Source organism: Ursus americanus, chromosome 16 (genome assembly GCF_024610735.1).
Source record: "Ursus americanus isolate L20-20 chromosome 16, mUrsAme1.1.p, whole genome shotgun sequence".
Classification (NCBI taxonomy): domain Eukaryota; kingdom Metazoa; phylum Chordata; class Mammalia; order Carnivora; family Ursidae; genus Ursus; species Ursus americanus.
The window spans coordinates 9954568-10096659 of NC_142142.1; the positions used below are offsets into that span (position 1 = coordinate 9954568).

General features: G+C 51.9%; 2 protein-coding genes across 5 annotated transcripts; one reads left to right on the plus strand and one right to left on the minus strand.

Annotated features, from left to right (window-relative positions):
* The first annotated feature begins 28068 nt into the window (after positions 1-28068).
* TPBGL (trophoblast glycoprotein like) lies at positions 28069-30847 on the plus strand. The gene has a single exon (XM_045816326.2). It carries the CDS (start codon positions 28142-28144, stop codon positions 29309-29311), a length of 1170 nt encoding a protein of 389 aa, XP_045672282.1. The 5' UTR covers positions 28069-28141; the 3' UTR covers positions 29312-30847.
* Positions 30848-39300: 8453 nt separating this feature from the next.
* ARRB1 (arrestin beta 1) lies at positions 39301-114091 on the minus strand. Of its 4 annotated transcripts, none has more exons than XM_045816194.2 (16): positions 113948-114091; positions 65797-65827; positions 63903-63963; positions 60578-60622; positions 59539-59735; positions 58233-58292; positions 57335-57402; positions 55050-55185; positions 54096-54180; positions 53573-53645; positions 52600-52737; positions 51379-51462; positions 50098-50121; positions 47720-47790; positions 46832-46883; positions 39301-45486 (listed from the first exon to the last, which is right to left on the minus strand). In XM_045816194.2, the coding sequence occupies exons 1-16, from the start codon at positions 113965-113967 to the stop codon at positions 45375-45377; spliced, it is 1257 nt and encodes a 418-aa protein (XP_045672150.1). In that variant the 5' UTR covers positions 113968-114091; the 3' UTR covers positions 39301-45374. The 4 variants fall into 4 exon arrangements, with proteins under 4 accessions (XP_045672150.1, XP_045672151.1, XP_045672147.1 ...); XM_045816195.2 differs by lacking the exon at positions 113948-114091 and adding an exon at positions 79412-79650; XM_045816191.2 differs by lacking the exon at positions 113948-114091 and adding an exon at positions 68676-68975.
* Positions 114092-142092: the final 28001 nt, after the last annotated feature.

Here is a 142092-nt window from a genome sequence, read left to right on the forward strand (position 1 = left end):
CAATCAGGAGAGACAAGAGCGCTGAGGCTGGAGACACCAGCGGGGACCAAGCCTTGAGTTCCAGCTGAAGGCTTTGGATATCTTCCTGAGGGCAAGGAGAAGCCCTTGAAGCATTGATTGATGGATTGTTCCATTGACTGGTTATTTTAAGCAGGGAGTGACAGGACAAGATTTGTGTTTTAGAAAGGCTGCTGGCTGCACCATGGGGGCTTTGAGTGGAAAAAGGAAGCTGGAGGCCAAGAGCTCAGGCAGGAGGCTGGTGCACTAATCAAGGGGAGAAGTAGGAGGCCTTGAGCCAGGTCAAGAGAGGCATCCTAGAAGTGGGGGCATCTAAGCTGAGTCTTGAAAGATGAGTAGGAACACACCAGGTGAAGAAGTTGGGAAGGGTGTCCAGGGAGAAGAAATGGCACAGATAAAGTCTCAGCATCCAGAAAGCTCCCGGCAGGCTTGGGGAATTTCCACTAGCTCAGCCAGGCTGCGGTGTGGCCTAAGAGAGAGGTCATGGTGAGGGATGAGGTTGAAGAAGTGGGTCGGGGCCTTCAATTTCTCTCAGTATTCTCTGTCTCTTGAAGCTAGACTCGGGTGGGAGAGAAGAGGGAGCACTTGCCCCTTGTGCAGAGGCCACTGGGTGGAGCTGCCCATCCCCACCCCCTGCAGCCTGTGAGAGTCCAGGTCAGGGGTGCTCCCAACTCAAAGCAGACCAATAATCAGGATGCTTTGCATTTTACAAAATCCCTTCACACCTGATCTTCAAGGTTTCCTGGTGAGGCACATGGAAGGAGGACTATATTCCCCATATCGCAGACAAAGAAACCACAGCCCAGAAAAGTGCAGAAACTTGTCCAAGGTCACTCAGAAGCCTCTCAAAACTTTACTGTTTTTTCTGATACAACTTTTTATCCCGGAGTCACGTGTACACACTAGATGACGTAGTGGCTGCTAACTAACGTGGTGGAATGAAGAAAGGGAGAGAAAACACATCAGAGGAAGAGACCTCCTCCTCCCATTCCCAGTTCCTCAACGTTCACCCTGCAGAAATCCCAGCTGAGGAAACAGAACCAGGTTCCCTCTGCTCTGGAATCCAACAGACACGAGGGCAAATCCCAGCGCTGCCACTTTCCAGGTGTGAAAAGTCACTGCCCTCATCTCAGCATTGGTTTTCTCAATCCTAAAAATGGGAGAAACAAACCCACCTCTCAGGGTTGTTGAGAGGACTTAATGCGACAATATAGCACTATAGTAGTCAACTACTGCTGAGCTACGAACTACCCCAAAACTTAGCGGCTTAAAACAACACGTGTTTATCATCTGACACAATTTCTGAGGATCGAGAACCCAGAAGTGGATTAACTGGGAGATTGTGGCTCAAGATCTCACAGGAGGTTGCAGTCAAGTGTCAGCCAGGGCTGCAGGTATCAGACGGCTCAACTGGGATCCACTTCCAGGCTCACTCTGTGGATTTGGTCAGGCCTCCATTCTTTGCTGGCAGGTGGTCAGAGGGTTTTGTTTTTATGCTAGCCTCTCCATAAGGGTACTTTTGCCGTGGTGGCTAACTTCCCCTGGAATGAATGTTCCAAGAAAGAATGGGTGCTGCCAAGATGGAAGCCATGGTGTCTTTTATAATGTAATCTTGGAAGTGATATACCATGACTTTTGCCACATTCTACTGATCACACAGGATCACCCTGGTATCATGTGGGAGGGGGACACAAAAGGGTGTGAATACCAGGAGATATGGATCATTGGAAGCCATTTGGAAGCTGGTTACAAGTGGCCAGAGCAGTGTCTGGCACACAATAGGTACTCATTCGTTAGTAGTGGCTATTATTCTCCCAATGTTCATAGACTGGGACAAGATCTGAATATGAAAAGATGAGAGAGCTTGGCAAAGTAGGCCTGAGTTGGGCAATGCTCAATTACATGGTAGAAGAGGGTGTGCTGGACAAGGGTGGAAACCAGGGCAGGCTCCCTGGCAGACATGAAGAGGACAGGGGAGGCCAATCCAGAGAGGAGACAAGGTAAGTAAGTATGGCAAGCTCTACTGGTTGCCTTCCCACAGCCAATTCCCTCTTCCTTGTTCTAGTAGCAAGGTGCCTAGCCACAAGGATAATCCAAACCATTCATGGAAAGGCCTTCCTCTTCACCAGTGAGGGGTCTAAGAGTGGACATGGGACCTCATTTCGGTCAATGAGATATAAGGAGATGGTCTGTTTGGAAAGATCCCCTCCTGAATAAGACAGGGGCATGAGAAGAGAAGCCCCTTTATGCTCCCATGGCCTTTCTTCCTGCTTGGGAAGACATGGTGCTTGGTGCCATGTCAGTCATTTTGTGAGGCAGAGGAGTCTCTCAAAGCTTAGAATGGGAAGAGCCTAGGTCATTAGACGTGCTTGAGTCACCAGTCAAACCTGGATCCACCTTCCTCTGGTCACCTTGTTAAAGAAACCAAAGGTTTAATTAAGCCTCTTAATCAGACATTCTCTCACTTGCATTCTAACTGATTCAATGAACAAAGCATTCGAGTTCCCTCTGGAGTTATTTCCTTTTCCCAAGGAAGACAGGGTGGAAATGTAAACAGGAAAGTGACTTGGCCTGGGAGGCAGGAGTCCTTGGTCTAACCCTAGCTCTGCCTGTGAATTGCTCTGTGATCTTGAGCAAGTCCCTGCCCCTCTGGACCTCCAATAATTATAGCTAATATTTATTGACTGCTTACTGTGTGCCAAGCACTCCTCTAAGAGCTTCCCCTGCATTATCTCATTCAATCCTCACATCAACTATTATTCTCTTTATTTTATGGATACAGAGATTGAGGCCCAATATATTAGGTAATTTGCCCAAGGTTACACATGAAGTTAGTGCTTAGTGCTGGATCTCTGGATTCTAAATTCAGGCTCTTCTCTCTCTAAAGCCCAGGCTCCTGACTGTAGTGCTATATTGCCTGGCAGTAAAACGAAGTCTCTGGACAAAATGACCTCTAAGGGCCTTTCCAGCTCAAATAATTCTTTGATTTGCTGTCCCATTTCTAGCTACATGATGAACAAACCAGCTTATCCTAGAGAAGAAAGAAATAAAGACTGTCTTGAGCCATCTGAAAAGCTGTCACATGAGTGGGAGATTAGACTTACTCAGTGTAGCTCAGACGACATGCACGGGACCAGTGAGGGGACACTACAGGAAGAGAGTGCAGCTTACATAAGCGAGAACTTTCTATTTGCCATTCTGCTGGGGATGGAGGTATGCACAGAGGTAATGACTCCCCTGTCATGAAGCTCATGCAAGCCTATGTTTGATAAACCTTTGACAGAAGTACTCCATTGAGTAAAGATGGGACTAAATGGCTTAAACCTTGTGGAAGGAATTAAATGGAATAATATACTTGAATACTCCCAGCACCATAACTGATACAAATAGTGGGAGTCAATAAGCTGGGGCTTCTTTTCCCTTTTGATATTCAGATTCTTGGATTTTAAGATTCTCTAATATAGATGTTTGGCCCTTTGGCTCTAGTATTCTACCATTCTATAATTTTAACACACTGTGTTCTGCCCTGCTAAGATGCTATGGTTTTAAAAGTCTAACTATCCATGGTTGTGTGGCTCTAGAAGCTGAGCAGTCTATGATTTTGTAACTTAATAGTCTCTAGCTTTAACAACCCCAGATTCAATAAAGTATCTCTCCACAGCTCCATAAACATGAGGGAGTTCTTCCAAATGCTGTGCTTCGGTGGCCTGGACAAACATTGGGCTACTCCCTCTGCCCATCTTATCACTCCACCAGTATCCCCCCAACCCAGCCTCAGGCTCTCCATTCCAACCAACCCTCCTCCTTGATCTGTACACCATCCCCACCCTGCTACCTCCCCAAACACCAAGTAGGTACATTCACTCTTTATCTGCTGGTGATTATTCATTGAACAAGAACCTTCTCTTTGCCCAGGCTTGTGCTTACTCCAAAGGGGATATAGGGAATGAGAAGGCACGGTCATGATTCTCAGGAGGCCTAAGATCTAGGGACCCAAGTTTCTTGTTTTCCTTTAAGCTCAGCTCAAGCTCACCCTTACCAGAAAAGTTTCTTTGATTAACAATATCTAGTTCCAATAACCTCAACCACAAGCATGAAGATCTTAGCTCTTTGGTTGGTTACTGTGCACATTTTAACTTATCTGTCCATCCTGTCTCCCTGATTATAATTGGGGATACCCCCTAAATCAAGAACATGTCTCCTTAGCCAGACAGATTTTTCCAGAGGAAGACCATGTCTTCCCCATCAGACTGGAGGCTCCATTTAGACATAGGCCATGCCTCCCTTATATTACACTTGAGTTAGAGTTAAAGACAGAGTGACATTCCTCAGCCAGATTAATAAATCCTCAAAGGCAGTTCATGACTCTATCGTTGGACTGAGGATTTTATAAAAGCAGAAGTCACATTTCCCTTTAAGATGGGGAAGTCCCCAAGACCAAGAACTGGGCTTCCACCCATATGCTGGGGTCCATCTCCCTGAAAGCAAAGGGTCTAGGGCTTTTCCTTCTCTTCCTATTTCTTCAATCCCAGCTGAGGACTCTGGCCATAAGAAGGGATATTTTCCCTAAAGAAGATAAACAAATGAATGGAAAAGGGAAGATTCAGAAGGCAGAGTAGGAACTCAAGCCTCTCCTCAACATGTCCAGACCTTTTCTTGCTGTACCCAGGGCCATCTCCTAAAAGCTGCCGTCCCTCTGCCCAGAGTGGGCCCCTCCCAGCTCCTCCCAGCAACTCAGAGCAGTAAGTGAAGATGTCAGCACCTTGGACAGCGCCCAACCCATTACAGTTCTCAGAGCCCGCGGAAGCCAAGCTCTCGAACTCCCTTGGCCTCTGGGTGATGGATTTCCTCGTTTCTCAATTTGATTAAAGCCCAGTAGATAACCAGAGCGCCTTGTTCCTTTCTCTTCTCTCTTCCTGATGAACATAATTAACTCCATCAGGCTGGGAATACTTGCTCTTAAATACTGCCTGCCCAGCCCCCACCCAATAACACATAGTCAAAACATTTGGAAGATACATGTTCCTTCCTGGGGAAGGGAGATGGGAGAGGAAGCTCTTCCTGAGATATATAGGGGCTATGACTGGAGACTGGAAAATGGTGGTTGGGTTAAAAAAAAAAAAAAAAACCTTGAGCTGAAAGTCAGGAAATCTGTTCTGGCTTTGCCAGTACTCTAGATATGATCTAGAACAAGTCACATGCCCCTTATGAGCCTATTTTTCCATTTATAAGATGAGCATATTGGGCTGGAGGATCTCAAATGCTGTGTTCAGTGCTAAGATTCTATGCGGGGGTGGGGGGAGTTTTAAAACAGAGGGAAAGAGACTTGCCTGAGGGCACATAGCAAGTTCATGGCAAAGCTGGTTTTGTTTTTGTTTTGTTTTGTTTTTTTTTAAAGATTTTATTTATTTATTCGACAGAGATAGAGACAGCCAGCGAGAGAGGGAACACAAGCAGGGGGAGTGGGAGAGAAGAAGCAGGCTCATAGCTGAAGAGCCTGATGTGGGGCTCGATCCCATAACGCCGAGATCACGCCCTGAGCCGAAGGCAGGCGCTTAACCGCTGTGCCACCCAGGCGCCCCCAAAGCTGGTTTTGAATTCATGGCTGCTGACTTCTACTCCAGTGCTATTCCCCTTGCACAGAACTTTCCTCTTCACCCATATTACTGAGTTTCTTGCCTGGGGATGAGGCTGGGGAAGTTGAAAACAGCCGGGATTGAGCCAACAAAAGAAAATAAAATTTAAGATATGTGGAAATGCTGATGTCTCTGAAGAGAGCAGAGAACATAGTAGAAATAATTAAAATTAGGGGAAAAGGACCACCTGATAGAGACAGAAATTCAACCCCAAACTCAGAGAACCCCAGAAAGGTTTTGTTACTTCTCCGAGGCCATCAGCAATGCAGCTGTTGAATCCTCTTAAAGAGAAAGAATAAACTCTAATCCTGATTAAGTGTTAGGGGTATCCCTGTCAGCGAAGAGAAGGGAAAATATTAATTACCAAGTATGTATTAGGTTACTAAAGTGTGCCCAGTTCTGTACTAGGTACTTTAGTGGGGGTATAAAGAATAAGATATGACATTTCTCCTCTAGTAGTTAGCTACTTCTTTACTTGGAATTACGTCCAACGTATTTCTGTATGTCCAAATACTGTTGTTCTATTAAGGCCCAAACCAAAAGTTTACCGTGGTGGAGAGGCATCTCTAACCTTATCCAGATACCACTTCTCCCTCCTCTGAATCCCCAAAGCATTTTCTTTGTTCCTGTTTTACAGTACTCACCATCATCTGGTTTGTGGGCTCCCAGAGAGTGGGCACCTATATTTTACTCAGTTTGGGATCACTCAAAATACTCAATACAGGTTTGAAATGTAATAGAATCCTAATAAGTACTGGATGGATGGATGGATGGATGGATGGATGGATGGATGGATGGATGATGAATATAAATGGATGGATGACTGGGAGAGGGAACAGATGAAGAGATGGATGTATGGATGTGTGTGTGGTTATATCGGTTGATGGTGGATGAATGGGTGGATGGACAGTTAAGTACATGCTCAGATAGATGGATAGAAATGTATAAATGGGTAAATGGGCTGGTAAGGTAGGTAGGTGGATGGACAGGTGATTGAGTGCATGAATGAATCTATGGGCAGCTGAGAGGAATGGTATGTAGGCAGATAGTGGGATTGGTAAATGGATGGATTAACATATAGTTGGACAGTTGTGTGGGTGAATGAGTGGTTGGATAATTACATGATTGTATGAGAAGATAAATGTCAGGGTAGATGGAAAGAAGAATTACAGGGAGGAAACATGGAGCTATTCCTAATATCACAAAGATCAGTTGCATGGAGACTTTCCATTGCTAATGTCAGAAAAATGACAATGGGGATTTGCTGACTCTGTGCATAAGCTGAGTCAAAAGGGTGCTAAAGCCTCAGAAGATCTCAGGTAATTTCAGGCTGTATCACTGGAACTCTAATATCAAGATCAGAAAAGGGAGCAGTCCTGCCCTGCCCTGAGCTGTTCACACTACCCTGAAGTCTGTGTTCTGCTCTGTGCATCTGGAGAGGTAATGATCTCCTGACTTGTCCACATAGGAGAGACAGTGAGGAGTAATATGTAAAGTCTACCAAATGAGGAACCGGTGAAAGAGCCAGGTTTCAGCCTGAAGAAGAGCAATCACCATGTCTCAGGATCTGGCTGGTTGTCTTGGGGCATGCCCTGTGGCCTGAGAGGCAAAGCTGGGTCCCAGCAGAAGTCACAAGGCTGATGTCTCAGCCCCATGTGAGAAGGGCTATCTTGGGGGGGGAGTGAGCTCCCCGTCTTTGGGGGTATACAAGATCTAGACATCCTTTAACAGAGAAGCTGCAAAGTGAAGATTTGCTTGGTGTGGAAAGTAAATAAAGACAACTCCAAGGTCTCTCCCTACCCCAAAATTAAATCATATGTTCATCTCTTCATTTCTCAATAAATTATGTTTAGCTATGCCTGTGCTCAGATTGGAACACAGGGAATTTCTGTCATCCAGAGCTGAGGGTCTGGGGAAATTTGAAATAGGTAGGGTTTTATGGGACCCTCAACTTTCTCTCCATGTAAGACTGGGGTTCAAGAAATGAGGAGGAGGTGAAAATGTCCTTTCAGAGACCCAAGTGACTGGGGAGGGGGAGAATCAGAGCCACTCAGAGCCAATCCATGACCTAGATTCCCTGTAATTAATGAGCCTACGTCACTGACGTGTTGGCTTCTGATCAATGCTGTCTCCCCAACCCCGCCCAGCTCTCTGGTATGAGAAGATTAAATCAATTAGGAGGAGGAGATCTGGCTGGCGCTGGTTGGGAACAGAGGATAATTCACTTACATAACAGGGGATTGAAGTTTAGACTTGGCCCTTGAGTAGTGGGAATGGATCCTAGACCCCAGGCCTCTGGGGAGAGACTTCAGGATTTAGGCGTGAATGCAGAAAGGGCAAGAGAGTCTAGGGGAAGGGGGAGTGATAACCCCAGGCAGAGGCCCATCTCCCATCTTCTTGCTGAGAACTAACCCCCTGTTCTCTGGGCTGAGAGAGAGCCAAAGTGAAAAGCCACTCTTCTTAACCCAAATGAGAGGGGTCCCAGCCACTAGGATCATTCAACAATGAAAACTGACCAAGCCTCTCTCCTCAGCCTGGCATTTAAGGCCCTGTAACCTGTCCTCAACATCTCCTGCCTCCAGGAGGTGGGATGGGTAGAGAGGAAACGAAAATGTCCTGGTTTTCCCTCTGTGCCAGATCCTGGCTAGGCACTGGAGGTACAGAGAGAAACAGGTCCAGTTCCCTCAGAAGTGTCGCCTTGTGTAGGAGGACACATACCTGCAACACTCTATGCTAAGCGGTATAACAGAGGGCTGCAAGGACAGGGTGCAGAGGGGGCACAGTGAGGGAGACCTCCCAGGGCCAGTTCCAGAAGGCTCCCCAGAGGAGGCAGTACTTGCACTCCGTGAGCCTTAAAAGAAGGACGGATTAGTGGGAGTTCTTCAGGCTGACCTGGTTGAGGGAGGGCCTTGAGTAGAGGGAACAGCATGTACAAAGGCATGGCAGTGAGACAGCTTGGCACGCATTCAGGGAACTAGTTGGTGTGGATGGAGTCTACAGCATAAGGTAGGAATGGGGGAGATGAGGCAGGAGATGTAGCCCGGTCCAGGTCTCACTTCTGATAGCATGCCAAGAAAGGACTGAAGCAATAATCCCAGAGTCTCTGACCAATCCACGCTTCCTGAGAACACTGACATTATGCCAGGCCCTGTTCTAGAACTGGGAGCGGGTGAGCGTGGGGGCAACAGAGATGAATGAGACTCAGGCACTGCCCTCCAGAAGTTCTAGAAGGACACACAAATATTCCCCCTTATATCATCCCAGCTTGGCTCCAGGTGGGATTAAGCCTGGTCTCCCTGGAGCTCCACTTGTTGGCTGGGCCTGGCTGCATGCCCCTGCCTAAGATACCCAGGCAAGCAGTCTTACTGGACAAAATTGGGATGGCCTCTGGGGGTCTGCTCCTGATGCCTAACTGGCCTCCTGAAGACCAGTCCTATGATGAGCAAGGTCCCCATAAGCAAATTCAGAAAATGAGAAGCAGTGATGAGCTGAGATGATATCCTGGGAATGGAGGCAACGTATGGATGAAGAAATGTGTAGGAGGTGAACTGGAGAGACATGCCAGGGTTTTTATCTTGGGCCATGCCATCCTGTGGGAAAACCAGGGCGGGAGAGAAGAGAATGAGCCGCCAAGGTTTCAGGCTGCTCGTCGCAGGACTCCCCTGGTGGAAGTCCAAGGAGCCTGAGGAATTCAAGGGAACCACACACAAGCTGCCTGTAAGAGGTGAATATACAGAAATCTCTCCTTTACCCACTCTCTCCCCTCATTCTTTCCCTCAGCAGCTCTGAGTAACTCCTCTCTCCAGGCTGGCTCTGGGCGGAGCAGTGAGGCCCGGACCTAGGATCACCCTGTTCTTGGTCCACAAGGCCAGCAGTCAGCACAACACTTCTAGCACATCCAGGACCTGTCTGCATTAAAACTTTGGCTGGTAATTAAAGCGAGTGCCTGAAATTTATTTTACTGCTGAAAGATTTAGGAGCTAACCTTTGTGGTTGCAAGCAACAGAAATTGACTCCGACAAAGCAAAAAAAAAAAAATTATTAGCAATTCCACTGGGAAGCTCAAAATGGATGAGAAAGCTAGAGAATCAAATGAGTGGGCACCTGAATTCACAGCCAAGGTCACACCATAGGAACAGCTGGTCCCGACGCCTCTACTGGTATGGCCTTCGAACACCTCCACAGCACTACGCACCTAGATACGGCACTGCTGCATGACATAAGCAAAAATACATTCTGATCAATCTTCCACCCAGCATCACTGTCACATCAAAGTCCTGAGCCAGAAATGGCTGGCCAAATTGCCAGGGGGTGACAGTGGGAGAGTATCTGGCCCCCTCTGGCTTTGAAGTGGAAGGTGGGGTCCTACCTTCCATAAGGATTCACCTCCCGGGAGAGTCATTCAAAATATAAAAATGGATTCGTTTTAGGCAGCAAAAAATGTGACGGATGTCCACTACGGGTTTATTGAGGACTCACTAAGTGCTGGATGCATTGCGGGTTTTATATACACAGATCTGCAAAGTAATTCTCTAACCGGATGACGGTTGATCTCATTATATAGTTGAGGAAATTGAGGTTTTAGGGGTAAGAGTAACTTCCCCAAAGTCATTCAGGTAGTAAGTGACAGAGGCACGGTTTGAGTACAGGTAGGATTTTTTTGTTTGTTTATTTGTTTAAGTGGAGCCCAACATGGGGCTTGAACTCACGACCTTTATTTATTTATTTATTTATTTATTTATTTATTTATTTATTTATTTATTTATTTGATTTTATTTATTTATCTGACAGAGAGAGAGACAGCCAGCGAGAGAGGGAACACAAGCAGGGGGAGTGGGAGAGGAAGAAGCAGGCTCATAGCAGAGGAGCCTGATGTGGGGCTCGATCCCACAACGCCGGGATCACACCCTGAGCTGAAGGCAGACGCCTAACGACTGCGCCACCCAGGCGCCCCGAACTCACGACCTTTAGATCAAGCCCTGAGCTGAGACCAAGAGTCAGACGCTTAACCGACTGAGCCATCCACGTGCCCTTGGGTAGGTTTCTGTTGTTGTTGTTATAAATACATCATGCCATCTGCCACATTGTAAACAGGGCACTTGTACCATGGTTCCTAACATGTTAAAAAAAAATACATGGGGTCAGAGAAAAATGACTAGATGTAACTATTCCAAAGTCTTCACACAACAATGTGATAATGGGATTAAGAGTATTTTCCTGCTTTTTTATGTTCTCCTACCCTTTCCTTTTTTTTTAAACTAAGAGCATGCTTTACCTAAAAAATCTTAAGAAAAAAATAAAAGTAAAACAGTTTTAAAGATGAGAGCAGTGGTAACACAATTATGGAGAAAATATGCATAGAAAAAAGACTGGGAGGAAATTTGCCAAAAATGTCTCTGCGTGGTGCGATTATGGGTGTGTTTATTTTTCTTTCAACTTCCATTTTTCAAATTTTCTCTAGTGAGCGCACTCTGAAAAAAAAAAAAGCAAAATGACTTTTTTAAAAACAAGCATAAAAGGATATTGAAGAGATGCTGCTGCCGAGTTTTGGTCCTTTCAAGTTCCCATAGTCATGTGTAGGGCGGTTTGGAAGTCAAGGTAGTTCTGGGTTTCCTGGGGCAGCCCGGCAGTCCCCTGCAGCGTCTGCTGCCAGAGCTGGCCCAGCTGGCATGCACCGCGGCCACCACAGTTATCTCAGGCTGCGCTCTCTGAGCCAGGGTGGGAATAACCCAACATTCCCACCTCTTGTAACAATGTGTATGTTATCAGGCCCTGCTATGCTCTGAGGAGTCGGCCCCTGAAGCTGGAATCCTCCTCTCTGTTGGTTTGCTCTCTCATTTCACAGTCTTCAAGGTTCACCTTCCCCTCTGTGAGTGGGTCAGGGTTGGTCGGTCATGGCAGAGTTTAGGCCCCTCTGAAGTGCAAGCCCCCAGTCCCCTCCCCCACCTGCATGGTCCTGGCCCCCAGGGCTGTGGATGGACAGAGGATGGAGATTCAGACCTGTCCTGGCCCCAGTCCGGTAGCGGAGCCAGTCCTCCGACTTTAGGGAGACTCCAGACTATTCCCTGCCTTAGGAGTGTCTCCATCAGATGGAAGTGGTAGTCCCTATTTTCCAGGAGTTCCAGGGTGATAGGGAGAAAAGATAAGAGAGTGGGGCCAATTCAGTCTCAGCCAACCTTGACTCCAGAACTTTCTGTCCCAGGACTAGCATACCTCCCCAACCCCTACTCCAGGTGGGACAGTCAACTGCCACGGCCTTCCCTGGCCTCCATGGCCCTCTGCTCCCTCCCCTTCCCCACCTCCCCAACCATATGAAAGTTCCTTATGCCCTGTGTATCCTCTGGCAAGTCACACTCCAATCCCTACCCCCGAAGAGCCCCCACACACACCTGTGCCCCCCCCTCAGTTTCTCCCTGGCCAAAGGGAGGGAGCCAGATACTCTCAAAGGTCTTCCAACCCAGTGGAGATATTTTGTGTCTCCTTAGCCCCGTCCCAGACCCTCCCTCTCCCTTCCCAGCTTCTTATCTGATCAGCTCGCTTTCCTTCCTCCTCCTTTCAGGTACGCCCCCTTCCTGCAAAGCCCCCAGAATCTCCAGGCTAAGACCACTTTGGCTCTTGCAGTGGCCAAGCTGCTGCAGTGAAGGATGCAGTGGGGTAGAGCAGACGTGGCTAGGGAGGGAGGAGGGCTCAGGCCAAGGCCGAGGTCGAGGAGGCTGGGCAGGGCAGGCGGCCAGCCCCAGCAGCCCCGGCCAAAGCTACCTCAGCAGCTTCTGCAAACCCTAGCAAGGCATCTACGCTTGGGTGGAGCTCCAGAGTGGAGAGGCTTGAGGGGGAGGGGAGTGCCTGCTGAGGTCAGCACAGGCTCCAGAAACCTCTCCAGAGGAGGAGGAAACCACAGAGAGTCCCGGCCCAAACTGGACTCCCTAGGGGAAATGACTCAGGTCCTGGAAAGCTAGAATCCAGGGCTGAAAGGGTCCCCAGAGGACACCTGCTGGGAACAGGAATCTCCCCTGCTCCCCCATGGGCCCACAGAACCTCTGTTCATGTGCCTTCGGGGACGGGAAGCTCATTCCCTTCTATGGCAGCCCATTCCTCTGAGAGTCGGTTCATGCATCAATTATCAAAGTGCCCCCATGCCTCCTCTGTGCCAGGATCCGTGCTGGGCTCTGGGGATGCAGAGATGCATGTGGTCCCTGCCCTCATGGAGCTGGCCATGGAAGGGGGGAGGCGGACGCCGACCACACTCTGCAGTGAGAAAGCTGTGCAAGCCCAGAGCGGGCCCTGAGCCAGCTTTGGGCAAGGTCGGGGTCAGGAACTGCCTCTTGGAGCAGGCAGCTTCAACTGGCACCTAAATACTGACAACTCCAGCTCTGCATCTCCAGCCCTGACTCGGCTGTGGATTCCAGCCTTAAATATCCAACTGCCCGTTCATCTTGGATGCCTCAGTGTCTCTAATGCAGCAGCCCCGAGGCCGAGTTCACCCTCTCTGCCCAACCTGTTCCCAGTCTTCACTCTCACAACGAATGGTGCCAACATCCACAAGCCAGACGTCCCGGAGCCATCCCTCCCTTGCCCTAGTACCCAGGCACCAGGCCCCGAGTGACAAACCGGTGGGTTTGCACCACCCCTCCCGCCTCCACACCACCACCGGCCCCAGTGCTATTGTCTCCCACCTATACCGCAAGTGCCTCATTTGTCTTTTCACACTCGGCCCCCTTCAATCACAGAGTGACAGCGATCTTTCCGAAAAGCAAAGAAAATTGTCACCTCTCTGCTTAAAAGCCTTCAGTGGCTTCTCCTTGCCTTTGCGATAAAGGTTAAAATCTTGAACAAGACCTGCAAGGCCTGGCCTCTGCAGACCTCGCCAACTGTATCTCAACAGCCCCCCTCCTCCATCTCCAGACCTCTTGTGTCTGGCCCACCAAGCCCATCCCCCGATCTCAGACCTCTACATATGCTATTCACACTGACGCCCCACGGGTTCAAAGATTTGGGTTACCCTCCTTCCCTCTTCCCAATGACTCCCAGGACATCTGTTCTTTGCACGTCCCCTGGGCCTGAGCACCAATTCAGAATCCTTGAAAGGATAGCTGGGGACACAGCCAGTGGTTACAAAGTAACCAGCAAGTTTGGAGCCCAAGGTTCCAGAACCTCCAGCATTCCAGAGGAAAATCCCTGACTCTGGTTCCCAGATGCCTTCCAGATCTCCCACTCCCCTCCTGCTCTCTCCTTCCAGTCCTCAGCTGGGAGCTGGGGGTGGAGAACGGGCAAGCTTCCCCACCTCCTCAGCCCAGACTCTTCCTGGGCCTTACAGTGGTGCCCACAGCCGAAGGGTGAAGGAAGTACCCAGGCTGCTGCGCTCCGCCTGGCCCCGCAAGCCGCGTGCTCCCTGGGCTCCCCAGCCAGCCAGCCTCAGGCCTCAGGCCAGGTACTGGCTCCTCTGTGCAGTTTGCCAGGACTCCCTGAAGCAGGAGGCCCAGTTTTCCCTGGGCTCCCGAGGCACTTGTACGCCCAGCAGTACCATATTTGCCTGTTGTTGTGTGGGTTTCTTTCCCCAAACAGCTCAGCTTGCTTCGGGGTCACATGACTTCATCTCTGCACCCCAAGCCTCGCTCCAGAGTGGTCCCGAAAGAGAGGCTCAGAAAAGACTCAGCATTACAATTTGGGACTAACATCCCATAAATACGTGTTTTTCTTTTCTTTTCACATAACTACCGTTAAGCTCTGTCTCCTTTGTCCTGGACATTTTGTAAGAAGTTGGACCTAGGAGCCTGACCAGCCTCAGTTTTGAGCTCAGCTCCACCCTTTACTAGCTGTGACCTCAAGCAAATGCTCAGCTCCTCAAGGCCTCAGTTTCTTTCCCTATAAAATGGGAACAATGTCCTCCGCTGAGGGTTTTCATAACTAAGTGAGCCCTCTTATGCAAAAGTTATGGCATACAGTACGTGCTCAATAATTCCTTTCCTTCTTTCCATCCCGACCTTTGAGCCCCAGTGGGAACTTGGCATTTACTTTCATGAACTTGAACCTGTGGTCTTCACCAATGTATCAAGTCAATTCAAACCCTTTGGAAACCCAGCCCTGCCACCTGTCACAGTCTGCAGATTTGATATACATCTTTTACTTGGTTTCAACAAGTCCTTCAAAAAGACATCAGACCAAGCATGGCAACATGGAAGACTGAGTCCTGAGCAGGGCCGGAGTCTGCCCTCCAGACGGCCAGTGATCCACGAATCACTTTTCCTCCACCAGCTGTCCAGGTAGCGAGGGATTCCCCTAGAGTATCACTATTTGATCCCGCCCCTGGTCTTGCCGTAAAAATGCCTTGGGAGATGTTCCAAATGCCTTTTTGAAATCAAGATTCTCAGGACTCTGGGGCGCCTGGGTGGCACAGCGGTTAAGCGTCTGCCTTCGGCTCAGGGCGTGATCCCGGCGTTCTGGGATCAAGCCCCACATCAGGCTCCTCCGCTATGAGCCTGCTTCTTCCTCTCCCACTCCCCCTGCTTGTGTTCCCTCTCTCGCTGGCTGTCTCTATCTCTGTTGAATAAATAAATAAAATCTTTAAAAAAAAAAAAAAGATTCTCAGGACTCTGACAGACCCCTGATCTATCACTCAGGTTCTCCCAAAAAGAGGAGAGAGGGGAGATTAGCCTGGCTTTCTTTACGTAAACTTCTGCTGGGTCCTGGGAAGCACGACCTCTTTTTCTTTTTTTAATGACGCAAATCATTCTCTTTCTACCATCATTGCTAGTACTGTTAAATCTGAAGGATTTTTCGTCTTCAGTGGAAAGTCTCACTTAGAAATGATCAAATTAACACAGGCGACTTGCCTACAACAGTTGGCTGTTGGCTGAAAACAGTTCAAAACACTTAAATGAGAACGTCCCGCTACCACAGGAAATCTGCTTTTCCAAACGAATGAAGGTTTTCTATAGAAAGGTAGATTTCCATCCTGTTCTTCTGACTCGTGATAAAGGCGGAATGGTTAAATTCAAGTAATTGCTGTCTTCTTGCAATACTGAGTTAAACATCCACTCGTTAAAAATATAACAACATTGCATCTTAATAAAAGCTCAGCTGTATATTTTAAGGCCAAGAAAAGAAGCTCAGCCAACTATGATTTTCAAAGTTTTGTAAGATTGAGAACACAAAAAGCCAGACAAGAGGGAGCATAATGAAATCCAGCAGGAATAATTTGTAATTAGAAAACCCCACGCAATTCTTCAGCCAAGGATAATGGTGATCCATCTTCAAAACACACGTGTCCCATGCTGGGCACTGAGGAGTCTAATCAGACACACTCCACTGACAGTCTTCACAATACCGAGGGGCCCCTAATTGCTGGTGGGTGCAGACAGGCAAGCTTCTGCTACTCCTCTCAGGAGATGATGATGATTAAGAGCAGGCCTGGAGCCAAAGAGCCAGGGGTGGAATCCCAGCCCTCCTCCTACTCACTCTGTGGCCTTAGACAAGTTCCTTAGCCAGTCTGTGCTTCAGTTTCCTCATCTTTAAAATCAGGACTGACGGGCGCCTGGGTGGCTCAGTTAGTTAAGCGCCTGCCTTCGGCTCAGGTCATGATCCCAGGGTCCTGGGATCGAGCCCTGTATTGGGCTCCCTGGCCAGTGGCGGAGCCTGCCTTTCCCTCTCCTTTCTGCTGCTCCCCCTGCTTGTGCTTTCTCTCGCTCTCCGTCAAGTGAATACATAAAATCTAAAAAATAATTAAAAAAATAAAATAAAATCAGGACTGGGAATCACTACCTTTGAGGGTGGTGATTATAAAGACAGCTGCCACCTGACCTGACATGTGTTCTCTCCTATTCCCCAGTTGCTACTGGGGTGATGATAGGCAGGGCCAAAATTGGGGGGGTCTCCTTCCCTCTCCCCATCCTGCTGCCTCTCTCCTCTGTTAGGGATGATCCAGCCCGTGTGGAGGAACGCTGTGCCCACAGCGGCCCTGCCCGGAGGCCCCGTGTATCCTCTCCTCCTCAGTGCCCCCCACCCTGCTCTGGACCCCAGCCTGGCTCTGGCCCAGCTGGCCTGCTGGTGATCTGGCCAGGCTAAGCAGAGGTGGCTTGGCTCCAGCAAAGGCTAAAGGTTCTTCATTTTGTTTTCTGTTTTGGCTTAACCATCTGGGGTGGGTGGGAGGCTAGGAGGAGTGGAGAAAAGGGGAGAAGAAATACGCTGTTCCTGCACTTCTCCCTCCCCTGCCTCCCCCACAGCCGGTCACAAGCTATGTTCAGTCCCGCACTGTCCTCAGCCCCAGGAAAGCTGCCCCAGGGGTCCCCTGCATGATGTCCCAGAGGATAGAAGTGATCTATCTCTGTAGTGCCTCCACCGTCCCTCCGTCCCCCTCTTTTTATGCCCTTCCCTGGATCAGCCTGTCCTGCCTCTTGAGTACAACAGCTCTTCCCTGCACTAGCCACACGCCTGCCCCTCCCCAGGCTGTGCACTGGGACACAAGTGATGATGCAGGCAAGGGTTCTGCCCTCCAAGCACTCATTTTAGAGCACCAAGAGCACAGGTTGCCAAGCACACAGCCTAAGCTGGACTTTCCGCTCGGCCCCTTTTAAGCTGTGTGATCTTGGGTCAACTACTTAACCTGAGTGTCCACTTCTTTATTTAAAAACTGGAGCCAAAGTACCTCCATTTCAGGACCACTGTCAAAATTAAATAGAATCATGTATGTAGACCTCTCGACTCAGCACACTGCATACAGTAGATGCTCACTTAAGTCTGTCTGCCTTCCCTCCCTCCCTCCTCCCCTCTCCCCTTTCCCCATAGCCAGCTGCATCTTCCAGAGGAGAGAGCCATGACAGGTCTATAGGTAGCTGCAGAGCCCTCCTCCAGCGGGGGGTCCTACTAGCCAGGATCAGAGGGGCTTGTGTGGGGCCAAGCTCCGTGCTATGTAGTGTGGGGGTGCAGATCAGCCATGGCTCTGCCTGCCAGGTGCTTTCTTTCAGAAGTAGACTCAGGCCTCTGACCTCCTTTTCTCTCTCCCAGTGGCTAATTAGGGCCAATTGTGGGCTCCTTTTTAGCCTTTCCTTTTCTGAACTTCCAACTGGCTTCTTTTTTCCTTCCCCAGGGCAGGGCTGGGGACACACTGGCAGGGCCAAGCTGAAGCCCCTGCCATAGCAGGCAATGCACTAAGGAGGGGTGAGAGCAGTTTATGCCGGCTGTGCCATGGGAGCTACTGAGGCACAGACTTTGGGGCTGGCCCAACAGGGACCTGCTCAGGCGGCTGTCCATGCATCTGCCTTGAGGTTCCTGTCCTAAGTCCAGGAATACGTGGGGCATCCAATAATCCATGTTCTGGCCAGCCTTCAAGATCTTCCTGCCCACCCACAGCTTTCCAGAGACTGATGAGCCCCTAGAGATCCCCAGGGATATCATGCCCTTCCAGAGCTGGGGAAAGCTACCCCAACACACCTGAAGCTGAAGGCTTTCTCTATCATTCTGGGACACCGTGGGGGAAAACTAGGGATTTAGAACCTGATCTGCTGGGGGAAACCAGCACTAGATCATCCTGGCCAATGTAAAGCTAGACAGGCAGAGGAAGCTCTGGGGTGGCAAGAACCTCCAGTTCTTGAGGCTTAGTCTGGTGGCAACAGATGATCTAAGCACAAAGAGCAGGGCTTGCTGCAGGTTCCTTCCTAGACTGGGAGCTCGAGCACGCCAGAGATGGGAAAGAAGTCAGTCATGAATCCCAGGCCAAGGATTAGCAGCAAAGGGGGCCGAGACCCAAGGTGGGACCCTTCTTCAATAGCTGAGAAAGGACTGAAACCACAGTGAAATAAAGCTGCATGAGGTACAGAGAGAGGAGGACCACGGTGGCTGGAGCCAGGCAGGCCTGCCACTTAAAAGAAGTACAGATCAATGGAAAGGGCAGGCAGGTCAGGGCGATGTCATATGGGAGCTCTGAGAAGAAGCAGAGAAAGAAAAAGACAAAAGAGAACAGAAGAGTCATCAGGAAGGTTTCTTGGAAGAAAAGTATCACGGTGAAGGTCAAGAAATCTGGCATCAGAGGTTTAGGAGGTAAACTGAAGGCGGGCTCACCAACTATCTTGAGCACCAAGGTCTGGGTTACCTTTGCGCACTAGATGGGGGCCAGGGGAGTGATGCTAGAAATTACTCAGGCCAAGGTGTCCTCCACCCTCCAGCTCCAGCGGGCAGGAAGCTGCCACATGTTCTCATCACGCCTTCTCACCTGGAGCCAGAGCCTGCTGCCTGATGGCTCCTCTGCTAATGGCTTCCAGGTGTGTCCTTGGGCCCCTGGGGAGAGACATCCTGGAGGACACACCCCATCCAACCCAAGTCCCACCCCTCTGGTCACCTTCAGCGGCAGAACCTGGGCTGGCCTGGGGCAGGCCATGGAGTACTGGTGCAACCTCACTCCAGGTAGGAGGGGTATCAAAGGTCACACTGAGCTCTGAGCCCCCTCAGCAGTGGCATTTCTGGTCCTTGGTACCTTCAGTCCATGAGACCGAGGGGTAATATGAAAGTTGTCCTGTGGAATAAGATGGCTGGATGGCCTGTGTCTCTGGGGAGAGGGGTTGGCCTGATGCCTCCTTACGAGACGAAGTGTGTGTGTGTGTCTCCATGACTATGGGGCTGTTTCTTTCTGCGTATCTGTAACTCTCTCTGTATGTCTGTCTTTGAATCCACTTATCTCTATATCTGAGACTACGTGTCCATGTGTTTCTCTGTGTATTTCACAGCAAAGCCTTCCTTGACTGCAACAACAAATTCCATCACTGTTTATTGTCTAATAAATGGAAGTCCAATACAGCCCTTGCTTCTTCACCTCCCTCAGGCCTTAAGTTTTCATTCCAGAATGATTTCCAGCCTAAATGGGAGGAATCTGATTCATGCTCTGCTGGGGGTGACGAAGGCTCAAGGCTCAAGGCTGATGAACTGCAAAGCAGCAGTGCCCCTGTGGCTTGGAGCAGGCCCCAACTCCAAACGCCTTGTAGTCACTGGGTCCATCTTCTGCTATTCTCCTAGTCCACACTGATGCTTGAGTGAGTCTGTGTTCCTGGACCAGAGCTTTCATTGACCACCAGTTTTATCATCACCATTCTCGCCACTATCTTCTTCATCACTCTCACTGCTATCACCACCACCACTACCATTATCAGCCCCTCCACTACCACCACCACCACCATTACCATTGTTGTCCCATCAACACCACAGCTAGTACACCACAGTCACTATCATCATCAATGCCACTGTCCCATTACTAATGCCAGAGATTTCTAGTTACTTTTCAATAGCTATTTCTCCTTCATTCTCAGTAATAAGGAATACAACTTTTTGCTGGGCACATTGCCTCCCAGTTCAAAAGCTATTATTTACCATGCTCTTTGAAGCTAGTTAGATGTGGCCATATACAACTGAAAGTGCTGAATAAAATTATGGGACACGGCACCCTTATTTATCTTTTGTTTCCATCTGCTCTCTGATGTGATAGCTGGCACTCTAGCAGCCACTGTGTACCAAAGAATGAGGACTACACTCTAGGGATGGCAGAGTGGGAGGTAGGAAGGAGTATTGGTTTCTCATGACTGTGGAAAAACCATTCAGATTCTAAACTGCTACATCTGCGCTTTGTTACGAAAAAAAGAACTTGTATTTTTTATCATTGAAGAGACTGTTGTTCAGGGCATTCTGATGCACACCACTGAACCTAATTCTAATTAGTGTATATCACCACATATTAGTTTTCTTGAAATGTTCCAGGCTAATGATCTGTATGAGTGATGGAGGGAGGTGGAGAGGGAGAAATTGGAGATGGGGAGGGGGAAAGGAAGGAGAGGAAGACAGAGAAGGAGGGAGAGGGAGGGAAGGAAGGTGGGGGCATTGACTGAGAGATTTAATTCCAGGACATAGAAACGATTCTTACCTTTTGGAAGTAGCCATTCTGAGGCAGACAGTGGCAAAGGGGAAAAAGACAGTCAGCACCACGGACAGATCCAGGAACACTGTAGTAAGGGGACGACAGCAGGAACAAGTGAGTTGGTAGGAGGGTGGTGGTGGTGGTTTTCTTCGGGATATGTCCATTAACCCACACTCTGTGCCAGGCACTGTGCCAGGAACTGGGATAAATAACAAGACAAGTTATCATCACATTGACATTTAGCTCCCAAGACCCAAACAAGCAGATCAACATGGGAAGGCTTCCTAAAGTAGAAGGAAGGGATTGAAAAGCCAGCTGAGGAGTAGGGCAAGAAGACCTTGTGACAGAATGGACGAAATGCCAAAGAATAAAGGAGGCTATGGGTGGAGGAGGGCTCCAGGTTGGAAGAGGGTGAGTGACTCAATCGGTCTATCAATTGGTCTGTAAAAGAGTGTGTAGTACTGGGTGGGAGTTAAAGAAGTGAGTTCTCAGGGCCCTTCTATTCCTTAGATACTACATCAAAGATTCTAGTCCCTGGTCCCAAGAATCAAGATTCATGCTCATAGGGGTATATGGAATCTATGACTAAGATTCTATAATTGTAATTCTAAGCCTCTGAGTCAGTTATCTACTGCTGTGTAACAAATCACCCCTCCCCCAAACTTAATGACTTCAAACAGCAACCATTTTATTTGTTCATAATTCTGTGAGTCAGCAATTTTGGGCTTGGGTCAGCTGGATAGTTCTCCTAGTCTTTTCTGGGGTCACTCAGGCAGCTGACATCAGCTAGAAGATCACCTGGGAGCTGGTTGGTCTAGAAGGCTTCAGCTGGGATGGCTCATTACTGGTTTCTTCCTCTAAGAAGCCTGGCTGGGTTTCTACACATGGAGATCTCGGGGGAACAGAAAGAGGGAAGCCCCAATACACAAGCACTTTTAAATCCTCTGCTTGCATCACATTTGCTGATGTCTCAATAGCCAAAGGAATTTATTTGGCCAAACCAGTCAATATGGGAAGGGCAGCCTAAAAGTATAGATACAAATATGCAGGATTCACTGGGTGAACACTAATATAACAATGTTCCGCAAGTTCTAAGTGTTTCATTTACCACCATAAGAGTCTTATGTTCTGATTCAAACAGACCATGCTTCTATGGCCTTCCAACTCTGCAGTTCTTATAATTCAATGTTTTGACTCCGAGATTCTGTAATTCTAGGAGAAGGCTTGGTGTAGCTGAGGATGATTATGAGGACCCAACTAGAGTATACTAAGGAAGTCAAGCCAACTAAGGTCACTTGCAGCTCTAAGCAAGAACCCACCCGTCTCCCCCATTCCCATCCGTTAGCCTCCAATTTCCTGCATGCAGGACGGTGGCGTGAGCACCAAATTGGGAATCAGAAAACCTATAATATAGGCCCTGTTCCATCATGAATTTGGGCTGGCCCCAAGCACCACTCTTAACCTCCCAATGTTCTCTTACAACCAACAGAGATATCAATTCCTATTGTCTAAATGACAACAGTTGTGAAGCCAGGAGAATGGGGCCCACTAACTTCCATTATCAGGAGGCTGAACCTGGTGCAACTTAGAGTTTTGCTGCCACCTCCTCAAACTGCATCTACAGCTGCAGAGACCCTGAGTTTTAAGGAAACCAAGATTTAAATAGGTTACTGCCCTTGATCTGTCCTGACCTCCACTTGCAGAAGAAAGGAAGAAGGGGGAAGGGAAGGACATGGGAAGTGAGGGCAGGGGAGAAGAGGAAAATCCTCCAACACTGCTCCTTCCCCTTTCCCCCATCAACTCCTGCCCCAGACTCAGTTGGAACCCTGGGGCCAAACCCCAGACACTGGAACCCTGGGTCCAAAGCCTGCCTGGCCTTGAGCTTCAGTCTGCTCTGCCTTTAGCTTCCCCAAGAAGAGGAGTGTGGAGGCAAAAAGTAGCTCCATGAGAGGAGACTTAGATCAGGGCAGCAACTCATAAAAACTTTACGGCTAGAGGAACCAGCCACAACCCACCAGTGAACCACCTTGTAGCACAGATAAGGAATTAGAAGCCCAGACTGAGACATGAACCTGCTTACAGTCACAGAGCAAGCCACTAGTCGACCAAGCCCAAAAAACGAGATGGGGTCACTCCCCTTTTCTAAACTTCAGTTTCCAGTTCTAACCTGGGGATAATAGACCCAGCCTGGGGCACCACTTAGAAACTGTAAGCCACAGTGCAAAGCTAGTAAGGAATCAGGTTTTCCCAATGGCCTGGAAGTCTGGGTGGGGGAGGGTGGGTGGAGGTGGAGGCAAGAGCACTTACGACTTTCAGAGGACTCATCCAGCTCATTTATTCTAGACTTTCCCCAGAGGCCGAGGCTGCAGAGTGGAGGAGGAGGGTATTAAATATCAGAGAGTTATTTAAAAGCCAGTTGCTGGCCCCTCAGAAGCAGAGTGTGGCCTCTGCTGACTCAATGGAGAAAATGAATCTTAGGTCTATGGATTTTCCTGTGTCTCATGGTCGGTGCAGCAGGGGGGAGGGGGAAATGAGAAATGGGAACAGCAAAGCCTGTGGTGGAGTTTTCCCCTCCCTGCCAGTGCAGAAGTTACACTAGAGGAGAGAACCTGGGGCCTCCCTCACTACCTAATGACAGCTTCATCATGTCAGCCCTGTCCAGCTGCTCCTCCAGGTTGCCTCAGAGGAAGGGGAGCAGAGGGAAAGGGAGTCTGCCAAGATAAAGGGACCCTGGCTATTACAGGCTGCTACAGACTTAGGAGGACCCTCCACCCCTGCCAGACTATGCTACCACCACTTTGTAGTTGGGGTAGGGTCAAGTTCAAGGTCATACATTGAGATGGGGGCACGAAATTGAGCAAATCACAGTTATTACCTTCCCCTCCACGATCCCCATCCCTAAAAGGCCAAGGGGCACAGGACTAAAAGCCAAGATCATCCTGTCTACACACACACCTTCTTTGCAGGGAAAGAGATCTGGGAAAGGAAACAGATCTGGGACAGCAGACCTGCCTAAGTACTTTAGGAATACTGAGGCACCTCTGATGGGCGAGATAGAGCTGGAGGCAGCTACAGAAGGGGCTCCCTGGTAGGTGACCTCCGGGAAGTTGCCCAACCTCTGTAGGCTTTCTACCAAGGCTCAGTGGACCTTACAGAGAGCAGGGCCTTTGTGGAAAGAAAGGGAGCCCAGTGAGGGAGCTGGAGTTAGGGGAGGGACAGTACCTTGGAAGACTCAGAGAGGGGCTCTGGAGCCTGGGGGGGGGTAATAAATTCAAGAATTGGGGTTCAGTGGTACCTAGGTGGTTCAGTCAGTTAAGTGTCTGACTCTTGATTTCGGCTCAGGTCATGGTCTCTGGGTCATGAGATAGAGCCCTGCATCCACACTGAGCATGGAGCCTGCTTAGGATACTCTCCCTCTCTCTCTCTCTGCCCCCCTGCCCCTGTGAGCATGTTCTCTTAAAAAAAAAAAAAGGGGGGTCTAGTGTATTTGACATGGTGGGGAGGGCGAGGATACTCAACCCAGCAAAGGACAATCACTCTGCTTGGGTGGACTCAGGTGACTTGCTTGCTGAGTCCTAAGGCAACCCTGAGGGCCTGAGCTTTTTGCCCACAGGGTCCCCTGGGATCTGGTCCAGTCACGCTCTCCAGAGAGAGAGCCTAGAATGGGGAGGGCTGCAGCATAGAAGACGAGCATGGGAAACCCGAGCTACTGTCAGGGTTGGGTCCAGTCAGCTGTGCAACCTTGAGGAAAGCACTTCACCTTTCTGGGAGGCTCTCCTGGTATAAAGTGTAGAGGGGGGCTCCTCACCTAGCCAGAGATTTTAAATCATTATTTCATCCAATGAATATTCCCTGGTGCCTTCTCCATGCTGCGCTCTGAGCTGACAACACAGGAGACCGGACCAGTCCTGAGCCCCAGCTGTTGACAGTTAGGGGGCTTAGAGGAGCGCCAGCCCTCTGGTTGCTAAGTGAAATTCAAAGGAGAGAGAAGGAAGCCGTGAAGGTTTCCTGGAAGGGACAGAACTCAAGCTGAGCCCTGAGGATCAGTGGGCTGGGCTGAAGAAACAGTCAAGGGGAGACAGCACCCCAAGTGGGGCAAACAATCTGAGCAAAGATACTTCCACTGGATGCATCAGAGAATGAACACGGCCCCAGACACAATTGGACATACATTTATTGAACACCTACTGCATGTGGAATACTGACAAGATGGAGAGAGAAGTTCCTCCAGAGAACAGAAGCCCTCAGATGGCTCACAGACTTCGTTCCAGGGAACCTGGACAGAGAAGGGGAACAGCTGCTTAAAGAGGGGGGGGCAGGGAGGAGGCTGGGTAGAGGCATTCACAAGGACAGCAAGTGGGGACTCACTCCTTATACCATCTACCATGAACTTGCTATGTACGCTGGGGGAGGGAGGAAGATGGAAAGGGCAAAATGACATGGGGGCTACTTAGTCTCAGAAAAGGGCAACGCCTCATCCGGTCACATGGTAAAGTCCCCCAAACCCTAGGTGATACGGCTTTTCTTGTTTCAAAGCACTTTCCACTCACTTTGGCACAACGGCCCTGAGAAGACTAGGAAGGATAGGACTTCAGAAGGCCATCTACTTTCCAGAAGTAGAAGTCCACAACCCAGAGGTGGAGAGAGATCCAAGGTCACACCACATCCACCCTGACCTCTGTTGTTGCTGGCTTCGGCTTCCTGGGGTCAGGATGAAATTCCCTGTTGCACTGGCCCTTCTCGGATGCAGCCACTACCTTGGACAAAACCTTGGGCAAGGAGACTGGGGCCAGGTTCTAGGCTAAGCCCTGACAGCCACTGGCTTTGAGGCAAGTCCCTGGCCCTCTGGCCTCAGACTCCCCACTTATAAAACACAGTCACTGCCTTATTCTCTGGTACCTGATGGTTCTAGGTTCTTTCTGGGCCTCTTTTCTCCAGTTGAGATGTCTAGTACCCTTCAATCAGTCTATGGCCATATCACCCTGAACGTGCCCAATCTTGTCTGGTACCTCCCCCACAATCAAGGCTGCCTGCTGCCCTTTCCCAAGGAGGCCATTAGCCCACGAAGAATCAGCCACCAAGGGGCCCTGGAGAGGGGACTCTGGCCTTGGCAGTTGGTCTGTGATTCCCCAGAGGCTGGAGGCTCTATGCAGTGGGGACAGGAAAGCAGAGACCTTTCCATTCATCCAGCCAGCCAGCCAGCCAGCCACAAACAAACACTTACTGCACACTCGTGCTAGTCCCTGTACTGGAAACACAATAGGGAAGAGCTAGTGACCCTCACCAGCGAGAGGAGCTGACGTGGGCCAGAGCTCGGAGGAGCACAAGAGCTGAGGGCACAGCCCCAATGACTGTCTGAGCACCTATGCCCATATAAAAAAAGGTATCTCAGCCTATTACTTATACAGACCAAGGGCATGGTGAAGGTCAGGAGTGGGCCGAGTAGGCTGTCCAGTCTCTGGATACATGTGCTTGCATGTATGCGTCTGTAAGCCTGCCCCTCCGAGAATGTGCCCAGGAACCTACATGGTCCCAGAAATATGAATGTTCAAGTATTTCTGTGCTTATGAATGTATGGACACATACCAGGATGGATGCGAAGCTGTGTTAACATGTGCACACGTATGAATGAGCCTTTGTGTACTTGCACGAGGTGTATCTGAGCCTTCCTGCAACCCTGGGCAGGCCTGTACACACGGTCCTACGCACATGTATGCGCATCCAAGGAAGCACGAGTCTGTGTTTCCTCACATGTGGCTGCACCTTGTGATGTTCACGTATCACACGTGCCTCTACATGTACAAGCACGTGTGTGTGTACAGCCTACATGTACGTGTAGACACGTCCAATCCTGCAGGTGCAAGTTACAGTTCTCACCTGCCAACACCCAGGAGTGATGACGGGGATGGGGAGAGAGAAGGAAGGGAGAGAGAAGCCCCCACCCCCCCACCCCAGCATCAACAGACCTGCACTGTGAGGTTGTTGGTCTTTGCCCGGCACCCAGGCCACTGCAGGGTCTGCCTCTTTTCCTTAAGTGATATTGATCTGTTGGTCAATCTGTTAAATATAACCTCAGGGAAGAAGTCAACTCAACAACTGTCCCTAATTCAGGAGAAAGACTAACTGATTCTTGGGGGGGTGGGGGGGGGGTGCAGCCTCTATCCCAACCAGCTCTGCTGATACCAGAATGGCCTGTGGATCAAGTGTCAGCCTCTCCAGCCTGAATAATTCATGCCAAGGCCAGGAGTGCTCCCTTCTCAGGAGCATATCTCTTTAAATCAGGTCTGGAGCTTCCCAGTTCTGAAAAAAAAAAAAAAAAAAAAATCCAGAACAAAACAAACCTATAAACAGCTCAGTCCTGGCCCCCTCTGAGACCACCCCCCCCCAAGGCTGCAAAATCTGCTCCCCTTCTCCAAATCTCTAGGCCTCCAAACCCTCCCACCCTTTCGACATTTACAGGTGGGATACCCTAGAAGGGAGGAGGGGCAGTCGATGATGTCCAACAACCCCAGGGGCCTGAGACCCAGTAGAACAATCTAATGGGGTGCCCAGGTGCTGGAGCAGGGAGGGGAGAGCAAAGAGCTGAATCACCACACCCACCAGGTCCTAGGGCCTAGGAGAGTGCTTGAGGGAGGAGTCCACCCTGCTGGAGGAAACCAGATGGAAGAACTCCCGGCAGAGCAGCCAGTGAGTTGGAGGGGAGGAGGGGGGAGGAAAGGAGGTGGGGGTTGTCGCTGCCTTCCCCGGGTGAGGGTAGGATGGGGTCGAGAAAACGCTAGTCCCACAGGACCTGCAAGAGTGGTGACCCAGCCAGGCCTAATGTAACTGGGGTTGCTGAGGGGGGAACCAGGGCTGGGGATTTTCCAGTCTCTCCTAGCACAGCCCTCGCCTTGGTCACATAGATCAGGAAGAGGCTGAAAGATGAATAACTTTCCCAGCCCACCCCTCATCCTTGCCTGGGCTTGTAGGGGGAACCCTAAGGTCCTCCCCCCCAATTCTTGCTCTGTGGTGCTGACCCACCTGCCAGCTCTCTCCCGCCCGGCCCCGCCCCACACGTGCCGTAGAGGGAGGAGGAAGGGACCAGCTTAAACGTGGGGGGATGGGGGGAGATGAGGGGGAAGCAAGTCAGAGCCTGGGAGAGCCAAACTTCTCAGCAGCCCCGGAGCCGGAGAGGGGGGAAAGAGAAAGCGCAGCAGCCTAAAGCCCTGATTCTCGGGAGCCTCCCACCCCGCCTCTCGGCGAGGAGGGCGCGGAGACTCCGTTAGGGGAGGAGGAGGAGGCCGGGAGGCTGGGAGGGGGGAGACAAACCCTGCCCACTCGGCTCGGAGCCCGGAACGGCCGCGGAAGTCGGAGGCCAGCGCGCAGGGCGAGGAGGGCACCGGGGGCGGGGGGCTCTGCTCCCCGCCTGACCCCTCTCGCCCCAGCCAGGAAAGTAAAGACTCCTCGGACTTTAGAGCCAGCGGACGGACCGACTGCGACCGCCAGCCGCTCCGGGTCAAGGACTTGCCCCGCCCGCCCCCCTCCCCGCCCCCCAGGCGCTCCGAACTCACTGGTGAGCGCGGCGGCCCGGGCGCTGGATGCGGGGGCAGCTGCGATGGCCCCGCGCGCGGGACGGCCGGGGCAAAGGGGGCCGCTCCTGCCGGGGCTGCTGCTGGTGGCGGCGGCGCTGAGCCGGCCCGCCGCACCCTGTCCCTTCCAGTGCTACTGCTTCGGCGGCCCCAAGCTGCTGTTGCGCTGCGCTTCGGGCGCGGAGCTCCGGCAGCCGCCGCGGGACGTGCCGCCCGACGCGCGCAACCTCACCATCGTGGGCGCCAACCTGACGGTGCTGCGCGCGGCCGCCTTCGCCGGCGGGGACGCTGACGGGGAGGAGGTGGCGGCGGGCGGCGTGCGCCTGCCGCTCCTGAGCGCGCTGCGCCTCACGCACAACAACATCGAGGTGGTGGAGGACGGCGCCTTCGACGGGCTGCCCAGCCTGACGGCGCTCGACCTGAGCCACAACCCGCTGCGCGCCCTGGGCGGCGGCGCCTTCCGCGGGCTGCCCGCGCTGCACTCGCTGCAGCTCAACCACGCGCTGGCGCGAGGCGGCCCCACGCTGCTGGGCGCGCTGGACGCCGCGCTCGCCCCGCTGGACGAGCTGCGCCTCCTGGGCCTGGCGGGCAACGCGCTGAGCCGCCTGCCGCCCGCCGCGCTGCGCCTGCCGCGCCTGGAGCAGCTGGACGCGCGCCTCAACGCGCTAGCGGGCCTGGGCCCCGACGAGCTGCGCGCGCTCGAGCGCGATGGCGGCCTCCCCGCGCCGCGCTTGCTGCTCGCCGACAACCCCCTGCGTTGCGGCTGTGCCGCGCGCCCCCTGCTGGCCTGGCTGCGCAACGCCACGGAGCGCGTACCCGACGCGCGGCGCCTGCGCTGCGCCGCCCCGCGGGCGCTGCAGGACCAGCCTTTCCTGGACCTGGACGAGGCGCGGCTGCGCTGCACCGACGGCGACGCCGACGGTCGCGGGGAAGAAGTGGAAGTCGCCGGCCCGGAGCTGGAAGCCTCCTACGTCTTCTTTGGGCTGGTGCTGGCGCTCATCGGCCTCATCTTCCTCATGGTGCTCTACCTAAACCGCCGCGGCATCCAGCGCTGGATGCGCAACTTGCGCGAGGCCTGCCGGGACCAGATGGAGGGCTACCACTACCGTTATGAGCAGGACGCCGACCCGCGCCGCGCGCCGGCTCCGGCCGCCCCCGCCGGCTCCCGCGCCACTTCCCCGGGCTCGGGCCTCTGAGTGTTCCCCCTTGGGGGTTGCCAGCTGAGGACTTCACTGGGATGGCCTGGCCTGAAGCCATGGGTATGAGACCCCCGCGAGCTGGGGGCTTCGAGACTTGCTCCTGACCGGCCTGAGACCTTTGGATTATGGCATCCCCCACCCCCACCCGGAGGCCCCAAGCTGTAACCCCTCTCCCCAACCACCGAGAGCTTTCACCATCAAAGATCAAGAGACATCCCCTTCTCATTCCAGAAACCCTACCTGCCCATCTCAGGCTCTGACACATCCCTCCTGAACCCTCAAAAGCACCCTCCCCCTTTCGAGACTTGGCTAGGAAACTTTGTCCTTCAGTCCGAAAGCTCTAAGACTGCCTCCACCACCCTATGCTTTGAGGCCTGACCTCTCAGTGGGAAACATCACCCTAGACATCCCTGACTCCCATCTCCAGCTTGGAGACCTCAACTCCCTTCCCAGGGCTCAGGGACCCTCTCATCCCATTCTGGTCTCAGAAGCAGAGCACCCCTCTGAAGGCTTTTGTGGACTTTGAGCCTTTTTCTCACCCCAGAGCTCTGAGCCCTCCTATCCTGCAGACACCCACATCCCAGGGCTCTGAGGGTCGGGCACTCTCCCCGAATCTGGGGATGTATTTCATACTGCCCCCCAGCCCAGCTCTGGCTCAGGCTCTTCCCTTCCTTGGCCCAGGCTTGGGACTCACCTCCATCCGTCTCCCATCCCAGGGACGGTCACACCCTGTTATAGCCTTAGTATGGAACCGATCCTCAGCCTTTCTCACTGGGGCTCTGATCCCCCAATACTCAGTGCTTGTCCCTAATCTCAAGACTCTCAGCTGTTCGCCCTGATCAGAGTTTAATCCCCCTGCCCAAGTCTTAGGCTCTCTACCCCCTACACCCGTCGCTTGCACTCACTGGGTCAGGGTCCAGTGAGGAATCCATTCCTGGGGTGTGCCCACCCCTCCTTTCCTCCTAGGATGAGTTCTCCAGCCCTGCAAGACAGGTGCAGGTGCCAAGCATCCCCCAACCATACTGGTAGATCCCCATGGAGACGGAGAGGGTCCTAGGGGTTCAAAGTAGTTGGTTGGGCCTCAGAACCGGGGTCACCCGTACATTGTGGCCTCAGAGAGGGGTAGGGGAGGAGGGTTTGGAGGGCGGGGAGCTGCTGCCCACAAGCTCTTTCCCACCCATGTGACTCTTCTTCCCTGGGGATCCCTTGCTGCCATGCTCCCCTCCCCCATGCCTTCTAGAAGAGGTGAGGGGCCTCATCTCTTGTCTCAGGCACAAGTCATCCTGTTTAAGATCAGAGCCTCAGGGCCCTGCCTTCTGCATGATCCCAAAGCACAATTGGTGAGAGGGGAGGGGGCTGCCTCTCCCTGACTCCCATCCCCTAGGTCAGGCAGAATGGCTGGCCTGTGCTGCCTCTGCACACAGGAAGTCCCCCCCCTTCAACATACTGGCTTGAGGCCTGCCTTCCCACCCCCACCCAAGACATCTGGATCTCCCTTGGGCAGTTTTCTATAAAGTCTGCAATAATCTCGGATACTCTATTCTTGTAAGTGGTGCTTTATCATTCCTGCTGACCTTGGGGCTTTAAAGGAGGTGGGAGGGGACACTTGGGAGGGCGTTTTGGACGTCCCTGAGGTGAGGCAGTGACTTTTGGTATCTTCTCCCGGCGTATGGGAGAAGAAATAGACTCTGATTGAGGTGAGACACATGGAGGGACTTCCCACTGGGATTACATCGCTCTCCAAACCAGCCTGCCTTTTATCCCCTGAGAGGGGGCCATCCATAGCCAGGGTGGAATCCTACACTTCTCTACGTCCTTTTACCCTGTCATTCCTCATCACTGCGGTGCAGGGCGGGGGGCGGGGGGAGATGTGCTGTTGGACTGGAAACATTAGCATCAGATGAGGCCATCAGGGAGGAAATCCAGCTACAGAGAATCAGAGGCAGTTAATTCAGGCAGGAAAGGAGGGATCGTTATTTGCCGCTTTGGTGTCATCCCCTCTGATGAATTACCTGACACTCCCTTATAACCTGTGTCATGCTATGCTGTCCTGGGGAGAGGACTACCGGAACTGCACCTTGGGTACATGAGAGGCTGAGAGAAGCAGCAGCCAAGAAGTAGAGCAGGGTGAGTATGGATAAAATGACCCCTTCAGATACGTGGAGCAAGGAGACAGGTGGGTTCTGGGCCAGCAGGACCACTAAAGAGGCTTATCTCCTGCCTCAAGGTCCCCAGACTGGATTATTTCACATTCGGATTCTCAGAGCCCTAGAACTACATGGCAGAAGGCTAGAATTCTGGCATTTGGGAATCTTAGGGCCACATAATTGTAGAATTTGTGCCTTTTAGACACTGAAAAGGACGTCAGAGATAATGTGGGAAGCCTCCTAGGCCCTCTCAACAAGGGGCACCCTCTCTAGGTGAGGGGCTCACTCCCTCCCCTCCTGGGAGCATCTCTTTCATTGCCCGGAGAGTCGGCCTGGAACTCCCTGACAGCCCCAGCTTTGCCTTGGGACCAGGAGTCTACCTCACCCAGCACAGCTCTTCCCAGAGTTGGAGACGGCGCGGGAGTATCTATCTGTTCCCAGCAAACTCCCAGTCTTTCCTCGTGAGAAGAGGTCACATTCCCTTGAAGTGTTCCCACCTGTGGATGACCTTCAGCAGGCGCTCTCCCGGTTCTCCAGGACAAAATCCGTAATGATGTCTCTAACACAGGTTAGAGACCTGTGTCTCTAAGAGGTCACCTCCCCGGTTCCAAAGACATGCCCTCATACCGTAGCCTAAGACTGCAGTGGATCCTGGCAAATAAAACATGCTGTTAGCTGTGGGTTCGTTGTCAGCAAAAATCTTTGAGAGTTTTATGTGAGAGCTGCTGCTGAGCTAAGTACCGAATCAATAGTTGTCAAAAATCAACTAATTGAGCGCCTAGTGTATGCCAGTTGGTATTTAACCTGAGCGCCATTCACCAATTCCCATTAAATGTCATTTCTGGGCTGCCACCCTTCCTGCAGCCTGGTGGCCTTTGGCCTGATGGGACTATCAACAGGTCCCTCGGGCCCCCGGCCTTGCCTCCTCTGCAAACCCAGCCAGCCGTTCCGCCTTTACCGAATACAACTCCACCAGTTCTAGAGAAGCTAATGACCCAGGGAGAATCGTATTGAATCATGATCTAAAGAAGAGAAGTCCCGGGAAACAGAGCTTAGAGGAAGGGCCCCTGACCCAGCCTAGAGAGACTTCTACTTAGAGGAAGTCCCATGTGAGCGGACTTTTGAAAGGTGGGTAGGATTTTGAAGAAGAGAAGGGTCAGCAGTGTCCGCTCTGTGCGAAGCACTGGAGGCAGGAAGATCTTGGGAGCCTGAGAACGGAAGACCGCCTGGGGTGGTGGATGTGTGTGCGTGACATGGATCTGTGCTCCCCACGTTCTTCACTGGGAGGCTCTGGGGGGACCTCTTAGAGGAGGGCCCTTAGAGGAGAACCCAAGGAAGTGGAGAAGCGGGATATGGGAAGCGGGAGAGCTGCCCAGTGCCTCTTACTTCTTCTTCCTTTTGTGCCAGGTCTCATGCTGGGCACTGAAGACAGGGGAATCAGACAAAGCCATGCCCATGGGAGCCCAGACGGAAGGGGGACAAGGGTGGTGGCCACTGTAGAAGCCTAGAAGAGAAAGGAAAGGGTGACAGGGAGGAGTCTGACTGGCCCTGATACCCTGATACCCTGATGCCACCCACCACTCCAGACACTCTCAGCAGTGCCCAAGCCTCACTGAACGACCAGCCTCCCCCTCTAACCCTAATGCTGCTGGAGGTCTGAGGCGGGCAGGGGGGTGCAAGGGCCAAGTGCCAGGGGGAAGAACTCCGTCTAGGACGTCCCCTTAAAGAGCCGCAGAGGGAGAGAAAAGGTGTGTAACTGTCAGAAATGTGATAGACACAAAACGACACACTTTGAGAAACACGTCAGACTTCACAGGGTTTGTGGCCCTGTAAAAGCTGAACTTCCCTCTCAGAAACAAAGGGAAGCCACGATCTCCATCTCCTTGAGAAGCTTTTTACTTCCGCTGCCCCTTTCCTCCCCACGCCCCTCAGGTCCGGTGTGGGAACTGGTAAGGGCCCGAACAGAGTCCAGAGGGACTGGGTTTCAGTCTGAGCTTCACACGACTGGCCACGCCATGTGGTCCTCAGTCAGAAATACTGGCTGAGACCCTACTGTGCGCTGTGTGCTGGGGGTTGGGCAGTGAACATGGCAGAGCCGGCTCCGTGGACACCCCAGGCCCCTCTCTGATTCCAGGCTCCTTTTGTCCAGGCTGGGGCTGGCCTTGTGACCTCCAGAGGGACTGCCTGCTCTCACTGAAGTTCATCTCCTTCTTCATTAAATCTCTGCCTGGCCGACTCACGGCCCTGATTTATGGTCATGGCCTTTGCCAGACTGGGAGAAGTGACGGGGCAGTTAATATTTCTGTGGTAATGTGCCTGGCAGCCTTTGGAGTCCCCTCCTCCACCCCTCCCACCCCTCCCTTGCCACCCCCTCCTCCCTCAGCCCTGCCTCAAGCCAATTCAACTGGGGCTGGCTGGTCCCTTGCAGACCACCCCAACTCACCCTTCATAGTACCGATGGGGAAATTGAGGCCCAGGGAGCTCAGGAGCCCAACCAGAATCAGAGCAAATCCAGAACCCAGGATGTCCCCGGGGCCATCCCTGTCCAGCTCTGGGTCTGAGTATCTGGCAAGGCTGTCCTATCTCCTCACCCCGTGTCTCCACCCCTCTGATCATTGCCTCCTGCAGCCAGACCCACACCTGCGGTGGCCTGGAGATGAGAGGCGGTGGGAGGGGGAAGCCAACAACAAAGAGGTGTGGAGGACTTTTCAGCCTCCAACAGCAGCTTCTGGCAGGCCTCGGAAACCTGCTTCAACCTCTCGCGGGCAGAAACCCTGCTGGGCATCCTTCAAGGGGAAGGGGCATCTCTATCCCTCCCTGAGAGGAGAGAGGGGTTTGCTCTGGAACCCCAAGCTCTGTAGTCCCCAGATATAAAACTCATCCTTCCCGAGCCTCTATTTTCTGCTGAGCACCTGATGAGATGGACCAGGTCCTGCAGCTGTCCTCAGTAAAGACCAGGTCACGGTAACAATGGAAGCACCTGGGGCCCCTAAATAAGGGGACCATCCAGGAACCTTTGGGGAGTGAAAGAAGCCACTCTTGAGAATTAAATCAGGACAAGAAGAATTTAGGACTGTACCAGGCTGGTGGGCCTTGGACTCCAGTGACTTTTGACAAGACTGGAGGGGAAAAGAAAAAGTGCTAGACTGCTAGACTAGCTAGTCTACCAACACTAATAATAATACACTCCCAATCCTTGACCTTATCCTCCAGCCATGCTAAATACATACTTGAACACCATTCTCCAGCTACACTGAACTACTTAGATTTTAATAACCAAGCCCAGCGATTCCAGGCCATGTACCTTTGCTCACATAGCACTCTCTGCCTGAGATGCCTTCCCTGTGCGGAGAGCATCAGGACAGTTTGAGTCCCCTCCGCTGTCCTAACCTCACCTCTTCTTCCCATCACTGTACCCCCCAGACCTTTATTTGTGTAGATTGGTTATCTGGCCCATTGTCCACACCAGATCAGTTCCCTTTTGGGCGATGCCCAGTCCTGGCGCTGTCCCTGCCCCGCAGAGATCCACAGCACCAGGGAAGAAACATCACTCAGGGCTCGCGGCCTCCCTCTGCTGCACTCAGATGCCCACTCCCTTAGATTCCCGCAACCCCGCACCTCACTGAACTGACGTTGTGGTTATATAAGATACTTGCATGGCCAGCTCCTTGTTATTATTTGATAAAAGTGAGAAAACAGAAAGAAAATGCAGCTATAGAGTATGTAATCACGTAAAACACAATTTAGCCTTAGCTTCTCAACTTTGGCTTTTTAGTACAATTACAACTTTCTGGCCCTCCCTTTGAAATATTTGTCCAGCGTTCTATCTGCGTAATGTGGGGCCACTGGCTCAGCCCTCCACAGGTCTTGGTTCCTTTACCCAGAGAGCTGCAGCGACATCTGCTGGCCAATTTGTGTCGGAGTGGAACCAGTTTTAATTTGTCTTGCATGCATGCGCCGTCTGCTGGTGAGCATGAGAAAGTTCTTTATTTCATTTAGTCAGAATCTGTTCAAGTATTTTATAAAGTGCCTACTGTGTGCTAAGCACAGTGCTAGGAAGAAGCTGGGGGTTGTTCTAGGCACATTACCTATATTAACCCATTTTATCCTGATGACAATTCTACAAAGCAGTTACTATTCCTACTTAGAAATGAAGATTGTAAGGCACATAATGTGAATGATTTGCTCAAAGTCACACTAAGAGGCCAAATTGGGCTTAGAACCCAGAGCCCATGTGCTTATACCATAAACAAGCAAGACACTTCTTATGAGGGAAATAGCGTGATCTAAGAGCGATAGGGAAAGATGTCTTCGACCAGGGTAGTCAAGCAGACCCCTCTGAGAAGGTCGCTTACCCTGAAGGATGGGAAGCTCTGCAGGATCTATCTGTCCAAGCAGAAGAAACACCAGGTGCAAAGGTGCTGAGACTGAATATTCAAATATCAGATGGGAGGCCAGTTCTGGCCGATGTCTATAGCCTCCCCTCTCCTGCCTAACTCCTTCTCGGCCTTCAAAACTCAGTTGAAGCAATTCCTCCTCTTCTCTAAGAAGCCCGCCTTATTCCTCATCTCACCCACCCCAGCTAAAGATGATGACCCCTCCTTAGTGCTCTCATGGCATGCCACGAGTACATGTCAGCCCCATCTCCAATATCCCTCAACAGAAATTCCAGACCTTTGTCATCGTACCTTATCCTTCCATGAATCTGTGAGCTCCTTAAAGGGATTATCTTATTTATCTTTGTGTCTTCAGAGTCCAGCATAAACTCCAGCAAAGGGCATATGCCCAACAAATATTGTTTGCAGTCTGTGATATAAATTGTTTACTTTCTTCTTTGCCCTTTTTTTTTTTTTTTGCTTTTTTATGGAGATACATATTTGCATAGAGTAAAATCCACTCTTTGGGCTTACAGTTGATTTTGACAATCAAGATACAGAACAGTTCCATCACCCCCCAAAATCCCTCTTATAATCCCTTAATAGCCAACCTTCCCTCAACCCCAACTACTGGTAACTAGTGGTCTGTTTTCTGTCCTCATAGTTTCGCCTTTTCCAAATGTCATATAAATAGAATCATATATATTTGTCCTTTTCAAGTCTGTCTTCCTTCACTTAGCATAAGTATTTAAGGTCCATGTTGTTGTAGGTTTCGTTAGTTCATTTTTATTCCAGAGTAGGATTCTATGGTATGGCTGTACAATAGTTCATCCATTCACTTTAGTTGAAGAACATTTGGGTTGTCTCCAGTGTTTGACAATAAAGCCATTATTAATGTTCACATACAGGTTTTTGTGAGAACATAACTTTTCTTTGGGGAGTAGAAGTCTTATGTAAGTCTTATGTAAATATGTTTAAATCTTTAAGAAACTGCCAGAGTGTCCACACACTTTGTATTCCCACCAGTAGTGTTGGGTATTCCAGTCTCCACATCATCACCAGCACTATTTATTGGAAAGACAATTGGATTACCTTTGCACCTTTTTGGAAAATCAATTGGCATTATATGGAGGTCTATTTCTTGATTCTGGATTCTGTGCCATCGATGTAGATGTCTGTTCTTTCACCACTACCACACTGTCTTGATTACTGTAGCTTCATGATAATTCTGGAGATTAGGTAGTAGAGAATTCCAATTTTGTTTTTCCTTTTAAAAATTGCTTGGCAATTCTAGTTCCTTTACCTCCCCATATAAATTTTAGAATCAGCTTGTCTGTCTCTGCAAAAAAAAAAACCAACAACGACAACAAAAAAACCAGTCCTGAAGGTATCTTGATTCAGATTGTGTTGAATCTATAGTCAGTTTGGAGAGAATTGATATCTTAAATCTTAACAGTATTGAATCTGCCAATCCATGAACATGGTAAATGTCTCAATTTGTTTAGGTCTTCTTCGATTTCTTTCACCAATATGATTATGCACATATTTTGTTATATTTTTACCTAAGTATTTCCATTTTGGTGCTGTTGTAAGTGGTGTTATCTTTTTATTTGGCATTGTCTTTTTAATTTCAATTTCAATTTCCAATTGTTTGATGTTATTATCCAGAAGTACAACGGACTTTTGTGTATTGATCATGTATCCTGCGACCTATATAGACTCACTCTTTAGTTCTAATACCTTTTTGGGGTAGATTTTTTGGGATTTTCTACATAAGTAACCATGTGTCTGTGAATAGAGACCATTTTATTTCTTTCTTTACAATCAGTAGACCTTTTACATCTTTCTCTTGCCTCATTGTACTGGCTTGGACCTTTAGTAGGATATTAAATAGGAGTGGTGGGAACAGTCATCCTTGCCTTGTTCCCAGTCTTAGAAGAAAATCATTCACCACTACCACCCAGTTTCACCATTAAGTACGGTGTCAGCTGTAGGTTTTTTGTAGATGCCCTTTATTCGATTAAGGAAGTTCACTAAGGCTTTAGGTTGTTGTTATTTTTAAATCAAGGATGGATATTGAATTTTGACAAGTGCCGTTTCTGCGTCTATCGAAATAATTGAGCAGCATCCCACAAATTTACTTATTTTTGTTTTCATTTTATTTAATTCAGAATATTTTCTAATTTTCCATGTGGTTTTCTCTTTATTTACAAGATTGCTTAATGTCCAAGTACTTGTAAATGTTCCAGATACTTCTCTATTATTAATTTCTAGTTTAATTCTGTTATGGTCTGAAAACATGCTTTTATTATTTAAATGTTTTTAAATTTGTTAAGGTATTTTTTAGGCCCAGAAAATGGGCCTCTTTCTTGGTGACTGTTCCATGTGCACTTGAAAATGATGCACATTTTATCATTTTGAGCGAAATATTTTATTAATATCAATTAAGTCAAGTTAACTGATAGTGTTGTTCGGGTCTCCTGTATCGTTACTAATTCCCTGTCTTCCTGCTCTACTGATCACTGAGGGAGGAGGGTTGCGGATTCGTGTATTTCTCCATTCAGTTCTATCAGGTTTTGGTTCAAAAATAAATATTTCTCCCACATTTACGGTCCTGTTTAGATGTCAGGGCACTCCTTCTCAATTGTGGTATCCAGGCCAACATGATTATTTTTATTTTTTGGATGAGAAGATTGAGGAAGAGCTGGCAGTTCGCCTTTTGGTCTCAGATCTAATCCCCTGACCTTCTGCTCTGTATTGCGGGGCACCCACCATCGCAAACCACGTTTCCCAAGATTCCTTGAAAATCAGCTTTTAATTAGATTGTGCCAAGAGTCAGCATGGGCATGACGTTAGGGGCCAGGAAGAAAGAAGCGTTTCTCTCACTCGCTGCTTTGGGTCGCCAGCAGAGACATGTTTCTCCTGTGGTCTGAATTCCTCAGTACCTTCCTCAGTGTCCCTGTATCATTTAGAACTTTGACTCTTCCTCACCTATATCCCCACTCCTCCCATGTGTTCTTTGGGAACAGGCATGGAGTAAATCATGGAAAAGTGAAGTGACTTCAGGGAGACCCAGCCGAGCAGGAGACAAGAACTAAGACCCAGGGCTGGGACAGGGGCAGGTTTCCAACTGGAGTGGTTGGTAGTGCCAAAGAGAAGATAGGGTGGTGGCTTACTTGAGGAGCAAACCAGGGGTCATGGGATCCAGTGATGTCTGAGAGGTCTGGCAACTTCCCCAAGGCCAGAAGACTGATAAATGGTGGGGGGAGTGGGGAGGAGAAAGCTCTTTGGCAGTTTCCAGAAGGGGGTGCAGGAACCGGGTTGGAGTTGGGGTCACAGAGAAGGGAAGAAAACACCTGACCCAGACACAGGCCCTGTCCAACATTCCAAGGCAGTAGGGACAGGATTTGCTGATCTACGTCTTGCCACGAGCTAATGAGACAGAAATGAACGCACACCCAGCATCTGTCACAAAAGACCTTTAATGGTCTCCTATTTATGGTTCTCTTGTTCATTTGTCCTGTTAGAGTTGAATAAACTGTAATAACTTATCTGACATAATAAGGAATGCCACAGGTACAACAGGTAAACCTGGCAGGTGGCCCAGGATAGAGGGTGTTATAAAATAATCACTTAACAGAAGGGTATCAGACCTGGAGACCTGTCCCAGCCACCTGTCACTCCCTGCGTCCAGGATCCACAGTCACTGTGCCAGGCTGAATGCTGGCTCCCACTGGGTAGGAAGAGGCAGGTGTCCCATAGCATCTGTGGCTAGACCTGAACACTGAGCAGAGATGCCCTGGGAAGTTGGCACATCCCATACTCATTCCCCCATGTGCTCTGCTGGTCTACAGTGCAGGCCACGACCACACCCCAATTTTGTGCGACTCCCACCTCTCATAGGACACCCCCTATCATACCCCCCATGACTTCCCCTTGCAGTAATCTGTGAGGTGGGCAGAGCCTGGCACAAGCCACATCTTGGGCACGGGGAAACTGAGGTCAGTGGGGTTCCCAAGGGCATACTCAGACTGAACACAGAACTTTCTCCCATGCCACATGGCCTGCTGTGCCCTGAGCCTCACATTTTCACCTAGAATGCCCTCACTGGGGGGCCAAGACAGGATTCTGTGTCTAGGGCTGGTCCAGGTCTCACCAATGTGCCACCCCATAGTCAGCCCTGGGTGGGGGGCCCGGGCAGAGGGGCAGGTTGGCGGAGACTGTGGATGGAGGCCCAGCATCTCTTCAGGCACCTTCCTGTTGCCCACACACTTGCTTGTCCACAGATGTGGGAGTGGAAGCCTATTAGAATTGCTCAAGGGAAACTGGCTGCTTTAAAGGTCTCTGGAGGGACTGTGTCCTCACGGAGGGACTTCTGTCATAATGTCCTCCCTCAACATTTCTTTTGTAAGAACCCAGATGTCCATCCATCTGGCTGTATGTAAAGAGGAACCAGAGTCTAGTTCCTCCTTCTCCCATCACATGTCCCATAGGCCTGGGCCAGGGAAGTGGGGTGCTGACACAAGTCGTGGGGTGGGGGCTGGGCCTAGTTCCTTGCTCCACCGTCCCCCACCCTGCATGGGCTGATATCAAGGTAAGACGCACCCTCACTGAGCACCTAGGCCCCTGCCCAAATCAAACCCAGGCCAGAGCAGCTTCAGGGTGGGTGAGCTACAAAACCATCAAGTGTGTGTGTGTGCGTGTGTGTGTGCATGTGTGTGTGTGTGCGTGTGCGCATGTGAGCAGATGCTTGGGCCTGCGTCTGCAACCCAAGTTCCAATACAAAGACACTTTGTATTGGAAAGCTGAAGCCATTCCAACATGAGAAGCAAGAAGAGAACCCGCACTTGCTGGTTGAAGGTCAAACCTCAGAATGGTGGTTTGAAGAAGCTTTTTTTCAAAAGTTTGAAGGTGGAGCCTCAAGAGGCCAGACAGATAAAAGCAGAGTTGTCCTGGTGGAAGTGGGGACGGGGGAGCGCTGGAGACCTAGCCTTTGCCTCCACCCCCATCTTCCCACCTTAGCAGCCCCTGGCGAAGATCTGTGAAACCCAGGGGTTCCACAGCACCTGGTTTGAAAACCACTGCGTCAGAGTGTCTGTAGGTCATGGGTCCTGGGGACCTGTGCTTTGATTTCCCTTTCAGAGTGAAGAGTTGGGAGGAAGTGCTTGGGGTGGGGGGTGCTCCCCCTTCGATGGGCCTCTCGTTGAAGCCACTGTGCAGGGACTCTCAGGGGAGTGGAAGAGGTGGGGACCCTGCCCCACAGGTGGGCCACTTCAGTCCTAGAAGGAGGACAGAAGCGATGGACCTGCCTGGACAAGGATGGCAAAATACCATCAGGCTGCTCGACGCAGGCCTATGCATGAGGGTCGGGAGAGTCTGTTTTGATCCTTGTTGACTTTAAAAAGAAAAAAACTTCAGAACAGACATAGGTCTGTGCCCACGAGACCCTATAACTGTTCAAGATTGGGGCCAATGCCTTCCTCTGGGATGGGTGGAGAATGTCCGGTCCCCAGTCACTGGCAGGAGAAGCTGCCTTTGCGGGACGCTGGAACCACTGGGGAATGAACAGGTCAGCAGGGGCTCAGCTCTCAGGGGAAGGGGCCTGGGTTCTCCTGGGCCCCCATCCCTTCCAAGTACCACCAAGGAGCATTGGCGGCTGTGCTTGCTCCTGCAGGGAACCTTCTACTTCGAAGGGCAATTTCTATTCCATCTCACCCTTGGGGTTCTTTGACGGAATAATGGTTCAGCCCTCCCTGGGCCTGGAGGTGGGTAGCTCTCCCTAATCTGGGATCAGAGCCAAGGTTTCCTGGCCTCTGTGGGATCTGAAAGATGGGAGATGCGGGTGGCACCAGACCCAGGAGGGTCCAGGTTGCTCCTCTAGCCCAATCACTGGCAATAGCCGTGGCTTGTGTCTCTGTCGTAATTGCTGGGGCCACGGTCTGGTCTGTGGGAGAGGCATTCCTGAACAGTAGTCTGTATTTTTCTCTCAGCTGCGTCACCAAAGTTAAACTGACTGCATCTCCTTCTGGGTGACATCTGCCTAAGTGAGAAGGGGCAAGAAATGAAGACTGGTGGGAGGCAGGCACAGCCCGCAGCCATCTTCCTGGGTGACCCTGGGCTCCTGCCCTGCCGTCCCAGGGCCACAGCCTGTGCAGCCATCTGCGACTTAGAGCTGACCTTCGTCTCATCTGGGCTTCAGATTCCTTGAATCAGTTGGGGAAGGGATTACAGTCTCATTTGCTAGTTAGGGAAACGGAGCCCAAGGGGTTGAGTGACTTGCTCAAGGCTACTCAGCTGGTTGGTGACAACTGGGCTGGAGACACCGTGGGCTGCCAGGCCAGCACGCTTTTCACGGTACCATGTGGGAGCCTACTTGTCAGCGACCAGCCGAGCCGCTGAAGGAACCCCCCACCCCCGGTGTGCCCACCCTCGCTGTCTGCGCTTTGAGGCTGAGGCAGCCCATGGAGTCTGACTGAATAATTCAGCCCTTCTCTTCACGGGACTTCACTCTGCTCATGGTTGGAAAGCTGAGGAAGCCCAGCTGGCCTCTGCCTGTAGATTATCACCCAGCGCCATGCTTCTCCTTCCTGCCCAGACTGATCCCTCTACGCCACCCGTATAGGCCACTGGAAGGTACCAGCGTGGAGCTGTGGGGTCAGCACAGAGCCAACACTGTGGGCTGGTGCCTGCGGCCCCGTGGGGCTCCTTCACCCCCAGTTTCACTCCAAGGTCTCACCGGGCTCCAGACAGGCTAACTCCAGAGGGACAGGGGCCCTGCACAGGAAGACTCGGTCATGGTTGGGGAGCTGCCGCTGGAGAGGGGTCTGGAGCCAACCGGAAGCTTCAAAAGATGATCTGGGTCTTTCCCTCAGGAAGAGGCCCAAGGAAACACTCTGGCCTGTGCTGCACCTGGCCAGGGAGAGGGGGGCTGAACTCCAGCCTGTGCGCCATTCTCAAAGCTGTGCATTCTAGCGTGGACTGAGTCCACCTGGAAGGGGCACTGTTGCTACGTGACATGAAGGCACTATATGGGCTAGCAGCAGCCAAGGAGCCCTGAATGCAATGGCCCCCGATCCTTCCCCCTAGAACTTTCACCTGACCATGAGCTTCCTGAGGATAGGGGCTGTCCTTCTGCAGCTCTGGGCCCAAGAGTAAAAGTCTAGATGGGGCTATGATACTTCCTGCAGCTGAAGAAATTTCAAACACTTGGATAAACCTGAAGGGGTGAGTGTGACGTTGAGGTGAAGAAGCTCCAGAAACCGGACTGATAAGTCTTTCATGTGCACAGGTGAGGGATGGAGGAAGGGGCTGGTCTGTAGGGGAGTGATGACCTCAAATCCTAAAGGGTCTCGTACCAGCCTCAAAGGTTCTAGAAGAAGACACCGGAGAGCATATGCTTGGCATGTGTTCCAGCCCTTCACCACCTCTCCAGCAGTCCAATGAGGTGTGAATTGCCAGCGAGCTCTGGTAGGGGTTGGATGCCTGGGGCACCCACAGCTAGGACCCCAGAGCTGGCCAGGAGATTATGGCTGCCACAAGCTAACTTGGGCCTGACACGGGGTAGGGCTCCCTAGAATTACACCTTCATGAGATTCAGAAGGGCTGGGGTGCAGTGCCAGGCTTGTGAAATGGATACTCTCGCCATGGATACTGGTTACCCAGCCTACCCCAGGAGGGGCAGGACTGAAAAGGGTGGAGTCCCAACTTGCATAATAACATTTTGTTGTCTCCTTTTTCAGGCAAGTATGGGACAGAGATGAGGAGAGATCCCCCTGCCCTGCTAAGCAACACATTTTCTTGGGTATAAGGTAAACCACAGGGGGTCTGCTTCCACAGGGAGTTGTGAGGCACCCAAGGCCTTGTCATAAGCAAATCCAAGCTTGGGCTTCTATAATACTCAGGCCCTAGGGCTGAGCAGCTCATGCTAGCTATGGTTGCAGCTTGACATCAGATGGCCCCCCAGGGGCCCAAGAAGGGCCTGGGAAGGGGTGGGCTAGGAGTTGTCCATGGCCCTGCTACCTCTGGGGCCCAATAAATCCTCTCTGGAGGCAGACAGACCAGAGTCAATGGTCTGGATCTGGCTCACCCATCATACCAGAAACTCAGATTTATAAATTCTTGGAGGTCTGAGCTGGGAGGTCCCTTTGTGATCATCTGGTCAAACCCTTTGGTCTTCTAGGTGAAGAACTGAGGCCCAGAGAGAGAATGGAACTTGCCCAAGGTCACACAGTAAGTGGGTGTCAAAGGCCAGACAAGAATGAACACCTTTTATCACTTTCTACCTCATCATCCGCCTGCCCCATTGCCTAAAAATGCCCCAGGTCCCGATCACACCAACACCAACCAATGGGTACTGGGCATCCATGACACTGGGAGCTACTGGGGGGTCATTAACTCCCCAAGGAAATGAAGGGTTCCTTGCTACCCACAGACCCCTTCCTTTTAGGGGAGGGCATCTCGATGGGCCATGCCATCTCCCGGGGCAGGGGGCCCTTTGCCTGTGGGCACGGTGGCCTCAAGCATGCTCTCCCAGCCTGCACGGCCAGCCCAGCTCAGCCCTGGAGAACTGCGAGGGGAAGTAGTAGGGTACCAGTGTCCCCAGGCCCACCTGGACCTCCAGCCTTACTTCCCGGGGGACCACTGATTGCTTTTAAGTCTGCAAAGGAGGGAGCAGAGCAGATGCTCATCTTCTTGCCCCTAACCCCATCTCTCGGAGCCACTTCAGGAAACCTCCCCAGGAGCTTGGGCTCACTATGTGGCCGGTTGGTGCTCGGTGAAGACCTGTCCCTTCTCTCTCCGTGCATGTGTATAGATAGGACACATACAGAAGGTACAAGGTAGTTAGGATGTTACATCCTGATAGGACTGAATTAGACTCGGGCTAGTTCACACAGCTTGCCTTAGACTGGGTAACTGCTGGTAAGAAAGTCAGTCCAGTGGCTTTTCTCTACTCCTGGGGTCTGTGAACCTTCACCAATGTCACCGTCAGACACAGAGGGACATAGGATGGGGACAGAGGGGTGGAAGGGGAGAGGTGTTTGGTGGGTCCGAACTGCAAAAAGTTATTAAGAATCTGTCCACAGGAGTGCCCCTCCTGGCCAGAAAAGGGCGGCCCTCAGTGTGGTCATCTTTTAGCTGCCAGAGCTGTGCCAGTCGCCTGGGGCCAGGGGCATCCTCTCACGTGTCTCGAGCCCTCTGCCCCACCCTCCCCATTCTGCTCCCCATCCCAAGTCAAATCCCAAGGCCAGAGCTCAGATGGCCTTTCTCGGGGTCAGCAGGAAAAGAGGGGGGGTTGGAGGGGTGACCTATGAGAGGGGTGAGAGGGGGAAGGTGGTCCACGTGGCCCTGTTGGCATGGCGATGCGGGGCCAATCCTGAGGCCAGAGGTTCACCACTGTGACCTGGAAGACCGCCGGGCCCCCCTGGTAGGAACGAGAAGAACAAGGGAGAGGGGGAACGAGGACAGGAAGAAGACGAATAAGCATCCTAGTGCATGAGTGCGGACCTGGAGCTGCCCGGAGGGAGGGCTGGCCCCAGTCTATCTGTCATTGAGCTGCGGTGAGCCAGTACCATCCTCCTCCTCCTCCTTGTCGTCCTTCATGCCTTTCAGTCTCTGGCGGGCAAAGTCCTCAAACACGATGTCATCATCGCTGGTGGGAAAGACAAGGAAAATAGGATGTGTTTGCCAGGCAGGGAGAGCAGACAGATCCAGAGGCTCAGATGGGACTCAGAGGTCGGCCCCCAGGGTTGACCGTGGGCAGAAAGGCCTGCCAGGCCAGCACATCTAGATGGCCTTCGGTGACGGTGGGACTGGTCGCATCCAGACTCCAGCTAATTGTGGAAATACCAGAGGGACGCACAAGTTTGACTTTCATGGCTAAGGGCTGGAAAGGGACTCGGTTCTTAAGGATTTGAGGGTGGGGGAGATATCAAGTAGAGATAGGGGTGCAGTATAGCTGGGCTGGGGCCAGAGGAAGAACTTAGTCCTACTATGAGAGGCCATCAATAGTTTCACAGCATATTCTGAATCCCCCAGAACTAGCCCAAGAAACCCTAAACCCACCCAAAGAACTACCCTCAGGAAGCGTTCCTGTTTCTGCACAGGACAGCGTGGGCTTGGCTTAGTGGGAGAGAAAACCATGAATGCCCTTTCTCCAGGGAGCTGTCAGCTTACTCTACCCTGAGGAATCTTGGATGGGAGGGGATCCGGGGGTAGCAAATCTGAATAGTGGGGCAGAGGAAGGGTGGGTGGGGTAAGGGGGTGCCTAAGTGGTGTTTCAGGATGAAGGACTGCTTCTAGGAACAGTGAGTTCTGTTCTATCACATACCATGTACACTTAGGCCCAGCCAAGTCCCCCACCCCACAGAATTCAGCCAGCCCCATGAGACATTCTCATGGGATGACTTGAGACCCCACATCCCAAATATCTCCTGAGGGACAAGGAGAGGGTGGATTTGGAGCTGGAGAGATAAAGCTGCTTGGCTCTGGAGGTGGTTCATGATGTCAGCCTAGGTCCTCCCCCTCTGGCCACTGTCCGGTGAGGTGATGGCCTTTGACCGCAGGGAAATCCGCATCAGTCCTCAGGAGTCAGAAGCAACAAGAGCTCCCAGAACATTCCCCACCCCACAGCCTGATTCCACTGGCTGGCGCGGGCAGGGCAGGAGAGCCCAGCCCAGGGCCCCGCACCGAACCAGCCCTGTGAGAGCCGAGCAGGCGCTGTGGATGGACGAACGGATTGACGGACGGACGTGCAAGGACGAGGGAAGAAGACAGACCCCACCAAGGCAGGAGGAAGAGGAACAGGCACGGAGGGTCCTTCAAGTCACATGCAGGCAAGCGGGTTGCTGAAGAGGCGAGCAGAGGCAGCTCTCAGCAGATGGGGTTAGATCAGCTGTTCCTCAGGGGTTAATAAGCATATATGCAAATGATCCCATCGCCCCACCCCCGCCCCAGGCCCGCCCCCGCCTCAGGTCTGCAGGCAGGGTTTGGCTTACTTTGTGTCAAGTTCTATGAGATTGGTATCTACTGGCGCCTCGTTCTCTGGAACTGAACACAGGGTGGGCGGACGCCCGTGGGTTAGTGGGGAGTGGGCATGGGGGCAGGTGGGCACAGGTCCCCACCCAAGGGCAACCAAGCTAAGATGGGGAGGGCTAAAGAAGAAGGGAAGTGAGGAAGAAGGGTTGGTCCCTGGTCTTGAAAACACCCCCAAATCATCCTACAGGCAGGAAGGAGAGTCCAAGGAGGGTCCAAGGAGGCTCCAGACGAACAGAAAAACCTCTGGACCCTGCTCCTTTGGCATGTTTCCTGCATGACTTAGATTCTTTCCCCAAATATAGGGCTTTCGTTTAGCGTTAAGACAACCATTACTTTTTTTTTCACACTTTCACATCTCTGAACTTGGGGTGTGTTTTACAATCAATGGCATTTCATAGTTTAATTGTGGGGACATTTTTCTTTCTTTGTGGTACATACTATAGTGTTGTCTCTGTCACCTCAAACAGTCTTAGATTTAAGGAAATATGACCAATCTGGTATCACTTGGAAAAGTCATTCGGATGTGTTCAGGGGCCACCTGATCTGTGCAGCCCCTTTCCCTATACCTGGATGCAAGACAAGAGCTCCAAGAATAGCCAGCCGGTCCCCTCCACTCCCAGCTGCCCTCCCCATGGAGAAGGAGTCAGACCTCTCTGTCTCTCGGGGGAGTCAGATGCAAACAGAGGAGAGTGAGCCTCACAAGAGATCCGGGGGGGCTGAGGAAAAAGGGTGACTCTGGGCTGAAGGCTAACCCAGATTGAGATGGGGTGATGGGGAGAGACAGCAGCTGGAGAATGGGGTCGGCAACCCGGAAACTCCCACTCCGGTGACCTGCAGATCCTGCTTACCTTCACGATGTGGGGGTTCCTCTTTGGGCTTGGGGTGCATTAGGGTGAAGGGCAGTTCCACGGCCACGTCACTGAAACAAGACCCAGACCCAGTGAGCGTCAAGCTCAGTCTCAGGCTGGAAGACTCAGGCCCTATCAGTTGAGGACTGGGGAGGGTTTTATGGCGAGAGGAGGCAGCTCTCAGTGGAGGCAGGGACTGTGGACTCAGGCCCCAGGTCTGCCACGCTCTGAACCTTCCTCTCTCTAGGAGTTGAATTAGAAGACCTTTTCTGCTTTTTAAAATTTTAACGATTTTAAATTTTAATTTAAATTTTAACAATTTTAAAATTTAAAATTTTAAATTTTAATTTTTAATTAGAGAGAAATGGAAACCTCTCTTTTCCTGATAAGGGTCCCTGGATTCTCATGAGCTGAGAGGAGGGATAGGGGTGGGAAAAGGATTGCCCAGGGCAGAGTGCACATGGGTCCCTGAGTGGCTCCAGAGGTGCCCTGGGACCCTGCAGCCTCAAATTGCCACAGCCAGCCCAGCCTTCCCTAACACTGCCCTTCCCAACTTCCATCCTGCCCTCCACCCCTCGCCCCTACTCAGTCCCACCTCCCAACATCCCCGTGAGGCTCTTGTAAAAGTGCTCCAGGGGCCCTAGCCCCCTGCCATCTGGATCAGTTTAATCGAATTCAAGTCGTATGGGCCCAGGCCCCAGGGCTATGGACATTGTGCATAGAGCTCTTCCTTGAAGCCCTGTAGGGCTGGAGGGTCTGGGTGGTAGGGAAGAACAATGGAGGTGTTGACACTAGGCAGTGCTTCTGACCAGGACTTCCCTCCCCTTGGCCCTGACGAGCAAAACAATAACAAGAGCATTCACGTGATGCTGACTCCATGCTAAGGACTATTCTAGAGTAACTCGTTTCATCTCCACAACAATCCCATTATTATACCGTATGTATAGACTAGGAAACTGAGGCACAAGGAGGAGAAATATACTACACAGGGCCACACAACTATAAATAGGAAGTGAGAAACAGGATTCTTTTTTTGGGGAAGTGAGAGATAGGATTCTGACTCCATAATTCACATCCCCAACCACTGAGTGACAACAGCTCTGAATTGAGGAGGTGACTCCTATGAAATCAGCCAGGAAAGTTCTTCCTCTCAGCTTGGGGTGGTGTCACTTAGGAGGCCCTGCCAACTGTGAGCACCGTCAGGCACAACCTCATCTTACTGATCTTGCTGCCCGGGGCCCAGTTGGCAGGGAGGAAGGGAGAGGAGAACAGAGCAGGCAGAGACAGAAGCTGTGCAACCAGAAAGGTCCGTCCCCCGGCCCAGCACTGTCTGGGGGGACACTTTTACATCGTCAGGTCTCACTGAGCTCATCTGGAAAATGGGGATAACAACGCTTATCTTCCAGAACCACTAGAACTTCTAGGAGATGATGTACGTAAAAGGTTTGATTGAACTATGAAACTTGTACCTTCCAGAATCAATCTTTACTTCTCCTCCATAGGGACATGGAGGATTCATAGGTTATTGAAACAGTTTGGCTCTTTTGGGGGAGGGGGGTTGCTTTTTGCTTACAAAGGGGATTGCTTTTGCAGGTTCACTTGCAAGAGTGAACTAACAGAAGGGAAGAATGAGTTTGCCAAGCTTCATGAAAGCCATACAGCATATGGATGGAAGAACGTGGACGTTAAGCTCCCAGCAGGCCATGAGTGATCAAGGGCGGGGGATATGTCTGATTCTTCCCTGGGACCTCAGCATTGTAGCACAAGGCTGGGCATAAATCTGGATTCCGGAAATCTTTACTGAATTATACCGAACTGAACTCAATTGAATTCATTTCACCCCTCCAAACAGACTGATTTCTTGGGATGAACACTACTGCCATCTTGTGACAGGAGGAGGCAAAAACACGGCATGTGGGGCATGGGCCTTTTTCGGAAGGTTGGGCGGCTCCACCTGGCTGGAGGAGGAACCTTGTCAACAGGAGCACATCTCCGCAGGACCTCTCCTCAGCAACACATGGCCAGCAACTGATTCTCCCTAGTGTACAAGTCTGGAAGCCGTGAAGCCTGCATTTCTCCGAAACATCAGACTTTTGGGGGCTGATCCCCCAGATCCAAGAAGCTGACTTTGTTGTCTGCGAAGATTCCTGTCACTTGGGTGGGATGGAAGAATAGGGCAAGGTTTTTTAGAGGAGAAACTGCATCTCCCTAGTCCCTCTGGAGAGGATTTTAGTCCCAGCACATGCCTGAGCCTGGCCATCGAAAGTGACTGCTAAGACTCCTTCCAACCCTGTGCCCTACAGTTCCGGACGGTCAGCCCAGTGGTCTCTGGACCCTCCAGGAAGGTGGGTAGATCAGGTTGAAGGGAAGGGGTTTACCTGGAGGCAAGGTCTCCCAACAGGCTGGGTGGGTCAGAGGAGGCAGGAGAGGTGGTCAGGAGAGAGTTCAGAGAGGAAGAAAAGAGAAAGCACGTTCATTCACCACCTTGCTGCCCGCAGGGGTAGGGCAGACCCTGAGACGCACTCCCACCCACCGCTGTGGCTGGGACCTCTCATTCAGAGATACCCAGAAATGGCATTAGCCTTGCCTGGGGGACTGAAATCCAGGCCTAGGTCAGCCAAAACCCCTCACGGGAGACCTCGCGGAGCCCCCAGGATCTTCCTCTGCAAAGGGGGTATGACAACCGACCCCTGGGGAGGCCTCTGTGATGGCAGGAGAAATCGATTTGGGATTCACCGAGGGTTCCTCAAGGAAGTGCTCGAGGTGGACTGTGGGTCCTGCAGAGTCACGGGACTTGGGATTTGGGATTTGCAATTCTGAGCTGTCCTATAATATGTGGTCCGTATTTGATACTTCCAGCTCATTATTCTAATGGGCATCGTTCTAATGTCTCATGCTATTAGCTTGCAAATCTTTTCACAGAAATTTATGAGTCAGACAGAAAGCCCCGTGACAAATTAGCAATCTGAATTCTAGGTTTATGGCACATTCAGGCCCGATCTGTGGGGAAAAGTTGCTCTATCGGAGCCCCACCTTTGGAAGTGGGCACAGACTATGCTCCGGGGCGGGAGTATGTCCGGTCCACTGCAGTGACCCCAGTGCCCAGCCTATGACCTGAGGTTAGGGGAGGAGAATTCAGGAAATGCTTGGAGAACGGTTTGGGCCTCTGCTTCCCCATCTGTAAAATGGGAGAGTCAGAACACCCCAATCCGGCTCTGCGATTCCGAGCCCCTTTTAACCATTTCCTCAGCAGATCAGCATGGGCGTGAGCTGGGGTGGGTGCTATGCCCCCAAGACGTAATGAGGGGACAGAACCCTCTCGAGACCCCACAGCATAGATTCTGAGGAAGCTTCTTCCCCCCACAACAACCCCATGTGCCCAGACAGGGATAGGGAAGGGAGGGGGAGGAAGAGAGAGACATGGCAAGAGCAGGGGAGGGGTCGAAAGTCTCTGAAACAGGTGAGGGAAAGCAGACAGAGGAGGAGGAAAAGGAACATGGAGGAAGAGAAGGAACGGGAAGTCCTCCAGCTTGGTTTACCCTCTTGGTGGATGCAGCTAAAAAGGTCCAGCGAACAGGCAGAATGGGGCAGTGGGCTCCGGGCGGTCTGGGACACCCCCTTCTGCACGTAGGAGTCTCAGGCTGGGCTAGAACACTCACCCGCCCCGCGATACCACCAGCTTCACTTTCACTTTGTAGGAAACAATGATGCCCAGGATCTCCCGGTTGGCTCCTTCCCTCAACCTGCAAGGTGACAGGGAAGCAGGTTCATGGACCGTTGCGCGTGGAAAAGACACGGTAGGCGTGGGGTGCAGTCGGGGCAGTGGCCATCCGTCCCTCCCCTGGGCCACTAGCCACCACGTGTGAACAGAGCCCAGTATATGAGAAAGGGAAGCTTTGCCCTGAGTGGGTGGGAACCTGGAGCCCTGGGTCCCCTCTCTGGCCGTGAAACTCCCTCGCCTGGGCTTGAATTCCAGCAGCATGCAGAGGGGTGGGCTCTTTCTACCCTTGGATGAATGGATGCTGCTTCCCCCACTACTCAGCAACCCATGGGGCACAAAGGGCTACGCAGAGAGTTCAGAGAGGGAGAGGGAGGTTGGCGAGGCGGGGGAGGAGGCATCGAGGACGACCCTGCAGGAGGTGGCCACCCAACCAAGTCTGGTAGGACTCGAGCCAGGGTGGAGGAAGAGGGCAAAGCCTTAGAGGTGAGGGGCTAGCATGCAGGTGAACAGCCATGTGGCTGGAACACAGGGTCCACGTTGGGAGTCAGGGGCAGGGGTGCTGTAGAGGAGGGCCAGCGCCCCACCAAAGGGCCAGACCTCAGTGGGCAGGGTGACACGAGTTCCCCACACCCCAGGTCTCCACGAGGGCAGGGTAGCCTCCGAGTCAGTGATGACCACAAGGTAGGAGTGATCATATGGCCCAGGGATCCGTCTGAGGGGCACACCAACATCAGGTCTAGCCCAGCTCACTGTCCACACCTCCCCAGACTCCCCACGCCCCTCCTGACTCATCCTCTCCCTCCAGAGCCGCTCCCTTCCTTCCAGCCTTGCTCGTGCTCTGCCTCAGGGACACACCCCATCTGACTGAAGACACTGGGTCAGGAGCTGCGGCTTCCTGCAGGAAGCCCCTCCAGCCTCCCCCCCCCCCCGGCCAATCCAGCAGAGCCCTGCACTGACAGAGGGAGCTGGGTCTAGGGGCCCATCTGGCTCTCTGGGTCAGCCCTGGATAGGGGTGAGAGTAAGGGGACAGTTTCCCTACAGTTCAAGCTCCTGAGGACGAGCCAGGGAGCATGGTTGTGGAGAGGGTGACCACAGCCTGGACTGGCACTGGTGCCAGGGAGCACCTAGGGGGCAGGGAGGAGGGCGGGTGGGTCCTCACAGGGTGCTGGAGGCCAGGTTCGTGTCTTCATGCTTGAGTTTCCCATCCAGGGCGAGGCCTCGCTTCTCTCGGTTGTTGGCCAGGAACGGGGTCAGTGTGTAGACCTTGCAGAAGGTTGAACTGGGAGCCACGGTGTCACTGGGAAGAAGGGAGGCGGGTGTGGAAACCCGCCCCAGAGCCAACCCCCCCAGCCGTCACCCCCAGCCCGGTCCAACAGCTCAAAGACCACAGAGTAACACTTAAACAACATGTTTATAACTTTCCGAAATACTGAGTGTCATTAGATGCCCATAAACACACACGTGGAAAGTTACATGAAATGCACTTGCCTCCCCAAAGGAGGCGGGGCCAGGAAAAAAAAACAAAAAACAAAAAGCAGATGTGTCTTCTAATGGAAGCAACGACTTCCTTTAGGTGAGAAAAGACGTTTCACTTGAGAGCAGTCCTCTTGCCTTAGCTGCTCGCAAACTCGAGACAAAAGTCTATGCTCAATCACAGTAGCTGCCCTCAAACCTAGATTTTTAAAATAGAATTATTCTCTACCGTCCCACATACAACCCTTTTTACCCAATGAGCTGGATTATTCTTTTACCGGACAAGAAAAGCTATGTACCTAGTGCCTTACCCTCTTTGCCCTGGCTGCCAGGAAGCTCAGAGCAAAGTCTGCCCTTCGATCGAGGTTTCTGGCACAGTGTCATTACGACCCCAGTCCCCCTCAATTCATTAGCTCTCATTATGTCATTCTAGTTTGAGCAGGTCTTTCCCTTGACCGTAGCATGCTCTTTCTTGTAGCTAAATCGAGTGGATGTTTGCTAAAAGGCTGTTTGGGATCATCTACCGTGAGCGGCCAGGAAGCCTGAGGCCCAGGCCTCTGCCACGTGGAAAAGAACCATGTGCACCTGTAACTGCAGCCAGGGCTTCTTGTTTCCCCATCCAATCCCACACATCCAAGGCTGGGCTTGTGCTCACTTACTCGGCCTCTTCCATGGCCACGGGGCACTTGTACTGGGCTGTGTTAAAAAGGCAGATGTCCGCATACTGGCGCACTGGGAGGAAGAGGGAGACAAGGTGGTGTGAGCCAGGGCTGCTGCTCCCAGGCATTCCAGGCTCCCTCAAGCTGGGGATGTTCAGCCCCGGGAACGGCCAGAGTGCACTGGGAGATTTGGCAAAAGACCACCCCCATCTGCCACCCAAAGGGTAGCCCAAACACACCCATTCTCTTCCATCACCAGAACTCTCGCTCAGGGACAGCTTTGCCGGGAACCCAGGGAAGCTAAGAGTAGGGGGCTTACCCATTAAACTCATTACCTGGCCAATGAGCAGCCTGTGTTACTAGCCTCAAAGCCTTCCCCTTTGGCTTAGAGGAGGCCCCAGGGCTTCCCTGTGGGCCAGTAGTTATCCACAGGGCTGTTAACAAGGGGAGAACCTTCAGCTACCCCAACCCTTGGGAGGATTTCCCCTTGCCTGCCCCTGGGTTGGCCCCCTGCCCAGGGTACCCGAGATCTTGATCTTTTTCACTGTCTTGTTGGTGTTGTTGGTGACGTGGACGTTAACGCTGATGGGTTCTCCGTGGTAATAGATCTGGGAGGCAGAAGAAGGGAGAAGGGTTGGACCGGAGGGTACTGAAGCTCTAGATGGAGGGAGGGAGAAGAGGCCCACGCACATCTCCTGGGGTTCCCCAGAATTTGGCCACTCTGACATTGGCCTCAAGTTTCTCAGCCACTTTCCACCAATGCTAAGGCACTGGGCATGTTAGACTGCGCCTTGGCAGGGTTTTGAAAGATAATTGAATTAGAAGGTGATATTCCTGGGCTCCAGTCCTGACCGGGTCACCGGAAATAATGAGAACAATAGTAATAATTATGATGAAGAAGATGAGTGTTGGCCTGACCTTGGACAGGTTACCTAAGCCTCGGTTTCCCCCTCTGTTCAATGGAGGACTTGGACTAGGGGGTGTATCGAGCCTGCTGACTCTGGATGCCAGGAATTCTAGACTCAGGAGGGTCTGGAAGAAGCAGGAGAGAGGTAGGGAAGGGCCGGCTCATTGAGGGAACCGGCTCCAAATCCTCACTGAAGGACCTCAGCTCAAATCTTCCTGCCAGCACTTGCCCTCGGCTGTCCCCAGAGAGAGAGAGAGAGGCATACCCACACTTCAAAAGGGGGCCAGGGGTGCAGGCAGATGGCCAGGACCCATGTCCCTTCAAGAGGTACTCTGACTTCTAAAGTCGATCGCATCTTTCAGGCTCATGCCCCACTCTGCCACTCCTTTCAGCCCCCAGAGGCTTCCCTACATCCCCCAAGGGAAGTCTCAGATTCCCTGAACCCCATGCTCTGAGGACTGGGGGCAGAAGCTCCTACCCCAGGAGCCCTAGCAACCATGAAAGAGCTGGCAGGGAGGTCCCGGCCCCCGCGGAACAGCCCCCACCCCCTGCCAAGACCAAGCCTCCTACCTCCTTATCCAGGGAAGCCTCTAGATGCAAGGGCTTGTCCGACATGAGGAACTGCCTGGTGGTCTCCGCTGTGGGCTGGGGGCCAGGCCTCTCTGGGGCATACTGAACCTTCCTAATAACCAGGCGCACGGAATTCCTAATGGAGATGGGCAGAGCAAAAGAGAGCCAGAGTCACCTGCCTCCATCCCTTTCCCTTGTAATCCTCCCTTTCCTGCTCAGGAGACTGCCGTGGCTCCCCGTGGCCTTTGAATGAGGTCCAAACTGCAGAGGTGGACACGGGCCTTGTCACCGCCTGGCCCCACTCCGCAGCCACCCTCACTTCCTCACTGTCACCCTTGATGGCCTGTCTCGTCCTATCTCTGCAGCTTCTCTTGCCCTGGGCCCCCGCCTGCAATACCCTCATTTGCTTCCTTCTTCAAGGCCGAGCTAAATACCTCCTCTTCCAGGAAACCTTCCTGGATCAGCTCCCTTGATCTCCTGGTCTGAACTCCCACCCCATCAGAGCTCCCCTCCCCTGTGGCAGTTTTTCAGTGACACAGACAGCGGGATGGCAAGAAAGGCACTGTGTTTCACTTCATGCACCTTATGTTACCTAATAGTGTAAACTGCTTAAGGAGAGAAGTTTTTATCTACGTTGTTCACCGTTGTGTTCTCATCACCTGCGACAGGGCCTGCCGTATAACGAATGCCCTCCAAATGTCTATTCAATCAAAAGATGCGGAGGGGCCCTATGAAGAAGTGTGGGCTCAGAGAGGTGACGGGGTTCAGTGAGGGGGTGTGGATTCAGTCCGGGGGATGCAGGTCAGTGCAGAGGATAGAGACCCAGTGAATAGGTGGAAGCCGAGAGATGAGATGGGACTCAGTGCAGGTGACAGGGGCTCAGGGAGGAAACAAGGACCCAAGATGGGGAGGGGATGGGACCTGCCGAGGCGGTGTCTGTGGCGTGCTGGATGTCCCAGCAGCCCCATTTCTCACCTTCACTCCCTGGAACCAGACAGCCAGGCTTAAGGTCTTAGCTCTCCCCGTACTGACTATATGCCCTTGAGTAAATTCACCTGTGGGCCTCAGGTTCCTCGTCTGTAAAAAGGAACAATAGCCACACCTCCCTCCCAGGGTTGCTGAGAGGATTAAATGAGTTTGTGCATGTTCCACTCTGAATAGTGCCTGGTTCTTAATAGGCCCTTGATAAATGACAGTTTATCATTATTAGTAGTAACTCCGGTGTGGACTTAAAATGTTCCACTGGGGTGGGGTGAAGGCAGTGGACCTCAGTGTTGTTCCTCTTCCTTGCTCTGGCCAGGCCCCCTTCAAAAAACCACAGACCCCCTTCTTTCCCCTGGTCTCAGGTCTTAAGAAGAAAAGAAAGACAGAGAAGCGAGGGAGAAGGGTTCTATTTCCCCACACCCCAGGGTTGCCCCAGCTGGAGATGGAGATGCCTGCAATATACTCTTCGGCCACTAGATGGCAAACTCAGCCCACTCCCTAAGAAGCCGCAGCGCCCTCCCTCAGCCCGCCTGGGGGGATCGCACTGCCTGGGGAGGCAGGGTGCATCAGAGTCGGGAGGGAGCCGAGGCCAGCCTCGCCAGGAGGCAGGGCAGGGCCTGCCTTGAGGAGGAGCAGGCATGAGAGCAGGGCTGGGCAGTCCATCTCAGAAGTCAGGGCCAGAGGTTTCCCGCTGCCAGCACGGACTGTCTGCCCAGGGCTGTGCCTCCCAGGAGAACACTACCTTCTCTGACACCCAGGCTGACCCTCCCCCTTGCTCTCCGGTGGGGGAGGGGGGTGGCTTCCCTTACTCTCCTTCCCTCTCTTGCTTGGAAGCTTCCACTGACCCCATAACAACCCCTCCTCCACCCAGCCCCAACCACCACCTGCTGCTAATGGCCTCCCCGGAGAAGTGGGAAATGCGGGTCCAGGATGGCTGGGAAAAATCTTGCTCACTGTTAAAAACTATCTGAACTTTGTTTCTTTCCAAAACAAAATAAAGTCTGGTGGGGCAAGCCTAGAGGCAGAGAGATGGAGGAGGCAGGTACGGAGGTGTATATGGCGTAAATGGAGAAACAGAGAGGTCTGAGCCAGGGCCATTGCACCACCTGCCCCAGGAAACCCCCCGTGAGTCGCCAGCCTTCCAGAGTGCCCTTCTCTGAGTTCCTGAGGCTGGAATGTGCGGCCCCTCCTCGCACACTTCCAGCTATTGTTACTTATCTCTTCTTCAGACTTCGTGGGCGCTGTCTCCCTCCCTCGGCCCGCCGGCAGCCCACACCCAGCGGAAGCCGCGCCCTTCTCACCGCTTGTGGATCTTCTCCTCCAGGTTCTCGGCACAGAAGGCTTTGACTTCATAGTCCACACCACAGGCCTGAGGGGAAGGGGCTGCTGACCACAGGGTCTTGGATAGGGCAGGGTCCCCACAGCACAGCCATCCCACCCTCTCATTTTACAGATGAGGGCGCCGGATAGGAGCACCAGATTCTCATAGCCCGACCCCCGCCCCAGCCTGACTCAGGACCCGGTGCTCAACCCCAGGGTGGTGCTGTCTCCGCGGGCAGCTGCCTCCCCGCCTGACCATCCGCAGGGCTCTCCCAGCAGCCCCAACACGGGTCGTCCCACACTGGCCCGACTGGGCTCCACCCTCTGGACACCTGCCTGGTCTGGGCGGCTGTCCCCATCAAGGCAGCCACCCGAAAATAACAGCGGGGCCTCTGCGGCCCTATGCGGGGAGCACGACTACTATGAGCGGACCCTACAGTGCTTCAGCTCTCACTCCCGCCTTTCAACCGCACCAGGCACCACATCCTATATCACCTCCATTTTGCAGATGAGGAAACGGGGGCTCAGATCCAGGGCCTGTGACCCTAGGGGTGTCACTTCTCTCAGGGCCTCAGTCTCCGCACTTATGAAACCACACAGAATGCACCTCCCTGCGAGGCTGTGAGGCCAGGTGTAGTCCAGAGAACGTTCTGGTTTTGCTGCAGCAGGAGAGACTGCACATAACTGAATGGGGGGGGGGTGACACCCTCTCTGCCTCCCTGTATGAAAAGAGACTGCTTATTTGAGGCAGAATTGAAATGGCCTAGACAAAAGGACGCTTCCACACAGAGGGTTCCAGTGCCTCTCAGAGAGAAAGCCAGGGCCCTGGGGATACAAATGTCCTACACCCAGAGAGATGCTCCCAGAGAGGTGACCCACCTTCCCTGTGTCTTCAGGCCCTGGCTGCAATGTCACAGAGCACGGGAGGTTCGGAGGGATCTGTTAAGAGGACAGACAGAATAAGTCTCCTGGCACATTGACCCCTGACCCACCCATGTTACCCACCCACCACCCCCACATACATTTGTCAGACCAGGTGCCCCCTAGCAACAGGCCATGGCTCTTCCATCAGACTAGGGGCTCCAGAGGACAGACCATGTCTCCCCCATCAGACCAGGCCAAGGATGCCCCACATTGGGCCAGAAGCCCCTCCAGTAAAGCCAAGGATGTCAGTGCTTTTCTCTGTCTGAAGGGTTTCGCCTAGCTTGTGGGAGACAGAACAAGGGTCCCCGCAAAGATGCCCACGTCCTAATCCCCAGAACCTGTGACTGTGACCCTACATGGCAAAGGGGACTTTACAGGTGTGATTAAGTTATGGATCTTAAGATGGGGAGAGTATCTGGGATTATGCAGGTGTGCCCTATGTAACCGCAAGGGACCTTAGCAGGGAAAGCGGGACGCAGCAGAGTCCGTGTCAGAGTGGAGGGCTGGGAGAGAGACTGGCCAGCCACTGGTGGGCTTGGAAGACAGAGGGGTAGGTGACGAGCCAAGGAACTCGAGCAGTCTCTAGAAGCTGGAAAGAGCAGGGCCTAGAGCCTCCAGAAAGAATACAGCCTTGCTGACACCTCAATTTTAGCCCAGTGCGACCTGTGTTTGACTTCTAACCTCCAAAAACTGTAAGATCATGCACTTGTGTTTTCCTGGCCATGTTTCATATTCCTACCAGGCTGGCAGTGGCTTTTCTTACAGCAGCCACCGGAAACCAATACATCAACTCTGAACAGCATGACTATATCCTCTCTCCTGCTCTAGCTTCCCAGAAAGCCAGCGGATTGCACTGAATCTCAGAATCAGAGTCTGAGAAACAGGAAATTTGAAAATCCAGAATCTGGGAGCCTTTCCATTTGGAAAAGTGGCAGGGCAGGGAAATCACTACGTGCCATCCCTCGTTCATGAGCCAGGCTGGAGCCGGGCATGCGGGCAGCTGGTCTGAGGGAGGAGACAGTTCCGTCATAACCCAGGGGCCTCTCCCCAGCCTGCTCTCTCCCACTGATGAGCTGGATTCCGGAGGGTCCAAGGAGCTCAGAGGTAAGGTGACACCCTGGCAGTGGCCAGAGAAGAGACACTTACCAGGCAGGATCAGTGACAGTGCCCCAGGTCCCAATGTACACTGAGAAACTGAGTGCTGCCCCCACGTGCCTGCCCACAGGGCTTCCTACGGGCTGCACGGCCGGCCGGCCCTAACCTCAAAGGTGAAAGGATAGGCGTGCTCGCCCAGCTTCTTGATCAGACGCTCCTGCAGCCGCGTCAGGGGCTTCTTGTCCTCGGGGGCTGGCGGGAAGGACTGCACGTTGGCCACAAACAGGTCCTTTCGAAAGGTCAGGCCCAGGACATCCAGGTCCTCCCGGCCGTAGCGGAAGGCGCAGGTCAGCGTCACATAGACTGTGGGAGCAGGGGGCGCTGAGGATAGGCCCAGGAGGGCAGCAAACAAGCCCCCCCAGAGAACCAGCTGAGTCCTGGCACGGGTCAGGAGCTGAAGCTCACAGGTCTGTCCCAGAGCTCCTGTGGGGAGGGCTGTGCTGCCCTGGGGATGGGGGGACTGGGTACCCAGGAGAGCCACTCAGGCCTGTCCCTAGGGTTGGGGTGGGGCGGGGGAGGCGGGGGCTGACTGATGGATCAGTTCTGTCCTTCCCCACCCCCTGCACCCCACTCTTGCCAGTGGAGCTCGGAGGAACACAGGAGATGATCTGACAGGTTGGGGGAGGGCTGGAGTAGACTGGCAGGATTGGAAGGGGGGTGGGGTGGGGCTGGGGAAGGGTTGTGGCTGCAGAGAGCGGAGGGAGGGGGAAACAAGTGCTGAGTGGTGTCTGGAAGGCATGGGGTCTTGCCCTAGCCCAACCCCCACCTCGTGTCTTCCTGTGGACCTTGGACAATCCCTTCACCTCCCCGGGATTCAGTTTTCTCTTCTGTAATGAGACCCTAATTCCTGCTCTAATGGGCATCCCCGGCCTTGCGGAAGTCATGATATATTGATGTGAGAGTGCTTGGGGCATTGACAAGGTTCTCCTAAAATGGGCATGGGTGGGCTGCCGAGGCCGGAGGAGGCCAGGGCACCTGCTCTGATGCTCGTAGGAGTTGCAAAGGGGAGAGCCAGTGGAGGCTGGGCAGGAAAAGGCCGTAAAACTAACTGATGTCCTGCCTGGGACTCAGGGAGGCCCTGGGCTAGAGGCCGGTAGGGAATAGGAGGCCCCTTCACAGGCTGGAGGTGGAGACCACCACCTCACCTCTCCTCTCCTTGAGATACTCAGGATCCACCAGGACCACGCCATCTGGAAGAAGGACAGAGAGTAAGCAGACCCTTCCAACTTGACCCCTCAGATTCCTGAGCCCCAAACACCAAGCCAAACCCAAACGTAACCATCTGTCTGTCGAAAAGCCTCATGAGAGAAATGGGGAGGCCAGCACCGAGGGGAGGGCACTGCCATGCCCCACCCCTACCCTCAGGCTGGCCTTACGGGCCCAACTGGTGACTTGGGGCACATTACTCCTCTGTTTCTTCCCTGTTCATAAGAACGACAACATGGGTCCGAAACCCCTACGATCGGGTATACTTTAGAATTTAGAGGTTCTGAATTGTGGAAAGGCCACACGGTCTATCTTCCATATATTCCGTAACACCGCCGCAGGGAAACATGAGTATTTGCACCAAGAGGCTAGTTTCCTATTAGTTCAGGTCAGGTTTTGCCACTAAATGAATCCTACCTCAAACTTCCGAGCAAGTTTAGACTTCTAGAGTTTCTTGGACTTGGGATCTGCCACCAGGAGTTGTGATCCCATAGAGCCGACCTCCCAGGGCTCCTCTGAAGACTAACTGAGTTCATATGTTTAAAGCTGAGATGGTGCCCGGTTCCTGCGATTCCACGGAGAATGTCCCCAGGCCTCGCCGTGGCAGGACACAAAGGACATTTTCTCCCCACAGGACCCCAGGAGGCCAGAAACACAGGCTCAGGGGTCACCTCCTTGCCTGACATCCCCAGTCACCCTGGCCAAACTTCACCCAGCCATACCCATGAACAAGCACAATTTTCTCCCCCTGGCTCTCGCCCACTGCCACCCCCCGCCCCCACGCTGCCCGCACAGCAATCTCTCAGGGAATCTTAGCGGCCATGTCCTGAAGGGAGTGCCAGAGGGCTCCTGGTCCTATCCAGTCCTGGGCAGGCCCAAGGGATACCTGGTCAGGGGAGGGTCCGCCCCATCCCAGAACCTGCCATCTTCCCTCCTTCTGCTGTGCATGTTTCCTCTGTGCCTGAGCACCAGGGGCTCTGTATAAAACTGGGGGAGAGGGCACTCCCCCAACCAGGAGTGTCAGGGAAGGCTTCCTGGGGGACGGAAGCAGGAGCCAGGTCTTAAAGGGCAAGTAAGAGTCACCAGTTAGATGACTACGGGGCAGTGCAAAGCTGACAGGGGGACGGGTGTGGCGCTGAGGTTCGGAGGAGTAGATCCTGGGAGTGATGGAGGAAGCAGGGCCAGGCCTGACCTGCAGTGTCCTGTCTGCAAGGCTGGGGGCTCAGACTTGCCCTGGAGCCTAACAGGGAGCCATGGGGGATAGTTATGCATTGGGAATTCATAATCAGCTCAGTGTCGTGATGGGCAAGGTATTCCTCTCTGTGAGTCATTTGGTCAACTCTGGACAGTGCCCCAGAGCTCTGGGATCCCCAGGGCCCAGCACGGGCCTGGCTCAAAGCAGGTGCTCTGTGCACACTGACTGAACCAGCTCTCAGGGTGTGTGTGCTGGGGGAGCTGGTAACCTCCTGCTCCTGCCCCGCCCCCATTCAACACCACCCCCACTGCTGTCCTTAATAGGCCAATGGGTAGGGACAGCCCTGGCCCCAGATAGTCTGCTGGAAACTATGCTTTGTAGCAGGCCAGGCAAACACAGGGAGGCTTGCTCACTGCCTCCAAGAGGCCAGCTCAGGGAGGAGATGCAATGGCAGAGGGGATACTGAGACAGGGTCCCCAGCAGCACAGGGGAGGAGAGGTGGGGCCGGCCTACTCCAGGCCAGGAAAGGAGGGCCTAATGGGGAGCTGACTTCTCTGCAGCCCACAATCCTGCACACACCCCCTCAGCAGAGGGACCTGGGGACTCCCCAGTTCTCCTGCCCCACTGTCACAAAGATCTTCCTCCCAGTGAACCAAAACCTGCCAGCTGTGCTCTCTCTGCTCCCACCTCAGCTCTGGAACTGCACGCTCGCTTCTGCCCTCTGGTCCTGGGACAACTCACAGGGATACGTAAGAGGCCACGTTCTCTGTGAATGTTCCCCGGGCAGCACATCTAGTTCCGACACCTGGACTTGACCTCAGGCAGTTTCCAGTGTCCATCCTCCCGATCGGCCACCTCCTTTGGCCTCATTTTGGTTGTCCCTCTGAAATATTTCGCCTCTCTGGGCCTCACTGTCTCCATATGCAAATCAGGGATAATTCTGGGCGTCCTGGCAGGGGAGATACCTCCCTCCCTCCAACAGCTGTGGGAAGAGGCAGTGAGGTCAGGCTCTTCTAACCAGAGCTATGGTTCTCAGAATCCTAGGGGCGCCTGGGTGGCACAGCGGTTAAGCGTCTGTCTTCGGCTCAGGGCGTGATCCTGGCGATCTGGGATCGAGCCCCACATCAGGCTCTTCCCCTATGAGACTGCTTCTTCCTCTCCCACTCCCCCTGCTTGTGTTCCCTCTCTCGCTGGCTGTCTCTATCTCTGTCGAATAAATAAATAAAATCTAAAAACAAAACAAAACAAAAAAAGAATCCTAACCAGGGGTGACTATGCCTCCTAAGAAAGGATCTGGCCATGTTCAAAAACATTTTTGACTGTCCTCCTGAGATGGGGGTAGTCCTAAGGTCTAACGGATAGAGGCCGGGGATATTCCTAACCAACCTACAACACACAGGACGGCCCCACCAACAAAGAATTAGCCAGCCCAAAGTGTCAAGAGTGCCGAGGCTGAGAAACCTTCAGCCAGAGTAAGACTTTGAAAGGTGCCTTTAGCCACAGCCCAGCCTCTGCCAAGACCATGCCCATGTGGGTGAGTACAGCCCCCATTTCATAAGCCCCAAGGTTTTCTTCCATCTCCCACCTTTGCCATCAGGATGCAGCAGAACAAAGGTTCTGTGGAGCCAGGCTGCCCGGGTTTGAATCCAGGCTCCTCAACCCACTAGCTGTGTGACCTGGAGCAAGTCACTTAACCTCTCTGTGACTCATTCTCCTCAGTGGCAAAGCAGGCATAATAATGGAGCTACCCCAGTGTCTGGTATGTAAGAAGCCTCACACTGGTGGCTCTTTACCCTCCTCACTATCTCCCGGCCCCCCTCCTGGCTTCTCCCCTCAGTCCGCCCGCACTTTCCCCTCACATGGTCCTCGCTGAAGGACAAGGAGCTGCTCGGTAAATGTGGTAAATGTTTGCCGACTATCACCGGAAGTCACTCACAGCCTGTTCTTGGCACCAGGCCCCTCTGGAGACCTGAGGGCTATTCCCGGGTGGCCCTAACATACCCTTCTCTAGAAGGGGCCAGGTCAGCCCCACCTTTCCCCACCTTCCTCCCCGGCCTACAGGGACTCACCCACAGGGTCCACGAGGTCGATGTGGTCCACAAAGTCCCGCTTTCCCAGATAGACAGTGAGCTGGGGAAGAGAGGCACAGGGGGTGTTAGCAGCTGTGGGTCTGGAGGACACATCCCTGAAAAGCCACCGGTGCTTGCCCTGGAGAAAACCCTGGGAGCTGCCTCTGCAACTGCTACACCCACCCCGAACCCACATCAAAGGCCTACCTGGACTTGGACCTGAGCTCCAGCCCCGATACTAACAAACCCTCGCACATCTCTGAAAGCACCCATGCATCCTAGGTGTTATTGTTCCCATTTTACAGATGAGGACACTGAGGCCTGAAATCTTCACGCCGAGCACCACTGAGCGTAGAGCAGCAGCAGCAAAGAAGTCTGCTGCCCGGGAGTGCTGCGCGCATCTCTGAGACAGCAAGGGCAACCCAGGGCGGGGCCAAAGGCGCTAAACCCTGAGCTCGGTGCTCCTCACTGCTCCTCCCCCCAGTGCAGTCTGGCCGGGGGCCGCTCATACTAGGACTGGTTTTCTGAGGCAAATGAGGAACGGGGAGCCGGTGTCCTGCTGGGTAGCCAGCCTGCAGGGAAAACCTCCAGAGCTAGAATCCAGAGTCATCCAAGACACTTCCGGTTCCTGCACGGTCCCCGCGTCTGGCGGAGCCCCCTCCCTCCATCGGCTCTCTCAGTCCAGTCCTCCTCCTCCCCACAGCCTCTGTTGCCTGGACAACGCACCAGACACGCCAGCCCCCTCTGTGGCCTGCTGCCTGCAGCCTCACATGCTCTGGACTGGAGGCCTTTCTCCCCTCCTTAGCCGGACTGGTTATCCTAAAATGCAAATCAAATGCTGCTCGTCCCATCTGAAAACCCTCTAATGGTTCCTGTGCCCAGAGGTATGATGACAAATGGGTTTCATTCCAAATGCCAGCTCTGATGGCTCGGGGGCTGCCTGGGGCTCTGGGTGGAGAAGGCATCCAAGATGGAATCCTGGCTCAGCAGGAAAGGGTGAACAGAGATCGGAGATGTCTGCTGTGGGCAGAAAGGGAGACGTGGGAGCAACGTGGTGCTATTTGCCAGCCCAGGCCGCGAGTCCGAACTCCTACGCCCTGCAACCTGCCTCACCTCAGCTCCCGCTCCCCCTGCCTCCCTCTTGGCACCCCGATTCAACTGCTGTCGATGCCCCCGCACTCCCTGTGAGTTATGTTCAGGCCTAGAAGGCCCTTCTTCACCCTGCCTTGCCAGGATATGCATCCCTCTTAGACAGAAGCTGGCCCAACTGCCTAGGCTGCGTCCTACAGCCCGTGGGCATCCCTTGATCTCACCCCTGCCGCTTCATATTGAAGTGATGGGTTTCCGTGTCTGCCTCCCCCATCTTGCCGTGAGTGGCACGGGCTGTGCCTCGTTTGTCTTGGTATACCCTGTCCCAGTCCCCGCCGGCTTGGCCTGTACCCGACAAGGAATGATGTCAGTAATATCTATTTGCTGAACGGAAAGGAAAGCAGGATGGAGCCTGGGGCCTGTGGAAAGAGAGAAAGCAGGACAGGCCCTGGGAGCTGCTCCAGATAACTACGTGGTGCCAGGGTTCAGCAGAGAGGCTCTAGGGGCCTCTCACACCAGGGGATTCGGTGCCCTGAGGCCCTTGGCACTTAGTCTAATTATCACACTCGCACTGAAGTCTCTCTAAGAAAGGCTGTGTCTCAACCCAGAGCAGTGCTCCCTGAAGCCAGGGGAGTTGTACTGCCCCCACCCCCCGACAGAATGTTGCCTGCACGGCCCCTCCCCCTGCGGTAGGCAGCTCCTAAGGACAGATGGGGGTGTGTGGGGAGTCCTGCATGGGCAATAGAAATACCCTAGAGAGGACGAGAGTTTGGGAGGCGCTGGGGTGCGGTCGTTACAGACTCACCTTTCCATTCGGGCTTGTCTTCTTGAACACCCTGTGGACAGAGAGGAAGCCAGGATCAGCGCATCCCTCCAGGGGAAGGCCCCCCACAGGCCAGAGGACAAGTGCCTGCACTGATTTCCAGGCACCGTCCAAGCCTTGCGAGCCAGAGCAGTGTCTGGTATCATCAGATCTTACCATCTCTGGCGCGACCCCGCCCGAGCCCCATTATTGCCAATACACCTCTTGTGGGATCTGCCATGGGCCCCTCAGCCTCCTCCTCACCCAGCAGGCTGACGGAGTCTCTAAAGATAGGTCAGGCCCTGCCGCTCATTTGCTCAATCCTCCCAGCTCACGCAGAAGAAAAGCCCTGTGTGTGTGGTCTGTCCTGCCTCTTTTACCCCTGGACATCACCTCCCACTCCCCTCACCCCTCCAGTCACAGCGCCTCCTTGCCGTTCCTCCAACACACCAGGGTGGGTCCTGCCTCAGGGCCTTTGCTCGAGCAGTACCTGCCCCAGGATGCTCCCCACCCCAGATCTGCTGGCCCAGCCCCATGTCTTCTGTGATGGGGCTTCACGGAGACTTCACCTTGCACTCCCTCTCCTCCTCTGGCTCAGTTTACTTTCCCACAACACTCACCACTTGCTAACCCGCTACACAAGTGACTTGCTAACTTATGCCTGTCTGCTCTGCTAACATGTCAGCTCCACCAGGCAGAGAGCCTGGTCTTTCTTCCCCACTGATGTGTCCTGAGTACCTAGAATGGCACCCTAGTAGGCATTTAATAAATCTGTATGAATGCGTGGCAGGTAGCAAGCCCTCGACAAATATTAGTTGAGTCGGTGCATGAATGAATTAGTGAAGGAATCAACTGAGAGACTGAGGCCCAGGAGAGACAGGTGATGTGCCCATGACCACACAGCAGAGCACTGGACCCCGAGTCAGGTAGACACGCAGCCCCCAACTCCTGCAAGGTGCTCGTTGGGCCTTCTAGAGCACACTGCAGTCTCCACCAGCAACCTCCCCATCCTCTCCCCCAGCTGGGTCTGGGAGCCTAAAACCCCCTCACCTAGCCCCATCATCTAGTCCCAGAATTGCTCAGAGTAATGTTGGGACGAGAGAAGAAAAAGGAAAGAGGCAGAGAATAGAGAAGTTGCTGGAGGAGGGTGGGAAGGAGGGAGAAGAGGGGAGAGGGTCACTGCCATGCAGGTGTGAGCATAACAAATGGAATGAGAGATGAAACAAACCAAAAACCCAGAGCATGGAGCAGGCCCCCAGGGCAAGGCAGGGTGAGGCCCGCAGTGCCACAGGGACAGTCGCAGAAGGGGTGAGGGGGGCTGCCTCCTCAGCACCCCCAACCTCACTTCTGGGGCCCAAGGGACCACTGAGAGGGCTGAGCTTGGCTTGCAAAGAAGGGCCTGGCACTTCTCTCTCCTACCTCCCCTAGTTCCGGGCTTTTCTCCTCCTCATAAATATTTATCAGTGTTTGGAGTGTGAAAATGCCACCGTCAGCTGGGGTGCAATAATCGCTGAAGTGAGAAAAAATACAGATCACACAGTTTGAACCAGCAGCTCCCAAGCTAGGGCTGGACCTGCGCAGGAGACCAGGAGACCAGAGAAGTCACAGGGACCCCCAACTGCTTCCAGAAACCTCAGTCCACCTCTGCGGAGCCCGGGGCCTGAGAGAAACGAGAGACCACAAATGCCTGAGTTATAAGTGAGTCAGGGAAAGCCACTCTGGTGATTCTGGAGAGGAGGAGAGGAGCAGAAGAGTGAGGGCCGTCCTCACCCAGGAGGGGGCTGGGGGCCAGGTTGGGGGGACTGATAGCCAAGAAGGGAGGGAGGGAAGGAGGAAGGGCAGTAAGACAGCCAGAACTAGCATTTGTTGAGTGCCTATTTAGTTCTTTCTCATAGCACACTGTGAAATGGGCATTAGAACTCCCATTTTACACATAATAAACTTGGGGTTCAGAGAGACATAGTAATTTGTCCAGGAACCCAGAGCAAGCCAAGAGGCTAAGTCAGGATTCAAACCCAATTCTGTCTGCCTCCAGAGGCTAGGTGCTTTATATCCCTGCTGCTTTCCTAAAGCAGGTGTTTTGTTTTGTTTTGTTTTGTTTTGTTTTGTTTTGTTTTATCAGCTTCGGGGAAAGGCAGAAAAAAAGGGAAATGCGTCTGGAGAGGGGCGGAAGAGAGCGAAGAGATGAACGGGTGAGTAAGGGGCGAGAAGGACAGTGAGGGCAACAAGGGCAGGAAACATGGCCAGTGGTGGGGAATATCCTGTGCTAACTCAATCGGCCCCAGGGGCCACCTCCTCAGGAAGCCAGGACTGTGATGGTTTCCTCAAACAACAACAGCAGCTTCCCATGCCCCGAGCACATGCTCTGCCCTGGTCGCGCCTCTCAGTATTTTTCCCAGAACACTGCTGATCCTTCAACAATCCCATTTCAGAGATGAGGAAACTGAGGCTCTGGGCGGTGAACTCTGGCTGTGTGTCTCCAGAGCCCATGTCCCATCCGCTCTGTTGCACAGCCAAGCCCTCCCTGAAACAACCCCACTGGCTTCCTGACCCCAACACTGTCAGGAAAAAGGCCCCCAGCTGGGGCGGGGGGGTGCTTCCAGTTCCCCGGGCCCTGCATTTGTGCAGCACCACACAGACGGCTTCTGCCTGTCCACCGTGAAGACACACGTGCAAGATTGAGGGCGGGCTGGGTTTGGTTTGCGCCCCCAGACCCACCCGTGCCCCACCAGCCTGATTCTCAGAGTCAAAGCTAAGTCCCATTAGAGAGACACCGGGGGTGTTCTAGCTGATTAAAGCTCACTGGAGACAAGGAACAGAAACCCGGCGAGCGTGGCTCGAGAAAAGGAGGAGGGAGGACAATAAGGAGACAAAAATCTCACGGGAAGGACGCGCAGGCAGGACGCAGGAGTGCTGGAGCCACGAACGGGGAAGCCATCAGCCTCTCAGGCGGTTGCTCTCGCTCCACCTCTCCCCCTGGGGCTGCATGTTCTCGGGGCTGTGCTGCTCTCCCTGCGGCTGCTCCATTGCCTCTGGGGACCGGCTCTCTCTGCTTACTCAGGGCTTTTCTGCTCCTCCGTCATTTTGGCTTGCATGTGGCTCTCATTCCGACCCTGTTTCTACTCTGCCTCGCACTCAGCTTCTCACTGTTAACTGGCTGAATGGCCCAATTCCAAATTCCCAGGAGAGGAATTTGATTGATCAGCTTTGGTCACGTGCCCCGGCCTGGACCAATCAGCTGTGTCGAGGGCGTGTCATGTGTTCTATGAGCCTTGGGCAGAGGAGGGTCTACAGAGCAGGGCTTTACTAATGGGGGGTGGCGGACCTATTAGTCGATCATGAAATTGACTTAAAAGAGTTGCCGCCGGCACTTCGTTGTTTCGTTTTAATGGAATAGAGTAGAAGACATCAGCATGACATAGAGATAGCAAGGGTGTAGTACGTATTACTATATTCACCAATATTCCATTTCCCTCTAAGGCTAGGCAGTCCTATGAAGTTAGGCATGCCCATATGGTTTGCTCTGGCCAATGAGATAGAAGTAGAAGTGCCCCACGTCACTTCCGGGTAGAAGCAATTTAAGGGCTAGTACACATTTTCGTTTCCTATAGAGCCTGCAACAGATGACCACAAACTTAGTGGCTTAAAACAACATGAATTTTTCTTACAGTTTCGTAGGTCAGAAGTTCGAAATGTACCCCACAGGGTCAAAATCAAGATGGTGGCTGGGCTACATTCTTTCCAGAGGCTCCAAAGTGAATCTGTTTCCTCGCCCTTCCCAGCGTCTAGAGGCCACCCACATTTGTCTCATGGCCCCTTCTTCCATCTTCAAGGCCAACCACAGCAGGTTAAGTTCTTATTACACTGCATCATTCTGACCTCTTCTGCCCCCCTCTTCTATTTTTACAGACTTTTATGAATACATTCAGCCCCCTAATTTAGGGTCAGCTGATTAGCAAACTTAATTCCTTCTGCAACTGTAATTCCCCTTTCCCACATGATATAACATGCTCAAAGGTTCCAGGTATTAGCATGTAGACATCTCTGGGGCACCATTCTTCTGCCTACCCTACCCTCCTTTGCCACTGAAACCAGCAACACTCGGGAGGGAGAAGACTCCCATAAACTAAACGCCAGGGCTCTCCTGCTACGTGATAGATGTGTAGCATGACGGAAAAAGAAAGTTCTTACTCCACTAAGATTTGGGGGTTGTTACGGCAGTAAACCAGCTTCTCCTGGCTGACACACAAAAAAAGTATTATTTAGTGAAACCTTCATTTCCTCATTAACTCAGGATAACTGAGTTACAAGGTTAAGTGGATTTCATGCTGCAAAATTTTAAATTTTTTTAATCCACTGTTCTAGAGAAACAAGCCTAAAATTAACATGTCCTACCAATGTCGTGTAGTCAGTTAAACCGTGTTTCCTGATTTGATTCCATCAGGGTGGTGATCCCAGGTGGGCAGGCAGGTCAGCCCTCCAGTAACCAGAACACTGTCTTTTCCAGTGAGTCCCATTCCCTTCCTGCAGCAGGGGATACCTTTAATATTCTGCTGCCCTTCTGTGAGCCACCTAGCCTCTCAGTGTCCGTTTGTGCCTTCACCATGATGACCCATGATAGATAAGCCAAAAACCAAAAGTGTATGATTCTTTGTGGTACAGCCAAACAATGGAATATTACATAGCATTGAAATTATTCTCACATCTTTTATAACACAAGGAAATGCCTATGATAGAATATTAAATAGAATAAGTCAGGATTCAAAATAATATATTTGGCATGAGCTCAACGTTATACTCAATAAATACCAAAAGAAAGAATGAGAAGACTTCATGTTAAGATGGCAATACTTCCCAAATTGATCTATAGATTTAATGCAATCCCTATCAAAATCCCAGCTGGCTTTTTTGTCCCCCCAGAAATGAACAGGCTGGAGGTTCCTGGGTGGTTCAGTTGGTTAAGCATCATGGTCTCAGATCATGGTCTTGGGGTCCTGCAATCAAGCCCCACGCAGGGAGGTGGGCTCCCTGCTCAGCGGGGAGTCTGCTTTTCCCTCTCCCTCTGCCCTTCCCCCTGGTCGTGCTCTCTCTCAAATAAATAAATAAAATCAAGAAAGGAAGGAAGGAAGGAAGGAAGGAAGGAACGAACGAATGAACGAACGAACACTGAACAGACTGACCCTAAAATTCATATGGAAATGCAAAGGCCCAGAACAGCCAAAACAATCTTGAAAAAAAATAAAGTTGGAGGATTTATACTCCCAAATTCAAAACTTACTACAAAGCTACAGTAATTAAGACTGTGTGATGCTGGCATAAAGATAGACACATAGATCAATGGAACAGAACTGAAAAGTCCAGAAATAAAACCATATATTTACGGTCAATTGATTTGTGACAGAGGAGCCAATGCAAGTCAATAGAGGGGAAAAACTCAAAACAGTCTTTTCAACAAATGATGCTGGGACAACTGGATATCCACATGCAAAAAAATAAAGTTAGACTTCCTACCTCACACCATATACAAAAATTAACTCAAAATAGATCAAGGACCTTAATGTAAGAGTTATAACCATACAACTCTTAGAAGAAAACCTAAGTTTAAATCAACATGACCTTGGATCAGGCAATGGTAACCTTAGAAATGACATCAAAAGCATAGGCAACTTTAAAAAAGAGATAAATTTGCCTTTTATGAAAATTAAAAAGTTTTGAGCTTCAAAGGTCACTATCAAGAAAGTGAAAAGATGGGGCGCCTGGGTGGCTCAGTCGTTAAGCATCTGCCTTCAGCTCAGGGCGTGAGCCCGGCGTTATGGTATCGAGCCCCATATCAGGCTCCTCTGCTGGGAGCCTGCTTCTTCCTCTCCCTCTCCCCCAGATTGTCTCTCTCTCACTGGCTGTCTCTCTCACTGGCTGTCTCTGTGTCAAATAAATAAATAAAATCTTTAAAAAAAAAAAAAAAGAAAGTGAAAAGACAACCCACAGAATAGAGAAAATATTCTCAAAGCATGTATCTGATAAGGGTTTAGTATCCAGGATATATAAAAACCCTATCGCAATTCAACAATAAACAGGCAGATAACCCAATTAAAAATGGGCAATGGATTCAAACAGACATTTCTCCAAGAAGATACACAAGTGGCCAATAAGCACATGAAAAGATGTTCAATATTATTAGTCATTGGAGAAATGTAAATCAAAGCCACGATGAGATACTTCACACCCACCAGGATACCCTACAATCAAAAAAAGACAGTAACAAGTGTTGTCAAGGATGCGTAGCTATCGGAACCCCCCTCATACATTGTTGGTGGCAATGTAATGCGGTGGAATCACTTTGAAAAATAGTTTGCCAGTTCCTCTGTAAGTGAAACAGGGTTACCATATGACCCAGCAATTCTATCCCTAGGCACATACCCGAGAGAATTGAAAACAGATGCCCACACAAAAACACGGACATAAATGTCCATAGCACACCTTATTCATAACAGTCATAATGGGTGAAAAAGAAAACCAAACGCCCATCAGCTGATGAATGTACTGTTGAAATGTGGTATCTACATACAAAGAAATATTATTTAGCTATAAAAGGAGATGGCATACTGATTCCTGCTACCGCATGGATGAACCCTGAAAACGTGTGATACGAAGAAGCCAGACACAAAAGACCACTCACTATTTGATCCCACTTACATGAAATGTTCAGAATAGGCAAGCACATAGAGACAGAGAGCGCGGGTTAGCGGCTGCCAGGGCCTGGGGTGAGGGGGAAATGGGGAGTGATGGCTAATGGGTCTGGGGTTTCTCTTTGGGGAGATGAAAATGTCCTGGAATTAGATAGTGGTGATGGTTACTCGATCTTGTGAATATATTAAAAACCACTACATTTTATGCAAAAATTCTATTATGGTATGTAAATTATGCCAATAAAAAAAAATAACACTAAAAACAAGCCCCCCAAAAATAAACAAAAGGAAAGCAAACCTGCTAAATATTAACAGGGGTTGAAGGAGACTCCCTCCACCCCCAACCCACTTCTTCATAGGTCTGATTTTTCCATGTTGTGCAATAGGCATAAATTACTTTACAAAGATGCCAGGGCTTCCCTAACAAGATATGTCTTGGGTCTTGGTGAAAGAAGATCCTGGAAAAAAATACTGTTAGTAGAGAAATATGGATCCTATTACTCTGAATCCTTTGGTGTTAGAATCTCTGATTCTGCGATTTTACAACGGAGAGTCTGTATGTCTGTGATTGCTCAGATCCCTCCCGGCCCTGCTGTGCCAGCTATGGGAGCTGCTGTGCTGTCTTCTGCTCAGCTGTTTCTTTCTCCAGGAAGCCTTCCCTGACTCCTCCAAGTCCCACATCCAGTGGTGAGTCACACAGCATTTCCCTCACTTTGCCCTGGTTTGTTTACTTACTTTCTGCTTCACTTACAGAAGTGAGAGCACAGATCTTATTTGCATTATCAATCCCTGGGGCACAGTAGCGGCTCAGTAAATAACTGTGGGGTGAATGTTGTTGAATGAATGCTCTAAGAGAGAATCCTCAAGAGTGAGGATGGATGACGTTTAAAAAGAGGGTGGGTTGGTGATGATCCTTTTCTCTGGGTTAGCAGACTCCAGAGATTTCTTCTTCTATCCGTCCTTCCCTTTCGCTGTCAGGATCCATGAAAATCAAGCTTAGAAAATGCTTCATAGGGGCAGGGTCCCAGCAACCGTCAGGCTAAGTCAGGAATACGATGGATGTATCCCAAAAAGGCCTCTGCTCAGCTTTGATAAAACTCTCCCACTTATCACTCACCTACCTACCTTCACACAGCCCCTGCCACTGCCAGGCTCTGGGGGCACTAAGGTGGGCAATTCATGGTCCCTGCTGACAAATGACCATGGTATAGCCAAGTTAGAGGAAGCCACCATGTACAATGGCCACCGTGCATTAAGCTCGCCCTAGGAGTCAAGTGCTACGCTAAGCACTTCACACACATTAAATATTATGTTATTCCATCGCAATATTCCCATTTTTTTCAGAGGAGAGACCTCAGGCTCCAATAAATAACTTATCCAAAGTCATGAAGTCAGTATCAGAAAACTTATACAGGAGAGAAACCCCATGAATGGGCCACTTATGGGGAATCATTTAGACAAGACATGTCTTTTTTTTTTAAAGATTTTATTTATTTATTCGACAGAGATAGAGACAGCCAGCGAGAGAGGGAACACAAGCAGGGGGAGTGGGAGAGGAAGAAGCAGGCTCATAGCGTAGGAGCCTGATGTGGGGCTCGATCCCATAACGCCGGGATCACGCCCTGAGCCGAAGGCAGACGCCTAACCGCTGTGCCACCCAGGCACCCCTAGACAAAACATGTCTTACTCAATATCAGGAACCTCGTCCTGGAGTATGAATGAGGATTCACTACCAGTGAACTGGGAGAGTGCTGGTTACAATTCATTCCTTTATGAGCATCAGAAAATTCATAGTGGAGAAAAATGTTATGAATATAGTGAATGTGGGAAGACCTTCAAATATTACTCAATCTTTCGTCAACATCAGAAAACTCACCCGGGGTGGGGAGGAGGGGGGAAGCAGGTGCCACTTACTGCTCTAAGCGCATCGTAAATATTAACTCATTCCTTCAATGACCTTACAAGGAGGTACTACTCCATCCCTGTTTCAGAGATGAGGAAACTGAGGCAGAGAGAGAGAGTCTCATTTTCCCAAGGTCACACAGCTAGTAAGGGGCATAGCTAGATGCTGGAGCCCAGGCAGTCTGGCTCCAGAGATCACACACTTTTAACCATTCACGACAATCCCTTCTAAGTGGGACTGGGTGGTTCTGTCTAGTGAGTCAGGAAAGGCTTCAAGGGAGGAGGTGGCAATGAGGAAGGCCTTGAGGAACTGTCAGAGGTGAAGAGGCGACAGCTCTGCAGGCCAAGGTCTAGAGAAGGCGACAGAGTCCACGGGGTGCTCAGGAGGCGGCAGGCAGCCTGGCGTGGCTGAAGTGTGTGCTTCGGGCCTGGGAGGAGCATCAGGGAGGAGGACAGGCCAGAGAAGGGTCCACTCACTGCTCAGGTAGTCATGGAGCACCTCCATGCGCCAGGCCCTGGGCTAGCTGAGAAGGGCCTTGAATGCCAAGCTAAGGAACTTGGACCATAACCAGAAGGCAATAGGGAGCTGTGGGCATTTGGGGGAGGAAGAATGACTGGCCAGGACTGTATTCTGGACACAGAGGTGCCCCTAACCCCATGAATTTCCCCTATCTCTGCTCTGGCAGCTATCATGACTCAGTTGCGCAGGGTGGGGACCACGCAAGGGGGCATTCCTTCTGCCCTACATTCTGACCCACTTTCTGGGTGTGAGAACAGCCATCAGGGAGCAGGGAGGCATGAAGAGCAGGTGGCTATGGCAGCAAAGAGGTTTCTAGGGCCCTTATCACACGCTCCCTGGTAGCAGAGTTATTTGTGTACAAGCTCGTCTGCTCTGGCAGAATTGAACAGCCCACCCTGTGTCAGAACATCGCCTGCCTGTTTACCCACCATTAGTGCACCTGCTGCAGGACAGCCCAGGAGGCGGAAGGGGGAAGGAAGACAGGAAATGTCACCCTCCTTTCACAGATTTGGGGAGCCAGAGGGAGCACATTGCAGCCTGCATCATTCCCCAGATGGAGAAATCACAACCCAAGGGAGGGAAGAGTCTCGTGCGGGGGCCAGGAAATTGGCTCAGAAAGACTTGCGACGTGCACAGAGTCCCAGACAGGGAGGAGAGCCCCAGGGTTCTGGTGCTCTTGTCATATCCCAGCTCGAAACCTGGCAGGGCTCCTGCGCCCAGAGGGGGTGTGTCTGGCAGGGCTGCAGGGTGAGGGGTGGTGGATGGGGGCTCTGACCAAGTCAGGCTCCCAGCCTCTGGACTTCCCATCGGCCTCTGGGCAGACAGCAATTCCTCCCCCTCCTGCCTCCATTCACATGTTCACTTTTCTGGCCATGATCCATACTTCTGGAGATTTCAATAGGGTGCAGTCAGGAAGGAGGGAAGCCACCAGGTGGCTGTGGGGAGAGGGGAGAGTTTCTTAAAGAAGCATGGCCCATTTGCTGGTAACCTAAGAAACTGGAGATCTGAAAGTCAAAGGCTAATAAAAATTTCAACAAGCGGGCTGGCGCTGGATCCCGAAAAGCCCACAGACCGCACCTGAATACTCTCCAGGCTTCTCTTGGGTTGAGAAGCAGGAAAGGAAGGCTGCTGGAGGTGGAAAGAGCGCGGACCCTCAAAGCAAGCAAACCTGCCTGAATCCGGTGTGTCCTCGGGTGAGTTCAACACCTCTCTGAGGCATACTTTTCCTGGTCTGGAATACGGGGGTGGTATCTACTTCTCAGGTCGAAGGCACATAGAAAGACTTGGCACAAAGCAGGGAATTGATAAAAGGAAGCCAACATCATCGGTAATATGATGATGATGACAATTATCATCATTCCCCTCCCCTCCTGGGGGAGAGTTCTTGCCTAAATGTCCCTCAAGTGAGAAGCCTTGGGTTTGGAAGAGATAGTTATGTTGCCCTCGCTGGAGACAGGCAAGTTTTTCTAGTTGTCCGTCTTCCTCCCAGTCTCAGATGGAAAACAATAGTTTATAATGTTCTCTTCCCAGTTTAGACCCTCACATTTCAGAAATCTCTGGGGACATGCCCTATTTCTTCTTTCTGTACTAGCCTTTCCATCAGTTCTCCTACCTGCAATTCTTTCTTCCCAAAGTCACCTCATCCGAGAAGCCCTCCCTGACTCCTCTCATCTCCAGAGGGACTGTACTTGCTCCTCTCTCCTCCCTCTTTCCATCCATCTTCCTTCCTTCCTTTATTTTCTCCCTTTTATTTTCTAATCTCTGGGCCTGGCACATACCTCCAGGAGATACAGGCCCCTGCGCCCTATCCCCAGGGCACCTATACTCTGGAGCAAGGAGACAGATTGTCCACAAATAAACCAACCCTCCCTCAAAACACAGTGGGAGGGTGGAATGAGAGGATGTATAATGTCCAGCTCGGTTCCAGGCACAACACAGCCCCCCACACCCATCAGCACCTGTCCCTCCCCCTCCTGCATCCAGCACCTGTGGCCCCTCGGCAGCCACACAGGCCTGCGCCTCCCCTCCCCTCGGGGCCAGCCCCGGAACGCTGAAACACTGCACAGAGCAGGCGCCTCTCCCTTCAGTCATTCACTTTCTTTGGTACATGGTTGGTGCTAAATAAATATTTTGTATGAATGAATAAATGCATCAAGGAGAGCCAGACCCTGAGCATGAAGCCGGGGAAACACAGGACCTGGGCCAAGTGGCGAATCAGAGGGGGGCAGCCCGGCCAGCAGGAGGAGGCGCGGCGGCGCGTGGGCCTCAGCGGGAGCCGAGGGCACACAGGGCGGCCCCAAACACGAGGCCGTCAGACTGTCCCAGAGGAAGGCTCTATTTAAAGTGTCATTTGTTTGGGTTTGGTCGTTTTGTTTCGTTTTGCCAATTCGCACATACAAACTCTAAGGGTTACAGAAGAACATAGTGAAATGAGATATTAATTCAGAAGCATTGCTTTTTTCCCTCTTCTCACACGTCATAAAACAAGACAACAGATGGCTATGGCAGGGCAGCTCCGATTCTGGGGCGGGCCAGAGGCCGAGAGCCCTCTGTGGTCAGGGCCTCTGTCCAGACTGAAGCCTATGGCCTCAGGTGGCAGCTCTTCCCTGAGGAAGAATTCTAGGGGAAAAACCCCATGCCTCCTAGTTAGCCAGACACGGTGCCCGGGATGAGCGAGAGGAGGCTCGTCTAGGCTCCTAAGAGCCTAGTGCTTCCTGAGAAATTTTGTGAGCTAGAGGGTAAACACGGCCATTGCCAAGGCTCGCCACTGTGGGCTGAATGCGCCCCCCAGGAGACATTCTGCAGGAGGGGTGCTAGAGGCATCCGATGGGCAGAGGTCAGGGATGCCGCCTGCACAAGGCACAGGTCAGCCAGCCCCCTTCCCACCACCAACCAAGACTCTACAGCCCGAGTGTTAATAGTACTGTTGGTGAGGGGGCGCCCGGGTGGCTCAGTCGGTTACGCGTCTGCCTTCAGCTCAGGTCATGGATCGAGTCCCGCATTGGGCTCCTTGCTCAGCGGGCAGCCGGCTTCTCCCTTTCCCTCTGCCCCTGCTTGTGCTCCTCTCCCCCTCCCTCTCTCTGTCAAATAAATAAATAAAATCTTTTAAAGAAAAAAATAGTACTGACGGTGAGAAATCCTGATCGAAACTCACAGTTAAATAAATTATATTAAAAACCAAGGGAATACATTCTCCAAACTTAGCATTACTATTATTTCACTAAATTTCCCTATGATGCTCTTGCGGCCCTTCACGTCTGCTGGATCTGGCCGGTGGGAACGTGGCAGGGTGGTGTCCTACCCGCACCTCTCCCCAGCCCCGCGTTCCGTGACATCAGTTTAGTGGTGTGAACCCCTTGGTGGGAGAACTTACGCCACAGAGACTGGCAAGTACCTACCACCCACCTCTGTTGTTTTCTGGACAGCCAGTTGCTCCCAAGACACCCCACTGGGTGTAACCCTAAGTAAAGAAGGGAATTCGCAAGCCTGGAGATGCTGGTAAGTTCCCAGCCCAGGTAGACGGCTCGGCACCAGCCTGCCATCTGCAGGGTGGAACAGACGTGGATCTAAACGTGGCAACACGCACAAAGTCTACACACCTCATACACACGTGCACAGACACATACAGCCCACACCTGCCCACAGAGACCACGCAAACACCGCACGCCCTCCACGCACACCTACAGAAAACATACCACGTACCACACACGCCACGGCACACGCACAGGGCCAGCTACAGTTACACCACACACACGTAATCATCTAGGCTTCACACTCCGACGCTCACGTACCCCACAGACACTTAAACACACCGCACACACACCACTCACGTACACACCTGCAACGCGCATCGCACTGCAACACCCCCCCACACACAGGCCATACACACATCACACAAATACACATGTGAGTGCCCTTGTGGCCGCAAAGACTAACTGAAATCACGAACAGAGCAAAGATGCCGCCTGACGGACCGCCTCCTTTGATGTCTCAGTACCTTCACCTTTACTCCCTCCTCATCCTTCCCCACACACCACCTCCCTACCAGCCTCCGGGTCGCTGGAGCCCTGGCTGAGTGGTTCCCCATCCCAGCTCTGCGTCCAGCTCTCCGTACGTTGAGCCCAGCTGGCTGTGGCCTCCAGGGTCTGGCCCTCCACCCCTTCCCAGAGCGCATGACAAGCTGTTCCCTGGGTGACTCCACCCACCCAGCCACTCGGCTGCCACTAGAGGCTGGTAAGTCCAAACCTCTACCTCCAGCCAGATCCTCTCTGACCCCACACCCAGCAGCTTTGTGACATCTCCACTCAGATGTCCCCCGACTCCTCAGACAAGTCCCACAAGGACTTCCTGTCTGTCCACACCTGTTCCTTGCCTATGTTCTCTGCCCCCGCCCCCCCCCCAAAGGTCCAAGGTGCTCAATGCCCATCTCACAAATAAAGGAGTGAATTATGTAAATCTACAAAGAGAGGGAAAAAAACAAACTTCCCTGTGAGGCAGATAGAAGTCTTACCCCATTTTACAGATGAGAGTCCTGAGGTTCGGTGAAGTGAAGGGACCGGCCCAGAAGCAGCAGCCAAGGGGGCGGGTAGGGCTGTGTGGGACCCAGAGCTGGGGGCTGGAGGCAGCAGCAGCCAGGCCAGGGCAGGCCCTTCAGGATCAGCTCTCCCCAGCCCCAAGTGAGGGGGTTAGTTACAAAGAAAAGGAAAAGGCGTTCCTGATACGCGTCCTGTTTCCTCTCCTCCTCTGGGCTTCTCAGGCCTTGGAGGGCGGATGTCTCTGGGCTGGCAGCGCTGAGCCTGTGCACGGACAGAAGGTGAGGGTCTCCCCAGGTCTCTTTCCAGCCCAGCAGTCGGGCCCGCATGAGCAGGGGCTTCCCTGGAGTGACCTCTCAAGTGTTCCTTCCCAGCCTGGGGGAGCCTCCACCCATTATCCCCAGGGGACACTCATCACGGCCAGGCACCTCTTGTCCATCAGACTGTCCCATAAAGGCACCTCTACTGGGAAGCCTTCCGTGTCACCCTCACTTGTTAGGGACTCCCTCTGTAGTCCCTCTTCCCTTCCTCCCTGCCCTACAGCAGCCACCCCACCACTCTGCCCAGCCTTCTGTGGCTACTGCCTGTAGATCTGTGTTCCCCATAAATCAGGTGGGGGGGGGGGGCGGGAAGCCGGGAGGAGGGAGGCAAGGGCAGAGGCCATCAGATGGGCCTTCCTGAGTGACAAGATGAGCCTCCCCCATCAGACAGGGAACCTTCCTGAGGGCAAAGGTCAGATCTCCTCTATCAGATAAAGATTCCCTGACGGAAGTGACTATGACTTTCGATCACAGGAGGTTGCTGTAGGACAAAATCATGCCTCTTTCCTTAAACAAGGAGTTGCCAGTGGATAAGAGAGCTATGTCCCCTCCATTAAATAGGGAGCCCCAGGAAATAGGAGCCACATTCCCCCCTCATCAGACAGGAGTCTCTCTCCTGGAAGATGGGGCCATGCCTCCTCCATTAGACTAGGAGTTCCCAGAGGGTACACCCCCCACCTGCTTGCCCCCACAACAGTCCTCAGAACAGACTTCAGCTCAGTCTAAGACACAGAGAAGGGCTTCCCTCTGGGGCAGAACCAGGGAGAGTTTTGCCCAATCGTCCTTTGCGCAGGGTCCCACGCCAACCTCCCATTCATGCCCTCAAACTGACCCAAAGATGCCTTGCCATACTTAAGATAGCCCCATGTCTGTCCAGCAGCCGTCTGTTCCAGCCCAGGAATGTTGACTTCTCAAGAGATTTTGAAGGGGGTGACTGGGAGACCCCTGACTAGAGGATGCCCAGGACAGGCTATGCACCCAGCTCTGGCCTAGACACGACCAGATGTGTAGGCTCGGTGGGTCTCTGCTCCTGGCCCTGCTACCAGCTGGGCGAACCTCTTCCCCCTGTGGCCACTAACACTCCTCCCACCCCCCAAATCAGCACCCACTGCTGGCTAAAGTGGCAGGAGGCACAGGAGAGGAAGGACAGGTCCCGCCATGAGGACATCACTGGCCTCCTGGAGTGCCAGGTGCCGTCCCTGAGCCCGGTCCAAGCCGCCTCCACGAGCCTCTTTCCTACGTGTGCCAGCTCCCGGGAGCTGCTATTAGTTAGCATCGATCCACAAAGTGCTTTGCCGACACTTTTTATGAGCTTAGCCTCACCCAGGGCCCTGGGGACTAGGCGCAAGACGCGGAAATGGAACTGGGGGCCCAGGCCACTGTGCAGAGGGAGGGAGCAGTGGAGCCCCGAGACCAAGGCTCAAACAAGTCCAGGGCCAGCACCCAGTAAATGTCAGCTCAATACACGTTTGCTGAGAAGACACCTTAATCTGGTAACTTGACCTGGGTATATTTTCTATTATTATTATTATTATTATTATTATTATTAATTATATTTCTCACATCTACTACAAGCCTGGCACTATTCTAAACAGTGTATTAACCCACTTAATCCTCACAAGAATGCTGTAAGGTAGATACTCTTATTAATCCCACTCTACACAGGATGAAACTTAAGACGCAGACAGGTTAAGTAACCTGCCCAAAGTCACAGAGCAGAAAAGAAGAAATGGAAGCAGCTCAAACCATCTGCTTCATAAATTAGCAAGTAAAAATATAATTACAATGCTTCTGAATTTTAAAAGACTTAAGTACTTTGGAAAGACACAATTTGTCCTGTGTTCCAAACCAAATACACTCATTATTGGACATATTGTGGTATTGTCAGGACGTAAGAGGTTCTCTCAAAGAACAGTATTACAAATGTACAACACAAGCTTCTCAGTCATCTCAAAATACATTTCTCTTTTTTAAGATTTTATTTATTTCTGTTGAGAGAGAGAGAGAGCCCGTGCACTGGGGGAGGGGCAGAAGGAGAGGGAGGGAGACCATTTCAAGCTGACTCCACGCTGAGTGCAGAGCACGACGCAGGGATCGATCTATGTGACCTGAATTGAAATCAAGAGTCAGACGCTAAACTGACTGAGCCAGCCAGACACGCCTACAGTTCTCCTTCTTTTGGAACTTTTAACTGAGCGGCTTTATTAAAATTTAGAAAACAAGAAAAACCCACAATAGCAATCATTTTAAGATTTATCATTTCTTTGTTACGTGCCAGGTGCTTTGTATATTTATCATGTTTAATCTTGAGGCCAAGGAAGAAGGCATTCTTCCCTTATTCCCTCGAGGGCGCAGCCTGCCTCCTACACCTTGGTGGGCCTGGTGGTGGGTGTGTCTCATGGATGTCTGCCCCGCCCAGGGTGGGAGCTGCTGCTGGGGGGGGGGGGGGGCTGTGCTTGGCACAGAGAAGATGCATCAGAAAGGAGTTAAGGGCTTGGGGTCGGGCCGACCTGTGGCTTCATCAGCCCGCACTTCAGCGTCTGCAGTGTTAAAGGAGGCCCTGGCACCCAGCGAGAGCTCTGAAAGTGGTGAAAATCCCAACCATCACAATAAACAAACTCGCTGGGGGGCCCTGAGCAGGTTCCAGCCCACCTCGGCCTCAACTGGCTCACCAGCTCTCAGTGGGGGTCACGTTACCCTGAGGGGCCTAGGCAGCTGAGAGGAGATAATGGGTATGAGGAGTTCCTAGGAGGCCAGAGACAAAGGCCTGTTATGAGAACAAGGCTGAATTGTCAAGCATTTTTAAGAAATGCATTTCCATTACTTCCAAGAACACAGAGGCCTACAGATGAGGTGGGCACAGCAAGGCCAGCCAAGAGTGCCTGTCCTCGGTGACGCAGCAGGCAGGAAGGAGCCCTCGGGGGCATCTCCAAACCTCTCCTGGAACCACACCCTGGGGCTTGGTAATCAACACCTCCATACCCACCCCAAACCCTCCATCTTCTCCTCACGCTGGTTCCCCTTCCTTGTCCAGGGAAGCGTGAGAAGCCCGCCAGGAGGAACAGGGCCCCCGCCTCTCAACCACCAATCTGTGTGATTGACAACTTCAGAAGCAGCCCCACCCGCCCAACCTAGATGCTTGTAAATCTGACGGAGGTGGTCGTGGGAACCTGCCCCAGGGACGGGACCGCCACATGGGGGCCTTGCCCCCGCCAGACCCCAGGAGGCCAGCTTCCTCAGCCTGCGCCATCCCGCCTCTGTTCTACCACAACCCCGGGGCCCTTGAGAAGCAGAGGGGTCTGCGGTGAATGTACTGCCCGCATGTGGCGGGGGAGACAGCTGTGCAAGCCAAAAACTATCCTGCAAAAGGCACTGCGAGAGAGTTATAAAGAAGGTGACAGTCACTCCAGGGAGGGAGTGGCTTGGAAGTTACAGAGGACAGGTGACATGTGAGATGGGACTCCGAGAGTGATTGAGTTTGCCAGGTCATCAAGGTGAAGACAGAACATTAAAGCGACGTGCGTGTGTGTGGAATTACACCTCCTTCTAGGGCAGACTGTATGTTTCCAAATCATTTCAAAATCAAAGTCTCATTTAATTCTCTCAAATCCCATAATGGTGTTACAATGCCCTCCCACTGCCCCTCACACACGTGCAAGTAAGAAAAGTAAGGTCTGGTGAAGAGAGATGAGGAGCCCAAGGGCAAATGGGGACCGATTTCTGGGGAGAGGGTAGGGGTGAGGGGTGGACACTGGCTGACAAGGCCCTCTCCTCATGAAGGGGGCGTTATTCTTATTCCTGTCGGGCAGTGGCCCCCCATTCCCTGCCCGTGCTGGTCTGTGATGCCCTCTTCCCAGCCCCAACATACGTGCACCCTGCTCCGGAGAGCCCGCGGCCCCTCAGCAGCGCGGCCAGCAGAGGGACAGAACAGCGTTCCAGAGAGTCCAGGGAAGAGCTGAGCTTCTGTGAGGCCCAGCTTGGAGGCCATGCCCCGCCCTCTTCCACACCCCTGAGCGCTGATAACCTCGACCTCTCCTACTGCAACTCTCCTCTCCTCTCTCCTGCTCCCACAGCTGCCGGCAGCCTCTCCCTCTCCTCCCTCCACCCCTCGCGCTCCCGAGGGAGCAGTGAGCTCAGCCTTTCCCATCAGCCGTCCCTGGGAATGATGGGAAATGGACGGCAGGCCAGGAACCTGCAGAGGCCTGCCCCAGACAGGGAGGAGGAGAACGCGGGCTTCGGGCTTTTCCAAGGGCCACTGGGGGCGTCCTGGGGGCAGGGCTCCATTCTGCTGCTTCCGATGAAGCCCAGGCTGGGCTAAGGGCACAGTCTGCCCGTTCTTACCACTCGCTCTAAGTGAAGGTAGGATCCAACTACTGGAGCTGGAATGCGCCTCTTTTTACGGATCGGAAGACAGAGGCCCAGAGAGATGAGGTCAAAGAAGTATGTCTGGGGACTGACTGCCATGTCCCAGGTGCTGTTGGAGCCTTTCATATTTCTTGTCTCCTTAATCCTCACGACCACCTTGCAAGGTATGTGTGGCAGGCTGAAGAACAGCCCCCTAAGATGCCCACATCTGAATCCCTGGAACGGTGAATATGGTACCTTACGTGGTCAAAGGGACTTGGCAGGTGTGATTTAGTTAAGGATCTTGAGAAGGGGAGAACCCCCTACATTATCTGGGTGGACCCAGTGTCATCCCAAAGGTCCTTATAAGAGGGAGGCAGGAGGGTCAGAGAGAGAAAAGGCAACGTCATGCCGAGGGAAGCATCAAGAGAGAAACTGAAAGATGCTGTGCTGCCGGCCTTACGATGGAGGATGGAACCAGGAGCCAAAGAATGCAGGCAGCTTCTAGAAGCTAGATAAGGCAAAGGAATGGATTCTCCCCTAGAGCCGCCAGAAGGATCACCGCCCTACCAACCTACTTTAGAACTTCTGACCTCCAGAACTATAAGAGGATAAATCTATGCTGGTTTAGGCCACTAAATTTGTGGGAATTTGTTACAGAAGCAATCGGAGACTAATTGTCCCATTCCCGTTTTGCAGAGGAGGACACAGCCTCGGGGAAGGCGCATGACTTCCTCTGGTCTTGCGTGCTCCCCTCCACACCACAGTGGGCTTACCGGGAATCTCCACGGGCTCTTAAGGCCGGGAGACCCTCGGCCAGGGCTTCAAGGCTGGGGGAAAGTCTGAGGAGGAGGCAGGGGTCTGACACTGCAGGGCCACGGTTGAGGACAGAGGAGGGAGGGGACCTGAGGAGGGTAAACTCTGCCTGTAAGGGATTGTATTATGGCTGGGGCCTCCTGGAGCCAGTGACTGAGTCCCACCCCCCCCCAAACTGTGACGCGGGCAGGCGTGTGACGTGGAGGAAGGGCCCTGGCTACACAGCTGGGCTGAGTGGGCCAAGAATTTGCAGGATTAACCACGATGAGATGAAATCTCCCCATTCTCTCTCTTTGCTCCTAATAAAACCCCTGAGAGGAAGACTCCTTATCCTTCCTCCCACGGGACTGGTGGGGCAAACGAGGCCCTGGGGCTTAATGACTGGCTCGAGTTGTCACAGCTGCTAAGAAGCGCAATCTGCGTGTTCATGACGATCCACATAAGGAAACCACGGCAAATGGCTATGGAGTTCTGTGTGCCTGACGCTCTGTCTCCTGTCGCTGGCATTTTCTGTCATGCTTGATGCAGACCCGCTAAGCCTCTCCTTGGCCTCAAACCCCTTCACTGCTCCCCACGAGCCTTTCACAATCCGGGCCCACCCACTCCTCCGATCTCCCCTCCCACCCCCACTCCCCGGCCCCCCCAACACCCTCCAGCCACACTGACCTGGGTCGTTTCCCTGGAGACACCAAACTCTTCACAACTTTGGACTCTCCCACAGGAGAGAGGCTCCCCCCTCATCAGCCCCAGGCCACACACACTCATGGTGGAAAAACATAGGTCCCGGCCACACCTGTTCCTCCTCATGGGTAAGGGAGAGGGAGCAGGGCCAAAGGTCAGCCCTCGGTGGCAGGAGGCCTGGAAGGCTGGAGCTGAGAGGCCCTGAGTGAGCCGGTCATTTCCTACATAGTAAAGGAACAGCAAGCAGCCTGGATGCGAAACAGAGTATGGTGGGGTAACTTCTCCAGGGAATGGGCCCTCCCAGAAATGCAGACCCCAGGGCAGTGGAGCTGATGGGGCCTCCAGGAACATTAGGTCTCACCCCTCAGGGTGCACGTAGTGGCACTGAGACCCAGAGAAGGACAGGACTTGCCCCTGGCCCCACACTGTGTCACTATGGGAATCTGGGGTACTGGCTTGGGGTCTGCCACTCACCAGCTGGGTGACTTTGGGCAAGGACGAGTCATTCTGATCTTCATGGATAAAAGGGAAATAACAATGCCTTTCCTGATGAATGCATGGACCGGACCTGGTGCCGAGAAGCCTGCACGAAGCAAAAGCCGCTCCCACCATTGGAAGAGCGGGGTCTGGACTCAGGGCGCTGGCTGGGGGAGCTCATCCCTCTCTGTGATACTGCTGGTGGGTTTAATTTAACCCCCAGGCTGGACTCCGAGGTGGGGGAGCCCCAGAGAGAAGGACACTCAGCTGTCTGCAAAGCTACTGCTTCTGGGCCCCCAAAGCTGGTTAGTCCTTAATCTCAGCAGATCATCTCTAGGAAAGGGATTATCAGCCTTATTTTCCTTCTGGTTAGAGAAAGGACTCCCCCAAGGGAGTCAGCGTGGGCTACAGGAACTCCTGATCAAAACCGGGGCTCCCCACTTCCACCCGGGAGGGAGGAGGAATCCACCCACCGCAGGGCGCAGGGCGGCACTGTGCTGGCCTTCCGGGCCATCACCACGGCCAGCTGAGGGCACTAAGAGGCCCATTCTGCTGAAGAGGAAGCTGAGGTTTGCGGAGGGTCAGTAACCTGCCCGCCACACAAGCTGGCAAGGCCACACTCCTGCTGCTCCAGGAGGCCTCTGGGCAAGGGCTGTTTCTATTCTAAAGCCTTCATCTAGGGGAGGAAGCCGGAGCTGTGATGCGGCCCCAAGGCAGCCTCCTGACCGCCTTTGGCCTCTGTGGCCCATCTCCTCCCTCCAAGCCCTCTCCCCCGCCTCAGCCTCCCCAGAGATCCGCGATTAGTAACTATAAACACAGCATAATACTGTTGCCCCCGTCTGGACAAGGCTGTCCAACGCCACGCCAAGTTCACATCTACTTCAGCTCAGAGATTTGCTCATTGGGTACTTCCTCAGAAAGCCTCTGGTGGCCCCCCCAACTAGGTCAGGGCCCCCCACCTTAGGCATTCTCAGGGTACCCCTCACAGTGGGAACTCTTGCTGTCTCCGTGCTCCAGACTGAAAGCCCCATGAGGCCAAGGACAGGGTCTGTTTGCTGCCACGGTTTCCCCAGGGTACACCTAGTCCTGGCACGGGGCCTCAGGAGGCCGCTCTGCACTCGCCTGGGCCAGGCACGGTGCCGACTGCTGAGCCCAAGCTTCACCGAATCCTCACGATTAGTCTAGGAGGTGGGGTTTCTCATCCTGCTGTACAGATGAGCACATGAGACCAGGAGGGACACTGACTCCCCGAGGATACCCAGTACCCCCGACCTGGCCTGGGACCAGCACCTAGCACCAGCGCTATCACCTGTGCGCCCAGTGCAAAATGAAAATGCAAGGCCCCTTGTTCAGACGTCGAGACAGCAACAGAAGAGCACTTAACCCATCCAGAGGTCCTCCTGAGCCTGGGGCCCTGTGTGACTGCTCAGGTCCCCCACCCCCTTGAGGCCAGACCCAGGGGCACCCTTGTGTTCTGACTTCTGACCCAAACCCAGGCTCTCCAGCTGAGAGGCCCTGGGGCATCGGTCTCCTAGGGCAGCGGTTCTCACCCTTGAGCCTGATTCAGAATCACGTGGGAGGCTTGTTGAACGCCAGCTTGCTGGGCCCCACCTTCAGAGTTCCCCCTCGGTAGGTGAGAGGTGGGCCTGGGGATCCAACCACTGCATTTCTAAAGGCGCTGCAGATGCTGTGGCCCTGAGACACTGAGAACCACTGCCCAGAGGAACGCATACTTAGCAGGGGCATTAGGAATCCAGGGCGCTGTGGAAGGACAGATACAGGGCTGGGCTATCGGCGCTGAGGATGCCTTGCCACCAGACCCCGGCCTCCAGTGGAAAGGGCCAGCCCTGCTAAGGAGGAGTGTGGGGGAGGAAGGGAGAAGCCCGGAGGAAAAGGGAACATTTTACGCAAGTTACCTTAATTTTTGTAACAATCTTGAGAGGCAGCTTGTGTTATCTCTATTGCAGAGGAAACCTCTTGCAAAGAAGTCAGTGATATGCCCAGGGTTACAGAGAGGAAATTACGGAGGCCACAGCTGACCCTGGTTCTAACTTATGTGTCGTCACAAGCCTGCTTCACCCAGCTGGCCCTGACAGGTTCTAATCCCACGACCTGCTGGGCCCAGGGGAATAGAGCTAGTGGCCTTGGGTTCACACAGTCCCAAGCCCCAGCAAGGCCTGGCAAGCCCCGAGGGCCCGCCCCCTCCACCACCTGCCTGCCCCTCCCCAAACCCAGGCTTGCAGCACAGAGACCTGGGACCCAGCCGAGGGGGCTAAGTGCTGGCACCATTCCAGAAGGCCAGGGCACCCATCCCCAGAACAGAGGTCCTCCCACATCCAGGCCCTTCTTTCCAGCCTCCCTTCTTTCTACTTACTCGCATATACCCTAAGCCCCAGATCACACACCATCGGTTCCTTCTGCTTGGAAGGCCCTTCCCACCCTGCTCTCCGTCCAACTCTGGCCCATTCTTAAACACCATACGTCACCTCTATTAGGAAGTGCCCCCTCAGCACCTCATCCCTCCTCACCCCCTGTCATGCCCCTCTCTGCTTCGCTGGCTGCTCCTCCAAAGATCATTCGACAAATATTTATTGAGTTATCAGCCCTGCTCCAGACACGGTGCAAGGTGCTGAGGATACAGAGCTCAGGCCTAGCTCTGGCAGGCCAGGGTGTGGGTCTGCTTCACCCTGTGAACCTCACCAGGAGAAGCAGAGAAGGGGTCCATGAGGGTCCTCAGGGAACGAGGGGACCTCAGCTGGGGATATGACAAAGTGGTTGGGGCTGGGGGGGGTAGTGCAAATTCTATATTCCAGGCCACCGGCATGCAGGAGGGAGCAGCTCCCCAGGGTCCCATGCCTGGGGTACAGATCCTTGGCAAAGCAGCACAAAACTACTATGAAATGAAGTCAAGGCCTGTTATGTGCTCCCATGCCAAGGGGCTGCCTATGCCGTGGGCTCCGCAGGAAACCAAGACCCAGAGGGGAAAGGGATACTCGGGGCAGGAGGCAGTGCTAGAACGGGCCTACAGCCTCCTCTCCCAGGACATGTGGGTTTTAAACAGTAGGGGAAGGAGGAGGCAGTGTGCCCCCACCCTGAAGGATGTGCCCCCTGGACCCCTTGTCTGGAGACAGAAGGCATTAAGGGAAAGCCACAGCCCACAGGAGCCCCAGGCGGGAGAGGACGGCTACTGAAGAGCAGGGAGGCTGGAGTGCGGCCAGGCTGGCAGAGGAGACATCTTGAGAGGCAAGAGGGAGGAAGGGAGGAGGAATGAGAAAGGAGGAAAGAGCCAGACACGCAAACACCTCCGCCTCCTCTTTCCAACCAAAACAGAATCCCCAGAAGACAGACCTGTGAGGAAGGAGACAGGGAAAGAAGCTGGGGCCTCAGAGGGGCGGTGGCAGGGCAGGCGCCCAGGGCTGGAGTCTCTGGAAGCTTCAGGGTCTGGAACTGGGGGGGGGGGGGGGGGGGGGCGGTGGCAGGAGGAGGCCCCATCAATCACCAGCACTCGCCCAGCTCTGTACCCACAGGGGCCGGGGCTCAGAGAGGAAGGCGATACGGACTCTACCTGGTCACTCCTACTGCTCCTTCAAGACCCACTCGGGTACCAACTTTGCCCCAAGCCCCTGAACCAACCTCTGGGCTGGGCTGGGCTGGGCTGGGCTGCACAGGATTTAGCAGAAACTCAGAAAATCTGACCTGAGTCAAGGCTTAGCCCTTAGAAAGCCCACAGTCAGGTGGGAAAGCCAAGGAATTCAACGGATGGAGTGTGGGCACCGAGGCGACTCTGGACTCCCAGACAAACAGGACTGGCAGGCACTGTGGGACAGTCCACAGAGCCTTAATGGGGGCCTTTTCCTCTGGTAGGACACGCTGCTGGGATAAGGAGTCAGGAGGAGCTGGGGGACTGACGAAGGGGGAGGCCATCATCTTTGTCCCCCACCCCCACTCCACACTCATAGACACAAACACACACACACACACACACACACGCACACACACACACGCACACAGTCCTGGGGGCTTCCAGGGATCTGGGTTCTGGTCCGGGCTCTGGGACTTAGACCATTCCCTTGACTTTTCTGGATCATTCCATTCCCTCACCTGTATAATGGAAATTCTCCTATCCCCTTTCCTCTTAGGAGAGGCACCAGGTTAAGGACAGGACTCCACGTAAGTAAGAACTGAGGCCTCTGGTATGACTTCAGCACATGGGGGAGTCCCACCCCATCCCTGTCCCGGCTGGTACCTTCTTTCCTCAGGCCTTCCTTTCGGGACAGCGAGCTGGGGAGACAGAGGCTGTGGCCAGGAGAGTGTGGCCAGGCCTGGCGTCCAAGTGGGAGAGTGGCCCCAGAGCAAATCCACTTCCTGTCCAGGGGCCCTTTCTCTCCTTCCTCTCTCCCTACTGGAGGAAAACAACCCTCCCCACACATAGGTCCTCACCACCGTGTGAGAAGCTTTACTGCAATGACGTGCGTCTGGGCTTTCCCTCATCTGACCAGCTCTAAGCTGCTAGCATTGAGGGATCCTTCTCTCATTGCCTCTTTTCTCATAGTAAACCAGTTTGCCTTGGGTGAACCTTCTACTCGCTAGAGGACATCAGTCAAGTGACTCCCCTTCCTCAGCCTGTTTCTTCATCTAAAACGAGGGGATGGCAAGAGGGCCTACCCCATAAGGTTGTTCTGAGGATTAACTAAATGCTTGGTAATACCTATTAGCTCTTATTATTATCAATAATATTCCACACATATTTACTGAGTACCTTTTCCAGGTCAGACACTGTTGACCACCAGGGACAAATGGCGACTAGGGCAGATTTGTGCAACGGCCTTTCTACACAAAGTTTCCCTTCTAGCAGGGGAGACAGCAGCTCCAAATACAGTGCTCCCAGAGCACAGGAGAGGTGACGGACCAGCCGGAAACGTCGAGAAGGCCTCTGCAGGGAGTGAGATCTGAGCTAGGAGCTGAAGAAGCAGCTGGAACAACTCTGACAGAGGCAAGGGGTGGGCACGTTACACAGAAGCTGCGGCAGGAAGGCTCGGAGGCCGGGGCAAGCCTCATGGAAGGTACTGAGGGAGACGGGTGGGCAAGGCCAGCAGGGGCCGGGGTGGCAGCAGCACCCGGTCACCAGGTGGCCTTGGTCAGCAGTCGGGATAATATCATCACCATGATAAGACGCTGGCAGGGTGTCAGCAGGGGATGGACGCAAACAACGTGATGACCCTTTAGTATGTTCACTTTGGCCACCGGGTGGAAATGGAAGGGCAGAGAGGCTCGAGTAGACGCAGGGAGGCCAGTTGGGGGCAGGATCAGTAAAAAGGCTGCTCTGGGTTCAAATCCCACATTTGCACTTCCTGAGCTGGAAGCGAGATCACCACAGCGCCTGCCTCCTTGGGTCGCGGTAAGGGTTCAATGAGCAACTTCACATACGTAAAGAGCCGGCAAGCACCCCGGACCCGCAGAGAGCGCTGTCTGTTCAGCTGGTGTCACTCGTCCACGGGAGACACGGAGGTGGCCGCACGAGAGAGGCAGCCATGAGAGAGAGTGAGACAGGGCCAGACCCCAGGGGTAATATCAACAAGGTCCCGCTGCAAGCACCCAGCGGCGACCGCATCAGACCCTGAGCCAGACATGCCCAGCTGAGCCCTTCCCACATCCTGACCCAGAGCCCCGGAGAGAGAAAAAAATGAATGCTGTCGTTTCCAGCTACTAAGTTATCAGCTGATTGTTCATGCAGCAAAAGAGAAAGGCAACCACTGGTCTTGAGACCGACCTGGCCTGGCGGGAACCTCCTCTCCCCCGCAGGCAAGAAGCTGCACCTTCACAAGAAGAAAGGTGCGCAGGGGAGAGGGAGGACCGGCAGCTGCAGAGCCTGCGACCTTTGCAACTTCCAGGATCCTGCCTTCAGAGAGTCACTGGATAGTTTCGAAGCTCATTGTTTCGGCATTATCTGTAGTAGCAAAAAACTAGAAATAATGTCCATGCCAAATAAGGGGAGGGTTCCATAAACTGCAAGCACTTGCGTGAGGAACTCTATGTGTCATTAATAAATATGGATTTATTAATGCTGGGTTAATGGCAGGGGAAATGCTGCAGGAAAAAAAAGCATTAGTCCAGATGTCACACACAGTTTAAACACAACGCGTCTGAACACACAGGGACCTGCACACATACACGTATGCACACATGCATAGCAACGAGGGCAACACGAAAAAAAAATCTTTTTAATGTTCTTCCAAAGTGATGAAATTATGGATGATTGCTATCTTCTTGTCCAAATGTGAAGGTTTTGTGTTTTTAAAAATAGTTATTGAGGGATGCCTGGGTGGCTCAGTCGGAATGTTTGCCTTCGGCTCAGCTCATGATCCCAGGGTCCTGGGTTCGAGTCCCACACCAGGCTCCTTGCTCATCAGGGAGCCTGCTTCTCCCTCTGCCTCTCCCCTGCTTGTGCTCTCTCTCTTTCTCTGTCATATAAATAAATAAAATCTTTAAATTTTTTTAAAAAAAGTAGTTATCGAAAGATAAATATTAGTTCTTTTTCAACGTGCCCTCAGAACGCTGGTCACTCTGTCTCTAGGATGACACAGCACCAGAAGGCTAGCCTGGTGAAGGTAAAGGTTCTCGCCCACTTTGTTCCAGGCTGGTGCCCCAGTGCTAGATTGGTGCCTGGTACGTGGCAGGTGTTTAGCAAGCCTTTGTTGAATGAGCAAACGAACCCATGGCACTTATCAGACTGCCCTGTATCCTTCTGGGTGCCCAGCACTCTCCCTCACCAGCTCTCAGGTGGGGACCTGGTCTGGCCCCCACTCTATGTGCCCAGGGTTCAGCACAGGGCCTGGCACTGAGCAAAGGCCCATGGATGAATGAAAGGCTGAATAAATGAGTATTCTACCCAAGAAACCTTCCCTGATCACAGCGTGCCAAACCCTTGAGGGCCAGGGTGCACGTGTGTAGGAGCGCTGCCTGTGTCTGGGAGAGAGAAGAGGGGATACAAACATTTCAGCCCTTTCTGAGAACCCAGAGAACTCCGCCTGGCCCGACTCTGGTTCTACCTTCTTCCGGAGGCTCTCCAGCTCAGTGGCGACTGTTTTATCCATCCTCCCACCACCAGGGAGGAGTTCTGGAAGCCTGACTCAAGCTACTTAAAATGTAGCTTTGCTTTTACAAGAAGAGAGAAAGCAAGCTCCTTCCTGGAATGTCTTTTCTGCTCCTTCGCCCTGGGACAAGCTCTGTGACAAGCATCTGGCAGGGAGGCCAGCAGGTGGAGACAGACCTCTGGGTGGGAGGAGGGCAGGTGGTTGGCGGTGAGCTGAGGGAGGCAGGTGGTAGCAAGGGGGTACATACAGGAGCTGAGCAAGACTCTGCGGGGGGTGAACGGGAGTGACCATGACCTGGAGATTGTGTGTGGACTGAATGCCACGCTGAGCAGATGGGGCATATGACTGTGCTGGGTGCTGGAGCAACAGACTGAGGACGGCAGCGGGAGGGGCGGCGACACAGAGGGCTGACAGAGCAGGGATGGGCGGCCGCTCTAATCAGACTGTTGCAGTGCACGAGACTCTGAGCCCGAATGACTGCTAGAAGGGTCGGGGAGGCTGACAGGGGCTGGTCAGGCCCAAAAGGAGGCAGAAGCTTGAAGGCTGACGCTCAGAAGGAACCCCTGACTCCCACTCCAACCCCCTACCTTGGTTGTCCAGAATGCCAGCCCAAAAAAGACCGTCCACTTTTTATAAATGAAATCTCAACAGATGTGACACCTCGGGCCCGTCCCAAGCGTAGGCTCAGAGGTCTGGAGGTTAACAAACACTGAGAACCCCAGAGCACAGCCAGCCTGACCTCTCCCAAGACAAGCAGGGAAACCAAGGCCCAGGGACTTACTCACGTTCCCGAAAGCCCAAGGCACCAGCCCCCAAGACCTGGGTGTTTTCAAAAGCCATGAAAGCAGCCTGCCAGGTCCTAGGGGAAACGGTGCCGGCTCAGACAGCTCCGAGACTCAGGAGGTGATGCACAATTTTCATCAACAGCTGGAGGTACGGGCGTGGCGCGGGGAGGAGGTACTGCGGGGCCAGACTCCGGCACCAAGATGGGAGGGCGCCCCTGAGAGCAGACCCTGGTCCGCTCCCAGCCCGGCCCTCAGGGCACAGCCCGGGCCTGGTTGCTCAGTAAGTGAGCAAATAAATAAAAATGTGAATGAGCAAAAACAACAGCAGCTATCACTTACACAGCACTTACTTTATGCCAAGTGCCCTTCTCAGCACTTTGCAAATACTAACTCATTTAATCCTCGGGAAAATTTTATAACTTCCATAATAAAAGATTATGAGTCCCATAATAAAAACGTCATTATTCCCATCTCACAGATGAGAAAACCGAAACAGAAGGGTGAAATAACCTGCCCCACGCCACATAGCTCTGAATCCTGTCAGTCTTGTTCTAGAACCCTTGGTCCTACCAGTCTGCCCAACTGCTTCCCACTTGACACCTGCACCCTTCTCGGCTTCAATCCCACACCTTCTTCCTCCAGGAGCCTCACCCCTACACCCATGTCTCACCTCCAGAATCCCTTCCTAACAGATGTGGCCTTTTTTTTTTTTTTAAGCCATTAAAAAAAAAAAATACTGTATTGAGGTGAAATTCACATAACATAAAAGTTACCATTTCAAAGTGAACAATTAGTGGCATTTAGTACATTCACCATATGTAAAAAAAACCCTACCTCCTCCATTTCCAAAATATTTTCTTTTTTTTTTTTTTTAAGATTTTATTTATTTATTCGACAGAGATAGAGACAGCCAGCGAGAGAGGGAACACAAGCAGGGGGAGTGGGAGAGGAAGAAGCAGGCTCATAGTGGAGGAGCCTGATGTGGGGCTCGATCCCATAACGCCGGGATCATGCCCTGAGCTGAAGGCAGATGCTTAACCACTGTGCCACCCAGGCGCCCCCCAAAATATTTTCATGGCTCCACAGTAAAATGCCTTACCCATAGGTAGTCTCTTCTCCCCATCCTCCCCTTGCCTCGGCCCCTGGCATCTACGGATGGATCTATTCTGGACATTTCATATAAATGGAATCCTACAACGCGTGACCTGGGCGACTGGCTTCCTTCACTCAGAGCAATGTCTTCAAAGCTCGTCCCTGTCGTAGCAAGCACCACTACGTCATTCCCTGTTATGACTCAATACTCCTCCATGGTCTGGACTGACCACAACTGGTTTAGACATCATCCACTGATGCACATTTGGACCATCTGTTTCCACTTTCGGCTGCCTTTTGATCCTCACCACGACCCTTCCAGTGAGGACTATTGCCCTGTCTCCTTTCTGGAAGCAACACTGACGTTCATCCGTGGTCAAGTGGTGACTTGAGTGGAGCCCCCTGCCTGCCAAACTAGAGTGTCCTTCCCTAGATATCCTCGTCTCCCACCAGCCATTCACTCACCCTGCAAGTCACACCTTTCCTGGACATCACCACACTCCAGGCTCTGGGCCGGGTGCTGACAACACAGAGTGGATGGCTCAGGCGAGGCCCCAGGGTCCCCCAGGGCCTGAAGCTGCAAAGACGAGCTCTTGCCCACCCCCAGAGGTTCCAGAATCCAGGCACACCACATCCACAATGAGTACAGGGCAGGAGGACCCTGCTCCTTTTCCTCCCTAAGTCTCAGCTTTCCTCCAGCATCGAGGGAAGACAGCCCCCAGCAGAAGGCTCTAGAAAGTTCCACAGCAAGACTGCCAAGCAGAGCAGGAACTGCCGAGCTAGAGGGGCCTCCAGAAAACACAGGCCTCCCAGCCACGGAGTGGGGAGGGGGCATGGGGTCAGGACAGCCATGAGAGTTTCCCCTCCCGATCGGTCATTTCACCCGTAAGACATAAATGCATGAGAAAAAGCCGTTTGCCTGGAATGCCCACTATGTCTTCCTGCTCTAGAACTTTGAGCCAAACCTTCTCTGAACCTTCTCTACCCAAAAGTAGGGGCTCAGGACTCTAGAATTCTAGATTTTAGGTTGGGAGGAGTGAGCTGACTTCAGAGGGCCCTTCCTTTTGGTTTTTTTGGTTTGGGGGCTTTTGGTAATGAGAGAGAAAGTGAGAGAGAGAGAGAGGTGGAGAGAGGGGCAGAAAGAGAGGGGCAGGGAGAGCAAAAATTTTAAGCAGGCTCCATGCCCACCCCAGAGCTGGACGTGGGGCTCGATCTCACGACCCTGAAATCATGACCTGAGCCAAAACCAAGAGTGAGATGCTTAACCGACTGAGCCACCCAGGGACCCTTCCTTTTTTTTTGAAGACTACTCCCCTTGAGGCCACCTCTCTGTGTGAGAGATGGTGTGGCTCTGAGCACTAGAGATCCAGAGAGGCCACTTCCTTCCCGCCCTCCAAGAAACCACCTCTGCCACACACTTGACCGTTAATGGGATCATCCTGAGGGAGTTTCTGGCATTCGGTATGGAGGCAATCGGTCTCCGTGGTCACTAGTCTTCAGACTCCCTTCACCAGGGGCCCGACAAATACGTGGTGAATGAACGAGTGAACGAGCAAACGAGAAAACAATCCCTCGGTGATATCCCAGCTTCTAGCCTCTCTTTTCTAGTCTATTTTTCCACAAGGCTACCACTTGAACCTTCAGCTCCTGCCTCCCCTGCAAGCTGTGTGGCTTTAAGCAGACTGCTTAATTTAGCTGAGCCTCGATTTCCCCAGCTGCACACAGGGACTCCCCTTGTGGGGTAATGAGGGAGATGAAAGAGAAAGCAGAGGCCCCTCACCTCAAGGGCTAAGGAGTCTTCCAAGAAAAGCAATTGAAGGAAAGCTGTTTCTCTTTCGCACCCCACCCCATCCCACGCCTCTCCCTCGGCCCTCATCCTCGGATCTCCCTCTGTTCCAGAGGCTGGAGGAAAGAGCCTAGCCCCTGGGCTGGCCCCTGGCTGGATGTAAATGTTTATGCCAAGCCCAGCCTCCCAGGGACAAGTTATTTGCTCTACTTGTAATTAATTGCAGTAGGCCCGTCTGGGTAATAAACTCTGCCTGGGAAACATAAACAGTTTGCACGGAGCTCCAAATCCATTGTGAGGCCAGCAGAGAGGGTCTGCAGGAATGGAATGTTCCCCCCACCAGACGATGAAGACCCTTGGAGATCATGTGAAAAACAGCAGCTGACATTCTGGAGTGCTTACCTTGTTTTAGGCAAGGTTGAGCCCTTGGATATCTGATAGCACTATTTTCCCCATTTTAAAGAGGAAGAAGCTGAAACTGAAGCTGGATAAGGCAGGGTGACTTGCCACAGCTGGAAAGTGGCTGGGCTGGGAGGACACCAAGCCTGACTTCAGAGAAGGGGCGGGGGGGGGGGGGGATGGGGAGGAAGGCAGCCATTCATTCAACAAAAATGTATGGGTACCCCCTGTGCCAGCTACCGGGACCAGAAGAAGAGAAAACAAAGTCACTGGTACAGAACGTGACAGCAAGTTACAAGTGGCCATTCAAGCTCTGCAGGGCACAGCCCACCCAGTAGGCCTCTGGCAGGAGCGCATAGTAGGTGTGCAATACGTGAGTTTCCGGCTAAAACGTACTACTCTTTTCTTTGAGCCAGTGCAGCTTCTCACCAACCAGTTCAAGGCGTCTCGAAGATACTCTGCCAGGGCTGGGGGTATAATGATGGATGAATAAAACATAACCTTTGCTCCCCGTGAGCCCCGTCCAACTGAGGGTATGCACAAACAGATAACGGAGTAGAATGCAAGACAGCTCGGTGAGGGTCATGAGGGAGGAGAGACAGATAATCAGTATTTATTGAGCACCCACTGTGTGCCAGGCACTGTGCTAAGCCCTCCATTACCTCCTGTAGGCCTTACTACAACCCAGGCAGTGGGGAGAGAATATTATCACTCCCATTTTAAAGACAGGAAAACAGGTTCAGAAAGATTACATAACTGTCTCAAGGTCACAGACGTAAGCAATAGTGGTGCGATTTGAAACATACCCTCACACCCAAGCTTCTGTTCCTTCCTCCTAGCCTCCACCCCACTGCCCTTCCCTCCCCTCCCTGAAGGGGGTACTGAAGCACCATCAAGCTACCTCCCCCTTTCCCCAACTCGGCTCGAGGTGCAGGATGTGGGAAACAGCGCTCCCTGCCGGCCTGGTTTCCCTTCTAAGCAGGAAAGGTCAGGCTTGCCTGCCTGGGGTGCTTCTCTCAAACAAAATCGGTCAGGCTGGTGACCTCTCACCCCCCAGGAGCAGGAAAGGTCGGTCCAGATTTCCACTCTGCCCTCCCCCACCAAAGGGCCCCTCAGTTTACAACAGCCCCGTCCCAGGAAACTGTACTTCACAGCTTACATGCCCTCTTCACCCTCTTAGCTCATCAGACCACCAGCACCCCAGCCCAGCTGTCCGTATCCCAGCACCCAGCACCCAGCACCAGGCACAGCACAGTGCAGGTGAATCCAACAGACAGCAGGCTTCCTCCACCCCAATGGAAGGGGTGCCCCCACACCTCCCCACCCCACCTCCTGCCCATCTCCATCCAGGTTCCACCGACTTTTACCGAGGTCCCACAACAAGCTAGGGCTCTTCCAGGCGCTTGCACCCATGGTACGTTATTTAAACCTTTTCCCAGTCTTTTCAGGTGGGTACGATGTCCATGTTACAGATGAGTATGACTGAGGGCAGAAGGACTTTTCCAGTCTTTTCTTTACACAGCCAGTGAGACCCGCAGCTGGGCCTGGCCTGGAACTGGCTCCCCCAGATGGCTTCCAGGTCCTGCCTCAGCAGGGAGGGCTGTAACCGATGACCAGGTCCGCATGTGTGGGATGAGACCTCCCTGAGCACACGCAGGGACGTGGCGCCAACATCCTGGCACAAAGGGCCACCTGGCCTGAGCAGGGGGGTAGATCCAGGCTTGAATGAGTTCATAGAGTTTGGAAGCCCTCTTTAAAAAAAACAAAAACAGAAGAAGAAGAAGAAGAAGAGTACAAAAATATCTTCCTTTTGCACCTTTCACGAACCCTCTGAGCACGGGGACACAGTGCTAGGTCTCGGAAGGGGTCCTGGGGCAGCACAAAGGGCCTGAAGCTGAAGCCTCGTGGTGAGTCCGCCCCTGGGCTGGAGGAAGGGCCCAGAGGCGATCCGAACACCACCCGCCTTCACAAAGGCCCTGCCTCCAGCCCAACAGACAGAGGAGGCTCCGGAGGACATTCCTTCTTCTCGTCAGGCGTCCTGCTGCGACTAAACCCTCCCTGCAACTGGACCAAGTCTGTGTGTCTGTCTCCCTCCTGCCATGGTTTCAGAAGGAGCAGAGCTCATCTGAGCGCAGGACCGGCCCCCAGAGTGTGCACGCTCACGTGGACAGCGCCGCTGCGTTTCTCTGTGAGCCCGGACCCCTTGCCCAGGAGGATTTTCTGTGCCTGGATGGGCAGGGTCATCCCCACCTGTGCCTGGAACCCTGGGCCGGCAGAAACAGCCCTACCAAGAACCCCAGCCCCAAATATTTGAAGGATATGACAGTGTTTGCCAAGTGTTCCCACATCCCGCATCCCATGTGGCCCACACGTCAGCCCTGGAGGGTATGCAGAGCCAGCTGTATTGTTCCCATTTACAGACAGGGACAAAGAGGACACTCATTGTGTGCCTGCTCGGGGCTAGACATGCCAAGGGACCTGCACAAGTGACATCTCACAGACACCCTGGCGGGAAGGGCTGGATCCTCAGGAAACAGGTGGGGAACTAAGGTCTCGCTCAGGCTCTGGAGCAGGACCAGGGAACGGGGCCACTCTCCCCTCTCCCAGCCCAGACCTCTGCCCAGTCTCTGCGTAGCCTGGGGCGCACAGCTCAGGAGGCAGACGTGCCGGAACACAGTGTGTCGTGTGAGGAACAAGAGGCCTCCAGTTCCTGAGGCAGAGGAGGAGCTGCTGGCTTACTACGGGCCTGCCTAGAAAAAGCAGATCGGCGATCGCCTTCCCCTCTCTGGATGTGTCAGAGAAGAGTGCATAGACCTCGGAAGCCTGAAACCCGGTCAAAAGCGACAGCCTCCCAGACTCAGGGCCAAGCGGCGAAGGCCTCATGCCCACCTCCCACCTTGCATCTGCTCAGCCATCCAGACCCATCACGAGACCACCTCGCGCCCGCCAAGCCGCTGCCCAGTGCTTGCCCTTGCTCGCCCAAGTCCCAGCTCTTCCTTCCCTCGTGATTCAGTCACTCATACATGCATTCTCCAAACCCTTATGGAGAATGCAGTGTCGGGTGACCAACCGTCCACATTCACCCGGGACACAGGAGTTTCCCAAGATGCACTGCGACAGTCCCAGGGAAACCGGGATGACTGATCGCGCTGCTGTTCTGGGTGCCTGGCCCCATGCTGGTCACTGAGGAAACACTGGACGTGGCTTCCAGCTGCACAGCGGCTCTCACTCAGTGAGGAACCATATCAAAGGCACGTGCTCTGCACCTCACACACATTATCCACTGCCGTCTTCGGAGCAGGGTGTTATCCTCTCCACGGGAGACAGAAGAAAACTAAAGCTCAGACAAGTGACTTGACCTGCCCGGAGTCACAGGGCTATCAGTGACATGCCAACACTTGAACTCGGATCCATTGAGACAAATAAAGGAAAGGGCAGGTTCCAACATGAACATTAAGAAGACAGAAAAATACAAAGGTATGTTTTATTTAATCAGTTTTGTAGCCCCCAGTATTTGGCATGTGCTAGAGGTTCAGAAAATGTATGTGGAAGGGAGAAGGGGGGGAGGAGGCAGGGAGGGGGAGGGAGGGAAGGAGGCAGGGAAGGAGAGGGAGGGAAGGAGGGGAGCAGGAGGCAGGGAGGGAAGGGAAGAGGGAGGGAAGGAGGAGGGCAGGAGGCAGGGAGAAGAAGGAGGAAGGGAGGAGATAAAGGAGACTGGGAAAGGAGGGAGGGAGGGGAGGGGAGGGACTACGAGGAGGGAGGGGGACAGAGAGAGAGAGAGAGAGAGGGCAGGGAAGGAAGGGAGGGAGGCACGTGCCTGATTTAATCACCTCCAGGCTAGGAGATCCCAACCCCCAATTCACAATAGGACGTTTCCCTTCCACAGCCAGTGTCAGCTGTTTTCTCTCAGCTCCAGGGCCGGGCTGGCCCGAAAGGAAGTGAGAAGAGGGAAAGAGTGCTTCCCCTTTGGGTTCAGCAGCTCAGGGCTCACTTCCTCCAGGGAATCTTCCCTGACTCACACTCCCACCCAATTCTGGCCCCTACATATTTGAGTTCCACAGCCATGTGTGTCAGAAGTGTGTGTGTGTGTGTGTGTGTGTGTGTGTGTGTGTCTGTGTGTGTGTGTGTGTGTTTGCATGGCGTGTGGGGCTTATACTCTTGCTTCAGTTGACTTTTGCAAACCCAGACCCCTCGCGGCTAGGCCAGCCTGGTCAGGAGCTGGGGGGCCCAGAGGTTCCAGACACAGGGGTGCCCGCTAGCCCAGGAAACGGACATGTCAGCAGCTAACTACGATGGCACGCGCCCACCTGGAAGCCTGCAAGGTGCAAGGGAGCAAGCAGGAGGGCACTGGCGGCATGGCGGGGGGGGGGGCGGTCACGGAGAGGTGTCATGATTAAGTATGCAGCAGGTGCTCAGTATGACAGATCAACTAAACCATACTGAGGTGAGGTTCAACCTTAAAATACAAGGGAGATGTCACCAGTTAGAGGAAGAAGGCATTCCAGACAGAGAGGCCGGCTTGAACAAAGCCACAGTGCAAAGGCACTGTGGAGGAACATCCAAAAAAGTCAGTGCAGCCAGGGTGTCGGCCGCGGGGTGGGGAGAGCTGGGAAAAGAGCACGGGAAGGAAGTTTGCCCATAGACCGTGGAGGGCCTCCAATGCCCCCTGGAGAATGTGGACTGTCCTACAGGAAATGGGGAGTAACCAGCCAGTTTTGAAGCCAGAGGAGAAAAACGGAGTCCGATGTGAATTTCAGAATAAGAGGACGGTTTGGGGGGCGACGAGACTGCACAAAGGGACCAGGACTGAGCCAGATGATTACTGTAACAGGCCAGGCCAGAAGCAGGGCTTGGCCTGAGCCAGTGGCAGTGGAATGCGGGGAGGACAAGCACTTTGGTGACAGGGACGTGTATCCCCCACCATCAGGTTGGGTGCCCTGGATGTCAGGGTTAGGAACTTGGCACACCCCTGCCCCCAAACACTCCAACAGAAGCCGAGGCTGGAGGGAGCCAGGTTGCTGTGTGGCCCGGGACAGGACTCCATCTGGGACTGGGTCATGGTTCTTTGGTTGAAAGTTCTTCTTACCAAAAACCTTTACTTTTTTTTTTTTTTGGCAAAATTGACTGCAAAAGAGCGAAACTCAGAACTGACCAGATTGTCTCAAGAATGCATACTGAGCCTTGCTGCTGACATCAGCCCTCTAAATGAGAAAAGAATATGTGCATATTAACTACTCCATTATGCCATGTGATCATCTTTGTCATTTTTAGGGTATTAAAAAAATCCCTTGCAAAGGAAAAGTTCTCCAGAAGGAGTTTAAAAAAATGCTTCCAGGTTTCTTCCACTGCCCTGGGGCTATAAAGCCCCATAATAAAATCACCGTGGTAATGTGCAGGGTGCTTTCATTAGCACAGATACAACAGAGAGAACGGAAACTTTATGCCCAGAGGCTGAAAAGCCCTACTACAGACGTGGAGCGACTGGAGCCGCTAAGCAGCTACCAGTAGAGGGAAGGTGAGAAGCCCAGCCCGCTGGGTTTCTCTGCCATGCAGCCCCTGGCCTGCAGGCTTTGTGTTCGCAGAGACCCTCAGAGCTGCAGTGTCCCCACCTCCACTGCCACCCCACAGCCCCAAAGCTTAGAGCTGTTGCCCATAAGACATGGTTTCCTATTTCATGTCCACCGCCCATCCAGGAGGTCATCAGACCCTCTGCAGGGTCTCCTCCCCTGGAAGAAAGCCTTTGCGCTGGTGGCCTGAAAAGACCGGGCCAGACCCCCAAACTACCTCGTTTCCGATGGTGGGTTTGCTGGACCTGGCGTCTCCGCCTATACCCGTCCCGTTTCTTCTGTCCAGACCCAAACACTCAGTGTGATGCCATGGGGCAGAACTTCGACTTTCACTCTAGATTTTGTGTCCTCAAACAGTTTGCAGCCCCTGCCTTCGGCTCAGGCCATGATCCTGGAGTCCTAGGATTGGGCTCCCTGCTCAGCGGGGAGTCTGCTTGTCCCTCTCCCACTGCACCCCCCATGAGGCCTCTGTCTGTTTGTCTCTCTCTCTCAAATGAATAAAATCTTTAAAAATTGTTTTTGTTTAAAAACAATCTGTAGCCGCAGCTTACCCCTAACTGACAGCAGCTGAGGTGAGCGTCTGACACTGTGCCTGGTACATAGTAGGTTCTCCAGTATCTGATGAAGGAAGTCAGTCCCGGCTGAAAACACCTGTCCCAGACCCCACCCAGACAAGCTTCACCTGTGGCTCACCTCAGACTCACCACGCAGAGCCTGGTCCAGCGGCCCCCCACTTCTGAGGAGCTGCCTCTGACCCTTAGCCACTCAGCTGGCTCTGCCCCCAGTATAAACCACCGCACATTACCCACTTCTTCTAGTGTGTTATGATGATCTATTTCCTCTCCCCCCAAAAGACAGGAGCAGCAGCAGGGCTGAGACTTGCGCGTTTCCTCCTCTTCCGGCGTCAGACGCCCAGCCCAGGGCCCGCCACGTGGCAGATCCACAGAAGTGTTCATTCACAGGTCCCTTCTTGGGAGGACCGGGGTGGCAGAACAGAACGGGTATAAGCCGACCCTGTAAACACCCGGGCCGGAGGAACTCCCCTGGTGTTCTCTATCATGAAGTTCCCGCCACCCCAGCATCCGAGGGCTAGGCCTAGGAGAAAGGGTCTTAGGTGGGAGACAGGAGCAGAGCTGCTCCCCAGGTCAGCCTCCCAGTAGGAGAGAAAGGCCCTGGGCTGGGCCAGGCGGTGTGGGGACATGTGTTGAGTGGAGGTCTGGGCCTGGCACCCAGCAAGCGCTTGAGAATGTTTGTGGAACTGAGTGGAACAAACTGAAAAATGCTGGCTATTTGTTCCTCCGGCTGCAAAGAGGCCAGGTCCCCTCTGGGGGTACTTCGCAGGCAAATTATCTCAGGACACAGCCTGTTTCCTCTAATGAGGGCTTCTCCCCTTTGCAGCTCTGCTCCCAGGAGTGTGGGAAGGGGGGCAGAGCCCAGAGCCAAGCCCGGGGGCCAGCACTAAGGCCGCACATACAGCTCTCCTCCCAAAAGGGTGTGGGCGCCACGTACCCCCAGCCCAGGCAGGAGGGCTCGACACATTGACCTCTCTGGCCTAGGAATCCTGAGCAAAGCAGCTCCGGCCTCCTGGGCCCCTCTGGGGAGGAAGAGAAGAAGGAAGCAGGGAGTTGGGCCGAGTTATGTAACCAGCTTCCTTGGAGTCAGAGGCCCTGGCATGTCACAGCCCAGCACTGCAGCGAGAGGCTGGGGGAGGGGGAGGCGGCTTTCTTCCCTCCTTTGCTGCCTCTTCTCCAGACCTCAGCAGACCTCGGAGGCAGGCGCTGCTTTCCAAGTCTCTCAGCTCCAAGCAGGCACCCCCCCACCCCCCTGCTAGGGGTTGGGGACCAGGAAGGGCTGTTGTCATCAGAGTGTGTGAAACAGTGGCTTGCCGGCTTCCCGGGCAGAAAACCTGGCTCTAGACCCCCCCCGCTGCACCTGGGGGCTTGAGCTACGGGAGACAGGTCTGGGGCCCTCCACAGGGCCCACCCCTGCCCCTGGCTTCTTGCCCCCCAAGGTTCTCCCCACTTCCTCCTAGACAATCTGCCACGGATGAGGAGCCAAAAGGCTGGGGGCTCAGGCTGCCCCAGCAGCACCCTGCTCTTCCTCTCCCTGGCCCTGGGCAATCTCACTTCTCTTTCCTGCCATCATCTGAACTTCTTCTCTAGCCCGGTGCAACCCCCCACCCCCGCATACTCAGCTGTGTGCACAGCACCAGACAGGACAGGAGGGAGGGGATGCGGGAGACAGGGGAGCAGACAGAAGAGCTGAGATCCACTCCTGGTCTTGAATGACAGCGAGGGCTTCATCAAATCCTTACCCTCCGGGCCACAGCAACCATAGGCAGTAGGTGATATTATCACACCTACCGCACAAACAAGAAAACTGGCACCCAGAGAGCCTGAGACCCTTCCCCACGGTCATGGAGCTGGTGTACAGTACTGCGGGACAGCAAAGCCGCCCGAGTTTGTGTGACTCTAAAATCCACACTCCAGACCACGTGGCTCTACCTTTGGGGAGCCCCACACACCTGGGGGTGCTACTGTTGGGAGGCGCTGCGCAGCCCTCACTGGCCACCACTGAGGACGCTAGCTTGGGAGCCACAGGATGGCCATGAGGACAGGGACAGGGCATGACAGAGGCCGAGGGCTTGCCTGCTGCCACCCACAGTCTTCCCTTCTGATTAAACTACAGGCAGGCAATCTCAGGCTGGATCACACCCACGTGCTGCCTGCCCTTCCAGAAGACAGGGCGGCTAGTGCCAAGCTATCCAGCAGGAGCACAGCCTGCCATCTAGCCCTCTCCCCTTCTAGCTGTAGAACTGAGAAGGAAAGCGACCTAGAGCCCTCCTAGGCCAAAGCCCTTTCTCCTTCCTTCTTGACACATGGAGAAACTGAGGCCCAAAGAGGAAAAGCAGCTTGTCCATGGTATCAGAGGGACAGTGAAGAAGTGGGGTCCCTGTATCCCAGGTCAGAGCCCCTGTCCTTGATTTATCTCACTTGGGTGCTGTCCCCAGATAGCACTCTCTCTCATCCGTTTGTCTGTCTGCCTCTTTCCCCGCTCCCTCACCCTCTCTCCCCACCTCCTGCTTTCTTTTCCCAGCTCTGCCTGCAGGCCCCATGTCTGCAGCCTCCTTCACAGCATTGCTCTCCTTCTCACGCTCTTCTGGGCCCCACTACCCCCACTTTCTTCCTTCCACTCCTAAGGGCCAATGAGCAATTCTTGGGTGGTTTAATTAGCTGATCATGACCGCAGCCTGCTGGACTCTGTGCCCAGAACCCTGTCCCCAGTAACTAGTGGATTCTGAGTACTTGCCCAGGGGGAAGCCAATGGGGAGATCTCGCCAGCTGCATAAAGAGCTCCTTGATCACCGGTGGGTCATCGGAAGCCGTGGTCCCCTCCTCAGGCCAGGTCAAACCACACTGGATATACTGTAGCCAGATCCAGATGTCCATTCTAAAGAGAGACTCCATACTCGCCCATGCCACAGTCCAGACCCAGGAAGGCTCAGGAAATGTCTGCGGATGGGGTTGATGAATGGAACCCACACTCTGGGGGCCAGCAAGGGATGGCTCCACGGCTGGGGCGCTTACTAAGGAAGCAGGATGCGAACAAGCAGCATGCTAAATGGGGGCAGCAGCAGAAACAAAGCAAGAAGGCTGGAATGAGCCACCAATCCCCACGCCCGGTAGCTCTGGTTATCAGAAAACACATTCTCCTAGGGAGGTAAAGCCCCTCATCCGATGACCTCCGCCCTTTGGGTCACACACATGCACATAATCACTTGTAGATATTTCAAAGTCAGCAAAGATGTCCCACTGTCCTCACCAACCATACCGCCCCCCCCTCCCCGGAGTACGCCTTTTCCCAGTGAAACACCTACACTCAGCCTCATTCACTGAACAAATCGTTATGGAGTTCAGCGTGCCACGCCAGGTCTGCAGAAGTACAGGGACAACAGACTCGGGACAGGTGTCCTTGGTCTCACACAGAGGACATCACAAGTAGGTAAATAACCAGGACACGTGAGGGGGCGTGGGGGACAGGATCAATGCCAAGAATGAGAGACAGAAAGAAAGAATGGCAAAAAAAGTCACAAGGTACTTGGTGATTAGTGAGGGCTTCCTGGAGGAGGAGGCTATATGTGATCCAGGCCTTGAAGGGCAGACAAGAAGGGCACTGTGTTGGGTCAGGTCACCACCTGTGTACTAAGGGCCAATGATGACCCAGGCTTGTGTCGAGACCTTTGAGGCCTCAAGAGTGAATCAAACAGGTCCCTCTCTGGGGGAGCTCACAGCCTGGTGAGGGAGCTGACCTCAAATAACACTACCCTTTGGCCAGGGACTTGTCCCCGAGCTTTATCTATTCCAACTCAGTTACTCCTCGAGGCGACTGACTCTGCAGGCGCTATCACTACCCCATTTTGCAGACGAGGGTGCTACAGCAGAGAAGGGGTTAAATAGTAGGAGAAGTCACAGAGCTGGTAAGTGGCAGAGCTGGCATCTGAAACCAGGAAATCTGGTTCTTCCTAAAGCCTACCCACTATACTAATCATTCTGTGGTAATCAGATCACGGAGTGGGCTGAGGGCACAATCCACAGTCACCCAGGCCCAGCTCCCCTGCAGTCTCAGTCCCACTGGCCTGTGACAGAGCCTGAACTTTGCCCTATCGCCCTGGACAGGCACCCTCTGGAAGAGAGGTCACCCCCCAACCCGCTAGCAGAACATGGGAAAGGGCTAACTCGAGGAGAGTGACCTCCTTGCACATGATAGCTGATCTAACTTCCACAGGGACATTAAGACCCAGAGAGGGTGAATGTGGTGCCCCAGGTCACACAGCAATGATTAAGCATTAGAGCATACCTCTGGGACCCTCCTGCAATGGCACATCCCAGCTGTCTGCTCCCCACCCCTGCCGCTGCCCCTTTGTCAAAACACAGCCATGCCCACTAATGGCACAGGAGAAGAGAGGAGAATGAAGCTGCAAAAGGACCAGGAGGACCAGCTGTGGGGCCGGAGCCCGACAACCACTATGGGAGGGCCCTTTGGTGTCCCTCAGGCCCCTACCCATTCCGTTTCTGGACCTGTGGGTGTGCACCGTGCCGTCACTGACCGCTCAGACCTTGAGCGAGGAGTATGTCTCCTGCGGGCCTGACATCAGCCACAGAGCCCCACCGTGTTCTAGGCTCTTCGAACCAATAGAGGGATCCCTCTCCAAGTACAAAGGGGCCCCATGGAATCAGCTGTGGTCCCAGCCAGGCCCAGCCCCGTCCTGGGCAGAGGGAAAACTACGGAGTCGCTGCGGTGACTTCAGCCACACAGAAGTCCAGGACCTGTCTGGTCCAGTCGCTGGAGCCTGGCCTCATCTGGCACCAGGTCTCCTGGGAAGGAACAAGCAGCTCCTCTAAAGTGGACTAAAGATGGGGCCAGTCCCAGGAAGGAGGAGGCGTCTCCAGAGAGATGACCCTGCCAGGGCCCCTTGGGGAGGGAGGGAGGGGGCTGGGACAACAGACTCCTTTGTTCCCCGCTCAAAGCAGCCACCCTGTCCTGCCCCACCCCCTCCGTCGGACACCCCCCCTACGAGGACTCCAGCCACTCCTGGGGCAGGACCCATCCTACACACAGGAGACAGGGATGGTGCATGAAACCGTCAGAGATAATACCTATTAGTACTGAGACATGCCCCACCCTCAGAAGCCTTCAGTCTGATGTGGGAGACAGGCCTTCCTCTTGCAGAAGCCTGTCTGAAATGGGGAGAAACCGGCTTCACTCCCAGGAACCCCATTCTGATAGGGATGGTACCTCCCCCTCCCTCAGGACTTCACAGTCTGATGGAGGAAACCGGCTCCCTGTTCCCCCCTCACCAAACCTAGTCTAATGTGGGAAACATGGCTTTCATTCTTAGAATTCCCTAATGCGAAAGACCTAATATTAGCCCTTAGGATGCCCCTGGGTTGATAGCAGAGGCTAGAGGGGAGAAAGGATTCGGTCTAGTCAACTACCCTTACCAGGCATCTCCAATGAATCAGACCCAGAGGTGGATAACGGACCAGGAAACAGAAAAAGGAATAGCCCCCAAACCACAAGGAGCTCACCAATTGGGGAATAAAAACACCTGGGGTATGAATAAATGCGTGAGAAACGGCCACGAAATTCACCCACCCAGCACCCAAGGCCTACTTTCCAGGGCTGCCGTGTCCCTCAGCAGCCACACGCCACACACTCTTGCACCTGCTCAACAGTCTGCATTTTCTGTCCAGCCAGCTTGGCCTTCCCCGTGCCCCAGGCCCTAGCTCAGAAGGCACTTCCTCATGAAAAGCCTCCCCAAGACCCCCGGCCTGAATCAGATGCCCCTCTTCCAGAAGCCAGCACAGACAGCCTCTCCTGTGATCAGCTCACATTTCTGCACTGTCCTTCCCACCCCGAGCTGAGCCTGACCCCCCAGGTTCCCAAAGCCCCAGTCCCCACCACCCCACGCCCAGGGCCTCACACCCTTCCTCCACGAGGCCCACCTCAGCTCCAAGCACAGGGAAAAGCAGAGTCCTCCCCTCTCCCCTGTGCCCTGTGGTCCAGCTTTGCCCTTACCACCCCATCAAAACCCTCTCACCAAGTCACCAGCCACTGCCTGCTGGCTAACTCCCAGGAGTCTCGCCCAAGCCGGTCCCCTCTTCCCCCCTCAGGCATCAGTGCTCTCTGAGGCCCCAGCTGTCCCTAACCCTTCTCTCTGCACACACCAGACCTCTTTCCTGACCACAGTATCCTCACTCCCCGAGGCAACCGCCACTTCTAAACCCAAGACTTTCCAATCCCTACCTCCCTCCTCCATCCCTACCCCAGGATCCTGACCCATCCATGCAGACAGAAGGCTGCCTACCTCTTCCTCAACTTCCAGTCTGGCTCCCTGCCAAGCTGCCCCCTCCCTGCAGGCCTCAGAGAGCGAGATGGCCAGCATGGTCACTCTGGCAGCAGCAGACGGTGGCCTGGCTGAGGCCAGGGGGCCACTGGGGTGGTGTTGACTCTCCGCCTGTTGTTTTTCCATTGTCGTGGCTCCGAGGTGTGACAAGCCCCCTGAACCCATGCCAATGGAAAACTTCGGCCTCGGGCAAGGATGCCCAAACTTGGAAGGGAGAGAGCTGTGGCGAAGTCTGAAGCCCAGAAGCCAGCCTAGGTTGGGGACCAGAGATGGTAAGTGAGGTTCAATGCTGCCACTCCCAGCAACCCCAGAAGCATCCCTGCACAAAGCCACAAGACTTCCCCATGCTCCAGCCAAGATAGGTCACACAGGGCTTCACCGCCAAGAGAGATGACAGCCAAGGTTCAGAGAGCTAGCGATGACGTGTCCCCATCACACCCGCCCTCCTCCCCTTCCAACAAAGAAAACTTCATAAACATCTGTAGGCACGAGAATTCCATTTCATCCCATTGCCACTCGGGAAGTCCCTCCTGTTACCGAACTCCGATCGTTCGTGTGGGCAGCTGAGTTAGGAAGAACAGCAAGGACCAGAAGGGAGGCGCGGCTCGAGAGTGGAGCTGCCAGGGGGGTGGGGGAGGCCAGCTGCGTGGGCCATTCAGCCCCGTCCCTCCGGGTGAAAGCGCGGTGCCGCAGAGGGCTTTGTGACCACACAGGCTGGCTTCAGAAGCTTCCTGGCTGAATGGCAGCGGACAAGTTACTTACTCTCTCCTAGTCTGTTTCCTCAGCTGTGAAAGGGAATAACAATCCCTCCATTAACACGATCTCTGGGAGAACCAAATGAGATCATGCATGTAGGTCTCCTGACACATACCAGAACCCCGAGCAGCCGGGCTGATGGACACCACGTCCTCATTCACATTTCTCAGTTGTGTCCTCTCCCCAGCCTTGGCTCAGATCCTGCCTTCTCCCAGGCTCCCCCTCAGCCTCCTCACTGGGCTCCCTGCTTCTGCCCTCCGCCCCCTGCCGCTGCCCAAGGCATCCCTCTGCAAGGGAAATCTGCTCCCCTCCCCCCCCAACACGCCCCCCTGAACCACCACGGACTCTCTCCTTAGCCTGACACTCCAGGCTGCTGCCGACTAGCCTGTGTTTCTCTCCTGAGGCTCACCCATCATCACCAGCCCAACCCACAGGCTTCGCGGGCTGCTTCACGCCTCCCGGCCTTTGCACGTTCTGCGCCCTTGGCCAGGACTGACATCCCCAGGGCCACCGCCTTGGTCTTCTCGTCCTTCCAGATGAAGCTCAATAGCTCCAAAGCCACCTCCTTCCCAGGAAAGTGTCCCTCACCATGCCCCCTGCTGGGACTGGGGTGGGGACTCCTCCTTCGGCCTTCCACAGCACCTGTCACCCTGCGGTATCATCACCCGCTCTGCTCTGAATCCTGGAGGACAGAGTTGGGCCCTTCCTCTGAAGCCCCAGCCCCGGACTCAGTCAACATTTGTTGAATGGATGTATGATTGCTCCCAGAGCACCTTGTTAGAGCAGGCATCATGCCGCCTGCCCTGTAATTAATCCCACCTAGGCATGTCTCACCCCCTTCTTCCCCTGGACCCCGAGACTTCCCGGAGGACAGTGATAGTTTCTGATTAATTCTCACTGTCATTTTCACATGGGGGGGTGAGTCCAAGTGCAGAGATGGATGCCAGGACCCCTAGAGTATTGGGTATTTGCAGTTTCCTCTTCTAGGTTGGAGCAAGAAACCCATGGCCTACGGGATGAGGCACAGTACAGCCCATTATTGCTTTTGCCCTTCTCTTCCAAATTACTCAGGAAACCTGTCTTGAAGGGGAAGGGAGTCCTCCTGGGGTGACAGGGGAGAGAGAGGGGAAGAGCAGGGCCACCGTCCATCACACGGACTTTAGCCAAGCCTGGGCTCCAAGCTTCGGGCAGCACCTCTTCCCCCGTCCAGCAAATTCAATAAACACAAGAGAGCCTTGAAATGTTTAAGTATTGACAACTCCAATTTCCTCCAATTTCCAACAGGAAAACTAAGATCCAGAAGAGACAAATGTCCAAGGCCCCCAGTGAGTTAGAGGCAAGCAGGGGGAGTCGTGGAAAAGATCCTGACCCCAAAGATGGGGTCTCCAACAGGTTCCTGGCTGCTCACAGGGTCCCCATCCTGCTGCCACCCTAAGCCAGCATGGGGAGCAATGACACTCCTCCTCGAGTCACAGACAGGCAAACCAAGGCCCAAGAGGGGCTGAGTCACCCTGATGGCGAAGCAGCACAGGAGGAATAAACGAGAAGAGCAAGGGCTCCTACCTCTCACGGGGAGAAAAGTCTCATCTCAATGGTCAGGAGGATGTCGGCTTTGGGGGACATGGACATAGCAGAAGAGAGAGTCACACATCCTCCTACTGAGGACAAAGACCTGGTCACAGTGCCGGCCAGCTGCAACAAGGACTAGTCATTAAGGTGAATGCAGAAGCCCGGGCCCCCTCACACAGAGCAGGGCACCCCACCCTGGCCTTCTACCCAGGGCCCATGAAGGGCTTGGCAGCGCCCAAGGGCAAGCCACAGAGAAATGGACCAAGTGGGCTCCAGCCTCTGCCCTGCTTCTGACGCCCCCTGACCTTAAGCAAGTCAGGTAACCTTTAACACTCTGGTTCCTCTTCTGGAAAACAGGAAGAGGAAATTAACCTCCTTGAAGAGCTGTCAGGAGGATGGCTGGGAAGCGGTTTCTAAATTACCTCCAAGCCTCAGTTTCTTCTTCTGAACAATGAAAATAATCTCTGGAGGATCTTTCTAACGCTGTTGAGAAAAGAGTGTCAGACGGCAGTCAGTGTGAAATTGCTTTGTTGTGGTCACAAAACGCGATGACCACTGGGGTCTTTCTCCCTGGTCTATCTGCTCCTTTGGGGAAGGACTAGGTCTTGCACATCTTTGATCCCCACACTATGCCTAGTACACAGCAGGCGCTCAATAAATAATTATTAGAAGCAAGAAGAGAGACAGGGAGGGAAGAGAGGAGAGAGAAGTGGGGCACAAGGATAGAAGGTAAAGAAAGAAAAAAATGAAAAAGGGGCTCGTAGAACAGGCAGGGGGAGGAGAGAGGGAGAAGCCTCTACTGGCACCTAAAGGAGCAGGCAGAGTGAAGGGGTATGACCGGGTGACAAACCAGAGTGCCTGATCCCGTGGACAGGAGGGGTTTGTCCCCAGGGGCTGCCCTGCCCCAGCTTCCTCCCCTGTTTTGTCCCAGTTTTCCATCTCAGAGGCGAAGCCTCTCCCTTTCTGAGCCAGGGCAAGCTCCTAAGAAGATAGGAACCCCTCTCCCCACCCAGCTTCAGACAGATGGTGGCCAGCCACTCCAGGCCTCTGGAGGTCAGAGGGAGAGGAAACCGAGTGGATGGAATGCATTTTTCCCAGGCTCTGGGGGGCCTGCCACCCTGTGTGATGTGTGTGTTTCCACTTCTTGCCATGTGGGGACCGGAGTGAGTGTGTCAGCAGTCCCAGGGTCTGCTGGCTTGTGACCATGGGGCGCCAGTCTGTGTGGGCATTAGTCTGAGTGTCTGTGGGAGTCAGTGCTGGTGGGGTCTCCCAAACACCGCGTCGGGGAGCTATGGGCCAGCATGAGTGTGTGAGGGGCTCAGAGTGTTTGTGACAGTGAGTGCAAGTGACAGTGTATGTGTGTATCAGTGTAGGCCAACATGTGTGTGCCAGCCTGAAGGTGTGGTAGCACTGATGTGTGTTGGAGTGTGACCTGTGTATGACAACATGACTGTCAGCAAGCATGTGTTCACGAGTGTGTACCAGTGAGTGTGTGATGGTGTGTCATTGTACGTGATGAGCGTGTAGCAGTGAATGTCCGTGTGTGTGCCAGCATGAGTGTGCCTGTGTGTCTCCGGGAGCGTGTGTGCCATTGTGTGTAACCTGCCCCCTTGCGTCTCCGCGTCTGCTGGCCAGTGCTGGGTGTCAGCAGCGAGTGAGTGTGTGTGCGTGTGTGTCGGCGACGGCGAGGAGCTGCGAGCCAGATGGGGCGGCTGGGTCCTCGCTCTCGGTACCCCCACCCACGGCCCCACGGCCCCCACGGCCCCGCCAGCGACCACACACAGGAGACCTCGGGCACAGGACAGCTGCGTGCCGCGGAGCCAGGCGTCGGCGCTCCCGGGGTGACCGAGTGGAACCCCCGCCCGTGCCCTCGCCCGGGTCGCCCCCACGGGCACCCGGCCGGGCCGCCGCCGGCACTCACCGCGTCCCTTTGTCGCCCATGGTCCGCCGCGGCCGCAGGAGGTCCGAGGCGACAGCGCCCAGGCTGGAAAATCCCCGGCCGGCAGGAGGAGCGCGGGCCAGCCGGCTCCCGGCTCCCTGCTCCGCCTCCTCAGCTCTCCCGGCCGCCGCCGCCGCCGCCGCCGCCCCCGCCCCGGGCCCGCCCGCCGCGCCGCACAGCGCCCGGGCCGCGGCCAGGGGCGTGGAGCAGTGCGGGAGGGTGCGTGTGCCTGCGCGTGTGCCTGCGTGTGCGCGCCAGGGCAGGGCGGCGGGCGCGTCAGGGCCCCGAGGTCGGCATTTGGGGGTTCACACCGCCGTGCACCCCGCTGTGTGTGTGGTGTACGTGAGGACGCACGCTGGGGTGTCTATACGTGCGCGTGTGTGCACGCGAGTGTGCCGGTGCGTGTGCACGGCCGTGTGCTCCGGCCGATTCGGGAGTGTGTTCGTGTGATGGAACGGTGTGCACGTCTTTGTGCAGTTGTGCGTGTGTGCAGGAGCGCTCCCCCCGCTAGCCCGGGGCAACCTTTTGTGTGTGCGGGAGGGTGGAAGCCCAAGGTCTGCCCACCGCAAGGCCGAGCTCCCTCCCAGCGGCGCCCCTGGTAGGGTGGGGGTGGGGCCTTTAGGAGACCCCGGGCGCCGGCACGGCCTTAGCCCTATGCCCCACCCTCCTCCACCCCAACTCCCCGCCCTTCTGGAGAGATAACACCCAACAACCCTACAGGGACAGGAAGAAGGGGCGGGGTGGGGGGTGGGGAGGAGAAGGCAGCCATCATCGCTGGGGAGCTGTTGGGGGGGGGGGTGCCGGAGACCAGCAGGGGGGTGGCGGTGGCTGCCCAGGAAGAGGAAGCAGTGAGCACAGGAGATAAGGAAGAAGCTTAGAGCTGGCCTGCTATGGCCTGGGAGTCTGACCTGGCAGGGTAGCACAATGGAAAGGCCCCTACCAAGCTTCATGGCTTTTTTATGGGTGACACTGGACACTATCCCTCTCAAAAAGGCTCCAAGCACATAAGGTGAGATACTTAATACAGCTTGCAGAATTGTTCACAGGTGATTGCTGGCCTCCCCTAGTGCCCGTCACATGGTAGGAGCCCAGTAGATGTTAGCCCATCCCTCTGCAGAGTTCCTGGTGTCCTGTAAGACCCTGGCTGGGACCCTGCTTTGTCGGAGTCCCCTTCCTCCTGTCCATGTGGTGGGAGAGTATGATGTCTTTCTCAGCCCCTCACTGCTGGGATTTGGCTAATTAGACCAGCAGATCTCTAATACTGGCATGTTACTGGGAGGAAAGGAAGCTATCATTTACTCTTACGTGATTGTGGGTCTGTAAACATCTCCTGTAATTATGCTCAGAAGCGGTTACCTGTGTTGCTTATATATCGTTGGGTAAGGACATCCCAATAAAAATTACTGTAATTATGTCCAGATCAACAGGTGGTTGAGGAGGGGGTGTGCTGATGGGCAGACAGGGTAGTCCAGGGTCTGGGCAATGTTGGGAATGAAGACAGTGTGGATTAGGGCCCAGGACCTTCCTCTTGGCCTTGGCCTTGGCCTCTGGGCTTCACCCGTAGGAGAGAAGCCACCTGCTGTTTCTGCTGAGGCCAGAAATTTGAGAGGAGCACACCAGAGTCCTGTGTGATGACAGCAGGCTCTTCATGTGACCTGGAGAGGACCCTTACTGGCCTGGAGAGACCAGGTTCTGCCACTCTCTGCATCGGTTTCCCCACCTAGAAAACACGGGGTCAGCCCAACCACGTGATCTATAACGGCTCTCCTCAGGGTGACGCCCAAAGCACCTGGATTTTAAATTTCAGACAAATTCTTCCTTTGACTCAGGAAATACTTGGGTTTAGTTTACTATAAGACGTAACGTGTATTACTTCCAAGTAAAACAAGCGGTCCAGGAAGATGCATCGGATGGTTTTGGGTAACCCTTGCCCCCACACAACATTTCCCAGCCCATTTTGAGAAGCACGGCTCTCATGTTCTGGGGACAGTGAACAGATCGGTGGGCTGTGCGGTCAGCACGCATGATTTCAAGTACATCCTCCTTAGCCCGTAAACTTCACGAGGGAGTTAACGGTATGCCTGGCACTGCTCGATGTTCACAATTCTGTGCGATAAATTCTCTTTTCCCTGTTTTATAAATAAGCAAGCTGATGCTTGGAGAAGCTAAGTAGTTTGGCCAAATCCATAGTCCCCCGTGGACCTTGGCCTCTGAGCTCCCCTTCTCCAGCTCCCCCACTACCACCAAGGGAAGCTGGTATAAAGAAGAGCCAGAAGCTGGCCTTTGATTCACTCTTCATGCAATAACTGTTCATCAAATATGCCATGCATGGCTCTGGGAACTTAAAAATCAGCGATCAGTAGGACAAACAGAGCTGTCATTCCAGTGAGGGATCTGGGTTGGGGGAAGAGGAGGTGAGGGGTATTTTTGCTTTACCTCTCAGGTCCTTCAGACAGTATAATGTATTCTTAGCAAAATTAAAATTAACAATGTTAAAGCGGTATGTTGAAGAGAGCTCTATAAACATAAATGATCTAATTTCAAGCAGTACTAAGAATTAGGAAGGAAATAAAACAGTGAAGAAACAAAGAGTGATGGTGGCAAGTGTACTCAGAAATGGGCTCTTGACCTCGGGGTAAAACCTGCAGGTAAGGACCCAGGGATGGGCGGGGTGCAAGGACTGCCGGGGGGGGGGGGGGGGGGGGGGCGGGAAGGACAGCTGCCCAGGCACAGGGAGCAGCAAATACAGAAGCTGGGCCCTTCTGAAGCCCAGGAACAAGGTCAGGGTGCCTGGGTTTTGGTGAACAGGGAGGCAGTGGTGCAGATCAAGCAGCGCTTGTGGCTGAGCTGAGGAGTTTGGCGTGACAGTGGAGGACGTAGGAGATGAGAAACAGTACCCGCTTATATGTATATTTAAAGATTTTATTTATTTATATGACACAGAGAGAGAAAGCACAAGTGGGGGGGAGCGGGAATGGGAGAAGCAGGCTCCCCGCTGAGCAGGGAGCCCGATGCAGGGCTCCATCCCAGGACCCTGGGATCATGACCTGAGCCAAAGGCAGACGTTTAACTGACTGAGCCACCCAGGTGCCCCCCCCCCACCACTTATATTTTCAAAAGTCACTCTGGCTGTTGGTTGGAGATGTCTTGGTCCAAACAACCAGAGGCAGGGCTTCCCGTTACCACAGTAGGCAAGAGAGAGTGGATGGTAGTTTGGGCTACGATGGTGGCGGCAGAAATGAGAAGTAAAGGGGTTCACGTAGATTTGGAGGTAAGGCACCTGCTGGGCGACCAACTGTGGACAGCAGAAGATCCAAGATTATTCTGAGGTTTGGGGCAGGTCTGTTTGTTCCACCCTTCATGCAGGCCACCTGCCCACACGTTTCTTCAAGGGCACTGAGGGTTGAGAGTCCTGGACGTTCCCTCCTTCCAGTCTCAACCCATGTATCATACATCCTTCATCTGCAAACCAGACTAGTCTTTCTAAAAGGCAGCTAGATTCTACTACTCAGAGGAGATGGTCATGTCCAACCATGGCCCAGCCTGGGCCAGTCACAGGCCTGAAGTTCACCACTTACAATAATAATCCCTCACCCAAAGAGAAGGAGAGAAATGAGGTATTATTCCTGCTTTATAGATGAGAACACAAAACCTCTAAGCGGAAACGTGCCTAAGCCAAGGACATAGCAAATAGAACGTAGAGCTGTAGCTCAAGCCTAAAGCCTCTGCTTAGCTGGTCAGGTAGTTGAATGTCAGACTGAAGAAGGAGTGAGTGGATGGGGGCGGGGGTTAGCTGCCTGTTTAGCAAGGATGTGACGGACCCATGCCTTTGAGATGTTAAAGATGAATACACTAGGGAGCTTCCCTACTTCTGTCCCAACCAGAAATCTAGGTGTCATCTTTGACTTCTCCTTTTCCTCTCTTGATCCCTATCAAGCTGGTCCCAGACATCTATCTCCTAAGTGTCTCCCAATAGAGCTGAACAGGTCGGCAGGAGCCAGACCATGCTGGGCCTGGAGGGTCATGCTAAGGAATTTGGTCTTTATCCGAAGATCAATGAAGATTTTAAGCTTTGAAAGATTTTACGCAGCGCAGTGACATGCTCAGACATGTATTTGGAGAAGATGGCTCTGGCCGTTGTGTAAAGGATGGATTGGATGTGAGCCAGAGGGGTTGCAGAGGGGAGGGACCCCGTCAGCAGTTTAGGGGAAGGATGATAACCGCATTCCAGGGAGAGGACATTCAACCGCTGCAGAACCGGGCAGGAAGGAAAGGGTACAGCACTTTGAAAGAATTCCGACGGATCTGGGGCCAAAGCACAGAGAGGGGAGGAGTGGGACTGGAAAGGAGGATGGGGCCGTATCTTGAGGAAGCAGGCTCATAGCTGGCTCAGCTCCCCAGTGTGGCAGGTCTAAGAAGACCTCCAGTTTGTTTTACAAGATTTCTTTATGGTGGGATTGTTGGTATCTAACTATCACCAAGGGGATAACTCAAGGCTCTCGTTTGTAATCGACAAAACCCATTCTGGCCGACTTAAACATGACGAAGAACTTATTGGCAGGATATTCAGATAGCTGCTACTGCCGAGGAAGGGACAGCACGACTCATACCAGCTCCTGCCAGCATCAAGCCTGGCCCCAGAAAGTAGGTATGGCCACTGCCACCTCTGTCACCATAAATGATTCTTCACTGGCCTTATGTCTCCGAGTCAAAGGCCTCCATGCTTCAAAATCCCCCCTGATTGGCTGAGCCTGGTCACGTGATCCTGCTTTTGCTGCAAGGACACTGAGAACCTGTTATTGGCCTTTGTGATTTCCATACTGGGAGGCAGCCTTTAACTTACTCCAAGACTTGTAGGGCAAACGTGAGAAGGGAATTTAGAGGCTGAGTAGCCAAAAAATACAAATACCCTCTCTACTATGAAATGCAGCTGAGTGAGTTACAAGAACATCTAAGAGCCAGAACACGACAGGAGGGGGCAGATACCCTTGCTAACAGAGAGGCCTTTGCCAGGTTGTCGTGGTGTTGTTAGCTTTCTAAAGAAGAGAGACAGCAGAGAGGATTCTCGTAATGGTGAAGTATCTTCTAGCAGGCTAAACCCCTGTAGAGAGCAATATAAACTTTGAACAAAATATAAAAACAAGAATTTTGGGGTGCTTGGGTGGCTCAGTCGGTTAGCCCTTAGCGTCTGCCTTCGGATCAGGTCGTGGTCCCGGGGTCCTGGGATCGAGCCCCTGCATCAGGCTCCTTGCTTAGCAGGGAGCTTGCTTCTCCCTCTCCCTCTGCCCCTTACCCTGCTAGTGGTCTCTGGCTTTCTCTGTCAAATGCATAAGTAAAATCTTAAAAAAAAAGAAAAGAAAAGAAAAGAAAGAAACAAAACAAAACAAAAAAACCCCTAAGAATTTGAAGGCAATGGAGAGCAAACAAAAACAGTCCAAAACTGGAGGGGATTTTACTCTTGAAAGATGGGAACCACGCTGGGGGAAATCTGCTTTTATATGCTCTTCCCCTGAGGGCACTTCCCCTCTAGGGAAGCTAGAACTCAAGCAGAAACCTTGAGGGAGCTGAAAGCTGTTTGAGGTATTAGAAGAAGGAATTTGGGGCTGCTAGAACGGCTAGAAATCGAAGGGAGGATATCCTGGGAAGGAGGGAGCTACAGAGGGGCTAAGACTCCACATCTGCATATAGACTGTCCTCAAGTCCTCTCTGAGGCCTGGACAAAATCACGTAGTTTTGGCCACAGAAAAAGAAGTAACATGTCATCAAAGCAAATATACAGATGGCAAATAAGCAAATGAAAAGACGATCTATGTCTTATGTCTTTAGGGAAATGCACATTAAAACAGCAATAAGATATTGCTATGAACCCCTTCGGATGGACAACATTTGAAATACAGACATCAAATGCTGGCGAAGATGTAGAGAAACAGGAACTCTCATCCATTGCTGGTAGGAATGCAACTTTGGAAGCCAAGTTTGATGGTTTCTTACAAAACTAAACATACTTTTACCATACGATCCAGCAATCGGACTTCTTGAGATTTACCCAAATAAGTTGAAAACTTGCATCCACACGAGGACCTGAATTGGTGTTTATAGCAGGTTTATTCATAATTGCCAAGATTTGGAAACAACCAAAATGTCTTTCAGTAGATGAATGGATAAATAAACTGGGGTACGATGAATTATTATTCAGTGCTAAAGACAAATGAGCTACCAAGCCATGAAAAGGTCTGGAGAAAGCTTAAATGTCTATTACTAAGTGAAAGAAGCCAATCTGAAAAAGCTACATGCTGTAGGATTCCAACTATATGACCTTCTGAAAAAGGCAAAACTATGGAGACAAAAAAAGATCAGTGGTTGCCAGGCATGAAAAAGGCAAAACTATGGAGACAGTAAAAAGATCAGTGGTTGCCAGGCATTGAGGGGGAAAGGAAGAATGGAGGTGAGCACAGATGATTTTTAGGTCAGTGAAAATACTCTGAGGGTACCTGCATGGCTCAGTCAATTAAGCCTCTGCCTTCAGCCTTCGGCTCAGGTCGTGATCCCAGGTTCCTGGGATCAAGCCCCACGTTGGGTTCCTGGCTCAGCAAGGAGTCTGCTTCTCCCTCTCCCTCTGTCCCTCCCCCTGCTCATCCTCTCTCTCCCTCCCTCCCTCTCTCTCTCTCAAATAAATAAATAATTTAAAAAAAAAAAAAGGAAAAGAAAATACTCTGCATGATACTATAATGGTGGATACAGACTGTTAAAATTTGCCCAGACTCTTAGAATGTAAGACACTCAGAGGGAACCCTAATGTAAACTGTGGACTTGTAATTATAATGTGTCGATGTAGGTTCATCAGTTGTAACAAATGTGCCACTCTGGTGGGGAATCGATAGTGGGGGAAGGTATGCATGTCTGAAGTTGGGAGGTATATGGAAAAAAGAGAGGGAACACAAGCAGGGGGAGTGGGAGCAGGGAGCCTGAAGCGGGGCTGGATCCCAGGACTCCGGGATCATGCCCTGAGCCGAATAAATAATGACTGGGAATTTCACAAATTTGATGAAAAAATCAGCTTATAGATCCAAGGAGCTCAGCAAAACCCAAGTAAGATCGATACAAAGAACTAACATCTAAGTACATCATAATGAAACTACCTAAAACCGAACATAAAGAGACAATCTTGAAAGTGACCAAAGGAGAGAAAACATGTTACAAACACTATTATATACAGTGAAGCAAATACAAATGGGGGTTGACTTCTCATCAGAAACAGCAGAGGCCAGGAGAGAATGGAGTAACATCTTTGAAGTGCTAGAGGGGCGCCCGGGTGGCTCAGTCCTTAAGCATCTGCCTTCGGCTCAGGGCGTGATCCCGGCGTTATGGGATCGAGCCCCACATCAGGATCCTCCACTATGAGCCTGCTTCTTCCTCTCCCACTCCCCCTGCTTGTGTTCCCTCTCTCGCTGGCTGTCTCTATCTCTGTCGAATAAATAAATAAAATCTTTAAAAAAAAAAAAAAGAAATGGTAAATATATGGACAAACAGAAGGCTTTTTTCCCCTTTACTTTTAACTGACAGCTAAACACCAAAATAAGATTTTATTATGGGATTTTTAATGCATGTAGAAGTAAAATATACGACAACATTGGGACAATAGGACATGGAGAATGGAGCTAAAGTATTAAAAGTATTGGACTAACCCAAATGGAGACAGGAAAGGAGAAACAGAGGAGCAGAACAGAGATGGAACAAAAGAAGAAAACAAATAGCCAAATGGTAAACCTAATCCAATCATATAAAAAATTACATTAAATCAAAAATGGAATCAACATTTTAAGGAAAAGAAAAAAAGGTGAGCTCCAACTATATGCTGCTTTTAAGAGCTGTACTTTAAATATAAAGACACAGATGGATAGAAAATAAAGGGGTGGGGACAGATATACCATGAAAGCATAAGAAGAAAGCTGTGAACACAAGAAAGCTAATTTAGTTACATCCACGCCAGAGAAAAGAGACTTCAAGATAAGATTATTATCTGAGATTAAAGAGGGATATTTCATAACTATAAAAGGCTCAACTGCTCAAGACATAATCATAAACGGGTACACAATAAAAGAATTTTGAGATACATAAAGTAAAAATTCACAGAACTTAAAAATAGATAAACCTACAATTGTGTTGGTGATTTTTTTTTTCAATTTTATTTATTTGAGAGAGAGAGCAAGAGCAGGGGCAGGGGGAGGGGGTGGGGTAGGGTAGGAGGGCAAGGGGTGAGGGAGAAGCAGACTGAGCAGGGAATCTGAATGAGGGAGGGGCCCTATCTCAGGACCCTGGGATCAAGACCTGAGCTGAAGGCAGACCCTTAACCGACTGAGCCACCCAGGCACTCCTGTGTTGGCGATTCTTCTTTTTTTTTTTTTTAAGATTTTATTTATTTATTTGACAGAGAGAGAGAGACAGCCAGGGAGAGAGGGAACACAAGCAGGGGGAGTGGGGAGGGAGAAGCAGGCTTCCCGCTGAGCAGGGAGCCTGATGCTGGGATCATGACCTGAGCTGAAGGCAGACGCTTAACGACTGAGCCACCCAGGCACCCCTGTGTTGGCGATTCTTAACATTCCTCTGCCAGTAGTAAGAACATCTAGAGAAGCGTAAACAAAATTCAAAAAGATTTGAACAATACCGTCAACTACCTCCACCTAATTGACATTTGTAGAAGTACAGCCAACAATTGCAGAATACACTTTTTTTTTTTTCAAATGCACATAGAATATTCACCAAGGTAAACTTTACGCTGGGCTACAAAAAGACCCCAGAAAACAAAACAAAACAAAACAATGTAATAAATTTCAAAAGATTGGTATCTTACAGACTACATTATCTGAACACAACAGAATTCAATTAGAAATTAATAAAATTAAGATATCTAGGGCTTTACACACTTAAAAATTAAATGACAGACTTCTAAATAGACATGGGTCAAAGAAGAAATCACCAGAAAAATTAGAAATTATTTTGAGCTAAATGGTAAAGAAAATGCAACATATAAACACTTGCGGGATGCAGTTAAAGTAGCAGTTTGTGGGAAATGTGTATTTTTATATGCTTATAGTACAAGGGAAGAAAGGATTAGAATCAATCGCCTAAATGTCTACCTTAGGAATCAAGAACACAAAGAACAGATTAAACTCCAAGCAAGTGGAAGAAAGGAAACAATAAACATGAGAATATAAGAATAAAAATCAATGAGATGAGGGGCGCCTGGGTGGTTCAGTCGGTTGTGTCCAACTCTTGATTTTGGTTCAGGTCCTGATCTAGGAGTTGCAGGACCGAGCCCCAGGTTGGGCTCTCTGGGCGTGGAGCCTGCTTAAGATTCTCTCCTTCTCCCCCCTGCACACCCTCCTCCATGAATGCCTGTGCTCTCTCTCTCAAAAAGAATTTTTTTAATTAAAAAAAAAAGAAAAAGATGTGAATTCTAACCAAATCTAGTTTTATTATCAAAAACTTTGTCACAAAACAACTCTAGGGCTAAAAGATTTCAGTGGTGAATTACCAAAAAAATATTTAAGGAAGAAATAATACTAATTTTATACAGACAGATGCAGAAAATAAAGGAAGGAACACTTCCCAACTTGTTTTAACCACTTGAATCATCGGGATACCAAAACCCGAAAGACATTATGAGAAAAATAAAAACTGTAGATAAATATTCCACATAAGCCTCACTATACACGAGTGCAATGTAATTATCAGAGGGTAGTACATAGTAGGTGCTCAAAAAAAAATATCTGGAATTATTAGCAAGTTGAATCCAGCTGCAAATGAAAGATACAATATATCATGACCAAGTGGGATTTATCTCAGGACATAAGGTTGGCTTAACATTTTAAAGTCAATGTAATTTACTGCATTAATGGATTAACAGAGAAAAGCCATATGACCCTCTCAATAGATGCCCAGAAAAGCATTTGGCGAAGTTCAACATCCATTCATGATAAAAACCCTCACTCAGTAAATTAGCTATTGAAGGGAACGTCCTCAAATTAATAAAGAGAAACTATGAAAAGCCTACAACTAACATGATCCTTAAACTTGAAAGACTAAATACTTTCCCCTTAAGATCAGGAATAAGGCAAAGATAGCTCTCGCCATTTCCGTTGAATGGAATAGCAGGAATCCTAGCCATTGCAATAAGGAATACAAAGAAATAAAAGGGAAACATTGGGAAGAAAGTACAGCCACCCTGTAACTGCAAATGACATGATTGTTAATACAGAAAATGCTAAGAAATGTACAACTGCTAGAATTAATAATGAAGTCAATATATAAAATCGATTGTGTTTCAGGGCGCCTGGGTGGCACAGCGGTTAAGCGTCTGCCTTCGGCTCAGGGCGTGATCCCGGCGTTCTGGGTTCGAGCCCCACATCAGGCTCCTCTGCTATGAGCCTGCTTCTTCCTCTCCCACTCCCCTGCTTGTGCTCCCTCTCTCGCTGGCTGTCTCTATCTCTGTTAAATAAATAAATAAAATCTTAAAAAAGAAATCAATTGTGTTTCTTTATACTAGCAGGGAAGAACTGAAAATGAAATTAAAAACTCTATTACAGGGCATCAAAAAACATAAAATACTTGGGGATAAATTTAACAAAAGACACGCAAGACCTTATCCCTTACACTAAAAATTATAAAACATTGCTGAGAGAAGTCAAAGGAGATCTAAACAAACGAGGAAATACACCAAGTTCATAGTTTTGGAAGACTCAATATTCGTCTGTTATTCTCCCCAAATCGGTCAATACAACCCTAATACACTTTTTAATTTTTTAATAGATATTTATATGGAAATATGCACTACCATTTACATACATTTAAATTATTTTAATAAAAGCAATACATTTTTTTTAAAGATTTTATTTATTCAACAGAGAGAGAGACAGCCAGTGAGAGAGGGAACACAAGCAGGGGGAGCAGGAGAGGAAGAAGCAGGCTCAGAGCAGAGGAGCCTGATGTGGGGCTCGATCCCAGAACGCCGGGATCACACCCTGAGCCGAAGGCAGACGCTTAACCGCTGTGCCACCCAGGTGCACCTGAAAGTAATACATTTTTTAAGTGTTTCAATATAGAACGCTACTAAGGAAAAACTCAGTTTTGCTCCACCACCGTACCTCACCCTGCCCGATGTCCCCTCTCTAAGGAAACCAGCAACCTCTTCTGCCTTTAGATGTGGTGACTTTCGCCACAAATCTGATTCATAGGCAGATACCTTCATCTCTTGATTTATCAACTAATTAATAGCTAGTGATTCCCTTCAGGAAAAAAATGACGAAATCTGCCCCCTTACACTCTGCTCATTTTCCAAACCTTCCTACATTGTATTGGTTATAATGTTAGTTTATCTTCTATTGATTATTTCCTCAAGCTCAATGATCATTTATAATCTTTATTTCCAGTTCCATCCATGTTAGCTAAATCTCATACTTTTTACGTAGTAAAATGAAGACGTTGTTAGCATCCGTACACCGTTTCGCCCCTCTGCCACCCCGTTCTGACTCTGACACTTAGACCATTACTTTTACTTTGCCGAGAGTTACAGTTACATGTGTCCTGTAACCATAATTCAGTCTTTCATGCTTTATCTAAAGAGTGATTCTGATCATGTAAACCCAGGAAACAGCACCTACAACCTTATGATTAGAAATAAATTCTAATTGAAGATTATTGTGGGTTCATAAAACAAGAAATCCATGTCTTAAAAAAAAAACCAGGGAGAGTTCTGGGAAATGAAAAGTATGATTGCCCAAGTAAAAAATGTAATTTAAAAGTCTGGAAGCTAGTGCCAGAAAGTAAGGAAGTGCTTAAATAAATCACGACAGGGCGTGTCCGCAGAGCACGGGAGCCAACCTGAAAGAGCGTCTCGATGACCAAAGCTTGAACGCTCTGAGCAATAAAATAAATAGTGGAGTACTGAAAGGTAACCCAGAGTATAAAACAAATATACATGAGTCTAGGCTGACCTACATGATTGCATAAATAAATAACTGCAGGGAAAGGATAAATCTTTCTTGCAGAATTATTCCAAGTAACATATGTAGCTATTCTCCTCTCCAGATGGAGCTTAATTGTCTCTTCTCGCTTGAACGTGGCTGTCCCGAGTGACTCACTTCCAAAGAATAGAGTATGGAAAGGGGAAAAATAGTAACTTTACAGGGGACAAATGTGACACACAAACGCTGCTTTAATCAAGTGATCAAGGGTATTGTCACCAGCTGATAGCAACTTGATGGAAGAGGCGCTTCACCTTGGTGGTATTCTCCCCCAAAGCAACCCGCCCCGGTCTAGTCATGGGAAAAAAAGCCCACATGGAGGGATGTTCTACGAAATACCTCATACTCTTCAAAACTACCAGAGTGATTAAAAAAGAGAAAAAAGACAAAAACCATGGAAACACTGAGGAATTATCACAGGGGAGACTCAGGAGACATGACTACACACAATATGCTATCCTGAATTGGGTCCTGGAAGAGAAAAAAGATATTAGTGGAAAAACTGTTGAAATTTGAATAAGAAATCTGGAGTTTCGGTAATAGTAACGGATGAGTGTTCATTTCTTAGTTTGATGTACTGTGGGAATGTAAGATGCTAATATTAGAGGAAATTGGGTGAAGGGCAATGGAAACTCTCTGTATTATCCTGGCAACTTCTCTATAAATCTAAAATTACTCCCAAACAGAAGAATTACCTAAAAAATGTCTAGAAGCAGGGGCACCTGGGTGGCTCAGTCAGATGACTCTTGATCTCAGCTCCGGCCTTGATCTCAGGGTTGTGAGTTCGAGCCACGTGTTGGGCTCCATGCTTGGCATGGAGTCTACCTTAAAAAATAAATAAATAAAATAAATCTAGAAACAAAAGTCATGGAATTCTTCAGGACTATAGAGAAAAAAATTTTTTTTCAGAGGGGGCAAAAATCGAATCACAAAGAATCAATTCAAGAGGCCTAATATTTGTGTAATGAAATTTCCAGAGAAAAAGAAAAATAGAGGAAGGAAAATAGTTAGAAATAATAGAAGAAAATTTCCCCAGAGAAAGGACAACAAGTCTTTAGACTAAAAGTACACACTGAATACGGAGCAGAATAAAAAACAAACAAAAAACATGCATACCTAGGGTCTTCTGAGGTCTCAGAAAGCCTAACAGTTCCCGGAAATTGAAAACAAATAAACAGATGATCTGTAAAGGTATAAAGATCAAATTAGCATCAGGCTTCTCCGGAGCTAGGAGCTAGGAAACAATGGACTGCAAAATCAGGGCAAATTTTTGAACCAGCCAAACTAAAAAACAAGTGTAGGGGCCAAATAGACTTGTGAGAATGAAGAAAGCTTACCTCCCATGCAATCTTGCTGGAAAAAGTTACTTGAGCTCGTGCTCCAGGAAAACAGAAAAAAAGGAAGACATAATGTAGTGCTTTCATTCTGCAAGTATAGTTCCAGGGGCAGCACCTGGTAAGGTGTTAGAAATGCGCATTCTCAGGTCCCACCCCTGACCTACTGAATCAGAAACTCTGGATGTGGGCTCAGCGATCTGTGTTTTAACAAGTTTGAGAACCACTGGAGCTGTGGATGGTGCTCTCGAATCTCCTCCAGCTGTCTGATGCCCCCACTGCCTGGCTGCTGTGAGTTGCCGCATAAAATGAAACTGCCCTCTCTCCCCCAACCCAGTCTCAAGGGGAGACAGTGTCCAGAGTCTTCATGGAACCCCGCTGAAGCTACACTCCAACCAAGAATACTTCCTTGCTTAGCTTTCTTCCCCTGCTTTATTCTGGATATGGTGATCTACTGGGGGAGTGGTCTTACACCAGAATCCTTGCCTCAGGCTCTGCTTCTGGCTAGCCTGACCTAATAGCCAAGAAACAATAGAACCAACCCCAATGCGCATTGAAAAGAACCTCCAGGGTAATAACTATTTGCCTAGAAGTATTTCATTTAAATTAGAACAGGAAAACATAGGCTCTGATAACAGCGTCTTAAAAATGTCTTCAAGAATAAATTGAATTCCAGTTAATAGATTGTACAATTAAGAAGTTAGAAGCTCTTAGTCATACGATAAAGAAGGAACATGTTTCGTCTCTCAGAAAGGAATGGGAAAGATGCCAAGAAACTCTAGGAAAAACACAAAACTGTACCAGAAAATTGTGATTCCAGGATGAAGTAAACAAAAATGTGGCATGATTTTAATGACTGATATGTAAGGAAAGAGAAGCATTTGGTGTTAACATTTGAAATAGTCTTTTTTTTTTTTTTGGTCTTATTTTCTTTCACTTTTATTATGAAAAAATGCAAACATATGCAGAGGTAGAAAGAATAGCAGTTTCAGTTGCATGTACCCATCCCTCAGTTTCAATGGTTATCAAGATCTGCTCCATCTCAAATACCCAGTCAGTTTTCTCTGTTATAGTTGATTTGTCTGAATGAGGATCCAAACAAGGTCTGCATATGGCATTTAGTTGCTCTGTCTTCTGCACCTGCCCTGGGCTACTCCACTTTGGACAGTACCAGTTTAGGGATTGAAATGACATTTCCTTCTCTCCTGATCCAGTCACCATCTACGATCTGCAGGGGTTGCTTTGCTCTTGCTTTAAGGCCAAATCCTTTGTCTTAATCAATATCATCTCCTGGAATAACCACTGGGTCATCTTCAAGTTCAGGCTGCTTCAAGCTCTCTCAAGTCCTCAGTTTCTTTGGATTCAAAAGAATTTCCAGGTGCTTTATCTTGAGGTTCTAAAGGACCTTTTCTTGGTGACCCAGTCCATGCAGAAATTTGGGATTCCTCATTCCATTATAAACACTGAAGCAGGTGTCTAATGTCCAGAAATCTTCTTGACTTCTCTGTTTACTGAAGTTTATTAAAAGCTCCCCTGGTTAAACATGCTATGGATACTCGAGTGCCGGATGAGAGTAAAGAGATCCGAACAATGCTATAATTTATATCTGGGCTTCTCAGAAAATCCAGAAAGTCTAGGTTAGGAGCCAAAAGGTGTTTGGAGCTGTAACCACAAAAGACCCCCCAGGAATGATCCCATGGGTCCCAGTTTTTGTTATAAATTGCTCACTTGACCAGGAGGATTGCCATCCTGGAACCTTCTGCCTCCAGCCCAACCCTGCCTGGGTCATCCGTGCTGGACTTTACCCCCTCCCTCCTCTTTATCAGGTGGTTGATTCTAGGAAGGGCAGGAAGGATAGGTGGGGCTGGAACACGAGATGAAGGGAGTTTGGATCTCAGTTGCCTAAGACCTCACAGCTACCAATGGGTTGGGCCAGGCTTTGGACCCAGGTTAGTCTGGCTCCGTATGTTACCCACTTTTTCTCCTTCCCCAATCCTAAAACACCTGGGAGCCAAAGGGAAAATCCTAATGGGACCTGAGGAGTTCAAAGGGGATCGCCTGGAATTAGAATGGCCAAGTTTCCTGAAGTTAAACCGTTGACACAGACAAATACAAACAGACACTCCCGGAAACATGAAACCACAGTCACCCGACCGTCCAACAGCAACAACAACAACAAAACGGTCTTTTCGACAGGTGAGGAAAAATCGGAGAATTATTCAGGTCAATTTCTTCACTCTTGTGCCAGAGGCATGGGGGACTTAAACATTAACCAGCTAATCTGTGTGTGTGTGTGTGTGTGTGTGTGTGGAGGGGGCTGTCCATCTTGAATAAGCCAGACACCGAGTCCCTGCCCTCAAGGAAACTTCCTGAATGTTCTCTGCCTGTGAATGTTGAACCCAGGCTGGCAGGCATGATTTCCGTCAAGTTCTCCTTGTCCACTCTCATTGCCAGTACAGGGTTGGGCACAACATAAACACTATGGGTGAATCCCATTTTTGAAAACGAGCCCACTTTCTCGGCCACCTGACAATTCTTCCAATATTCAGCGATTTTGTAAATTATTAGAGAAGGGAAGACTGTAGCCAGGAAAGGGAATTTACAGGTAAAATAATGCATGTTGCTTTGTAGACATATTTTTTTTAATGCCTTCCTGGATGAAGTAGGGGAAAGAGAGGGAGAAAACAAGCAGACTTAGGAATCTGCTGAGGAAAAGGCTTTTGATTTCTGAAGGGTGTATGGGACCCCTACAGACTATGTACCGTACACAAGGCTCTCTAAGGATCCGTAGTGCTGAGGTTGGGAAGGCAGCAGATGCTGGGATGGTCATCAGGAGCATATCTTCAGGCTTCCAATGGGTTCCTCATTCATTCAATATGTACTTATCGACCACCTACGATGCATCGGACCTTGTTTAAAGCACTGGGGATACTGAAACTTATATTCTAGTTGGGAGAGCAGGAAAAATATTAATAAGTAAGATAAAATTAGAAGTGCGTTTACTCCTTGACCCAGCAACCCCCCTTCTGGGACTGTAGCCTAGAACTTCACCCACACAGTAAGATGAACTAGGCATGAGGTTATCCATTGCAGTACTAGTTGTGCTAGTAAAAGACTGGACACAACTTTGAATCTGAACTGTGGGAGCATATTATCCATTCAAACCAAAACAAAACAACTGTTAAAATGTAACATTGGTTTTATTAGGTGGTGATAAATGTGTTATGAAGAAAAATAAAGTAGGGAAGGGAATTAGGTAATACAGGGAGGGATGTTACTATTTTAAATTGATTGTCAGGGAAGGTCCAACAGGGAAGTTAACATCTGAGTAAAAACCTGAAGGAGATGAGGATGTATTGGGGAAGTGTTCCAGGCAGAGGGAACAGCGGGTGCAAAGGCCCTGGGGTGAGAGCCCATCTGGTGTATCTGAGGAACAGTGAGGAGGCCAGCTGGGTTGGAGCAGAGTGAGCCAGGGGCAGAGGCGGTACCAGTGTTACCACTCCAGACACTCTGAGTGTGAAGGGCTGCAGCTATGGGGCCCTCATGACCCTGGGAGGCTCTCTTCTCAGCTGGCCTCCCCAGTTCATTCAAACATTTCCCCAAATGACACCTGGCCCTTCCCCGAATCTTCTCTTCTCATGAATATTTGTCCAGAAATGGGATGCCCAGAACTGTGCTGGCTTGTGTCCTCAGTGCCCCCCACTGCCACCCCCAGCCCACCTGCCCTCTCTGCAGTGCTGCTGGCTGCCCACCTCTCCGTCCTGGGACCTCTCTTCTCTGCTGGCCCTCGGGACTCAAGCCCTACCTGGCTGTCTGACTATTCCTTCTAAGTCCCCATCACTGCCCCTGCGTACAGAGGCTCCCAGGCTCTGTCCCCACCCTCTTCTCGCTTTCCTACCAGCTCTTGCCATCCTTCCCCAGGGCTTCTGAGCACATTTCTCTCTGGAGCCCAGATCCACAGTTCTCTTGCTCCCTGGACCCCAGATGTCTCAGGCACCTTGGACTCCACAAATGTCCAGAGCCCGACTCACCACCCACTGATCACCCCTCTGCCCCCCAGACCAGTTCAAGCTGGTCCTCTGGACGCCTCCTCCCAGACAGCACCAAGCACGCTCCCTGCGTGCACCTTCCATCCATGCCCACCTGAGCAGGGACCAGCTCGGCCTGTCAGCTGCTGCCTCCCTCGCTCTAGCACGGCTCCTGGCATGCAGTGAGCACTCAATAAATAAACTTCAGCAGATGACGGGACAGTCTCATCCACTGTTTCCACATTCTGCTTCTGCTCCCCTCTCACAGTGACCCCCGCCAGGCTCAGCGGGTTACCCCCCAGGCCCCCACCTCTCCAGACCCTGGGTGTGGGAGGCCCTGGGAGCCTGCCTCAAAGCTCTCCCAGACTCCCAGGTGTGCTTCCTGGGGGCGGGGGCGCAGACTGCAGGAGGCATGGGGCCTTTGCACTTGCCCACTGGAGGTTCGGTGTTGTTCTTTGGGTCTCAGTGATTTCTGCCTGTGGGAGACAGAGCATGAATGGGTCATGGAAGGCTTTGCAGAGAGCTGTTTGAGTAGGAGGAGAGAGAAGCAGAAGCAGGAGTTGAAGGGCCCAGTCCAGTCAGGCACCTGAGGAACCTTAACGGCCCCCTCAACACAGCATCTTGAATGAGATCGTAAGCCCCACAGAACAAGGGTCTCGTCTGTCCGCTCCCTATGTCTGGCCCCCTGTGGCAAGGGCCCTCAGCAGAGGGTGAGCCCTCCATCCGCACCCCCGGGTTGCCAGATAAAACATATGCCGCCCGTTAAATTTCAGATTCAGATAAACAAGTAGTTTTTCAGTATAAGTATGTCCCCTACCCAGTGTGTCTCTGGGGTATACTTATAGTAGAAAATTATTTCTTGTTTATCTGAAATCCGAATTTCACAGGGCATCCTTTATTTCTGCTCGCTAAATCTGGCAACCCTAGCCCCAGGTGACATTTGGCAATGTCTGAAGACATTTTCAGTTGTCACAACTGGAGGGGAGGTACTGCTGGTCTTTAGTGGGCAGAGGCCGGGGATGGTGTCAGACATCCTGCAGTGTGTAGGAGAGGTCCCCACAACCAAGAATTATCCAGACCCAAATGAACCTCTGCCGAGCCATACCCAGGGCCCACCTCCCCCTCTTTACCCCTAAGCACCTGCCTTCCCCCTCAGGCCATTAAGAGAAGCGGAGAGAGACTCATGGCCCTGTCATACAACCAGTGTGAAGTTATAAGGTTAATGGGAACAACAGGACATGAACTTGTGTTCCCTCTTAGCACCACACAGGGGGAAACTATGCACCAAAAGATTCAATGAAGGGAAAATGTAAAATGTCGAGGTGGTTACCTTAGGCCTAGACATTCTTTCCTCTCTCCTTTTCTCGTTTTCTCTTTTTCTTCTCCCACACTTCTCTTGAGAGTCTTGTTCATAAAATACTTCACATGTTTTAAACTTTCATTACATAAGTAATGCACGAGTACATTCTCCTTGTGTTAGAAAACACTGGCAAGAGTACAGCAAGGCCAGTGTCCTCTGACCGGCAACTCCAGTCCGGGCCCAGCGCCCGCGGGGATCACCACTCCTGCAGGGCCAACGCGGAGCCTTGGCAGGGACCTGGCTCTGCCCTTGGCTTTGAACCGACACTGGAAGATGCGATCACACAGTCATAGGGCAAATGCACCTTACTAGGTACGGCCAGGTTGTTTTAGAGGTAGCCGTATTGTTTTATTCTGCCACCAACAAGGTCTGACAGAGCCAGTGTGAGCCAACACCCGACGCCACGCTTGAAAACGCGGGCCCCGGACGCCTGGGTGGCTCAGCCGGTCAAGCGTCTGCCTTCGGCTCAGATCATGATCCTGGGGTCCTGGGATCGAGCCCCACATCGGGCTCCCTGCTCAGGGGGGAGCCTGCTTCTCCCTCTGCGTGCCCCTCCCCCGCTTGTGCTCGCTGTCTGACAAATAAATAAAATCTTAAAAAAAAAAGAAAAGAAAAGAAAAGAAAATGCTGGCCAATCTGATGGGCAAAAATTATAATTTCATTGTTTTATTTTGCATTTCCCTTATTACAACTATTTTTTTTCAGCGTTATCGAGATAAAATCGACATATAACAGTGTGTAAGTATAAGGTACACAGCGGCATGATTTGATACGTGTATATATTGTGAAATGATCACCACTATAAGGTTTGTTAACACATCCATCACCTCATATAGTTACCCTGTGAGTGTGTATGTGTGTGGTGAGAACCTTAGAGATCTGCGCTTAGCAATCTGCACGTGTACAACACAGTCTTGTTAACTACAGTCACCGCGCTGGACTTACTCATCTTACAACTGAGCGTTTGGTCACCTTCACCCATTTCCCCCAGCCCTGAGCTTCTGACAACCACCCATCTACTCTCCACTTCTACGAGTTTGGGGTGCTTTCTTTTTTCTTTTTTTTTTTTGAAGATTCTACATAGAAGGAAGGTCACACAATAGACGATGCCTGGCTGGCATGTGACTCTTGATCTCGGGGTTGTGAGTTCAAGGCCCACTTTCGGTTAAGAGATTACTTAAAAATAAAATCTTAAAAAAATCAGATCATGCAGTATTTTTCCCCCCCTCTGTCCTCCTTTACTTAGCATAATGCCCGCAAGGTCCATCCATGTTGCAAACGGCAGCATTTCCTTCCTTGTGTTGAAATATACACATATATCAATATACACATGATATATACAAATGTATATCACACTTCCTTACCCATTCATTCATCAACCACCACTTGGGTTGCTTCCATGGCTTGCTTGGCTATTGTAAATAATGTTGCAATAAACACCGGGCTAAGGATATGTCTTTGAGACCGTGATTTCACTTCCTTTGGATCTATTTCCAGAAGTGGTTCCCTTTTCTCCACATCCTCGCCAGCACATATTTCTTGTCTTTTTGATAATAGCCATTCTAACAGGTGTGAGGTGCTGCTTTTATGTCATTGTGGTTTTGATTTGCATTTCTCTGATGATGTGTGATGCCCAGCATCTTTTCACGTGTCTGTGGGCCGTTTGTTTATCGTCTTTGAAAAAAATGTTACAACCAAGATCGAATATCTTTGGGTGTTCATCTTTATTTTTAAATTAATGAAAAATTTCATCAATATGCATGCACATCTTACAGCATTCAAAAAGAGTGGTCAGTGAAAAGCCAGCCTCCTTTCCGTGTCTGCAGCCCTGCTCTGCAGTCTCCCATCCAGAGACCGCATCCAGAAGCGGTGTCTGGGATTTTCTTCCAGAAATATTCAGTGCATGTGTAAGTGCTCACATATATAACCTTCTTTAGTTTCTACTCAAAACATAACATTTTCCACACCGTTCTGCTCTTTTCTTTTTTAATCTGGAAAGTGATTCACTCCCCTATACATAGGGCCATTTCTTTCTTGTTCATGATTTCATAGTAGCCAATCCGATGGATAAATTACAATTCATTTAAACAATTCCCTAGCATTGGGGGCGCCTGGGTGGCTCAGTCGGTTAAGCGTCTGCTTTCGGCTCAGGTCATGCTCCTGGAGTCCTGGGATCCGGTGTTGGACTCCCTGCTCAGCGGGGAGTCTGCTTCTCCTTCTCCCTCCACCCCTCGTCACTCATGCTTGATCTCTCTCTCTCTCTCAAATAAATAAATAAAATTTTTAAACAGTTCCCTAGTGTTGGACACTTTGGTGGCGTCCAATCTTTTGCTACAAAGTGTGTTCTTGTGCACATGCAGTTTCGCACTTAGAGGAATATATTTGCAGGTAATTTGCCAGAAGTGCGTATAGCTAGGGCAAGTGTATTTAAAACCTTTAAGTTTGGGGCACCTGGGTGGCTCAGTCGTTAAGCGTCTGCTTTCGGCTCAGGGCGTGATCCCGGCATTCTGGGATCAAGCCCCACGTCAGGCTCCTCGGCTGGGAGCCTGCTTCTTCCTCTCCCACTCCCCCTGCTTGCGTTCCCTCTCTTGCTGGCTGTCTGTCTCTCTGTCAAATAAATAAATAAAATCTTTAAAAAAAAAAACCTTTAAGTTTGTAACCAAATTGCATGCCATATCAGTTTGCTGATTATGTCATTTTGTGATTGTAAAGAAACTTATTTTTTAATTCACAAAAAAAAATGTAGCATAATCATTGTCTCTGATGATAAGAAACCATGATTTAGAAAACACCTACTCCATGTCAGGACCTTTACACATAGTGCCAAAAGCTTTCATGACACCTATGAGGAATAGTGAAGTAAGCCTTTTGTTTAAGGCACCCATGACGTAAGTGGCGGAGCCAGAAATCAAACCTTGGCCTGTCGGGCTCCCTCCCCTGGGCCTGGGCCTTGTCACCAGGCAGGAGGCTGACACCCTGGAATGAGGAACTACATTCTAGCATGGCTCACAGGTGTCCAGCTGGAGGCCTGACCCAGCGCCTGGGAACATAGGCCCGGGAGCACAGGGCAAGTCAAAGGGGGGGTGGGGGTGTGTGCAGAAGGAATAAATTTTGCTGGCGAAAAGCAGAAAGGATGTCCCATGCTCAGACTCTGGAGCCAGAACATCTGGGTTTGAATCTTACTTCAGCCACTTCCTAGCTGTGTGACCTGCCCTTTCATACGCAAAATATAGACTCAAGTTCATAAGGTTGGTGTGAAAATTAAATGCCTTAAAGCATGTTAAAAAAAAGAAAAACACCTGAAACTCTGCAAGCATTTGAAAGCATTAGCCATGTATTAGCAAATAACTAAATTGTGTTTAAAGGTATTTTAACTGGTAATCTTTGTCTTTCTGTTGTTTACACATTGTAGTTGGGTCCCCCTGGCATTGATGGGATCCATTTAGCTGAAGGCGACAGGAGGTAACGTCATAACAGCCTGATTCACAGAGACCACATGTAAGGGTTTGATCAGAGCAATGCCAGGCCCATCTGGCAGCACAGCAGCTGAGAGAGTTCCCAGAAGTTTACATATTTTGCCAAAAAACAATTGTTTAAAAGTGTTGAAATGCTGTCATGCAAACGGAGGTTTTTCAGAGTTAACATTGACTTGGCTCTTGCTATGTGCCAAGCACTGTGAGAAGACTATCGTGGAATCCTCACAAGCCTATCGCATAAGTACTAGTATGATCCCTGTTCTATAGTTGAGGAAACCCCGACAGACCTTTAAGCCATTTGCCCAAGGCCATCACATCGGATATCTTCACCAGGCTCAGCGAGCCAGAGCCGGTTCCCCTCTCTGAAGATCTGCCTCTCTCAATGGGCAACCGGATCTAGAATCGAGTTGTTGTCTTCTCAGTCACTGAGCTCTTTTGACGTCAGTCGATGGAAATCCTCAGGCCTGACCAGCCTTGGTCTCAGACCAGAGGGGAGCAGAAGGGACGGGGAGCCATGGAGGGTTCCTAACCTGGGGCATGACAATTGCTTACATTTTAGGAAGTAGCAAGAATGCCCTTGACAGGTGGGGAGAGAGACCACAGTGCCCTAGGGGAAATATTTGTGGCAGGTGTGTGGGGGTGGGGTGGGGCTGTAGGTCAAGGCTGTAGGCAGAGCCGGGGGAACGTCCTTGGACCAGTCTCTCTTGGGACTACTGGAATCCTCGTAGGGCTCTTACCCTGCAAGAGGTACTTACTTATGTGATGGAAATGTCTATAGTCTATAGTCTTAAGCAGCTATTGAACCCTTGAAATGAGGCTCATCCAAGCGCTGTAAATAGAAAATACGTGTTGGATTTCAAAGGCTTAATTAGAAAAGTAAGACATCTCAATAATTTTCATATGAATTACATATATGGGGTAAATTAAAAATATTAAAATTAACATCACCTGTTCCTTTTTCCCCCTTGTTTTAAATGGCTACCAGCAAACTTGAAATTATGTATGCGCTCACATTACATTTCTACTGGACAGGGCTGGTCCATAGTCTTCCTCCAGGCACCTGCCTCTGCTCCCCTTCATGAGAAGCTGTGGCGGTGTCTGGTGAGGACTGGGCAGCCAGAGGTGCCCACCTCCATGCTCTTTAATCTGAGGCAACAGCACAGAGGCTGAGGCTCCCCCACCTGTCGGGTCCGCTGTGCTCTGCCGCCCTCTACTGGCTCCTCTTCCAAGCTGTCCTCTTCGGTGACCTTTCATCGTTGGAGGTGGGACTGGACTGGACTGGACTTGGTATCCTGAAACACTTTACGGTCCCAAACCATTTATTCCATTCATGTACTATCCTGTTTTGATTTTAGTTTTGTTTTAATTCAAAGTCACTTTACAAAAAGAATTTAAGGAATGTCCTGGTCCCCAGTTACTATCTTCTCAACAGGTCTCAATACAATTAAGATGTATTAGGTAAGCTCTTCTCCAACTGTGGCTTCTGGTTGGGGGGAAATTATCACTATTTTTGTAACCCTTTAAATTCCTGGATGCTAATAAGTAATTTTCTTTAGGGGGCTAGATTTTTGGTCTGGCCTTAGAAGGCAGTTTCCTTTGGTTGGCAAAATGGGTTGATAGCATGATAAACTGGTTAAACTGCATCATGAAGATTATGGGGCAAAAATGTATACGAAGTACTTAGCACTTAATACTTAGTGCCTGGTACATTATAAGCTCTCAATACGTGCAGCTATTAGTATATAAAATTACTTGCTGTTGGGGCGCCTGGGTGGCACAGTGGTTAAGCGTCTGCCTTCGGCTCAGGGCGTGATCCCGGCGTGATGGGATCAGAGCCCCACATCAGGCTCTTCTGCTATGAGCCTGCTTCTTCCTCTCCCACTCCCCCTGCTTGTGTTCCCTCTCTCGCTGGCTGTTTCTATCTCTGTCGAATAAATAAAATCTTTTTTTAAAAAATTACTTGCTGTTTACATAAGCGGAGATCTTTTATGAGTATTGTGGCTAGAAGATTGTGCCCCTGCATGTAGGACTTTGGTTCAGACCCTTCTTTTTCTTTCTTTCTCTTTCTTTCTTTCTTTCTTTCTTTCTTTCTTTCTTTTTCTTTCTTTCTTTCTCTCTCTCTCTCTCTCTTTCTTTCTTTCCTTTTTTTGCAGGCCCTTTTTGATGAGTAAACAAGGGGTAATGGGAAGGAAGGATTTCAGCAGGTCACTGAGCTACTACGAAAGCACCCAGCTGGTGTGGGGTCTTCCTGGAAAACCACCAAGCTAAATCAAACCTGAGGCAGCTTGGCCAACTAAGGACAGGAGAGTTAACGGGAAGGGGTCATGGATCCACTCCAAGGGAACTCTGGATCTGCCAGGGTACATGAAGGCATTCCCAGGGTTGTGCACAATAAAAATATAAGTTCAAGGAGAGATTGAAACAATATAAAATGTGCAGCCGTTCGAGAAAAACTTCTTTGTGTATTTTTAAAGTGGATAATTGTGGGTATCAGATCGCTGTGGCATTTATATTCCTATGGATACATTTAAAAGAGTGACTAACTGCTGTATTTTAAGGTGTTGACATTATGAGAGTGCTGGAAATTATAGTCTCTGGAAGCTTATTTAAACTTATGGTGAAAAGTTCTACCTATGTAAAGTTCTACACGACTTGGAATGTACAAAGGACAACCGCATCCTTCAAATTCTTGTAGGGAGGATGTGAGCACAAAATTTTGAAGACCGGGGTCTAGGCTGCACACTCAGGAGTGGAATGGCTGAGGTTTGGGGATGCACAATGACATTCCTTAAGGATCCCAAACTTTCCAAAGCAGCTATGCTAATTGACATTCCCCACCCCCTCCCCCCGGCCCCCAGCATGGAGGCGAACTCCATTGCTGCGAATCCTCCCCGGTTCTCCATGACTGTGTGGAGGTCTGCAACATTCAGGAAGCAGATACGTCCATGTCTCTCTGGGAAAGTGCAAGGCTAAGCAGAGGAGACTTGCAGCCAGAACTCCAGGCCTCCGGAGCCTATAGGATCAGGGTTTGGAGAACTAGATCAAACGAGCCTATAGGATCAGGGTTTGGAGAACTAGATCAAACGAGCCTATAGGATCAGGGTTTGGAGAACTAGATCAAACGGTTCTAATGGTTTCTCTCTGCAAAAGCCCAAAGCACCCACCTCTGAGAAGGAGCCTTCTCTGCTCACAGCCAGCCCTGTCATACCCTAGGCCTGGCTCCGGCCTCTGAGCAGTGATGGCTACACGCCAGCTCTTGGCTCTTGCCTTCCTCCTTTGTCTCCAAGCTAACCAGCCGCCTGTTCACACAGCCTTGCTGTGGGCAGGAAACTGGGCGGTTGGCAGCACTGGCTTGTTACCATCTCATTCCTGTCCTCCAGTCACCCCGGTGGAGTCAGAGTAAATTCAGTCCCTGATGTGTGGGTTTCACTAGTCAAATCCGGGGGAGCCAGCCTCCTGCCTCTTGTTTGTGGAGCATGCCCACCTAAAGCTGTGTGCTTCCCCACGTTCTCAGCCCCCGGAATTTGACTACCAAAGATGCCCACTTGGTTAGCCTACCAATTGAAGAGGTAAGAAGTACCCGCTGGGAAGACCAACCGACCGGCCCCACTCCTTTCTGGGAAAGACGTTGACCAAAGTGCTGTAGTTGCAGACTGTGGCCACCAGAGGGCAAAGTAAGCAAACCTTTGGGAGAGCTAGTTTCAGAAAGGTGGAATTTCCACTTCCTAAAGTCAAACTCGACAGTGTCTCTGGATACTTCAGTTATGTTTCCCCTAGCTGGGTTTGGTAACACCCTCTCAGGAAGGGTCTAGCCAGTCTTTCTTACCTGCTTGCCCCACCCTTACTGGTTCCTGTTACAGCTGACCCTGGGTCCTGCCTCTCCAGACCAGATGCTGATCCCATGCCCTTGGAGGAACCCGATGGGATGAGGCTTCCTTGGCCTTTTTCTGTCCCATGGCCCCATTTTTCTGCTTCAGCAGTCTTAGCTTTGGCCCAATTATTTCCACATCTTCCCTTTAAGGGACTTTTCTCTGCCCTATACATTATAGTAGTATGGTCTTTTTACCAATAGTCAAATTGTGCCTGACATGTGGGAGAAAGAAAAGTACCAGTGTGGGGGCGCCTGGGTAGCACAGTCGCTTGAGCTCCCGACTCTTCGTTTCAGCTCAGGTCATGATCTCAGGGTCCTGGGATCAAGCCCCGCATCTGGCTCGGTGCTCAGCGCCTAGTCTGCTGTTGACTGATTGAGATTCTTTCCCTCTGCCGCTTCCACCTCCCCTCCAGCTTGCACGAGCACTCTTGCTCTCTGGCTCTTTCAAATAAATAAGTCTTTAAAAAAAGAAAAGAAAGGTGCTAGTCTGTTCTAGTCTTCTGCAAAGAAGTGTGAGCCCACCTGCTATTGTTGGGAAGTATTTGGCCAGATAACCCACCTTAACCAAAAGCACTGAAGATTAAGGCAAACCGAAACGCCAAGTTCTTTATCTGTGCTAAAAGCAATGATACTCTGCCCCACTTAACACACACTTTCCACGTGCTGGGAACTATACTGAGTGCCTTTCACAGAGATCCTGTGAGGGTAATGATAATTTCTCCTCTCTCCAGATGAAGAATGTGAGCTTCGGGAAGGTTAAGTGGCTTGCCTGAGATCGCAGAGCTTGTAAGCGGCAGAACTGGGATACGAAACAGATTGAGGCGGCTTCATTATTTCCCCAGTGCCCCACTTCTGATCCAGCTTCCCCTCCCTCGGCACCCTCCTGGCGCAGCACCCGCATCCTTCTTGGAATGCGTGCATCGCGGTGACACTATTTGCGCCACGTTGCAGGTGCACATCTGTCCATCACAATATATCCCACTGCCTAAGGAGAGATCTGAGGAAATGTGCCCCAAAATGTTTACACTGCTTAACCAGAACAGGGAACAGTGTCCTTTTTATCTTCTTTATTCTTTTCAAAGGTTTTTTTCCTTAATGTACTTTGTTTTTTGAATCAGAAAACTATTTGCATAATGGGAGCGGTCCCTCTTTTGCTCCCAAAGCGTTCAGCCCATTCATTCTGCCGGAGGTATCCACTGGTCTAGCAAACACCTGAGTGTCTTGTAAGCCTTAGCTCAAGGATTGGGTCTCTGTGACGTCCTTTCAAACACTCTGCCCCCTCAGTACTCCACTGTCCCCATCATGACATTTATGATGCTTATTTATCTGTATCCCCCCCACTCACCCCCAGATCTGAGCAGGGGCTCAGTCCGATTCATCAGTTTCCCCAGGATCTGGCATAAGCTGTGGACCCTTGTAACAGCTAATGCTAATTGAGCACTTCCTATGTTCTAGGTGCTTTGCTATGTGCTAAGCATTTTGCCTGTATTAATTTATTGAATCTCACAATTGTCCCATGAGGTGGGTTTACTTTTATTTTCATTCATTTTACAGATGAGGAAATTTATGCAGAGAGAACTTGCTTGAGGTCACGGAGCTAGTAAACAGCCAGACCAGGAGTGTGTACCCGGGCTGATCAGCTCTAGTCCGTGACCTTAAACAGTATGCTACACTGAAAAGACAGCTTGGGAAAGTTTTGCTGGACGAGGAGACCTGGAGTTTCTCCAAAGTGTCCTTCCATGTGAAAAGTGTTTTGGCTGACCCCAAAGACAGGGATTTAAATCGATACCCCGGCCTGCCGTGTGGATCTAGTGACCACACAGGCAGTTTGCTCAGAAAAACATGAATGAGGTTAAATGGTTGCTCTCACTGAGCTCACTGAGTTCATCTCCACTCATTCCCTGGACCACATGGGCCGCAGTTTATAGAAAGAAGACAAAGGATGTGTGAATGTGGAAGAGGGGCTGTGACAGTCTGACTTTCCTGGCTCGAGGACAGCAGGAACAATCCTGAATTCCCCTGATGGGTCTCTTCC

What these genes read in the sequence shown, in the direction of transcription:
- TPBGL (XM_045816326.2), top strand. Translation starts at nt 28,142, where the DNA reads ATGGCCCCGCGCGCGGGACGGCCGGGGCAAAGGGGGCCGCTCCTGCCG.
- ARRB1 (XM_045816191.2), bottom strand. Translation starts at nt 68,731, where the DNA reads ATGGCTTCCCCGTTCGTGGCTCCAGCACTCCTGCGTCCTGCCTGCGCG. An exon ending in CCTGCCTGCGCGTCCTTCCC is followed by an intron (nt 65,828 to 68,675) that starts GTGAGATTTTTG and finishes CTCTGTCCACAG; the next exon opens with GGTGTTCAAGAAGACAAGCC. An exon ending in GAGGAGAAGATCCACAAGCG is followed by an intron (nt 55,186 to 57,334) that starts GTGAGAAGGGCG and finishes CATCTCCATTAG; the next exon opens with GAATTCCGTGCGCCTGGTTA.